Genomic DNA, 144,179 nt, shown 5'->3' with positions numbered 1-144,179 from the left:
AAGTACTGGAGTTTCAGCTTTAGCATCATTCCTTCCAAAGAAATCCCAGGGCTGATCTCCTTCAGAATGGACTGGTTGGATCTCCTTGCAGTCCAAGGGACTCTCAAGAGTCTTCTCCAACACCAGTTCAAAAGCATCAATTTTTCAGCACTCAGCTGTCTTCACAGTCCAACTCTCACATCCATACATGACCACTGGAAAAACCATAGCCTTAACTAGACAGACCTTTGTTGGCAAAGTAATGTCTCTGCTTTTCAATATGCTATCTAGGTTGGTCATAACTTTCCTTCCAAGGAGGAAGCGTCTTTTAATTTCATGGCTGCAGTCACCATCTGCAGTGATTTTGGAGCCCCCCAAAATAAAGTCTGACACTGTTTCCACTCTTTCCCCATCTATTTCCCATGAAGTGATGGGACCAGATGCCATGATCTGTGTTTTCTGAATGTTGAGCTTTAAGCCAACTTTTTCACTCTCCTCTTTCACTTTCATCAAGAGGCTTTTGAGTTCCTCTTCACTTTCTGCCATAAGGGTGGTGTCATCTGCATATCTGAGGTTATTGATATTTCTGATGGCAATCTTGATTCCAGCTTGTGCTTCTTCCAGCCCAGTGTTTCTCATGATGTACTCTGCATAGAAGTTAAATAAGCAGGGTGACAATATACAGCCTTGACACACTCCTTTTCCTGTTTGAAACCAGTCTATTGTTCCATGTCCAGTTCTAACTGTTGCTTCCTGACCTGCATATAGGTTTCTCAAGAGGCAGGTCAGGTGGTCTGGTATTCCCATCTCTTTCAGAATTTTCTACAGTTTATTGTTATCCATACAGTCAAAGGCTTTGGCATAGTCAATAAAGCAGAAATAGATGTTTTTCTGGAACTCTCTTGCTTTTTCGATGATCCAGTGGATGTTGGCAATTTGATCTCTGGTTCCTCTGCCTTTTCTAAAACCAGCTTGAACATCTGGAAGTTCACAGTTCATGTATTGCTGAAGCCTGGCTTGGAGAATTTTGAGCATTACTTTACTAGTGTGTGAGATGAGTGCAATTGGGTGGTAGTTTGAGCATTCTTTGGCATTGCCTTTCTTTGGGATTGGAATGAAAACTGCCATTTTCCAGTCCTGTGGCCACTGCTGAGTTTTCCAAATTTGCTGACATATTGAGTGCAGGACTTTTACAGCATCATCTTTCAGGATTTGAAATAGCTCAACTGGAATTCCATCACTTCCACTAGCTTTGTTTGTAGTGATGCTTCCTAAGGCCCACTTGACTTCACATTCCGGGATGTCTGGCTCTAGGTGAGTGATCCTACCATCGTGATTATCTTGGTCATGAAGATCTTTTTTGTACAGTTCTTTTGTGTATTCTTGCCATCTCTTCTTAATATCTTCTGCTTCTATTAGGTCCATACCATTTCTGTCCTTTATCGAGCCCATTTTTGCATGAAATGTTCCCTTGGTATCTCTAATTTTCTTGAAGAAATCTCTAGTCTTCCTCATTCTGTTGTTTTCCTCTATTTCTTTGCATTGATCACTGAGGAAGGCTTTCTTAACTCTTCTTGCTATTCTTTGGAACTCTGCATTCAGATGCTTATATCTTTCCTTTTCTCCATTGCTTTTCACTTCTCTTCTTTTCACAGCTATTTGTAAGGCCTCCCCAGACAGCCATTTTGCTTTTTTGCATTTCTTTTCCATGGGGATGGTCTTGATCCCTGTCTCCTGTACAATGTCATGAACCTCAGTCCATAGTTCATCAGGCACTCTTATCAGATCTAGTCCCTTAAATGTATTTCTCACTTCCACTGTATAATCATAAGGGATTTGATTTAGGTCATACCTGAATGGTCTAGTGGTTTTCCCTACTTTCTTCAATTTAAGTCTGAATTTGGAAATAAGGAGCTCATGATTGGAGCCACAGTCAGCTCCCGGTCTTGTTTTTGCTGACTATATAGAGCTTCTCCATCTTTGGCTGCAAAGAATATAATCAATCTGATTTCAGTGTTGACCATCTGGTGATGTCTATGTGTAGAGTCTTCTCTTGTGTTGTTGGAAGAGGGTGTTTACTATGACCAGTGCATTCTCTTGGCAAAACTCTATTAGTCTTTGCCCTGCTTCATTCTGTGTTCCAAGGCCAAATTTGCCTGTTACTCCAGATGTTTCTTGACTTCCTACTTTTGCATTCCAGTCCCCTATAATGAAAAGGACATCTTTTTTGGGGTGTTAGTTCTAAAAGGTCTTGTAGGTATTCATAGAACCATTCAACTTCAGCTTCTTCAGCATTACTGGTTGGGGCATAGACTTGGATTACTGTGATATTGAATGGTTTTCCTTGGAAACGAACAGAGATCATTCTGTCGTTTTTGAGATTGCATCCAAGTACTGCATTTCGGACTCTTTTGTTCACCATGATGGCTACTCCATTTCTTCTAAGGGATTCCTGCCCGCAGTAGTAGATATAATGGTCATCTGAGTTAAATTCACCCATTCCAGTCCATTTTAGTTTGCTGATTCCTAGAATGTCGACGTTCACTCTTGCCATCTCCTGTTTGACCACTTCCAATTTGCCTTGATTCATGGACCTAACATTCCAGGTTCCTATGCAATATTGCTCTTTACAGCATCAGACCTTACTTCTATCACCAGTCACATCCACAACTGGGTATTGTTTTTGCTTTGGCTCCATCCCTTCATTTTTTCTGGAGTTATTTCTCCACTGATCTCCAGTAGTATATTGGGCACCTACTAACCTGGGGAGTTCCTCTTTCAGTATCCTATCATTTTGCCTTTTCATACTATTCTTGGAGTTCTCAAGGCAAGAATATCGAAGTGGTTTGCCATTCCCTTCTCCAGTGCACCACATTCTGTCAGACCTCTCCATCATGACCCGCCTGTCTTGGGTGGCCCCACAGGGCATGGCTTAGTTTCATTCATATATATAAATGTATATTATATATAATAAAATGCTAGAGTAAATTACATATGTAATTTATTAAAAATCTACATATATAATAAATTATAAACTATATATACTTTATTATAAATAATATAATTTATAATATAAATAATATATATTTATAAGGTGTATTATTTATTATATAATTATCTATATATAATAATAAACTACATATATATAGCTTATTAAAAGTTCTACATTAAACTATATACATGTAGTTTTTGAAAGCTCTAAGGATTTCTGCAGTAGCAAGCTGCTTTATCATTATTTGACCCAGACTTTCTCAAGGCAATTTGGCTAAGAAACCTTTCCGTCTTATGATACACATATATGTACATGGAGCTAGTGTTCCACAGTACACATTTTGAGAGTTGCTGGCAGAAAGCACGGAGTAGAGACCAAATAATTATATGTCTTGAAAATCCACCTCTGAATTAAAAAAGAAGGAGGAAATGTCCTTGTTCCCCCAGAGACATGACGCTGCAGAATCAGTGTTCAACCCATTTGTCTCCTCATTGTGCTCATCATGCTGAAAGTAGTGACTAGTCATTGTTGGAGGTAAACTGTGCTTAAATCCGATTCAGGCTTGATAGTCGTTTTTTGTCGGCTACCTTATAAATATGTCACAACTCTTAAGAGCTGAGGCAATTGGTTCTGAAAATGGGGGTGGAGCTAGAAGGGAGCCCTTGGCCATTGTGTTCAACCTCTCATGCTGATGGAGGTGCATAAAATATATGGGCGTGGCCTTTGGCAGGATTTTTTCAAACAATGAGTAGAAAGTCATGATTAGGATACAGTGAAGCGTGTTTAGGTTTGAAACACTCTTGTTAATTTAACGTTCTGGAATGCTGTGAGATAGAAATGGGATGAAATGGATTGAAGTGAGAATAAACAATAGGCCTGTACATCCCAGGTAGGAAGGTTAAATATTGTTTCCTGCCTTTGTTCAAATCTGTGTGCATGCCATACCTCTCTCTCTCTTTCTCTCTCTCTGTGTGCACACATGCATAAACTCAGAGACTTTTGGACTATAATGTACTGATTTACAATATTCTTACAAAGAGCCATGACTAATACCTTTGAAAAACAGGAATATAGACAGATGCTTTCAACCATGACTTAAAAGATGGAAGAGATAAAAAGATTAAAGAAATCCAAATTCAAGAGCCTGTCAGTGTTTGCTTCAGGATCTCGGATCCAATTACTAAACGGTTTCTGCCATTCCTCCCCTAGTCTTAGCCATTTCCTATTCTAAGCATTGTAACTGTTTAGAATGAAGTATCATGGTAACTACCTAACTGATCTTTCTTCTTCTGTTCTTGCATCTTTCAATTCATTCTCCAATTAACTTTAAAAATATATTTATGGTAACATCTCTTCTCTCCCCACACACTCTCTCTCTCACATGTTGACAAACAAAACACACACACACATCTTGATGAGCTACTCATCGCCTTTAGAATAAAGTTCAAAATACATAAACCAACACAAAATCCCTGGCTTCTGCCTCCAATTTGGATTCATTGATTTCTACTGTCTCCCTGCTCTTTCAACCTTATGTACATCTTCAGTTCAGTTCAGTTCAGTCACTCAGTCATGTCGAACTCTTGTGACCCCATGAACCTCAGCATGCCAGGCCTTCCTGTCCATCACCAACTCCCGGAGTTCCCTCAAACTTGCGTCCATCGAGTCAGTGATGCCATTCAGCCATCTCATCCTCTGTCCTCCCCTTCTCCTCCTGACCCCAATCCCTCCCAGCATCAGGGTCTTTTCCAATGAGTCAACTCTTCGCATGAGGTGGCCAAAGTATTGGAGTTTCAGCTTCAGCATCAGTCCTTCAATGAACACCTAAGACTGATGTCCTTTAGGATACACTGGTTGGATCTCCTTGCAATCCAAGGGACTCTCAAGAGTCTTCTCCAACACCACAGTTCAAAAGCATCAATTCTTCGGCACTCAGCTTTCTTCAGAGTCCAACTCTCACATCCATACATGATCACTGGAAAAACTATAGCCTTGACTAGACGGACCTTTGTTGGCAAAGTAACATCTCTGCAAAAGTTATCTAGGTTGGTCATAACATTCCTTCTAAGGAGTAAGCGTCTTTTAATTTCATGACTGAAATCACCATCTGAAGTGATTCTGGAGCCCCCCAAAATAAAGTCTGGCACTGTTTCCACTGTTTCTCCATCTATTTGCCATGAAGCGATGGGACCGGTTGCCATGATCTTAGTTTTCTGAATGTTAAGCTTTTTATTTTTTTTAATTTTTTTGAAAATTTCACTTAATTTCTTTTTTTTAAATTTTATTTTATTTTTAAACTTTACATAATTGTATTAGTTTTGCCAAATATCAAAATGAATCCACCACAGGTATACATGTGTTCCCCATCCTGAACCCTCCTCCCTCCTCCCTTCCCATACCGTCCCTCTGGGTCGTCCCAGTGCACTAGCCCCAAGCGTCCAGTATCGTGCATCGAACCTGGACTGGCATCTCGTTTCATACATGATATTTTACATGTTTCAATGCCATTCTCCCAAATCTTCCCACCTTCTCCCTCTCCCACAGAGTCCATAAGACTGTTCTATACATCAGTGTCTCTTTTGCTGTCTCGTACACAGGGTTATTGTTACCATCTTTCTAAATTCCATATATATGCGTTAGTATACTGTATTGGTGTTTTTCCTTCTGGCTTACTTCACTCTGTATAATAGGCTCCAGTTTCATCCACCTCATTAGAACTGATTCAAATGTATTCTTTTTAATGGCTGAGTAATACTCCATTGTGTATATGTACCACAGCTTTCTTATCCATTCATCTGCTGATGGACATCTAGGTTGCTTCCATGTCCTGGCTATTATAAACAGTGCTGCAGTGAACACTGGGGTACACGTGTCTCTTTCCCTTCTGGTTTCCTCAGTGTGTATGCCCAGCAGTGGGATTGCTGGATCATAAGGCATTCTATTTCCAGTTTTTTAAGGAATCTCCACACTGTTCTCCATAGTGGCTGTACTAGTTTGCATTCCCACCAACAGTGTAAGAGGGTTCCCTTTTCTCCACACCCTCTCCAGCATTTATTATTTGTAGACTTTTGGATTGCAGCCATTCTGACTGGTGTGAAATGGTACCTCATAGTGGTTTTGATTTGCATTTCTCTGATAATGAGTGATGTTGAGCATCTTTCCATGTGTTTGTTAGCCATCTGTATGTCTTCTTTGGAGAAATGTCTATTTAGTTCTTTGGCCTATTTTTTGCTTGGGTCATTTATTTTTCTGGAGTTGAGCTGTAGGAGTTGCTTATATATTTTTGAGATTAGTTGTTTGTCAGTTGCTTCATTTGCTATTATTTTCTCCCATTCTGAAGGCTGTCTTTTCACCTTGCTAATAGTTTCCTTTGATGTGCAGAAGCTTTTAAGGTTAATTAGGTCCCATTTGTTTATTTTTGCTTTTATTTCCAATATTCTGGGAGGTGGGTCATAGAGGATCCTGCTGTGATGTATGTCAGAGAGTGTTTTGCCTTCTTTTCATGGCTGCAGTCACCATCTGCAGTGATTTTGGAACCCAGAAAAATAAAGTCTGACACTGTTTCCACTGTTTCCCCATCTATTTCCCATGAACTGGTGGGACCGGATGCCATGATCTTCGTTTTCTGAATGTTGAGCTTTAAGCCAACTTTTTCACTCTCCTCTGTCACTTTCATCAAGAGGCTTTTTAGTTCCTCTTCATTTTCTGCCATAAGGGTGGTGTCATCTGCATATCTGAGGTTATTGATATCTCTCCCGGCAATCTTGATTCCAGCTTGTGCTTCTTCCAGCTCAGCGTTTCTCATGATGTACTCTGCATATAAGTTAAATAAGCAGGGTGACAATATACAGCCTTGACACACTCCTTTTCCTATTTGGGACCAGTCTGTTGTTCCATGTCCAGTTCTATCTGTTGCTTCCTGACCTGCATATAGGTTTCTCAAGAGGCAGGTCAGGTGGCCTGGTATTCCCATCTCTTTCAGGATTTTCCACAGTTTATTGTGATCCACACAGTCAAAGGCTTCGGCATAGTCAATAAAGCAGAATTAGATGTTTTTCTGGAACTCTTGCTTTTTTGATGATTCAGCAGATGTTGGCAACTTGATCTCTGGTTCCTCTGCCTTTTCTAAAACCAGCTTGAACATCAAGAAGTTCACGGTTCACGTATTGCTGAAGCCTGGCTTGGAGAATTTTGAGCATTACTTTACTAGTGTGTGAGATGAGTGCAATTGGGTGGTAGTTTGAGCATTCTTTGGCATTGCCTTTCTTTGGGATTGGAATGAAAAGTGCCATTTTCCAGTCCTGTGGCCACTGCTGAGTTTTCCAAATTTGCTGACATATTGAGTGCAGGACTTTTACAGCATCATCTTTCAGGATTTGAAATAGCTCAACTGGAATTCCATCACCTCCACTAGCTTTGTTTGTAGTGATGCTTTCTAAGGCCCACTTGACTTCACATTCCAGGATGTCTGGCTCTAGGTGAGTGATCACACCATTGTGATTATCTTGGTCATGAAGCTCTTTTTTGTATAGTTCTTCTGTGTATTCTTGCCACCTCTTCTTAATATCTTCTGCTTCTGTTAGGTCCATACATTTCTGTCCTTTATTGAGCCCATCTTTGAATGAAATGTTCCCTTGATATCTCTAATTTTCTTGAAGAGATCTCTAGTCTTTCCCATTCTGTTGTTTTCCTCTATTTCTTTGCATTGATTGCTGAGGAAGGCTTTCTTATCTCTTCTTGCTATTCTTTGGAACTCTGCATTCAGATGTTTATATCTTTCCTTTTCTCCTTTGCTTTTCCCTTCTCTTCTTTTCACAGTTATTTGTAAGGCCTCCTCAGACAGCCATTTTGCTTTTTTGCATTTCTTTTCCATGGAGATGGTCTTGATCCTTGTCTCCTGTACAATATCATGAACCTCTATCCATAGTTCATCAGGCACTCTGTCTATCAGATCTAGTCCCTTAAATCTATTTCTCACTTCCACTGAATAATCATAAAGGATTTGATTTAGGTCATACCTGAATGGTCTAGTGGTTTTCTCCACTTTCTTCAATTTAAGTCCGAATTTGGCAATAAGGAGTTCATGATCTGAACCACAGTCAGCTCCTGGTCTTGTTTTTGCTGACTGTATAGAACTTCTCCATCTTTGGCTGCAAAGAATATAATCAATCTGATTTCAGTGTTGACCATCTGGTGATGTCTATGTGTAGAGTCTTCTCTTGTGTACATCTTACATGTCATCGAATGTTCTATGATTTCCTTTGACTCTAAAATTTCTCTTCCATTTCATTCTGTCAATATCTGTCTTTCAACTTCTATATTTAGATCTTTTAATTTCAGGGTAATTTATTGAGAGGTAGGGTTTGAGTTTGCCATTTTATTATCTGTTTGTAGTTTGTTGTCTTTGTTTCTCATTTCTTTCTTTCTCCTTTTTTGCCTTTCTATGGGTCACATTTTTTTAAGAATTACATCTTGACTAATTTATAGTATTTTAACATATTAATTGGCATATTTTTATTAGTGTGTTCTGGTTATTGTAATCACATGCCCAGGTCTGCTGATGTGTTTATATTTTACCACTTGAAAAACTCACCCTCACATAGGATCTTTTGCTCTCTGAACCTTAAAATACAGTCACGTTAAGTATTTCCTCGAGATACATTGAACACCATGTCCAATGGCAAAGTTGAACTTTTGCTTGAACTATTGAATAAGATTTAAGAAGCTCACAGCAAGATGGTCAATTACATTTACTCACTCTGATTTTTTTTTCCTTTCTTTAGTTCCAAACTTCTCTTAACATTCCTTCCTGTTCAGAGAATATTCTTTGAGGATATGCTTATTAACAAATAATTCTCCTAGTTTGCCTTCATTGGAAAATGTTCATATTTTCTTTTTTATTCTTCCTTTCTTGTGTCCATGGTTTCATATAAGGGATCTGCTGGATATAACTTATCATTTCTCCCTGACTGGTTTCAAATTTTCTTTTGTCTTTAATTTTCAGAAGTTTAATTATGATATATGTTGGCATGGGTTTCTTTGTATTTGTCCAATTAAGGATTTTCTCAGATTCTTGAATCTGCAGGTTTCTTTTGCCAGTTTGGGAAGGGTGCAGATATTATTTGTTTACATAAATTTTCATCTTTCTCTCTCTCTCCCTCCCCTATCCTTATGACACTCCAGTAATATGAATGTTAGGCCCCTTTGTTATTATTTCAAAGGTCTATGAAATTCTGTTCATTTGTTTTTCCAGTGTATTTTCTCTCCATTGTTCAAATTGAATTCTATTGATCTGTCCTTAAATTCATTCCAAATGGTGTGTATCGTTTATCAACCACTTAAGCAGCTCTCCACCAGATTTTATGTTATCATTTTCTTAAATATTACCTCTATTACTTTTAAGGAATAGTTTTTGTACATATTATATGTCGGATAGTGCTACATGCTTCACTCAAATATTCCTATATCCATTTCATAAAAGTGTTGGCCGTACTTTTGTAGATGACTATCAACATTATTTTCAACATTTTTATAAATGCAGAAACTGATTTAGAGACTTTATATGTTTTATCTAAAGTTAACACTGTTGAATGATTGGGTGAGTTTGTCATTCAGGTGCCTTACAAGTTTAAATTATAGAACCTTAATTTTGCATTATTGTCCTTTTCAATATAGAACTATTCAAAGATGCCACCAAAACTGGGGAGTTGGAAATTCTACTGGCCACAGACAGGAGACTTGGGATCCAGCCTGACTCTGCCATAGCAGTGCTGAATGTGGACAAGTCCTTGCATTAACCTGGAGCTCATACCTTATCTGCAAGAGTGAAGGTTTACATGCAATGATTTCTACCATACTTTGCATCTCAGGCCCTGTGAACTAAATGCTGGTTGGTACATTTAGTAATGACTATTTTAGTTTTAATATGAGATAGAGGTATTTGTGTCACTGACAAAATCTAGTCCAAAGAGCTAAGTGTTAGTGGGTTTCAGGAAACATTAACCCTAAAAGATGATGCACACAGGATTGGAAGTCCTGTAGTCAGTGTGAAGGGAAGAAAACACATTCCTCTTTGGAGAGCAAGTGAAAGCAAAAGCCACTCAGTCGTGTCTGACCCTTTGCGACCCCATGGACTATACAGTCCATGGAATTCTCCAGGTCAGAATACTGGAATGGGTAGGGGATCTTCCCAACCCAGGAATCAAACTCAGATCTCCTGCATTGCAGGTGGATTCTTTACCAGCTGAGCTATCAGGAGAGTCAAAATGTGCCTTACTCCACAGCACGCTGGGAATAATAATCCTCTTTAATTTATGCTCATCTAGCATTTTTCCAAACGAGTCCATTTTCAAAACACACCCTTTTAAGCTACTTTGGGAAAACTTAGATTAGATTTATTCAGCTTGATTGCAGGGGCCCCGGCTTACAACTGCTTAAATTGTATGCATCATAAGACAAGACATATAATAGACCTTACTTTATTAGGTGGAAATAAAAGGAACTGCTGTTAGATGGCTATTTCACTTTTGCCTGTTTCATTTACCAAGAGGAGAGAGGCTGTGATTTGTATAATGGATGATCATTCTTTAGGAGTTGTTTATGAGACCCTCATTAGGACAAGCTTCCTTTCATTTTGATTAATGAGAACCTGCTCTGTGTACCTACTGTGTTCAAGTTCTCTGCTCATAAGAGAGTGAGAGGAAAAATACTCAACGCAAGAAGTTGCTGAATCATTACAGTCCACTGACATCCTTTTCATCCTCAGAATCAGAAGTTTTGCTCCCTATATTCTGGGAACTAATTAGGAGCTTTCACATGTACAAAAGTATGATATATTCATTCAAACTAATAGTTATAGCCTGCAGCTCTGAGTCATTGATATGGTTTGTAAGGACACTAATATCTAGGACAAATTCTCATCTCTTTAAGTTCCGGCCCATTTGTGAAAAGTAATGTCTCCTTTCCAGTGGTCTTGGTTTCACACTAAAAATACTTAGAAATAGCATATATAGGTTAGAGAAGCAGTTTTCAGATTTTCTCCAATTCCTGACAAAAGGCTGTGTGTAGGGTATGTGGCTGATGACGGTGGCTTGGAATAAGCAATGAAGGGGATGGAGGTGGGGAGAATGACTTTGACAGCTTCTTATCACTAGCGATTTCCTGGTGGCTCAGATGGTAATGCATCTGCCTGCAATGCTGGAGACCTGAGTTCGATCCCTGGGTCAGGAAGATCCCCTGGAAAAGGAAATGGCAACCCACTCCATTACTCTTGCCTAGAAAATTCCATGGATGGAGGAGCCTGGTGGTCTACAGTCCACGGGGTCGCAAAGAGTCAGGCACGATTGAGTGACTTCACTTTCAGTTTTCTTTTACCACTGGCAGCCAGAAAACCTAGTCCCACCCCCACCATCTGTCACCAAGTTGACCGAGTTAGCCTCTTAATGGGCCTTCTGTCTGATTGCTCTGCCATCTCTTACCCACATGAGACCCAGAGGAATATCTCCTTTTGAACTCCGTATTAACATATAATACAAAAAGAGTATGTATACAACAAGCCCCCAGCTTGATGAATTTTTACAAATTAAACACCTCTTACAATTGGCTTCCAGATGAAGAAGGAGAACCTGCTTCTTGGTCCTCAAACTTCCACCTGCTCCCGCCAGACACCAGCTATTCTCCACAGCAACCAGCATCCTGACTTCTGAGAGCAGAGAAGAGTTGTGCCCACTTTGAATGAAGAAATTCAGCACTTATCTTTTGTAGCCATGATTTTCTTCCCTGTACAATGTATTTGTCAGATTCATACATACTGTTGTAAGTGAAAACTTTTAAAAACATAGATCACACCACACCACTCTCCTACCCCAAAACTTTGGATGCTTTTCTGTCACGTTCAGAATGAAAATCTTACGTTGAGGCACAGAAGTCCATTTGCTCCATCTCCCATTCCTTTCCCACCTGGCCCTGCTTCTTATCTAGCACCTCCTCTTTGCTGCTGTCCCTGGAATTCACCCAGGATGTTCCCCATGTCAGAAGCCACTGTCTGAGTTTGGGGTTCTGATGCCCAGTTGATAAATGCCCAGTTTATCTGTGGTCCTAGCTCATGAAAAGCAGATACGCAACCTTGAATCCACTCCTCAGTCTCCAGTGCCCCTCCCCTCCCCGCAGAGCCTGACCACAAGTCTCTGAAAACATGCCTCCCATTCTTCCTGCTACATCAGTCTCCATGGGACCTAGTGACACGGTCACCCTTCATCAGCAGCCACCCTTTCCCGCAATCACTCTTTACTTCTACAGCCATATTTTACCCAGATCACTTCCTCCCCATGGAATGTAACTTCACTTCCAAACCAATCTCACCATCTCATCTGCTACCAATTATATCTTTAGATCTGGTCCATTGGCCATGGCTGGGTTGAACAAATGTAGTTTCTTTTATATGAAATCATGGAATTTGGAGTCAAAGAACTTGGATGTTAGCTTATCTCAATTTCTATCTTTGATTTGAAATGCAGACTACTATGCAGTGGAGACATTACTTTGCCAACAAAGATCCATCTAGTCAAGGCTATGGTTTTTCCAGTAGTCATGTATGGATGTGAGAGTTGGACCATAAAGAAAGCTGAGTGCAGAAGAATTGAAGCTTTTGAACTGTGGTGTTGGAGAAGACTCTTGAGAGTCTCTTGGACTGCAAGGAGATCAAACCAGCAATCCTAGGGGAAATCAGTCCTGAATATTCATTGGAAGGACTGATGCTGAAGCTGAAACTCCAATACTTTGGCCACCTGATGCAAAGAACTGACTCACTTGAAGAGACCCTGATGCTGGGAACTATTGAAGGCAGAAGGAGAAGGGGACAACAAAGGATGAGAGGGTGGGATGGTATTACCAACTTGATGGACATGAATTTGAGAAAGTTCCAGGAGTTGGTGATGGATAGGGAAGCCTGGTGTGTTATAGTCCATGGGGCTGCAAAGAATCAAACACGACTGAGCAATTGAACTGAACTGATGCAGTTGGTAGGAACTAGCATTTATTGCTGAGTGCTTAGAAGTTGCATGTGGGAGGGAGTCAGACCACCTGGATTTTAAGACTAGCTTTCCTTAGGTAATCACTGTATTTTTGTGAAGATTAAATGGGCTGGTACGCATAAAGTATTTAGAAGAATTCTGGGCCTGAGCAGTGCGCAATACTTGTCTGTATTATTGTGATCTGCCACCTCCTCCAGGAAGCCGCAATCACTCCTCCAAACACATTTCCCCCAGTGAGTTGGAAATACTTTTCTTGAAGCTTTCCTGACTTCCGGGCTTCTTCTTCTCTATTAGCAAGCCACGGATCTAGACATCTCTCCCAGAAGGATTTTACTTCTTGAGGTCAGGGGGCTGTTTTTTGGTCTGTATCCTCTGTGTCTGCAGAGAGGAAAACTTTACCTTGTTAGACTTTCTAGTCTGGAGAAAGAAAGGGAAAGTCCACAGATGCCCACGAGATGGAGCTGTGAGTCCACAATCCTGATGAACAGGGATTCCAAGAAAAGAAGAGCCAGAGAAAGACCCCATACAAACGGCCACCAAGCCTGTCTCCTGGGGGCCGGGGGGTTTCCCAGGTGACACTCGTGGTAAAGAATCCACCTGCCAAAGCAGGAAGTGTGAGAGACGTGGGTTCGATCCATGGGTCGGGAGGATCCCTTGGAGGAGGGCATGGCAACCCACTCCAGTATTCTTGCCTGGAGAATCCCACGAACAAAGGAACCTGGTGGGTTCTACTGTCCATAGGCTCTTAAAGAGTCAAACACAACTGAAGTGACTTAGCACGCAGCATGTAAGCCTACAGTATGTGTTCTATCAAGCTTTCTTTTCAGATGTTAGGGAAAAATTCAAAAAGAACTCTTTTTATTGAATGACTAGTATGACATTTGTGCATTGATGTAATTTCATTTCATGGTCACTGAATGAGTAAATCCTTACAATCACTTTGCAGAGCCTGCACTGTTATAATGAGCACACTGAGGATTCCAGAGGTCAAGTTCCTGGGCCGGGCTCCCTTACAACCCTCATTGGCTGCCAAGTCAAGATCTGATTGTTACTCCTTATAGATTTCAAGCCCACATTATTTTCAGCTCCAGTGCCCTACAATTTCAGAGAGTGATGGCATGAACTTTCATGGGTACCATTCATGGGTGTATTTGTCCTCTCTGTAGTCCCTCCTATGGGGACTAGGGGATGAATTGGTCACCCATGACCTTGTCTAAAAGTTCCACAAGCAGTCATCACACACAACTTTTATTACATAGCTTGCTGTGTTGAAATTATTAGTTTAGGCTCTAAATGATCTCCTGTGCTATGTATTGTAGTGGGTCTGTCTCTTTAATAGATTTTCCAGTTTTCACTGCAGGCTAGTAAAATGCAGACAGTAGCGGGGCAAGGGATTATGTCCCTGGTCTTTTATGTCCCTAATTTACTAGACGACCCCGGGGAAATCAGTTACTATCTCAGAATTTGAATGTGTAGACCTCTGAGATCAGTTAGGTTGGTGAGAAAGCTTTTCTTTTCATGGCTGTAACCATGCTTTGATTTTTTTCTTAAAATAATAGACCAAATTTCAGGACATCAGATGACAGAGATCAGTCCAAGAGTTTTATGCTCCTCTTTTTACAGGTCAACTGCCCGAATAGATTTTATCCTTTGAAAAACATTTCTCTGTGCCTCTTGGCAATAAACCGAGTGGAGAGAGAGATGAGTTGGGTTCCTGCTCTGTGCTCCTTAATCAGAGAGCCCCACCCTGCATTCAGCCTTCTGCCTAAAGAGGAGCATCTGGGCTCAGTGAAGTGCATCTCAGCCCAAGCCTGGTGATCAGAGGCAGTTGACCAACCAGGGCTTGTCCTCAGCCAAACAGCCCAGAAACCACACATCCAACCCGGCTACTTGCAGCACAGAGAGGGACTTCCTGGTCTCTTTTTATTACTCTTCTATGGTGTTTCCAATATTCTGTGGTAACAAATTTCTGTGAACTCAGTAGTTTGAAATGGCACAAATCTGACAGTTGTTCAGGATCTGTCATGGGTCTCAGCGTGACATGGCATCAGCTGGTCCATGCTTTTTGCTGGAGGCTCTAGAGGAAGACGCACTTCTTTGCCTTTTGGATCTTTTAGGGGCCACCTGCATTCCATCGTTCGTGTTGCCTTTCTCCATCTTCAGCATATTTCATCTCTCACTGGTGTGTGTGTGTGTGTGTGTGTGTGTGTGTGCGCGCCCACACTCAGTTGCTCAGTCATATCTGACTCTTTGGCACCCCATGGACTGTAGCCCACCAGGCTCCACTGTCCATGAGATTTCCCAGGCAAGAATACTGGAGTGGGTTGCCATTTTCTCCTCCAGGGGATCTTCCAGGGATGGAACCTGCGCCTCCTGCATTGCAGGCAGACTCTTCCGCACTAGTGTCACATTGAGGTCATCTCTCTCTCTGACCACATCCAGAAGAGATTCTCAGCACTTAAAGGAGATCATGAGGACATCAGCCCATCTGGAGAATGCAGGATAATCTTTCCACTTTAATGTTCCTTAATCACACCTGCAAAGTCCCTCTTGTCCTGTAAAATACCATCTTCATGGGTTCTGGGGATTAGAGCCAGGATATCTCTGGGGCACCAAAATTCTACCTGCTACACCGTCTCAAGGTGGGAATTGTGAGTTTATGGGAAAATCCATGTTCTACTTATTTCTGTCTTATTTGGAATCAAAGGGACACATTTCTTCTTAAACTGTATAAAAATATGTACATCAAACAAGTTGAGAAATTAAAACAGTACTCAGATTTCCTTTGTTCAGAAAGGCAAGTATTTTATGGGAAAGATGGTTGTGAATTTGGTCTGCCTTGCTTAAGAATACTGATCTTCATTTCTTAATATCCTCTCTTCCCACAGATAGAATGAAAAAAATCATGTGACAGGAGTCAAGGCCTTTGACGCACACTTGGAAAAAAAGTTATCAAGAGGGTTAGATCTTTTCTCTGGTAACTTCTGATTTCCAAGTAACATCTCTCTGCTCCTACATCCTCAAGAACACTGGAAATAGTTTATATATCCTGTTTTATAGTATGTAGGAAATGATAATAGAAACAAGTGAAAGTGTTAGTCGCTCAGTTGTGTCTGACATTTTACAACCCTATAGACTATAGCACACCAGGTTCCTCTGTCCATGGTACTCTCCAGGCAAGAATTCTGGAGAGGGTGGCCATCCCCACCTCCAGGAGATCTTTCCAACCCAGGGATTGAACCCATGTCTCCTGCATTGCAGGCACATTTCTTACCATCTGAGTCAGAGGGGCTAGTTAAATATAAGGTTTTAACATGGGAAATTTAGACAGCCCTGGGATGCAAGAGCTCTCATACATTCTTGTATGTGGGAAGAATTTTGGTCTCTTTAGATCAGATGCCTGGAGCACTCCCTCCAAGACCAAATGTCTCCAGACATTTCCCAATGTCCCTCGGGGGCAAAACTGCTTCTTGTTGAGAGCTGAGAACATTACTCTAGAGTGGACTTCCATCATTCTCTCTCTTTTCCTTTCCTTCCCTCTCTCTTTCTGCACACACAGACACAATCTTTGAGTCTGACAGTTCCCCAGACACTAGTTATCTCCCCGCTAAATATTCTCCTCTTCTATGATACATTTTCCACAATACTATTACCCATCCATCATCTGAAACACAACGTTGGGATTGTCTCCTAGACTCCTCCGTCTACTCCTCTTTCTGTTTCTGAAGCAGTTCTTCGATGGATCTTATTCCCTGAAGTCCTATTGTTAAGTGTCAGTCACTCAGTTGTATCTGACTCTGCAACCTTTGTCCATTGGATTCTCCAGGCAAGAACACTGGAGTGGGGTGCCATTCCCTTCTCCAGGGGATCTTCCCAACCCAGGGATCGAACTTGGGTCTCCTGCACTGCAGGCGGATTCTTTACCAGCTGAGCCACCAGGGAAGTCCTATTACCACCACCCTAACCAGGCCTTACTCATCCCTTTCCTGTTCCCTACTGGCAGTTCAGCCCCTAACAGGTCTCGCTGCTCCATTCTCCCTTCCCTTCTAGCCATCAGCCACACTGCCAGCACACCAAACTTTCTAAAATGCAAATATAACACTTGGAATCTGGCCCTTGTAATCAAAGCTTCAAGCACAGCAGAGGCTCTTCAAACTCAGTCTCAGGTTGTATTTCCAGCCTTTACACTTAGAATTTCTGTGCTTGGGCCTCAGTAGACATGGGCAATTCTCTGGTCAAACTTGCCTTTTGGGGACATTACAGTTGTATTCAGGGTGATATGTTGTTTTCAATACCAGTTTGTTTCATCTTTGCACATCAAAATTCTTAGAAATGTCCAAGGTTCAGCTCAAATGATGCATTTCTTTGAAAATTATCTCAAAAGGGCAACCCACTCTAGTATTCTTGCCTAGAGAATTCCATGGACAGAGTAACCTGGAAGGCTACAGTCCATGGGGTCGCAAAGAGTCAGACAACACACTTACACCTTCTCCAAGCCTTCTGCTTCCCTGAAGAATCAGTCTGTTCCCATTTTATTTCTACATCCATTTGTTTTTGTCTTTTTAAAATTCTTTTGATGTGGACCATTTTTAAAGTCTTCATTGAATTTTGTTACAATATTGCTTCTGTTGTTTATGTTTTGGTTTTTTGGCCTCCAGGCATGTGGGGAATTAGCTTCCTGACCAGGGATCTAACTCATACCCCCCTGCACTGGAAGGCAAAGTCTTAACCACTAGACCACGAGGGAAGTCCTTGTGCATTCATTTATGATTTTATTTGTCATATTAAGTGCTCAATAAATATTTAATTGAGTTGAGTAGTTTGATCATCATGATTTAAATGGCACTAATTGCTTAAACAGGGCACTCATGGCAAAATAAAACCAATGGATGACCAATAATGTTTAATTGCTAGATGAAAATGTAGGAATTGATGATAGATGAGGATATTATTGATAGGGACTTCTTTGAACAATCTGAGCCCAGCACCAAACAGATCTGGGTTTCATTTGCAACTCACAATGGTTTCTGTGAGGTTGGGTATGTCCTGTTAATGCTAATACGCAAAACAGGAAATCTTATGCCTACCTAGAAGTGTCAAATCTGTGTGTGTAAATACATACATCACCATACTGACCCTCTTACTGACCATGAAAAGCTACTGATTTGTTTTTAAGCATTGGGATGTGAGTATGGAATGATGGAGCAGAATGGGTTCGGAGGAGAAACAGGCTATTGTGAATATCAGCCAAGAGTAAGCTAATGTAGGGTAAAGAGAAAAAGATACTCCCTGGGGGGACAGACAACAGGCTTAGCCCTGAACATACTGGAAGACACGGCCAGAGCATATCCACGTGATGTCCAGGTCTCAAGTCCCATTCAAACTTTGATGGAATAAAGGGACCAGTGACTGTAAACTCAGACCCTGACTGATTCCAAGCTCCGTGTTTGGACCACAGCCTTCTTTGGTTCACATCCCTCACTTGCACTGGGTGAGTGAAGCTGTTTTGTTGTTCAGTTGCTAAGTTTTGTCTGACTCTTTGCGACCCCATGGACTGCAGCACGCCAGGCTTCCCTGTCCTTCATTATCTCCCCGAGCTTGCTCAAACTCATGTCCATTGAGTCGATGATGCCATCCAACCATCTCACCCTCTGTCATCCCCTTCTCCTCCTGCCTTTAATCTTTCCCAGCATCAGGGTCTTTTCCAGTGAGTCAGCTCTTCCCATCAGGTGGCCAAAGTATTGGAGCTTCAGCTTCAGCAGCTATTCAGGGACTAAAATTCATCGGTCTCACGTGCTCTCAAGTTCCTGGAAGTCTGCCCCAAGTTCACTGTATAGACACCAAGTTTGTAATTCTGAAATAGCACTCGGAGAGAGGTTGTCCTTCAATTTAATTTGATTCAATCAATATTTACCAAAGGTCAGCCGGGTTAATGCAGTTAATATAGTGGATTCCACAAAGAAGAACAAGAAAAATGAAAGGTTGAGCTTCCTGGCTTTTAATAGTTTACAATATAATTGGAGCCAAAAAATAGAGGCAGGACAGAAAATAATATCTCTTAGTAGAATGCACTGTCTGTTTATGAAACATATTTAAAAGACCACTATGCTTTATATTATGGATTTAAAAGGTCCTTAGAAAATTTCTATAAAATGGATCAGATATCACTAGGGGTTTCCATTATAAAATGACAGACATGTACCATCTGGGGAGAGGGTTCTTGCTGGAATGACTCAAAAACCTTTGGGAAGATGGAAATTGAGGAGTTGTTGGTTACTCTGTCCTTCTGGAGGCAGCTATCTTCACTAGCAGTTCATCCCTGTGCCTCCTCCGGGGAACCTCCCTGCCTCTGATGGATTTCCCCATGTGCAGTGATCCTCTCTGGGCTGCAGAAGTTTGAGATGTAGTCCGTGAGAGTTGGGCAGGAGCAGGTTATTAATCACGCATACTCACAGCACAGAAGAAGAAAACACGTGTGGGTCAGGGCACACCACGTGCCAGGAGATTATGTTGGAGAGCAGAACAAACATCCCGGGGTGTAGGAGGCAGGCTTTGCAATATCAGGAGGGGCAGGTGTCCCTTTTTTCCCGTAGGAGGTTGTGATTGGCTTGTTTGAATAATTCCACAGGCTGGCAGAGAACAAAAACCTTCTACTTAGGAGTAAGCAGGAGGTGTGCATGGTCCCTCTGATAGAGAGGGCTGTTTGGCTGTGAGACTTTATCCATGGGAGCAGGGGTGGGGCCATGGAACTTGCAGTTAGGTCACTGAAGCTCCCTTGGTTTCTCTAGATGTCAATATAACATTAAGGCATAACACCGAGGCTTGATTTTAGATCTTACACAACAATGGGGATTGTGAGTATCCATTCCCTCTCTGCTATTGACTTTATTCTCCCATTGACAAATGGCATCTACTTTTTCAAAATATTCAAAGCCAGGTATTTTTGTTGTTGTTGTATTTACTGAACCAAATTTCATTTCCTCCAAGAATCTCCACTTAGTAGCTTTTATTAAAGGCTTTTAAGGATGAGCCACCTTGTCTGTTATGAAATCAACCAGCCCAGACCTCGGAGAAGGCAATGGCACCCCACTCCATTACTCTGGCCTGGAAAATCCCATGGGCGGAGGAGCCTGGTAGGCTGTAGTCCATGGGGTCGAGAAGAGTTGGACACGACTGAGTGACTTCACTTTCACTTTTCACTTTCACTTTTCATTTTCATGCATTGGAGAAGGAAATGGCAAACCACTCCAGTGTTCTTGCCTGGAGAATCCCAGGGATGGGGGAGCCTGGTGGGCTGCCGTCTACGGGGTCGCACAGAGTTGGACACGACTGAAGTGACTTAGCAGAAGCCCAGACCTATGCTGTCCTGCCTGGTTCTGTGTAAGTACTTACTGATTGAACTGCATGTGGGTCGGTGGTCCCATCTTCCTCCTTTAGAATGCTCTCAGTCCTGCAAAACAGTGGCATTGATAACATCATGAATGATATCCATAGTCTCTAATCCTATCAGGAAAGGGGGTTATCTTATTAATTTATCAGGTGATGACATGGAATCCCAAAGCAGTTAATTAGCCTGCTCAAGGCCACATTGCTGGTGAGAGTTGGGTCTGGGACATTTCATGTTATACTTGGGTTTGTTTTTTTCTTTTCTTAATTTGCCATACAGTAGAGCATGTGGGATCTTAGTTCCTCAACCAGGGTTCGAACCTGTTATTCCCCACTGTGGAAGCATGGTGTCTGAACCACTGGGCAACTTGGGAGGTGCCTCACATTATACTTGTAATTGCTGATATAGATTATAGCGTATTCATTGCTTATACCCTGTCTCTCTCACCTACAGTGTATTTCCTGGTGACAGAGACCATTTCATAATCCTCTTTGCATCTACCACAGTAGCTTCATGGTCAGGGCAAAAATAAATGTCTGATGAAAAGACATCATGTTTTGCTGTAGTCAGAATGAAAGAGGAAGTTAAGGAGGAATGAGGAAAGGTTGAGTTACTGAATTAGGGAAGCTAAGGGGACCCTGAGGATCTGAGTGGGTCCCCTTGGGCAGGTTAGATGTCTTATCTATCTCCTCCTTCTTCTACATAAGTTGGAGGTTTGGTGATGGTTAGTGATTCAGTTCCCCTTAATCTCTTAAGTCTTAGCCCATCCTGGATTGGCTAAGGAGTCAGATCCCAATAGAAATCGAGTGGGCTAAGTCTGGATTGGAGTCTGAAATGAAATCTCCCACGACCTTCAGTGAACCTCGCCTTTGGAACTCACTTCTGGAGCAACTTGGGTTCATCTTCAGGATCTTTGCTACAGTAGGGCAGACTTGCCACCTGCCCTACAGTGTGGCCACAGGAAAAGAGAGCCACAGAAGTAGGATTCAAGGCTGCACTTTCTTTCTGACTCAGGGAAACTGTGGAGCAGGGCCCACCCTCAGTGCCTGGTGCAAACTGCCCCACTAAACCCTCCCAAGGGCTGTCTGAGGGGACGACTGTCCTTCTCTGCAGTTTACAGTTCACACGTGAATTCCGTGGCTAAACCAGGAGAGGCTGGAGCCCTTGTCTTACTGCGATACCATCAGTAAGAAGTCTGCTGAGAACTAAATAGATATTCACTGGGCATCACCGGATATGAGATGAAGAATGCAGCAATTAGCCACGAATGCACCTCTTCAGGCTCCAGAATCTGATGTCGAGGTTGAGGATCCTCTCAGCCTTCCCTTACGTCTGCTTCCCGAGGCCCCAAGCACGAGGAGGTGCCAAACGCCGCGCTGACGGAGCATCAGCCGCTCGGAGACATTTGTCAGGTACGTCTCTCCCTCTGACAGTTTAATTGGGGCAAATTTCGGAAATTTTAGAAAGATTAGTGAAGAGGTTTTTAAATGTCTCCCAGAAGAGCCTGTAATAGCTCTTCCCAAAGGGCACGGAAGTGAACAAGCAAGATGGTCCTTCCACAGGTGACACATTCAGAACTCCCTCCTCCCCACCGCCCCCCGACCCCACCCTCTGCTTTTTCATGTACATGACAGACTTCAGCTTCAAAAGGAAACACTAAAACACAGCCTGCTCTAGAGAGGATGCGTCCCGCATTCTCTCACTGGCAGCAACTTTCCCTCCTAGTTTTAACTGCTCACATGGCTTCGGTTTTGAAGCTCGCTGTTTATTTCATTATTGAAAGTTGCTTCATGCCCACGGTTACAAACTTGGCTTGGCTGTGTCAAGTGAGAAAAGTGACAAATGGAATTTCCCTTTTAGAAAGAGAGCAGAGGGAAAAAAACCTCTGAGCTGGAGTTAGGAAATACCTTTCTGCAGCTGGCACTTTCCTGAGGAAAAGACAAATTAATTCCCCCTTTACCCATCCACCAGGAAAAAAGCAAGATGGTTGCTTTAAGCTCTCCTCCAATTAAAAATATCTCCTCTTCTGGAGGATAAATCATACTCTGATTCTTTTGATTAGGATGAGATGGAAAATTCAGAAATTCCAGGGACAGAACCTGGCCAAAGTGATTTGCTCTCCGGAAAAACATAATGTTAGAGAGGACACCAACCTAGCCCCGTTTCTCACCTTGCCAACATCCACCCTGGGTGGCAGGTAGCTTTGTGCAAAAGCTTGGATGCTTTGTCACACACACGTCCCTGAGTTCCAGGCCCTCTCTGCTTCCTCAGAGACCGGGGGTGAAAGAGAGGGAGTGGTACCCAAGTTTGATGTCAAATGACCACAAGTTCCAGCAGGCGCACCTTTCAGCAAGCGGAAGGTGATTCTGGCACCTTGAAATCCTTTCATGGGACAGAAATCATGATGTGTGCTGATTTCCCCTGGAGCTCTCCTTTGACATGCTTGTGATCTATGTTTATCTGATCTTATCTGTGGGACAAAAAAGTCTACAAATGCAAACAGGTAGAAGTTTATCATTAAAAAATAAATAGTGCATGGTTATTAAGAGTGAAGGTTGACAGTTTTAGCAAAACATTTAGAGATGATATGCATTTCTGTCTTTACACAAGGGACATGGAGGCTGTGCTCACCTAACTGAGGTGTAATGGGTCCAGTATTAAGTCCCATCTATTCCTATGAAAAATGAAAAATGTCATTCTTCAGCTAAACCAGGTTACATTGGGGGACTTTTCAAGGCTGCTCAAAATAATAAGGGATTGTTTTTAAAATGGATATTGCCATGTAATGGCTTGAATTGTTTACCTCTCTTCTGAGAGATGGGCAAATTATCTACACATTTCGGTCGATCCTTATTTCTAAGACAGTCAGTGGCTTCATCTGCTCCACACCTGGCTGGGGACCCGTGCAAGGACCCAGGGAAATTCAATTCCCCCACTGAATGAGCAAAGTCTCTGCCCATTGTTAGCATCATTTATCAGTTGCTATCTTGAAATATGCTCAGGAACCCCCGAGGACACCTATATATTAAAAAGCTATTTTTACAAAGTCCTCAGTTCTTGTTTCCATTTGAAGCTAGAAATTGCGATTGTTTGGTCCAGCCAGGAGGTAGGCAGGGTCAGAAGGCCAAACTGGTGATGGCGATTATGAAAAGAGTCCATGTGCCAATGGAGGGTAAAATATCACCGGTCAAATGCTGCTCATGGTCATTTTGGGCACTAAATTCATGTAAACTGTCTTGAGAGCAACTGGGAAATATACATGAAAGTGGCTACAAAAGTTCCTGACACATAGTAAGTGCTTAGCATTGGTCAGTAACCTCTCTCTAAGGTGGCCCTGGGAATTTCACAGGAAGGGTCTGCTTACACACCTAGAGATCTAGAATTCACAGAAGAGCCTCACTTGCTGGGTTTTTGTTCATATAGCATTTTGAAGACAACTCTGGCCACGTCGATGTAATTTTCTGGTGGCCCATCACGTGTTGTCACACTTCCTGGACCTGCTAAAGGGCTGACGTATGTGTATATGCTGTCTATGGCCACGGTAATGTCGTGTAACAAACAGCTTCAGACCCTCAGGGCATACCACGAGAGGCATTTTTTGCTCTTGTGTCTGGGTTTGCCTGGGTGACTCTTGATTCTGGTGCTGCTTGCTTAGCTGTGTGGGGTTGGCTGGCTCTCCCCTGTCCTCTGAGCTCAGTTGCGCTTATCTGCGGCAGCAACTCTGACTCAATCTGCCTCTCTTCTCACTCATCCTCCATCAGACTGCTCCAGTATGCCTTCACAGCAATGACAGTGACCTCAAATGGCCGTGCCCATTCGAGCATCTTCCTTGAGTTTGCTAGTATCACATCTATGAACATCCTTTTGGCCAAAGTTAATCATGTGATCAAGCCCAGGGGCCAGGAATCACACTCTGTGAAGATCTGCCTAGCTCTGATATTTGAAAGGACACCAGATTCCAGAAGGAATATTCAAGTGAGACCTTTCATTTCAAGGCAAAGGATGTGGTGCAGTGAGATAAGGGGAATGGAGTGAAGCACCAGGAGTCAAAGCCTCCCCCTGCACATCCCATGGGTCTGGGGAGGGACTTCTATCCTCCCAGCACTGGTACAAGCTGTAGGTTAATTGATGGATTGCTAGAATGGGGATGTCAGTTCCAAAGGTACCTGAGACCGGTGATAAGAGCCCAAATCAGGGCCAGGTGAGAAAACTGTAAAAATCATTTTGTTGTCATTGTTGTTCAATTGTTAAGTCCTGTCTGACTCTTTGTGACCCCATGGACTGCAGCACACCAGGCTCCTCTGCGCTGCACTATCTCCCAGAGTTTGCTCAAACTCATGTCCATTGAGTTGGTGATGCTATCTAACCATCTCATCCTCTGTCATCCCCTTCTCCTTCGGCCTTCAATCCTTCCCAGCATCAGAGTTGGCTCTTCGCATCAAGTGGCCAAAAGATTGGAGTTTCAGCTTCAGCTCAGTCCTTCTGATGAATATTTAAGATTGATTTCCTTTAGGATTGACTGGTTTTATCTCCTTGCAGTCCAAGTGACTCTCAAGAGTCTTTTCCAACACCACAGTTGGAAAATATCAGTTCTTTGGTGCTAAGAACAAAAACTCTGTTGTTTGGCTAAGGCACAGGGCAGGGAGCAGGGGTGGGGTGGTTCTGTAGTTACTTGTCAGCCAATGCGACAGTACCTGGTCTCCGTCAAGAGGGGTGGCCAGCAATCCTAGTGCTAAGGCTCTGGAAATTAAAGTGCTTATAAAAAGGACTTTGCTCTATAATGTCTGAGGATGAAGCTATTTATTGGGATTTAGTGAAAAGAATTGGGCAAAGTAGAGTACATACCCTGATTAAGTTTACGATTGTTGTGGTTGAATAATTTTGCTGGGCTCTGAGCGAAAAGAATGGTCCAATTGTCTGGTAGCTGGCCCTAGGGTGATTTAGGGGAGGGGAAATACTGAATCAGTGTGTGACAGTTTGACAACTAGGTGGTTAGGTGTGTGGGTTCTGAACTAGATGTTTTTTATATCAATAGCATGCTCTTAAGACATCTTTTGCAATCTCTAGGGATTTGCTAACCCTGGGAAGGGCAGTCTCTCCAGGATCATGTTGACAAATGCCAGAGCATCAATAATACAGAAAATAAGAAGATGTAGTCAATACAGGAGTCCTTCTGGTTCCGGTACAAAGCTTGGCTTTGGTTCTTGCTGAAACAGAATTTTAAGCAGACAAGTATTAAAACATAATCTAATTGACTGGATTTCATCTACTCATATGGTTACATTGGTTTTATAATCATTCATAATTTTATGTATTATTTCTGCCAGTTCAATTCTGTATACCATTGATTGTAAGACACCTCTCATGTGAGAGATGTCACAACATGAAAAAAAAAATGTGTTTCCTGGAATTTTAAATACAACGTATTTTTCAAAGTATATTCTGTACTTTTTTAGAAAAAAGGATGGGGGTACTTTTCAAAAGTAAAGTCAGGAAGAGTTAGCATATATTACTTTATTGACCCAGGCAGACATACTAGAGTTGGTCTAGGATGTGGGTAGGTTTTGACCCCTCTTGTGGACAGAAGATGTCTTTGTCCAGTTATACTCATAATGGTCTTCAAACTGACTGGTATATGGGTTAATGGCACAGCTGCCAACTTTACTACAAGATATTTTGGTTGAGCAGAATAAACACAATCATAAAATTGTCAGAGTAGACTCAGAGCAGCCTATGATGAATCTGACACAAGTCAGGGCAGGACTCACCTGCACAGAAAACCATACATGCTCTTAATTGTCTAACAAACAGGTGGTTCCCATTTGGGTCTTTCTGACTTTTCTATGTCTCATATATTTGTCTTTCACTTTTAACTTGACCTAAGTCAGGGCCACTTTTTACCCACCTGATTGCACCCTTCAAATATGTCCCTGTACTACTTATAGATTTTTCTTTCAAATCATTGATCCAAATTTAAGAGTACATGCAATGACTAATTCAGCTGTTCTATTTTCTTTAAAATTAGCAACAACTCAGTTCTGACTTTGGGAATTTTAGTCAATTTCATGGACATAGAAATGAGCAAAGAATTATGCAACTAGAACATAGCTTTCTAAATTAATTCCTCTGGTTTTTGACACATATTACTTGCCAAAAATATTGGGGGTGATGTGCTATGAATAACACACCAATATCTGCTTTATTGACTATGCCAAAGCCTTTGACTGTGTGGATCACAATAAACTGTGGAGAATTCTGAAAGAGATGGAAATACCAGACCATCTGACCTGCCTCTTGAGAAACCTATATGCAGGTCAGGAAGCAATAGTTAGAACAGGACATGGAACAGACTGGTTCCAAATAGGAAAAGGAGTATGTCAAGGCTGTATATTGTCACCCTGCTTATTTAACTTATATGCAGAGTATATCATGAGAAATGCTGGGCTGGAAGAAGAACAAGCTGGAATCAAGATTGACAGGAGAAATACTAATAACCTCAGATATGCAGACGACACCACACTTATGGCGGAAAGTGAAGAGGAGCTAAAAAGCCTCTTGATGAAAGTGAAAGAGGAGAGTGAAAAAGTTGGCTTAAAGCTCAACATTCAGAAAACGAAGATCATGGCATCTGGTCCCATCACTTCATGGCAAATAGATGGGGAAACAGGGGAAACAGTGTCAGACTTTATTTTCGGGGGCTCCAAAATCACTGCAGATGGTGATTGCAGCCATGAAATTAAAAGACGCTTACTCCTTGGAAGAAAAGTTATGACCAACCTGGATAGCATATTCAAAAGCAGAGACATAACTTTGCCAATAAAAGTCTATCTAGTTAAGGCTATGATTTTTCCAGTGGTCATGTATGAATGTGAGAGTTGGACTGTGAAGAAAGCTGAGCACCGAAGAATGGATGCTTTTGAACTGTGGTGTTGGAGAAGACTCTTGAGAGTCCCTTGGACTACAAGGAGATACAATCAGTCCATTCTGAAGGAGATCAGCCCTGGGATTTCTTTGGAAGGAATAATGCTAAAGCTGAAACTCCAGTACTTTGGCCACCTCATGCGAAGAGTTGACTCATTGTAAAAGACTCTGATGCTGGGAGGGATTGGGGGCAGGAGGAGAAGGGGACGACAGAGGATGAGATGGCTGGATGGCATCACTGACTCTATGGACGTGAGTCTGAGTGAACTCTGGGAGTTGGTGATGGACAGGGAGGCCTGCTGCTGCTGCTGCTGCTGCTAAGTCGCTTCAGTCATGTCCGACTCTGTGTGACCCCATAGACGGCAGCCCATCAGGCTTCCCTGTCCCTGGGATTCTCCAGGCAAGAACACTGGAGTCGGTTGCCATTTTCTTTTCCAGTGCAGGAAAGTGAAAAGTCAAAGTGAAGTCGCTCAGTCGTGTCCGACTCTTAGCGACCCCATGGACTGCAGCCTACCAGGCTCCTCCGTCCATGGGATTTTCCAGGCAAGAGTACCGGAGTGGGGTGCCATTGCCTTCTCCAACAGGGAAGCCTGGCATACTGTGATTCATGGGGTTGCAAAGAGTCGGACACGACTGAGGGACTGAACTGAACTGAACTGATCCTCTGATGACCCAGATGGTAAAGAATCTGCTGCAATGCAGGAAACCTGGGTTTGATTGCAGGGTGGGGAAGATCCCCTGGAGAAGGGTACAGCAACCCACTCCAGTGTTCTTGCCTGGAGAATCCCACAGACAGAGGTGCCAGGTGGGCCACAGTCCATGGGGTGGCAGAGTCAGACACAACTGAGCGACTAACACTTCTACTTTTTTTTTTCCATCTCAGGTTGTAATGAACTTAATTGTTCATGCATATTTCCAGAGACTAAAAGTTTCCCCAATTGCTTATAAAGTTTATTTCTTTAAAATAAGATTTTACCCCCAGAGTATGTTCTCAGGCTTCTTGATTGTGGCTAAGAGCCTCAACTCTCCTTTTGCTGTTGTTGTTTAGTTTCTCAGTCCTGTCTTATTCTTTGTCGCCCCACAGACTGGAGCCTGCAGGCTCCTCTGTCCATGGGATTTCCCAGGCAAGAATACTGGAGTGGGTTGCCATTCTCTTCCCAGGGGAATCTTTCCAATCCAGGGATCGAACTCACGTCTCTGGCATGAGCAGGAAGATTCTTTACCCCAAGCTACGAGGGAAATCCAGCTCTTCTTTATTCTAGTTGAATAAAATAAAATCAAGTGATGTAATGTGAAAGTGATGTGTGAAATCTAATGAAGATGACAGAGAAAAGGCAATTTCAAAGGGTGCCCCTGTTCTTTAGAGGTGTGTCTCAGAAGAGAATTAGTAGTGACTGAACACCAACTCTTTGGAAAATAATTATCATTACATTTATCATTTAATTTTGACAACAAAATTATGAAGTAATCCTCACAATGCCAGTTTTACAACTGTGCAGGTGGAGACTCAGAGGCGCAAACTGGTCTTCTCCGTCTCACTGAGAATAAATAATAGCAGTGAGATTGAGAGCTTGGTCTGGGGAAATCCCAAGTTTCTGAGGTCCTTCTAAGATATCTTACCACTCTCCTTATGATATATATATATATCTCATACATTCAGTTCTGGACTGACTTGTGTCTACCCGCAAGTTCAAAGGTGTAAGCTCTAACCTCCAATGTGGTTATATTTGGAGATAGAACCTTCAAGGAGTCAGTTAAGGTTAAATGAGGTCATGTTTAACCTTATTCCAACAGGACTAGTGTCCTTGACACAACGGAGAAAAAGCCCACGTGAGTATACAGTAAAAAGGCAGGTCAGGAAATGGGGCTTTACCAGAAACCAACTCTGTTGGCACCTTGATCATAAAATTTTGGCCTCCAGCACTGTGAGCAAGTAAGTGTCTGTTGTTTAAAGCACCCAATCTGGGGTATTTTACTATGGAGGCTCTAACAAGCTAATCCACATGTGAGACTCTATTCCTACCCCAATATCAAAAAGCAAGAGTTGCTAAAAGATTCCTTGAATTACTCCCTTAAAGACTAATGGATATGTAATTATTAATATTATTTGTTAAATCAATACCTGTATTATCACTTCAGCTAAATAAATATGGTTTTTTTTTTTTTCAGTGATCTTCCATTCTGTGTCCAGACCAAAAGGGAAAAAAGTGAATTCACTGAACAGCTCCACAAGGCGCTATCCTGGTGCATTTGTCATTTGATTCTTGACACAGCCATAATAATTAGCTAAAAGCTATCTCCATCTTGCAGGTTTGCTTGCTGAGGTTTACGGAAGTTAAATTACTTGCCCAGCGGTCCCTGACTCCAAGTCCAGACATCGTTACAGCTCATGGCTTCCTGTACACAACTTCTCCCCAGACCTGGGATCACATTCAATGTTTCTTTCAGGCCCATAATGAGGCTGACTGAAGGGATCAATTTCCTAAATGGTCGGATGACTTCCCGTTCCACCAGCTCTTAATCTCTTGTTCAGCTACAGGTATTTGCTGTTGGCACCACTAATCTTTTTTCTACCACTCCCTGTCCGACTTTTGTTCTCTGAAAATTAATATTCTGCTCCAAGAAATTTTTTCAGGTAACATTAAATTCTTTTTCTTTTTCCAGTCATGCTGCGTGACATTCAAGACCTTAGTTCCCAAACCATGGATGAAAGTGTGGAGTCCTACCCACTGAACCACCAGGGGATCATTAAACTCCTAACACTGAACTTCTGATCATTTTTTTTACACTTTCTCCTTATAAGTTCAATAATACACGACTTAGCAACTAAGTCATGTCGGAGGAGTCTTTTGTGACCCCATGGACTGTACCCACCAGGCTCCTCTGTCCATGGGATTTTCCAAGCAAGTGTACTGGAGTGGATTCCATTTTCTCTGGGGATCTTTCAGCCCCAGGGATTGAACTTGTGTCTCCTGCATTGGCAGGCAGATTCTTTACCACTGAGCCACATGGGAAGTCCTTACTCTATCTATGCCAGAGTAAGAATAGCAAACACATAGGAAGCATCTTCCATGGATTAAATCTTGGACAATGGCCTATTGATGCTTAGCTGTTAATATATGAATAGGTATATTTATTTATAAATATGCATAGGTTGCTGGTATGATGCCTATTAAAAATAATTACTGTCAGTATATTCAGGTTAAGTTCTGACATTGCTTCATAACGGTGGTATTTACATAAATTTATATATTTATCTTTATATCTCTGTGTCATATAATTCATCACATATAGGTCACAATTAATAATGTTTTTTTGGAACTTAGCCTTTAATCTGTAAGATGGAATGATGAAAGCTGCAAAGTTTGGGGATTGAAGTAAGACATATGCAAAATGTAAACTTCTTTTAATTCTTAGAGATGTTTATAATTGTTTTCCTTAAAATAGGTAATGTTATTAAAGTTAAATAGGAAGAAGTAAGAATCTTATTGAAAACAAAAAGGAAGATCTTTCTCTACATGGTATTGGACCACAGGGCATCAGGGCTCAAAGTTATCACTACATAATGAACAAGATGGGTGTTAAAGGGAACCTCAGTTTCATAGGCACAAAAACTGGGCATGATATACAAACCATCCACATACAGGATACACAATCCTTTAGGAAATATCAGACTGGGAGAGCAGCTTGATGCGGTTCGTTGCGGTCAGGGACTGATGTTGCAGTTAAAGGAAAATCAGGGGAAGATTCAGAGCAGAAACATGGTGGCTTCATTTCCTATCTAAAGGCATGAAGACAGCTTCTCTTAAGAACAGAAAAACATCCATCATATTTTCCCTCATATCAGACCCTGATTGAAAAAACTGCAGATGGTGTAAGAAGAGTGAGTGCAAAATGCATGGTGTTTTGATGAGAATCTGGAGCAGATTGAAAGCACTTAAGGATGAGGGCAGAGAAAGTGGACTTCAGAATGAAGGAAGGTCCAGAAGGAGATTGGAAAGGCACAAAAGATATTGACTGTCTCCAGGAAGGAGATTGGAACTCTCTCAATGGAACAGTTACAATGGGTCTCCTAAAGATATTCCATGTATCCACGTCATCTTTGGATCAGCACTTTTTGTGGGTTGTTTTGAATTAATTGCAGGATGCTTGTAGGATTCTGAAAGGCTCTTCAGGCACAGAGAGCACAATTTCTTATATCCGAGGCCCTGTGGGATGCTGCATACTGGTGATTTGGAAACATTTCACTTCAAGGTCACTCTCCAGATCCGTCTGTCCTGCAGGGTCCCAGGTGGCCCTGGAAGAAGCATGGGTGTGCCCAGCGGTTCAGAGCTGTGTAGGATGACAGGTTTAACGTGACGGGACCATGTCGAGAGGAACCGATGCAATGCATCCAGATGGTGAGCGGGGACAGCTCCACCTTCGCTCCCAGGACTGATGGACTGTTAAGCTACAAAAAGACCAGGTGCTCCCAGCTCGGGAAGGACAATGCTTTCCACCACTGAAGGATGCTGGATTGAAAGAATAGCTCACAACATGGCAAAATGCTCAGATAGAGTGTGAAAAATATTAGTATCCATGTTTTGCTATTCGAAGGAGGCATTTTGATGTCCATCTCTTCGAAAATGAATCCAGGCTTGATAAAAGTCTCCTTTAAATTGTTCAGTCTTCTAAACGCAAGGTGGTGTGATGCCTACACACCACAAGTTGTGATGTTGTATGCTATCTACCTAATTATATCAAGTGGTTTCCGGGCATTTAGAATAACATTTTATTCACTTCTGTGTTGTTTTGGTTATTCTGTAACTTTTTTGGTATTCCAAATGCATTTTAGAATAATATTTTGATTGTGATAGTGTTTAATCTATAGATCAGTTTAGGAAGAATGAAATCTTAGTATTAATAATATTGAAACTTCAGATTCATTTATATGGTAGATCTCCTTTGTTTAGATTTTCTTTGGTTTCTCAACAATGCTTTGTTCTTTTCAGTGTACTAGTTTTTCACATATTGATCAGATTCACCCTTACATATTTCATATTTTTATGTAATCACTAATATTTTAATATAAATTTCCAATTGTTCATTGGTAGCATATAGAAATACAATGAATTTTCCTATATGGTTCTCCTATGCTGAAAATTGATAAATTAACTTATAGTTCTCAAGTTTGTACATCTGATCAGATTTTATACACAATGTTCATGTTCTCTATAAAAGAGTTTTGTATTTCCCTTTTTTAGATAGATGTCCTTTATTTCTTTCTACTGTCTTATTGTCATGCTAGATCCTATAGTACAGTGCTGAATAGAAATTGTGAGAATAAACATCCTTGTCTTGTTTCTAAACTTAGAAGGAAAACAGCCAGTCCTTCATCATTAACCATTATGTTGAGAATTGATTACTAAAAACAAACAAGCAAAGCAATGGACAAATTAGTAAATCTGCCCAATTGAACTAATTTCCTCTTCTAGTTTCTCTCCTTTCCATAAATGACAACACTGAAGTCGTGACTGGCATGTCATTCACCTGTACCCTCTCCACGAAACCCATCACCAAGTCCTGCATGCCTTACCTTCTGAACACATTTCTTAAATTCGTTTATTTCTCTTACCCTGCCAGTGCCCCAGTCTTAGTTACCACCTTCTTCTGCTTCCAGTGAATCTAATAGACTCTTGTGTCCTTTGCTGTCTTTCAATACATTTTCCTCTTTGCTTTGAGATATTAGGTCAGGGGGGCTTCCCCCAGTGGCTCAGTGGTAAAGAATCCGACTGCCAGAGCAGGAGATGCAGGAGATGTGGGTTCAACCCCTGGGTCAGGAAGATCCCCTGGAGAAGGAAATGACAACTCACTCCAGTATTCTTGCTTGGAAAATCCCTTACAGGCACCTAGTGGGCTACAGTCCAGGGATCGAAAAGAGTAAGACATGACAGTGACTGAACAACAGCAACAGTAATAATAATTATAATTGATAAATTAATTGATTAAATTATAATTGTAAAATAATTGATAAATTAATTTATAGTTCTCAAGTTCGTACATTTGACAAGATTTTATACACAGTGTTCATGTCCTCTATAAAAGAGTTTTGTATTTCCCTTTTCTAGCTAGATGTCCTTTATTTGTTTCTACAGAACAGGTAGGGGGTGGGCATAACAGAGCAACAGTGAAACACCTTAGATCAGGTCATATATTTTCCTCTTTAATGAACTTCCTCTAGTTTCTCAGTGGACTTAGGGTAAGAGGAGACAGTCTATCAACCTTGGAGACTATCTGGCCAGGGTCTAGTTTGATTCTCCTTTATCTCTCCAAATTCTTAGCTTGGAATATCCTTTGCTTGTCATATTTAGTTGACTTCTATATATCTTTCAGATATCACCTCAAAAATCAAAGAAACTTTCCTTTTTTAGTTTTATGCAAAAATGAAATGTAATGGATTACATGTTCAACTTTTTTTCTTTCCACCACCATGTCTGAGGATAAGTTTTCTTTAATGTTGCCCTGGCCACATCTCCCAGGTTCTGTTTTACTTACTACTCACTGGTCATTCGCATCTAATGGTTTATGATTTGTCTGAGTTTCTTCTTCATTCCACGTTATGTGCGTGCGTGTTCAGTCCCTCAGTGGTGTTGACTCTTTGCATTCCCACAGAGTGTAGCCTTCCAGGTCCCTCTGTCCGTGGAATTTTCCAGGCAAGAATACTGGAGTGGTCTGCCATTTCCTAATCCATATTTAAATGATGCGTGTGTGCTAAGTGGCTTTAGTCATGTCTGACTCTTTGTGACGCTATGGACTGTAGCCCGCTAGACTCCTCTGTGCATGGTATTTTCCAGGTAAGAATATTGGAGTGGGTTGCCATTGCTTTCTCCAGGGGATCTTCCCAATCCAGGGATTGAACCCATGCCTCTTATGTCTCCTGCATTTGCAGGTGGGTTCTTTTACCCCTAGCACCACCTGGGAAGCATTTACGCAGTAGAAAACTTTTCATGCAGGTTTAAGTTTAACTTTTAAGGCATGGAAACCATTTCTCCTCACATCTAGGTATATTAATTTGTGCTATTATTAAAGTTGAATATTTCAATGTTTGATAAATGTGTATTGCTTTATTTTGTAAATTCTCTATTCATGCCCTTGTACACTTGTCCCCTGGAGACTGTATTATTTTGGATATGAAAGCTTGAGCTTTTTGTATAATAATTCTCACAACCATTGGGAAATTATTTCCTGAAAATACCAGGACATATTTGCCTTTTTAATTTAAATTACTTTTTTTTATAAAATGCATTTAAAATTTTACGTATTCAAGTCTGTCCATTTTTCCTTTTTGATTCTTCTTTCTTCTAGAATTTAAAAAGCCGAACCTTTCCCCAGAGATTTAGTAAATTTTCAATGCTATTTTGTTTTTCTATGAGGACTATTTAAATTTTTAACTCTGATTGTTGAGGGATTTATTGTCATGCTAGTGGTGAGGTGAGACCCAGAGTACTTCCTCTAAATAGCTAAATATTTTCCCCAATACCTTCCTTGGAATATCTGTCATTTGCTTTGTCATATTAAATTCTTTTCTATGGAAAATATGCTATCTGTTTTATATTGTAACAGTCTCTCTTACTTAAAGAAGGATCTTCTTCACAATTTCATTTTTTAAAGAGACATCAGAATTCACTAGAAATTGCTAGATTTTGACAACCTCTACAGTTACCTGTTTATAAAATACTCTTATAAGATGTCTACTTAGGCTACAATTAGTAAGCTTTAAACACATATTATTAGATCACTGTCTAGTCAAAGCTTTGCTTTTTTTCAGTAGTCATATGGATGTGAGAGTTGGATTATAAAGAAGGCTGAGTGCTGAAGAATTGATGGTTTTGAAGGGTGGTGTTGGAGAAGACTCTTGAAGAGTCCCTTAGACAGCAAGGAGATCCAACCAGTCCATTCTAAAGGAAATCAATCCTGAATAGTCACTGGAAGGACTGATGCTGAAGCTGAAACTCCAATCCTTTGGCCGCCTGATGCGAAGAACTGACTCATTGGAAAAGAGCCTGATGCTGGGAAAGATTGAGGGCAGGAGGAGAAGGGGATGACAGAGGATGAGATGGTTGGATGGCATCACCGATTCGATGGACATGAGTTTGAGTAAGCTGCGGGAGTTGGTGATGGACAGGGAAGCCTGACGTGCTGCAGTCCATGGGGTCACAAAGAGTTGAACATGACTGAGCGACTGAACTGAACTGAAGTGAAGTGATTAGATCAGCAATGCATGGTTTTTCCCTCTATAACCATCATATCATATCAGTTGCTCAGTCTTGTCCGACTCTTTGCAACCCCATAAATCGCAGCATGCCAGGCCTCCCTGTCCATCACCAACTCCCAGAGTTCACTCAGACTCACGTCCATCGAGTCAGTGATGCCATCCAGCCATCTCATCCTCTGTCGTCCCCTTCTCCTCCTGCCCCCAATCCCTCCCAGCATCAGAGTCTTTTCCAATGAGTCAACTCTTCGCATGAGATGGCCAAAGTACTGGAGTTTCAGCTTTAGCATCATTCCTTCCAAAGAAATCCCAGGGCTGATCTCCTTCAGAATGGACTGGTTGGATCTCCTTGCAGTCCAAGAGACTCTCAAGAGTCTTCTCCAACACCACAGTTCAAAAGCATCCATTCTTCGGTGCTCAGCTTTCTTCACAGTCCAACTCTCACATCCATACATGACCACAGGAAAAACCATAGCCTTGACTAGATGGACCTTTGAAGTTTAAAAACTGAGGCAGAGCATCCAAATATTTCAAGGTGCATAAAGACAGGTCTGGATTAAAACAAACTTGCCTCCTGGTTTTTAATCTCACATGAAATTGAGTTGGGCAAATGTGACTGGGCCTGAAAGGAGAGGTTTTAAGATAACAATTTGGTCAAAATGGAGAACTGTCAAGGATTCTTCAACACCGTTTGGGTGATTCTTGTATACCACAGAATAGGCTTGAAAATGGATAGATGTCCACATGTCTGCTGATGATTTAGATTCCCAATCCTCCAGTCCTTGCAGGGTTATGGCCACTGTTTTGCTTTATTTTTTTTTTTTCCTTTAATTTCCTGTTTGTGCACATTCATTACCATGTTCTACACTGAGGAGAGACATGACTGGTTCTGGCCCTGTTTTCTTTGAAGACAGGCCTGAAAGCTTTGTTAAGGTCTCTAGTGGCTCTATCAGTAAAGAATTCACCTGAACTACAGGAGATGCTACTTCAGTCTCTGGTTCGGGAAGGTCCCCTGAAGAAGGACATGGCAACCCACTCCAGCATTCTTGCCTGGGAAATCCCATGGATGGAGGAGCCTGGGCAAGCTACAGTCCATGGGGTCACAAAGAGTTGGACATGACTTAGCAACTAAACCACCACCTAGCTTGTAATTATACTTATAATCCCTGGTGAATTGGATGCTGTAGTTACTGTAGGATGAAGCCAGCTGACCAGCTATCTATGATCCTTCTGTGTATCTCTCTATGTATCATCTATTTATCTCTCTCATTTACCAATTTACCTAACTTTTTATTTATTTGTGGGGGATTTTTGCAACCTAAAATATTGGTATTGTCAATACCCATCCCAGGCTTCAAGGATGGTACTTAGAACCCAGAGGTGGGTGGGTTCCAGGATTTGCATGCACTCTTGGTCTGTGCTTTAAATTCTATCAGGCTTTTAGATATTTTTAGAATGATCAGTTACTTGGTTACTTGAGGATTCCCTGGTGAGTTAGTGGTGAAGAACCTGCCTGCAATGCAGGAGACCCAGGAATCGATCCATGGGTTGAGAAGATCCCCTGGAGGAGGAAATGGCAACCCACTCCAGTATTCTTGACTGGAGAATCCCATGGACAGAGGAGCCTGGGGGACTACAGTGTAATCAGTCACACAGAGTCAGAAATGACTGGGGCGACTGAGCAAAGTGTAGCTGAATCAAAAAAAAAAAAAAAGGAGCACAGTGGGTTATAGAGAGTATGAAATGGGCTGGGACCTGAAAGTGAATCACAGGAAACTCCCCAGGAAGCGTTACCATTTCTTTACAATTGGGAAGTGGTTTCCTTAGGTCATTGTTGTTGTTTAGTCCCTAACTTCTGTCTGACTCTTTGCGACCCCGTGGACTGCAGCATGCCAGGCTTCCCTGTCCTTCACTATCCCCTGGAGTTTGCTCAAACTCATATCCATTGAGTTGGTGATGCTAACCAACCATCCTTTAGGTTAGGGAATACTGAAGTACCCACTTTTCCACTAAAATGGCCAAGGCAGTTAATTTTGGTTAATGCACACCTATATTGAGTCAGGCCTGGTGCAAAACGTTGTCAGTAACATCTACCTAATTATTGCTTATATTCTTGTTTTCTGACATTAGTTCAGTTGATGACTGAGGATTCTTAATTGTGATACACTTGCCCAAGTTCATGTACCAACAGTCCCAGGGCTGGGATTTGAACCCAGGGAATTTCTTTTTAAATTATATTTATGTATTTTTGGATACACTGGGGCTTTGTTGCTCTGCCGGGCTTTCTCTAGTTGTGCCGAGTGGAGACTACTCTTGCAGTGCACGGGCTTCTCATTGCGGTGGCTTCTCTTGTTGCAAGCACAAGCTCTAGAGGGGGGTTCAGTAGTCCTGGTACATGGGCTCAGTTGCTCCACAACATGTGGGATCTTCCTGGACCAAGGATCAAACCCATGTCCCCTTCATTGGCAGGTGGAGACCAACCGCAAAGTCCCAAGCATTTCTAGGTTGAAAGCATGACCTCCTAATACCTTCCGCCTCTGAGCAGGAAGAGTCTGGAAGCTCTATTCCATACCAGAACTGGGACTTCTATGATTCCTACATATGTGTTCTCTCTGCTTAATTCCTTTTTGGTTTCATATGATTATTACTTTTTCTTTGCTTTCTTTCTTTCTTTCTTTTTTCTTAAGTCCAGACTCTCTTAGCAGTACCAAGTTGAACCAAAAGATGAGAATTTCTTTTTAGTCAACCTGTGGAGGAACTTTTATAGTATTAATAAATGCACCACCCCTGTAACTCTTATTTAGCATATGAAGCAAAGATTAATTGATGTTTTAAAAATACGTGCAGAAAAATTTGTCCCCCTGCCAGAGAGATATAAATGGACTTCCACATCTTTTATGATAGAAGTGCCAGAGAGCTAGAGTTCTTTAAGACCCATTTAAACTCTCAGATGCTGTGCAGGTTGAAAAAAGTTTACTGAGTAAAAACCTCATAGTAGAAGGAATTAAATATTTTGGGGGGAAGGTGGTAGAGAAAAGTGTACAAAATCAAGAAACTTTCGTACTGGATCTTAAAGGATGAGTGGGAATTTTAAGACAGGGATCAGTTCAGTTCAGTCACTCAGTCGTGTTTGATTCTTTGTGACCCATGAACTGCAGCAAGCCAGGCCTTCCTGTCCATCACCAACTCCCAGAGCCTACCCAAACTCATATCCATGAGTCGGTGATGCCATCCAACCATCTCATCCTCTGTTGTCCCCTTCTCCTCCTGCCTTCAATCTTTCCCAGCATGAACTGACTCTTTTCCAATGAGTCAGTTCTTTGTATCAGGTGGCCAAAGTATTGGAGTTTCAGCTTTAGCATCAGTCCTTCCAATGAACACCCAAGACTGATCTCCTTTAGGATGGACTGGTTGGATCTCCTTGCAGTCCAAGGGACTGTCAAGAGCCTTCTCCAACACCACAGTTCAAAAGCATCAATTCTTCAGTGCTCAGCTTTCTTTATAGTCCAACTCTCACATCCATACATGACTATTGGAAAAACCATAGCCTTGACTAGATGGACCTTTGTTGGCAAAGTAATGTCTCTGCTTTTTATTATGCTGTCTAGGTTGGTCACAACTTTCCTTCCAAGGAGTAAGCTTATTTTAATTTCATGGCTGCAGTCACCATCTGCAGTGATTTTGGAGCCCCCCAAAATAAAGTCTGACACTGTTTCCACTGTTTCCCCATCTATTTGCCATGAAGTGATGGGGCCAGATAATAAGATCTTAGTTTCTAAATGTTGAGCTTTAAGCCAACTTTTTCACTCTCCTCTTTCACTTTAATCAAGAGGCTCTTTAGTTCTTCTTCACTTCCTGCCATAAAGATGGTGTCATCTGCATATCTGAGGTTATTGGTATTTCTCCTGGCAATCTTGATTCCAGCTTGTTCTTCATCCAGCCCGGCATTTTGCATGATGTACTCTGCATAGAAATTAAATAAGCAGGGTGACAATATACAGCCTTGATGTACTCCTTTTCCTATTTGGAACCAGTCTATTGTTCCATGTCCAATTCTAACTGTTGCTTCCTGACCTGCATACAGACTTCTCAAGAGGCAGGTCAGGTGGTCTGGTATTTCCATCTCTTTTAGAATTTTCCACAGTTTATTGTGATCCACATAGTTGAAGGCTTTGGCATAGTCAATAAAACAGAAGTAGTTGTTTTTCTGGAACTCTCTTGCTTTTTCAATGATCCAACAGATGTTGGCAATTTGATTTCTGGTTCCACTGCCTTTTCTCAAACCAGCTTGAACATCTGAAAGTTCATGGTTCATGTATTGTTGAAGCCTGGCTTGGAGAATTTTGAGCATTACTTTACTAGCATGTGAGATGAGTACAATTGTGCAGTAGTTTGAGCATTCTTTGGCATTGCCTTTCTTTGGGATTGGAATGAAAACTGACCATTTCCAGTCCTGTGGCCACTGCTGAGTTTTCCAAATTTGCTGGCATATTGAGTGCAGCACTTTCACAGCATCATCTTTTAGGATTTGAAATAGCTCAGCTGGAATTTCATCACCTCCACTAGCTTTGTTTGTAGTGATGCTTCCTAAGGCCCACATGACTTCATTCCAGGATGTCTAACTCTAGGTGAGTGATCAAACCATCATGATTATCTGAGCCATGAGATCTTTTTTGCACAGTTCTGTGCATTCTTGCCATCTCTTTTTAATATTTTCTGCTTCTGTTATGTCCATATCATTTCTGTCCTTTATTGAGCCCATCTTTGCATGAAATGTTCCCTTGGTATCTCTAATTTTCTTGAAGATAGGGATAGGGAAAGATTTTTGAGTTAAAGAGTGAGTATGAAAGAATATAAAATGAGAATGGTGTGGAGGTTTCATAGAATATTTGAAATTCACTGTGGTTGCAGCTTATTATTCATGATGCCCCACATTAAGGAGCCAAAGTTTATCCTCTAAGTTGCAAGAACCTAACAATGGCTTTTCTACTAGGCTTTAGAACCAATCATACTTATTAAATGCTCACTTTGCACCAAGAACTATTTTAAGCAATTTACTTAAACTAACCCATTTAATTAGCACAGTGAGAAATGCTTTTATTGTCTCTACTTCTTTATAGTTAAAGAAACTGATGTCCAAAATACTAAATTTTTATGTCATTTAGTTTCTAAGTGTCTGACTCTTTTGTGACCCCATGGACTATAGCCCACCAGGCTCCTCTGTCCATGGAATTCTCCAGGCAAAGAATGCTGGAATGGGTTGTCATTTCCTTCTTCAGAGGATCTTTCCAACCCAGGGATCGAACCTGCATTTCTGCATTGGCAGGCATATTCTTTACCACTAAGCCACCAGGGAAGCCCAGAAGAATAAATAATCCATCTCATTCAAAGTTTCACTGTATTAAGTGGCAGAAACAGGATTTGGATCCTGAGAGTCTGGCTCCCAAGCCGTAGGCCCTTAACGATATGTCTTTCTTCCTTGCTGGTGTCAATGCTCCTCTTGCTTTCCCTGATTTGGGGAGCAGGAGCGTGGGGAGGCAGAGATGAAGGGTGACACGGCAGCAGTCACTGCGGCTCCAAATTGATTTGAACTGTAATGATGGAGAATGCGGTCTTTGTACACTCAGATTCCAAAGCACATCAATCAGGCAGCCCAGGAGGGGTGCAAGTGACCGAAAGCTAATTTCTTCCAGACAGTTCATTTTCCTTTCCTGTCTTTCCTCTAAGTTCTCCTGGTGTGTTTTGGAAAATCATTTGTGCAATGGTAAATAGTATTCTGTCTATGAGGGTCCAGGCATTTCCCTTCTGTCATCTCAGATTTCCATCACATCCACTGCTACCTTGATCTATAAGGACGGGTGAGATTTGAAAATGTTAACTCTAGAAAAATGATGGTTTCCTACCTGCTGTTTTGGCCCATTTATGATAAATAGCCAGACAGGGAGGCTGTGGAGGGTCTGTGGGAAATAATACACAGTTCCACCCAAACAGGAACACCTCCTTTGCAGGTCCCTGCCCGGAGATCGGGTGCTGGTGGGGTCTTCAGTGTTTCCTTTCCACGCCTAGGTCAGCAGTTTCTAAGTCATTGTACTTTCTTACCTTCTACTCCTTCCAAAGGCTCCCTGGGTCCCCAAACTTGCCAAGAACTTTTTTGCACATCTTTCGAAAACCATGTTCATATTTTTCACCTCTACCTAGACATCGTTGTGTGCCTGTCTTGTTATCTGCAGGTTTTTATATATTTTTTTGCAGGCAGAGCCAGAGCTGAAGTCCAGAGTTGACAAACTACACCCGTAGGAAAATCCTACCTACCGCTTGTTGTGTGCTTCACAGGTGAGAATTCACATTTTTTAATGACTGGGAAAGAAATAAAGTCAAAAGAATCATGCATTTTAGGACATGTGAAAATTATGTAAAATTCAAATTTCAGTGTTGATAAACTTTTCCGGGAGTGCGGCCACATACTGTCATTTACATACTGTCTGTGCCTGCTTCCAGGCTGCCACGTGGACTTGAGTAGTTGTTGCAGAGATCTCAGAGCTCACAGCACCTGAAATATTTGCCATCTGACGCTTTATAGGGAAAAAAATATTCCCACCGTTGGTCCGAATCTCTGTTTTGCCTCTCAAAACACACAGTTGCATGGTGCAAACAGAAGTGCATTTTGCAATAAATTTTGTAGAAGCTTCTGTGTTGCAGGCATAGATGTCTTTTCCTTTCATCCCCCACCAGGACCCTCCCTCATTCCTTACAGAGTAGCTTCTGGCTGGTGCACGTGTGCTAAGTCAACTTCAGTTGTGTCTGACTCTTGGTGACCCCGTGGATTGTAGCCCGCCAGGCTCCTCTGTCCATGGAATTCTCCAGGCGAGAATACTGGAGAGGGTTGCCATGCCCTCCTCCAGGGGATCTCCCCAACCCAGAGATTGAACCAGCGTCTCACGTCTTCCGCATTGGCAGGCAGGTTCTTTACCACTAGAGCCATCTGGCTCATTAGTCCTAATTCTTTGTGGATTTTGCATTATGCACATGGCCCTTCAGATACCCTGCTCACCACTCAGGAGCTTGTCCATCTCTGGTCCTCCAGGTGACCCCCGATGTCCACTGCCACCATCCAGCTTGACAGGGACCCAGAGGAAGCCTATGGAAGGGAAAAGGGGCACCTTCTTTCCCCATTTGCTTTCTCTCCCTGACTTCGCTTCCTGTTCTGGCAACATAACCCAAGCGATGCTTGTTCATGCAGGCAGTGGTAGTTCCTTCCCATAAGCAGCCTGTTATTCCAAAACGCACATATAGATCCAACTTCTAACTTTATCATGTTTCCTGAGACATCCCGACCAGCTGGCCGCTGTCACTTCTTTGGAAGTCCAGGGCCCAGCTCCATCAAGACCGTCGTCTGAGTTTAGAGATGCCAGCATCAGCTCAGCAGCGCCCTCTCCTGGAATGCCTGAGTTTCAACTCCTTGAGTCCCCTACTGTTCAGTTCTTAGTCATGTTTGACTCTTTGCCACCCGACGGACTATATAGCCCATCAGGCTCCTCTGTCCATGGAACTTCCCAGGCCAAGATTTGTCCTTTCTCACTGATTGCTCAGAAATGTTGTCCACGTGTATATTTTCTTCACCTGCTATAATGCAATTTCCCTGAAGGCACTGAATTTACATTTCTCTTGCATGTCTCATCCTGCTGCTAAGTTGCTTCAGTCGTGTCCGACTCTGTGCGACCCCATAGACGGCAGCCCACTACGCTCCTCTGTCCCTGGGATTCTCCAGGCAAGAATACTGGAGTGGGTTGCCATTTCCTTCTCCATAGCATCATGCAAATATTATTTGATTGATTTAACAAAAAAGCAGAAGTGACAAGGTTCCAGAGATGTATTATGCAATTAACTGTTCTGCATAAATACTATGCTCTCCTGATGTGCATGTAGGTACACATATGTGTGTGTGGCGGGCATGTGTGCTGTATATGTGATGTGTGTACAATATGTGTGATGGGCATGCTGCGTGGTGTGTGTATGACTGTGCCTGCACTGAGGTGTGCCTCAAAGAGCAGAAGGCAGAGGCGACTTTCATTTTGGGCCCCGACGTTTCTGCTTCCATAGTTCGCTCTCGCTGCCCCAGGTTCATGGTACGATGTTGGCCAAAATGGGCACTAGGAATTGAGAATACTGTTTCTAAATGTATAACTGAAGTGAAGCATATTGTTTACTGAGACTAATGGGATCCTGAGGTGGCTCAGAACAGGGTGTGATTGCAGCGTGTGAGGAGGGAGGGTAAGCTTGCCAGTGGAAAGTGGAGGCGAGCAGGATTGTGGCAGGTGCAGGCAATGTAGGGTGAATAATGAAACAATAGACCGTGTAATTGGATGATGCACTGTCCTGGTTGCTGGGGATTATTGCTGCAGCCCAACAGTGCACCGTGCTAAGCCTGCCTGCCGCAGGGTACCACTGGGTAGAGAGAACACAGAGCGGGCCGCAGGTTGGAGTTTCAGGGGTCCTGGAAGCACCTTCCCTTCTCCCCACATGCCTGCCATAGTCTCTTACTTGAAAAGATCTTCTTCCCATCTTTCTACTTTGCATTATAAAGATTATAAATGGGGGGCAAACTTCTTGAAGTAACTATAAAATGTAAATGAGTATGTTTGTTAGGACTCATTTTTTTCATTTAAAATGTGTAATATTTTATTTTATATTGGAATTTTATTTAATATTGGAGTTTTATTTATTTTATATAGCCAGTTAACAGCATTGTGCTAATTTCAGGTGGACAGCCAAGGGACTCAGCCATGAGTATACATGTACCCATTCTCCCTCTCCCTCCCCTCGCGTCCAGGCTGCCGTATAACATTGAGCAGAGCTGCCCATGCTGTTCAGTAGGTCCTTGTTGGTTATCCATTTTAAATGTAGCAGTGTGTGCATGTTCATCCCAAACTCCTTATCCCTTTCCCTCATCCTTCCCCACCTCCCGCCCCGGTAACCGTAAGTTTGTTCTCAAAGTCTGTGAGTCTGTTCCTGTTTTGTATGTATGTGTATTGGTTCAGATCAGTTCAATTCAGTCGCTCAGTCGTGTCTGACTCTTTGGGACCTCCCAAAGAGGTCCTCCCTGTCCATCGCCAACTCCTGGAGTTCACTCAGACTCACGTCCATTGAGTCAGTGATGCCATCCAGCCATCTCATCCTCTGGCGTCCCCTTCTCTTCCTGCCCCCAATCCCTCCCAGCATCAGAGTCTTCTCCAATGAGTCAACTTTTTGCATGAGGTGGCCAAAGTACTGGAGTTTCAGCTTTAACATCATTCCTTCCAAAGAAATCCCAGGGCTGATCTCCTTCAGAATGGACTGGTTGGATCTCCTTGCAGTCCAAGGGACTCTCAAGAGTCTTTTCCAACACCACAGTTCAAAAGTAGAAAAAACAACAGGAACCGATTTTAGCCCAGAAGAGACTCATTTGTAGTGTATTCAGGGTTTGCAAATGAACCAAGAATGGGCATGCAGGCAGTTTCAGAAATCAACTGAAACTAGGGGCTTGAATTTATCCAAATGCTTTATCTTCTTCTCTTTTCCTCTCTTTTTGAATTCTTTGCTCTCTCTCTCTTGAACAGCTTCCTCCAAGGGCCAAGTCAATTTTGGATAATCATGGCTGTCAGCAGTACCTGAGTTTTACACATTACAGCTTCAGGCAGCCGATGAATGAGTTGGGCTTAGCTTTAGTTTCAAAATCATGAGGTAAAGAAAAGTAGAGGACCTCAGTGTGTCACCACACATCACTGATTAATCATGAGTGGCCAGCGTTGTGTCATGCTGGACAGACACCAGTTTCTAGAGGAACCATGTGGCTGGTGGGTGGAGGGAGTTCCAAGGAAACAAACATACATTTCACCTGATATTAACATATGACTTCAGGCTTACACTTTCTCTGTGCTTGGCATATATTTTCTGTCCAATTGCTTGAAGCATATTGTGTCTTTACATATAACATCTTTGAAAGAGGAGATGCTAGTCTAGGTTCTGAAAAGATGAAACATTAGCTGTCCACTGAAGTGATATATGCACATTGTATACTGTGAATGGCAATTTGGAAAATGTGTCAGTGGGTTATGATGCCTTCCCTGATCATTGGAAATCAATAATCCATTCAACAGTCATTGTGGAGTACTTTCACTATATGGAGGCTTATAAGCAGACTCTTGGGCTTCCCTGGTAGCTCAGCTGGTGAGGAATCCGCCTGCAATGCAGGAGACCTGGGTTTGATCCCTGGGTTGCAAAGGTCCCCTGGAGAAGGAAACGGCTACCCACTCCAGTATTCTGGCCTGGACAATTCCATGGACTGTATAGTCCGTGGGGTCGCAAAGAGTCTGACACGACAGAGAGATGTTCACACAAGTAGAATCTCTACACTTAAGAAGCTGTGACTCGGTCAGGAGACTGTTCTAAGCCAAACAGTCTCTTTTGTAGGTTCTCACTGGTTGTCTATTTTATAGCTAGTAGTGTGCGTATGTCAATACCAATCTCCCAATTCATCCCATCCCACCTTTCCCCCTTGGTGTTCATGTTTGTTCTCTACATCTGTGTCTCTATTTCTGCCCTGTGTCTCTATTTCTGCCCTGCAAATAGGTTTATCTGTACCATTTTTCTAGATTCCACATATATGTATGAATATATGATACTTATTTTTCTCTGACTTTCTTCCCTCTGTATTCCAGTCTCTAGGTCCATCCACGTCTCTGAAAATGGCACAGTTTCATTCCTTTCATGACAAAGTCAAGATTCTTAAATAAGACTCAGCCTCAGAAGTCTGAGTCTTCTCTTTTGTCACATAGGAAGGGTGATAATATCACCCCCCTGCTTGACTCACAAAGTTTTTATTTTTCATTTCTTAATATTCTGATATTGAAATATATTTCACTCGATATCAATATACAACTTCAGGCTTACATGTTCTCTGTGCTTGGCGTATATTTTCTGTCCAATTTCTTAGAGCATACTGTGTCTTCACATATAAAATCTTTGAAAGAGGTGATGCTAGTCCAGCTGCTACTGCTAAGTCGCTTCAGTCCTGTCTGACTCTTAGCTACCCCATGGACTGCAGCCCATCAGGCTCCTCTGTCCATGGGATTTTCCAGGCAAGAGTATTGGAGTGGGGTGCCATTGCCTTCTCCATGCTAGTCCAGAGGAGCGCCCAAGTTTGGAACTAACAGACCTGCTTGTGTTATCACAGGCATTGCTGGGAGCATGGCGGTAGACAAAATGCAGCCAGATCTGGGGCAGGTAAGCGCTCACTTGTGGGCACTTCTAGGCGTGAAAACAAGTCAAACTTGACAGAGAAGAGAGACTGGATGTCAGGATCAGGGGAAAGGTGGTCGAAGGGAATCAAGAGAGAGAAGAATGAATCAGAGCTTCTGGAAAATCAAGAGCTGTGTGCCATTCCAGGTAGAATGGAATCAAAACAGAGAGTGAAGAGGGGATGGAAGCATGAGGGCGGGCAGATCCAAGCACCCAAAGAGAGTCTGCAGGGACGTTGGTGTGCCTTCAACTATCTTTTATTTCTGCCTATTTCATGTTTGAATAACTCCAGGCTTTCTGACCAGAGGCAAAAATCTTCTATTTTGGAACTTGCCCATGCAGAGCTGCTGTAAAGAAGAGGTCTGAATACATAAAGAAATTGGTTACAGGCATGGGATGTAACTGTGGATGTTTTATTCATTCCTAAGCCAACACTTACAGAACATGGGAAGGGACTATTCCATAAAGAAAGGTAAGGCTCACAGCCTGTGGCTCACAGCAAGGACTGAGCTTTCTCAGATACTCTCTCTGCAATTAAAGAATTCATTCATTTGAGACATAATGTCAAACACCCAGCCTATGTTAAGCCCTTGCTAGGTACTATGAATATACTGTTAAATAGGCAAGACATTAACTCTGCCCTGTAAGGAGCCGTGAAATACCAGCTGGTATTGAACCTTAAATACCCGAAAGTTATGACCTATAGAAACATCAAGTTCAATGATGCTATGATTAGGGGAAACAAAGTGGCTTGTGTGAGGGATTTCTTAAACAAATTGAGTGGTAGACAGACATTGGAGGGACCCCTCTGATCTCACTTCCTGGTAGTCATACCTTGGAGTAATCCCAGGATGGGATTACTTGATTCTAACCAATATATTGCACAGAGATGGCAAGGCACCACTCTTGTGATTATGCTGTGTATGTAAGACTGTGGTTTGTCCCCTCACCACTTCTACTCAACATAGTACTAGAAGTCTTAGCTACAGCAATCAGATAAGAAAAAGAAATAAAAGGTATCCAAATTAGACCATGACTTGTTACCCAGTTCTCTCTGGTGTCTTTTTTTCCTTGACAGCTTTGAGGGAAAAAAAGTGATCTTTTTTCTCTTATAAGATCCATAAGTCTTACAGATATAAGGAAATTAATTCTGCCAACGATACCAGGGTGAGGGGTGGGGTTGGAAGCAAGTGCCCCTCCAGTGGAGGCTCTGAAGAGTCGCCAGCCCTAGATAATAGCTGCTGCTGCTGCTGAGTCACTTCAGTCATGTCTGACTCTGTGCGACCCCATAGAAGGCAGCCCACCAGGATGCCCCATCCCTGGGACTCTCCAGGCAAGAACACTGGAGTGGGTTGCCACTTCCTTCTCCAATGCATGAAAGTGAAAAGTGAAAGTGAAGTCACTCAGTCATGTCCAACCCTCAGCGACCCCATGGACTGCAGCCTTTAAGGTTCCTCCATCCATGGGATTTTCCAGGCAAGAGTACTTGAGTGGGGTGCCATTGCCTTCTCTGAGATAATAGCTGGGGAGACTCAAAACAGAGGACATAACTCCCTGCCTACACCTTTCACCCTCGAACACTGAGATTGTGTATGTTAGTTTAAGCTGTAAAGTTTGTGCTAATCTGTTATGGACCACTAGAAAACAAAACCACAGAAATATTAATATGTTAAATGTCAAACTCTGTTCTCAGCCCTGCACTTGGGACCTGAACCAGTGGTAAAGAATTCAAAAATCCCCAGCAACCACACCTAGCTACGCTTGTGGGTCACAGTCCAGTAGGGGACATTGTAAAGGCAATGACAAACCCGGTGAGAAGCAGCCGTGGTTTTGTGGTCATTCAGAGAAGCAAGCTTCCAGCTCTACCTTGTGGGAATCAGCTAAGTTCATGCTCTAGAAAAGAGGGGAGCTGAATCTTGGAGAGTGAGAAGATGGTCACTGGCCAGAAATGCCAGGACCAGCCTTATGGGCACTGAACAGATGGCAGGGCATTTGCTAAGGCTCAGAGCTGTCAAAGATCACACATACCATCAGATCTTCTCATCACTTTAAGGCGAGAAGAAACCCTTGAGATCTCAGAGAAAGAAGAGGAAACACGGCCTCTGTTTATTGAACAACTGTTTGTATTAAAAATCAAACAGCACTACTTCATTATTCTCCACTCCAGCTTCTCCCCCTTCCCTGAGTTACACACCTCTTGCCGATTTATGACGTGTCGACAGAGTTATTATCTAGCGAAAATTACCACCACCCACGATGGGAATTTCTGCCGTTATAAAACAAAAGCAAACGCCAAGTCAGGAGGAGAAAGAGTGCATATGAGAGAGGGCCTTTTGCATCTCTTTTCTGGCAATGTTCTTTTTATGCTAATATCTCATAGTTTCCTACCTTAATGACTCCATTAAATGCCATAAGAGTATTTGCAGGAGAAAAGTGCTACCTGGAGATGAAGATGTAAAGTTACTAAGTGTGTTTTGAGGAACAGAGAAGATTTCTCAGTAAAGGAGTTAATGTTCCAAAGAAAGCTTTGTTTATCTGACAGACTTTATGACTGTGCTGTTTTCTTCACTCAGCACCTTAATTCTCAACCACCATAAGGCTGTCCAGATGTTTAAAATAAAAAGCCCATTTGGGTATTATCAGAGATTACTGGGAAGAGATAGACAGACATGATGTTTAGCTATGCAACATAAATTCCCCACGTATGTGCCAGCCAGCACACTCTGTATTCTCACCCTGCTGGAAGACTGAACCAATAAATCACAAGAACGAGACACAGGGCCCCAAACACAATTTACCTCTAGACAGCTGCCGTTGCTGGGAGGGAGCCGGAGAGGTAGAAATGAAGGATGGGAGCAGGCCTGGTGCCCAGGGCTTTTCACTCTGCCTAACTTGGAGAATCTGTGTTCTTCTCCCGACCTCCCTCATCAGACGTAGCATCAACCTCGTGAGATGCATATTCTATTGGAAGCAGCCTTGTCAATTTGTCAATAGCTTGCCAGCTCCCTTTTCTCATTCCTTAGCTTTGATTTATTTCATTCCTTCTGCCTGCTGTGCCTGTCCTTTTTATCTCTGCCAATTAACTTTCTACTTCTCCTTCAAGGTCTTTCTTGAGACCACAAGCGCCTTGACACCCTCTAGAATCAAACTAACCAAAGTGAGTCTCTCTTATGTTTGCATGTTCATTAGTCTGTCACCTCTAAGGCGTTTAGCATGCTACTCCTTGAGTGTGTGGGCATCCAACCTCTCTACAAGACTAAACGCCTTGAGAACAAGAAATGTGTGTTTTGTTTTGTGTAGTTCTAATGATAGCAACAATTCTGTATTCATCTTTCTAGCACAGTACTGCCCTGGAGTTCGTGCGAAATATTTGCCCCATCGGTGCACTTATCTGTGACACTGCAATTATCACTGTGATTCCAGGAGGTAAGAGCCATTGGTTTTGCTTTCTAGATATGGAGAATGAAACCTGTACGTGGGGAGTGTTTTCCTCAAGGTCACATAGCAGGGACTTGAGCCAAAGCTGTGACTGACTGCACTGCCATTATATCAGATCTCTCCAAGCCAAACACATAGTGGGTGATTAAAAAAAAAGTTATGAAATAAATGAGAACGCAATGCAAGCACGAATGAATACTTATGCGGAAACTTTATTTACTCTCCTCTGGGGCAGTAAAACTCACCATCGATTATTTTGTCTTTCCATCTTTTTATCTTTTTATCACTGTTTGCATGCCTTGTTTGTGCTGATAAGTGCGTGGCTTAGTTGACCATACTCCTTGGCTGGACTCTGGCTTTGTTATTACCTTGGGCAAGTCCCTTAACTCCTTTTTGCCAGTCAGGAAGCTAGGGACATCATTCACTGGCTTACCTGACAACTGGTACACATTGATGCCAATCATGATGGTATGCCAATGACCTTAAAAAAAGTTAGATAAGATCAAGAGAGGAAAAATGAGATACTATTTGAATTTTTTAAGAGGAAAACTAAGATAAATAAGGGGCATTGACCTTGACCTTTATTGAAAAGGAACATTGTTTGTTCTCAGAGCAGAACAGAGGGACTTATTTTTCAGTACAGTGATGCTCTTCTCCAGAAAGAACGGGGTCTTCTAAATCCTTGGTTCACCCACTCACAAGGCTGGCTGCTTACTCGCCTGTCAGTCATTACTGCACATGCCCAGGAGGGCAGAGATCTCTTTGGACACTTTAAAAGGAATAGTTCTAGAAAGAAAATAATTGCATGTGGGGTGGCTGACAAATCAGGGTTCTAGCCCAGGTCTATTATGAACTATTAGTGGTTGTGTGACTTTTTAATTCCTGAGCCCACATTTATTTTTCTATGCAGCGAGGGTATCCTTTCAACACTCATATTCCATGTATGCGTATGCACACTCACCACAAGCATTCCTGGGAATTTTGCTCCTGCTATTTCCTTACAAACAGATGGCCAATAATGAGGATGTTCCTGTCCCTTACCTGTAATTCCTAACTACACAGCATAAATACAAATTTAGTTTTAATTCAATTAACTGGTAATGAGGTGAGGACATAATACTTGAATATATGATATCAGTTTGGGAGTGGTAAGCCATGGACAATAATATTTGTGTTCCATTATATTCTCTGTGGTATTTTCAAAATCTCTAAAATGCCCTCAAAATATTCTGGCTGGAATAGCCATAGAAGCAGGAAAAACATTATTGGAGAAAAACAAATATATACATGTTCAGTTCAGTTCAGTCGCTCAGTCGCGTCTGACTCTTTGCGACCCCATGAATCACAGCACACCATGCCTCCCTGTCCATCACCAACTCCTGGAGTTCACTCAGACTCAGGTCCATCGAGTCAGTGATGCCATCCAGCCATCTCATCCTCTGGCGTCCCATTCTCCTCCTGCCCCCAATCCCTCCCAGCATCAGAGTCTTTTACAATGAGTCAACTCTTCACATGAGGTGGCCAAAGTACTGGAGTTTCAGCTTTAGCATCATTCCTTCCAAAGAAATCCCAGGGCTGATCTCCTTCAGAATGGACTGGTTGGATCTCCTTGCAGTCCAAGGGACTCTCAAGAGTCTTCTCCAGCACCACAGTTTAAAAGCATCAATGCTTCGGTGCTCAGCTTTCTTCACAGTCCAACTTTCACATCCATACATGACCACTGGAAAAACCATAGCCTTGACTAGACGGACCTTTGTTGGCAAAGTAATGTTTCTGCTTTTCAATATGCTATCTAGGTTGGTCATAAATTTCCTTCCAAGGAGTAAGCGTATTTTAATTTCATGGCTGCAGTCACCATCTGCAGTGATTTTGGAGCCCCCAAAAATAAAGTCTGACACTGTTTCCACTGTTTCTCCATCTATTTCCCATGAAGTAATGGGACCAGATGCCATGATCTTCATTTTCTGAATGTTGAGTTTTAAGCCAAATTTTTCACTCTCCTCTTTTACCTTCATCAAGAGGCTTTTTAGTTCTTCTTCACTTTCTGCCATAAGGGTGGTGTCATCTGCATATCTGAAGTTATTAGTATTTCTCCAGGCAATCTTGATTCCAGCTTGTGCTTCTTCCAGCCCAGTGTTTCTCATGATGTACTCTGCATATAAGTTAAATAAGCAGGGTGACAATATACAGCCTTGACGGACTCCTTTTCCTATTTGGAACCAGTCTATTGTTCCATGTCCAGTTCTAACTGTTGCTTCCTGACCTGCATACAAATTTCTCAAGAGGCAGGTCAGGTGGTCTGGTATTCCCATCTCTTTCAGAATTTTCCACAGTTTATTGTGATCCACACAGTCAAAGGCTTTGGCATAGTCAATAAAGCAGAAATAGATGTTTTTCTGGAACTCTCTTGCTTTTTCGATGATCCAGTGGATGTCGGCAATTTGATCTCTGGTTCCTCTGCCTTTTCTAAAACCAGCTTTAACATCTGGAAGTTCATGGTTCACGTATTGCTGAAGCCTGGCTTGGAGAATTTTGAGCATTACTTTACTAGAGTGTGAGATGAGTGCAATTGTGCAGTAGTTTGAACATTCTTTGGCATTGCCTTTCTTTGGGATTGGAATGAAAACTGCCATTTTCCAGTCCTGTGGCCACTGCTGAGTTTTCCAAATTTGCTGACATACTGAGTGCAGGACTTTTACAGCATCATCTTTCAGGATTTGAAATAGCTCAACTGGAATTCCATCACCTCCACTAGCTTTGTTCGTAGTGATGCTTTCTAAGGCCCACTTGACTTCACATTCCAGAATGTCTGTCTTTAGGTCAGTGATCACACCACTGTGATTATCTGTGTCATGAAGATCTTTTTTGTATAGTTCTTTTGTGTATTCTTGCCACGTCTTCTTAATATCTTCTGCTTCTGTTAGGTCCATACCATTTGTGTCCTTTATCGAGCCCATCTTTGCATGAAATAAACCTGGAATGTCAGGTCCATGAATCAAGGCAAATTGGAAGTGGTCAAACAAGAGATGGCAAGAATGAACATCGACATTCTAAGGAATCAGCAAACTAAAATGGACTGGAATGGGTGAATTTAACTCAGATGACCATTATATCTACTACTGCGGGCGGGAATCCCTCAGAAGAAATGGGGTAGCCATCACGGTCAACAAAAGAGTTTGAAATGCAGTACTTGGATGCAATCTCAAAAACGACAGAATGATCTCTGTTCATTTCCAAGGAAAACCATTCAATATTACAGTAATCCAAGTCTATGCCCCAACCAGTAATGCTGAAGAAGCTGAAGTTGAATGGTGCTATGAAGATCTACAAGACCTTTTAGATCTAACACCCAAAAAAAGATGTCCTTTTCATTATAGGGGACTGGAATGCAAAAGTAGGAAGTCAAGAAACAGCTGGAGTAACAGGCAAATTTGGCCTTGAAATACGGAATGAAGCAGGTCAAAGACTAATAGAGTTTTGCCAAGAAAATGCACTGGTCATAGCAAACACCCTCTTCCAACAACACAAGAGAAGACTGCACATGGACATCACCAGATGGTCAACACCAAAATCAGATTGATTATATTCTTTGCAGCCAAAGATGGAGAAGCTCTATACAGTCAACAAAAACAAGCTGCTTGTGGCTCAGCTCATGAACTCCTTATTGCCAAATTCAGACTTAAATTGAAGAAAGTAGGGAAACCCACTAGACCATTCAGGTATGACCTAAATCAAATCCCTTATGATTATACAGTGGAAGTGAGAAATAGATTTAAGGGCCTAGATCTGATAGATAGAGTGCCTGATGAACTATGGACGGAGGTTTGTGACATTGGACAGGAGACAGAGATCAAGACCATCCCCATGGAAAAGAAATGCAAAAAAGCAAAATGGTTGTCTGGGGAGGCCTTACAAATAGCCATGAAAAGAACAGAAGTGAAAAGCAAAGGAGAAAAGGAAAGATATAAGCATCTGAATGCAGAGTTCCAAAGAATAGCAAGAAGAGATAAGAAAGCCTTCCTCAGTGATCAATGCAAAGAAATAGAGGAAAACAACAGAATGGGGAAGACTAGAGATTTCTTCAAGAAAATTAGAGATACACATGTTAGAGACCTAAATTTAAGTCACTGTAACAATTACCTTTTGAGGGATTTTCCCAGAAGTCCAGTGGTTAAGACTTTGCCTTCCAATGAAGGGGCTGCTTGTTCAAGCCGTTTGGGGAGCGAAGATCCTACATGACTTGGGGCCAAAAAATCAAAACATAAAACAGAAACAATATTGTAAACAATTCAGTAAAGACTTTAAAAATGGTAGACATCAAAAAAGAATCTTTGCAAAACTGCAAATCCACATTTACTTTCTGAGCCCCTATTAAGAGCAAGACATCGAAGAATAGTATATATTCTTCACACCTTCAAGTTCATGTCCCAAGCGGTGTCAAAGTGTGTCACGCAGCTCTCAGGTCAACTCTGTGTTCTGGACTTCCCACCTCAGTGAAGGAGACTCCCCTTTGTTTGGGCTGCCTTCTCCCCCTTGAACTTTAAAGTCTGCAGTCATCTAGCACTACTATTACCGAAATGTTAAACCAGTCTCCCTCCCTCCCTAGTTGTCTGCCCTGGCCCTCACATCCCTCCTCACACACGATGCCTGTGCTGAGACACCCAGGCCAGCTGTGTCACACCCCTCGCTCCTACACCACCTCCTCCTGGACGCCTGCTCCTTCCGCCCTTGCCTGAAACCCAGGGCTGCCCATCTGCACAGTCTTTTCCTATTAGCTCTTTTCACTTCCTTAGCTTCAATCACTTTCTGGCTTAGCTACCCTGAAAAATTCCAAACACAGATCAGTGGATCAGAACACCTTTTTTTCTGTGTATTTGCTCTCAAAAATAATGAAATTCTGGATGCTTATGTCAATCACACACATGTATTATATCTTAGCAGAATCCTCAACCATGCATATTTGAATAGGCTCCTATTTTCCGTATGGATTCTTAATAAAGCTTTGCTACACTTATTCTGAGACGAGCAGAGATCACTGATTACAGTGGATAAAGTGAGTCTTTCCTGGTTCTTCTTCTCCTTTACTCATAACCAGTCTCTCAGCAAACTCTTGAATCCCTTCATTTATCTTTGTGTAACAATACCGTGTTTTCTAAATCACCATGACCTCCTGCTGGAATACTATAATATCCTGCCAACTAATTGCCCTATTTTGACTCTTACCTACCTAAAACCCATTACACCCCTACAGCTGTAAGAGTGTCTCTAAAACAAAGTCATACACGGTCACTCTTCTGACTCCTCTATACTCCATTGGTTTCCTATTATGCTTTTTTTTCCCCCATAAAAGTGCTTTTTCTCTGACCTAAGAAGCAATACACTTCTATGTGATTGGTTCCCAATGTATTCCTTAAACAACTTTTTTCCCCATTATCTCCTTTGTTTACTTTGTTCCAAACTCCTTAATTTAATTAAATACAACTATATTTCTCATTTTTGGAGCATTGTTGTTGCCATGCCTTTGTATAAATCCCATTTCCTTACCCTTCATATCACCTGTTCTTTCTTGTATTTGAAGTTTCACTTCCCATGTTATTTCCAGAGAGGGGTCTCCCCAGACTACCCTGTATAAAGTGTCTCTCAGACTGATATTCTCTATCTGAACTTTTTTGTGTATTTTTAAAATAGTTATTTCATGGCATTTATCTCTTTATCTGTTTTAGTTCCCTATCCTAGTAGAATGTACACTTCTGAAATAATACGGAGAAAGGTAATTCCTATTTCCTTTGTTTAGGACACTGCTTGGCACACAGTAGCATTTTGATGTACATTTGACGAGTGAATAAAAGAAGAGGGAGAAAGGACAGGGAGAAGGAGGAGAAGGAGCAAGAGGAGGGGAGGGCGAGGAGGAGGAGAAAGGGGAGTGGGAGGAAGGGAAGGAGGGAGGAAAGGAGGACAAAGACCTTTGCCTTGTGTGTGAAGACGTTTGGAGGGAGAGAGATGAGATGACTTAGTTCCAGGACAGACAAGAGACTAATGGTCTTCGCACCACTGGTGTTCCAGATCTTGGATGTCTGAGACGGGAAATCTTCAGACAACTTACCTTGTATTTGTCTATATAGCTCATACAAGACAATGGGACCATCTCTGACTGAACTGAGGTTATTTTCCCAGACCCTTCCCCTTGCCGTGATGACCTCAGGCCATAACACATAACAAGGTGGGAAAAATGAAGCCTGACTCCAAAAGCATGCCTTTGTCACAGCATCGTCTCTCATCAGTGATGGATGAGGCCAGGGCCAAAGTCTGTCTGGATTCCCTTTCTCTCAGAATCTCTGCTCTTCTAAGATTGTGCCCATGAAGCATCCTGCTTGTGTCCTGCCACCTGCCTTTCCTCTATCTAAGGGTCACCTTTTTTGATTTTCTGTTTTTTTGCCAGGGCTTCCTTGGTGGCTCAGTAAAGAATCCACCTGCCAATGCAGGAGACTCAGGTTTGATCCCTGGGTCAGGAAGATCCCCTGGAGAAGGAAATGGCAGCTCACTCCAGTATTCTTGCCTGGGAAGTCCCATGGACAGAGGAACCTGGCAGGCTGCATCCCATGGGGTCAGAAAGGGTTGGACACGGCTTAGAGACTAAGCAACATTTTTTGTCTATATGAAGCAACACCATGACAAAACCTGGGGCTTCAGATGTTCATGCATTTGGCACATGACCCCAGCAGTGTTCTACATGCTGGGACATAGAGTGGTCCAGCCTCATGTTGCCGCCGCTTCTCGACTTCTTCACCCGAGTGGAGGGCCTTGGGATGCCCTCTTTTTATATAACCCTGGGCTTTCCCAAAAGAATCCAAGTAGGCAGCTTGCTGCCTTATGAAGTTAGCTTTATTAGCTATTAGTCTCGCCATATGTCAAGACAGAAGGATTGTTTGTACAGGATTGTATCGAGTTCGCTGTCACTAGAATAAATCACTATTGACCTTTCCACTTTTAAGAGTTTAATGAACTTAGGAATGGAAATTACCCCCAAAAGTAACAACTGTAACCTTGGCTTCTATAATTAAGACCCATTGTCATTAATGTGAACTCTTTGACATGTCGGGGGTCACTGCTGTTAATACTAATGAATCAGACCAAGGTAGAAAAACTGACAGAAAATCGAAATGGTCCCAATTCAAAGTCAAACAAGAGATTCTAAATGAAGATTCTAAGTAGACAGGAAATGCAAAAAGACATGGAACCATAATGGACTTGTGGACAGTAAACTAACATGTATTACACAATGATTGTTTTTAGACACTATATATACTGTATGTGGGCTTCCCTGGTGGCTCAGTGGTGAAGAATTCGCCTGCCAAGGCAGGAGACACAAGTTTGGTCCCTGGGTCAGGAAGATTTCCTGGAGAAGGAAATGACAACCCATTCTGGTCTTCTTGCCTGGAAATCCCATGGACAACAGAGCCTGGCAGGCTACAGTGCATGCAGTTGCAAAAGAGCTGGACGTGACTTAGAGACTAAACAACAATAACAACAAATACTGCGTATAATCTACTTGAATCATTATCGTATATCTGTGAGTTAGCAGTCATTATCTCTAACTTCAAATTATTGTCATGACTTCTTCACGCTACAGATGACTTAAAGATAAGGAGACTAAAGCTCAGAAGCAAAAAAAAAATAATGTTCTAAAATAATTTATTCATTTGACAGTATGCATTTCGACTCCTTTATCGAAAGTCTTCAATATTCTAGGAGTCAAGCATACAGAGACACCTAAGATGGACTTCCTGGCTCATCGTTCTAGAAAAATAACATACAGATTTTTTTCTTTTTCATTTTTTTTAGCCAGGCCATGCAGCATGTGGGATTTTATTTCCCTGCTGCTGCTGCTGCTGCTGCTAAGTCACTTCAGTCATGTCCGACTCTGTGCGACCCCATAGACGGCAGCCCACCAGGCTCCCCCATCCCTGGGATTCTCCAGACAAGAACACTGGAGTGGGTTGCCATTTCCTTCTCCAATGCATGAAAGTGAAAAGTGAAAGTGAAGTCGCTCAGTCGTGCTTGACTCTTAGCAACCCCATGGTCTGCAGCCCACCAGGCTCCTCCGTCCATGGGATTTTCCAGGCAAGAGTGCTGGAGTGGGGTGCCATGGCCTTCTCCGTTATTTCCCTGACCAGGGGTCAAATATGCACCTTGCCCTCCTACACTGGAAGCATGAGGCCTTATCCGCTGACTGCCAGTGAAGTCCACATGACTTTTCAGTGATATAGTTTGAACTTTTGCTAATTTGCATTGAGCTAACAAAGTCATCTAGCTGTACTCCTACCTTTTAAACCAGGTTTCTTGTCCAATCTCATCATCACCTGTCTAATCCCCTGAAATGCAATCTATCATTTATAATAATGAGACTATAGTTTTACCTGGACATTTCACCACAAGATAGTTTACCATTTAGAGAAGTAAGGTCTTGTGATTAACTTGTGGACATTGAGTTGAAAGCTCACTCTGACATGCTGACATGGTTATTGGATAATTTGGGGCTGGATTCCAGGTATGACTGGTTCTGAAGCTGATTATTTCTGTATGTTAGTTCCCTTTCTCAGACACAAGGCATTTAATGTGTTTTTGAGAGACAGATAACTCCATTTCAAATCCAAGTAAGCAAAGACGAGTATAGAACCCTGATTAAGTTATCCATCCTTTGTGAAATTTCATTGTTTCAAACTTTTTAAAATTAATTTATTTGTAAATGAAACAAAAATGAATAGTTCAATGATAAAAGGTACAATTCACAAAGAAGATAGATATCATAAACCATTAGACATCTAACAAGTAAGAAACAAAGGTACATAAAGCAAAAATCAGAAGAGCTATAAGGGAAAACAAAAAAAAAATATAGTCATAGTGAGACATAGTAACATTCCTCTGAGCTTCTTTTATCAAATGCAGAAAAAATAAGAATAAGAGCATCTTGAATGATGTCATTAATAATTTAAGCATAATAGATATCTATTTATACTAATCTTCTATCCTACACAAATGTATTTAAAATTTTATATCTCATACATCCTTATTAGATGTCCATAGGACATTTAGGAAAACTGGCACAAAGATAAACAATACTAAATTTCAAAAAATAGATTTTTTTTATTCAGTTATACATATATACATATATTATTTTTGAAATTATTTTCCATTATAAGTTATTACAAGATATTGGCTATAGTTCCCTGTGCTATACAGTAAACCTTTGTTGCTTATTACACACATATTTTTTAAAATTAGAACTCTAGCATTCTACTCACACCAAGTCAAACAAGTGGAATCAAAATGTTATCAATTTTTTAGTTAGACAAAAATTCATGTTTTCTAAAATATATATATTATACATATTATTTGATAATATGTATTGATATTTGTATTAATATTTATATTGGTATGTGTATTAAGACTTGATAAGGTCTTAAGAGAGAACATCAAAAAATAAGAGAAGAGATGGAGAAACTGGAAAACATAAATGAAATGGGAGCATTTAATATGAAATAGAAAAAGTGAAACAAACCAGATAAAAGTAAAAGATCCTCATATACTCCAGTTGTTTTTATTTTTATTTATTTATTTATATTTATTTTTAATTTAATTTTATTTTTAAACTTCACAAAATTGTATTAGTTTTGCCAAATATGGCTGTTCATTAGAAACATATCTGGAGCTCTGGTGAAAAAAACACAATACCTGAACATTCGTATTTTTCAAAAAATTCCAAGAGAGTTCTGATATGCATCTGGATTTTAAAAAGTGATTACAGGCTTTTCTATTCAATGGTAGTTTTGGTGATATAGAATTCTATTATTTTTCCTTAGTGTTTTTCAAATTATTCTACTTGCATAAAAATTTTTTAGTGTCTTAGTTATCTAATGCTACATAACAAAGCGTCCTGAAATGTTTTATCTTACAAGAGCCATTTAACTGGTGCAAAGTCAGCTTAGCAGTTTGGGCTGGGTGCACCTGGGCAGAGTGTTTTCTGGCCTCGCCTGGCAGCACTCACTTGCTTGTAACCATCTGATGGCTCAGTCTCAAATTCATGTCGGGTGTTTGGTGTTGGCTGTTGGTTGCGGTATCTCTGTCCTCATTCAGATGGCCTCTCCCGCAGGTTAGCTCAGACGTGTTCCCATGACAGTCTTGGGGCAGCACAGAACCAAGTAGAGAGGCTGTCAGGACCTCTGAGATCTTGGCTTGGAACTCCCATCATGACCTTGCCACTGCAAGTCTACTGAAGCAAACCATAAGGCCATAACAGATTCAAATATTGAAGAAATGGAAACATCTCTTGATGAGGGGAGCCACAATGTCACATCTCAAAGGTAGGGGGAGGGCATATTGAAATAAGAGGAATTTGTGGTCATTTTTTGAAATCTACCAGAACCTGTGCTATGGTTATAAAATATTTACATTTTTCCATAATCAATTTAAGTTTATCTCAATCTCAGGACCTTCAAAATTGTCCTCCCAACTAGATCAGATCCAGGCTTAAAACCTAGTATCTCATGATCTGTGTTAGCTCTAAATGAGGATGGGGCTTCTCTTAATTGGAATAAGGTTAATAAACACCTTAGTCCTGAAAGTGAACATTGCTCTGCACCATCTCCAAGAGATCCATTTTCTGCTGAGCCTTCTTGTGATCTGAGTTATATAAAGGTATGTGCCCACTCCTATCATATAACCATGCAGAGGGATAAAATATAAGCACTCCTACTAAAACAGGGAGGGATGGAAGGTACTTAGCAGTTGTAAGCCCACAGCAATTCTGAAGTCCAGATGGTCCATGTGATCATGTTTCCAAACTCTGAGGCCAGGGAAATATTCCTGATTAGGGCCCAGTTCTGCTCCCAGACATTTGTTGAATGGATTTTTAGTACATTGTTATTTTTGACTCTTGGCTCCACTCTCTGAGCTCTGAGCTCTACTTTCTGGGCACTTGGCTCCTCCCTCTGATTTCTCCCTTCTTTTCCATAAGAAATACCTCATTCTGCAGCCAAAAGGCTTTCCTGCCTGTAAACAGTGGACAATCCCAAAGCCTCTTTTCATTTTTAACTCTAGCAGTCCTTTGAATACAAGCTGCAAGCATTTTTACATATTAAATTTTCTTTGAAAACTCTGTGAATTTCCTATAATAATAGTAATAGTAATATTTGTTGGCTCAGCCATGTACAACTGTTCGTAACCCCATGGACTATAGCTCACCAGGCTCCTCTGTCCATGGTATTTTCCTGGCACTACCAAATTATTCTTGCCCTGCTGGGTTTTAGATTTGTTTTAAATCAGTGACTCTTTTATTCCTTCTATCATCTCCCTTTTGGAATTGGAATTCTGTCCTATGCCTGTTCCACCATTATATCTTGGAAGCAGACAACTTGTTTTGTAATTTCACAGGTCTACAGATGGAGAGAAATTTTGCCCATGGATGGGTTACTTTGCAGGATGGTATGTCTCAGGCCAATTTTGATGTGGACAGGAATTAACTTGATGGAATATTTAATGAGAACACCATGGTAAGTGCCTTGCTAGAGGTACATTAGGGTGCCAGAGTCTCATTTATATACCTTATTTAGATGATTTAGATGATGAGATTTGGAACACTTTGAGTTGATGACATTTAGATGAGATTTTGAGTTTAGCATTAATACTGGAATACATTAGGAGTTTGGTGATGTTGGAATGGGGTGAGTGTATTTTGCATCTGGGATGGACATGGATTTTCAAGGGGCCAGATGGTGAACTATACTCAATTGATTAGTGTCCTTGAAAAATTCATGTTCAGCCAGAATCTTAGAATGTGACCTTATTTGGAAATAGAATCTCTGCAGATGTGCTTAGTTAAGAGGAGGTTATACTGGATTGTAGTGTATCCTAAACCCAGTGACTGGTGTTCTTCTAAGAAGAAGAAGAACATACAGAGATACTCACAGAGAAAAGAAGTCCATCTAAAAGTGGAAGCAGATGGAGGGAAGGATGGGGAGGAGGGATAGGTAGGGAGTTTGAGATTGTGTACACACAGCTGTGTTTAAAATGGATAACCAGCAAGGACCTACTATATAGCACAGGGAACTCCACTCAATGTTACGTGGCAGCCTGGATGGGAGGGGAGCTGGAGGGAGAATGGGTGCATGTATGTGCATGGCCGAGACCCTTCTTTGCTTGCCTGAAACTGTCAGAACAGTGTTTGCTCTTTTTTTTCCCAAGTGTGGATTTTTCGCAAGAGACAAAAATGCCTTCCCATATACAAGTGTTTACAAAACACAACTGATTCAACAATCCACAATGTTGTTAATCAGCTATATCCTAATAGAAAATAAAAAGTTTAAATATAAAAAAAATGAAACAAAATGAAAGCAGAGATGAGTGACCTATTTACAAGCCAAGGAACACCAAGGATTGCCAAGAGTCACCAGAGGATAGGAAGAGGCATAGAGCGATCCTCTTCTAGGACTTTCGGAGGGAGGAAGGCTCTTTTAAAAAACCTTGCTCTTGGACTTCTAGTCTCTAGATCTGTAAGAGAATACATTTTTTATTGTTTGAAGCCACAAAGTTTGTGGTCATTTGTTATGGCCACTTATAGGAGACTCATACATGGTAAGTGCCCTCATGGCTCTAAGGATTATGCAGAGTCTCTGACTAGAATGACCTTGCCTGTCCCCTTGTCATTTATCCATCCAAACGCTAGCTTCGCTTGGCGCTAGTGAAGCCGCCTAGGAATGTGGCTTTCATCTGGCCCTCTCATCTCCCTCCCATCAGTCATCTCCGGTTGAAAAACCATCCCTTTCTGGAATGCCCCTTCTTCTGTTTGTTTTGCTAAGTGCCCTTTTGTTTATGACTCAGCAAAGTATATCCTTCTAAGAAAGTCTTCACTGACTCCTTCTCTCCAGGCTGTGTTAGGACTCTGGCTCTGCACTTGGGGCAGTCTCTTTACTCCTATGATCCCTGTGAAACTGCTCTACAGATGTCTAGCTACCTGCCTCCCCTCCACCACTTTTAGCTTGAGAACATCTGGGGAGGACTGAAAACTCTTGTGTACCTTCTTATCTCCAACACTTGCTAAGGAGTCTGGTACATTGTAGGTGCTAAATAATACTTGCAATATTATTCAGACATATGTTCAGAAAGGATGAGCAGAAAGATGGAGGACAAAAAAGGAAGAAAGGGAAGAATAAAAGAACAAAATATGAGAAGGAAAAATAAGACAAAGGAAGACAACACAGAAGGGAAACATAAAAATGAGAAAGAAGGAGAAGCATCCTTAGAGAAATGTGGATTGTCTGACATGGCAGTAGGAAAAGATACTTAAGTGGTGAAATATCAGTGTCAAAGGGTATATTACAGAGAAATGGAGAGGGTGGTTTGCTGTGTGTGCACAGAATGTGAGGCATGATTGTAGAACTGGGGGTTTTGGAGACAAGAGATACTTTCTCACCCTTCCCCAGAGCACACAGATTCTAGTAGAATCAAATAAGAAAAACTGAACCGTGTCTTTTTTTTTTTTTTGCAATTCAGGTTGATATAACAGGATATCCTAGAGAGGGTGCTTATAAATGAAATATAGGCTGGAAAGTCCAAGATCAAGGCGTGGGCAGGTTCAGTGTCTGTGAGGGCTCACTTCCTGGTTCACTGTCTTGCCGTGTTCTCACAGGCCGGAGGCGAGAGCTTTCTGGGTCCCTTTTTTAAGGGTACTAATCCCATTCACATGGGCTCTAGCTTCACTTGACCCTCATTGTCTGATCACCTCCCTAAGACCCCACTTTCAGATACCATCACACTGGGGATTAGGTTTCTGGGTATGGACTCTGAGGGGACATAGACATTCCGTCTAAAGCAGCTTTGATAAAAGCATTGTACATAACGTGATAAAAGCTGTGCTTACAAGAAAAAAAAAAAACAGCATTATTGCCCTGTGGAGGATGAAACATAAAGGAGTGTTCTGCTGAACCCAAGACAGCAAGGGGATGCCTTCAGATTAAGGTGAAAACCTTGTTAAGCCTGAATGGCTAAGTAGGAGTTAATTAAGTAAAGGACAGGGTATAGTAACATATGAGAGACAATAGTAAATACAGAGTATATTAAAAAAAAAAGAGAGAGAGAGAGACCTGTAATGGGAAAGCAGAAAAGTCTGTATGATTGAAGGGTGATGCTAGCCAGACCCCAGATACCAAAGGGGGTCCTGCCCTAAAGGAAGTGTGGCCGCTGGAAGAATTTGGGAATCATAGAAAGATTTTTAAATGGAAAGTAGACTGGGTTTATGGTCAAGATGACAGAAAGTAGAACAGGTTAAGAGACTTATAATAATCAGATAAGGAATAATGATTTGAGGTGAGTGAGATCAATAATTATTTTTTTCATTACTTTTAAGCAACATGAAAAGCACTTACATACTGAAATAAATTTCATCTGAACACTGACACTGCAATCGGAAAACAGTCAGTTCTCATACAAGATCACTGTTCTACCATATCACACATGACCAGTTCAAGTAAGAAGGACAGAGTTACAAAGATGACAGGGTTGCACATTGTCAATTCTCAGAAATATTTGTTGGCTCGTGTAGTGTTTGAGAGTGTGGGCCCTGGAATCAGACATACCTTCTTCTACCTCCTAACATCCAACCTCAGAAAATTTCCTTAATTTTTCTCGTGATATCACCACGGTATGAAGGTAGCAATAGTGTCTACCCTACAGCACTCTTGTGAAGATTAAATAATTTACTATATGTAAAGCATTTAGCACAATGCCTGGCAGATGGTAGATATTCCATAAATGTTAGATGCTTTAGATGGATAAATTGATGAATTAATAATTCTGGAGAGGGCTAGGAACATGTAGCTAAGACTCCATGTGGTAGAGTATTTTGGAACAAATTTGAAGAGTCGAGGTGAATGAAGTGAGGTTGGTCCATATGCCCCTTGGGGTAAATTGCCCAGTGGATGCACAAGTATCTAAATGGTGACTGGCCAGGAGAGCTCAGTGGATTTGCAAATGAATTTGCACACCTGCACCTGGAAGCTGGCTCCATTCCAAAAGAGAAGTTACAAATCACTTGTTTTTGAAGGTGAAGGTACCACTTCTGTACATTTTGTTGAATTCTGGGTCTTTCCCTCTGAAAAGAAGATTTGTGTGTAATATATGAAGCAACAGGCTCCAGGTGTTCAATGATCTGACATAAGGTGACAGCTCAGTTGAAGCACTGTTCTCCACAACAAATTTGGCTTAAGCTCTGGAGCTTAGAGCAGTGGAACTAGGTTAACCCCAGCTTATAGCATTGCAAACAACCACACCCACCTTAGTAAAAAAGGGGTTGAATCCTCCAGAGTTTGTTGGCTGCTGACTCCCTTTCACTACTGGCAAAACTTGATTTTATTTGCAAATATCTCTGAGCATCTTCTATGTAGCAAGTAGTACACTAGTTGTGAGGATTGCGAAATAAATGATTTATATGCTTTCTTCCCTTAAAGAACTCATAAGCCAGAAATGGAGACAACCATAAATCCAACTAGCTTTAGTGCGGTGGGAGAAATGCCTTAAAAAGGTGTAAATATTGATGCTTACTGGGGCAGAAGAAAGGAAGAAGTCTGCTGTCAGTTTTACAAAAGGGGTTTATAAGTTTTAAAACTCAATTGCTGAGGGTCTGGGCTGTGATAAATCTCACACCTTGTTGTGGGGATTAGGAATGGGCAGACTTCAGAGAATGAATCGGTGGCATGAATCATGAGATTCAAACATGTGCACTTGGATGCCAGCTTTCTTCTTTTAAGCATCTATACCTGATATGGACAGACACATGTACACAGAGATACGCACAACTACTTCTCTACAAAGAACTTGATTCTAGTGATTAAAAGCTAAAGATAATATAAATCTAATAATAAATATTTATTACTAAATTACAGAACAGATTAGAGTGATCCATTATGCAGCAGATGCGGGTTTGATCCCTGGGTCTGGGAGATCCCCTGAAGAAATGGCAATCCACTCCAGTATTCTTGCCTGAGAAATTCCATGGATGGAGGAGCCTGGCGGGCTACAGTGCATGGGGTCGCAAGGAGTCAGACATGACTGAGTGACTGACACACACACAGTAGAATAAATGAGGGCTCGGTGGTAAAGAGTCTGCCTGCAATGCAGGAGATGCCGTTTGAACCCCTGGTTTGGGAAGATCCCCTGGAGGAGGGCATGGCAACCCACTCCAGTATTATTGCCTGGAGAATGCTATGGGTAGAGGAGGGTGGTGGGCTACAGTCCATGGGGTCACAAGAGTCAGACATGATTGAAGCAGCTGGGCACACAAACACACACAAACGAAACCATCAGACAATGCTCATCTATGTTGACAAGTGATTAAAAGGAACATTACCAAGCAGTAAACAGAGGGCAATCTAATGTTCAGAAGATATTTTTTTCCTAGATGAAAATATACCAAAATTTTGTATAGGACAGAAAGAAGGAGGTTAGGACAGGAACTAAAGGTTGGTCAAGTTTCACTTAGGTTTTGAAAGGTGTTTGGGATTTGAAAGGTATCTGGATGTTGAAGGGTATTTGGGTTTTGGAAATGAAGAATTGACAAAGCTCAACATATGGGACACAAGCTCCTGATATTCAGTGACTTTGGGGTGATGGCTAGGGAATCAAGAAAAAGTTAAGTTAGGGTTCCAGCAGGGACCTTCAGTTGCTGTGTCACTTGGGAAAGTCATTTCAACTCTTCGACCTTTCAGATCTGGCATACGCTGTTTATCTCTGATGTCTGGTATGACCATTAGATGTCAGAGTTCATATAGAGTCCATCATAATAGTTAGTAGCGTAGCACAGTGGGTAGAAGTACAGGCCATGGGGCCTGAATGCCTCGTGCAGTTTCTGACTTCTCAGTTTACTAGCTGTGACCTTGGAGCAGTCAGCTAACCTCAGTGTCTTTGTCTATAAAACGGAGATAATAAATAACACCTAAATCTATTTAGTTGTTCAGGGATAAACTGAAACGACGCAGGTAAATGCCCAGAACCTGGCACTAATGAGTGCTTCACCTGCACGTTGCATGCAGTGCATAGTGCAAACTCACCGTGTTCCTTTCCTTTGATGTGATTAAAAAAATAGATACTATATGGTTTGTATATGAATGAGAAAAAGAAACAAAATGGGTATCTTGCATTGCTAATAATGTGGTTCTATTACCATCACAGAATAGGGGATCTTTAACTGTTGCCCTTTTTGATAATGTATTACTTTTATATTAATCTGTTTTATATTATTTATATTAATAGTAAAATGTAATTTAAAATTCATAAAATTATCTTGTTTGTGCAAAATCATTTAACTTTGTCAAAATCTTATTTTAGGAACTTTCTTGGAGGTCCAGTGATTAAGACTTCGCCCTCCAGTACAGGGGGCACACATGTTTCACAACCAAAAAAAAAAAAAAAGAAAGAAACATAAAGCAGAAACAATATTGTAACAAATTCAATAGAGACTTAAAAAATGGTCTACATCCAAATATAATTATTTCTATTTATTAAATTTATCTAATTACTCAGAAAACTTGTGCTGATGTCTGTTCTGTTCCCTGCTCCAGAGAATTGAAAAGATAAGATAAATAAGTGAGCACCACTCCAGAACTCTGCCTGGCATGGTAGGTGCCGATGAACACTTGTGGAATGATCAACTGAGTGAATTAATTAATGGTGGGCACTTGCCCCTTTCAACGTTCAAAAGATGTGGAATTAAATGACACGTCTGATGTCTGCTTCAGGGTAGAGCTGGGTGAAATTCTACATCTCCTAAGAATACTCTCAGTTTTCTTTGCACACCATTATGCTGCTTGCTCATGCAAATACAGGCAAGTAGAGACTCTATAAATATTATTTATCAAAGCTAGGAAACAACGGGAGGGCCTTCACAGCAGATGGGCATCTTGCTGTAGATATTTCAAACAGACCTCTGATGGGATTGGAGTCAGTGATGCTGAGAGAAGCACAGCAGAAGTGGACATGTGGCATCAATCAGTGATGCAACCTTTCCTTAGTATCCAGATACCAAATGCAAGCCATCCTTGCAAAGAAAGGGCATAAGTTTTCTAAAAGTTCCTGGCAGGGAGGGGTACTGAGCAGAGCCTGGCCAGAGCAAGGACCTGAGTCAGATGCCCTGGGTTCAGATCTCAGACCTGCTACTGACTGATGATAAAGCTCAGGCAGTCCCGTTCCTCTGTAGGAGTCCCAGCCCCACAGGTGTCGCTGTGAATTAGGTACTACAGCACCCTGTGCTTCGAGCACCTTCCCTGTGTGGAACTGGCTTTCCTTTTCACCTCTGTCTTCATCCATCCTAAAGGGCTTTGGGAAAGTTGTAAATAAAAACAGATCCTTCCGAAGGTCAGGAATGCAAGTCTACCAGTTTGTCTGAAATAAGAATAAGGGGAGTCTTAGAGTCATTGAAAGGGACCAGGTGTGGGTCTCGCACGGGGCTTCCTCCATGTGAGGCGCTAGAAGCGTGGCTTCTGCCTTGATGTTTAAAGAATTTAATCAGAGTATGGTTGATTGCCAAGGTGGTGCTGGTTTTAGATGTACAGCAAAGTGAACCACACACACACACACACGTGTGTGTGTGTGCATGCTCAGCCGCTCAGTTGTGTCTGACTCTTTGTGAGCCCATGGACTGTATTGCGCCTACCAGGCTTCTCTGTCCATGGAATTTCCCAGGCAAGAATATTGGAGTGGGTTGCCATTTCCTACTCCAGGGGATCTTTCCAACCCAGGTATCGAACCCATGTCTCCTGTGCCTTGTGCATTGGCAGACAGATTACCTCTGAGTCATCTGGGAAGCCTATATATATACACATACACACACACACACACACACACTCAATTCAATCAAGTAGAGTTCTTCCCTGGTTGGTTATAAACCTAACAGATTTTTTCCCTCTTGTGGATTAGTCAAATAGTTCAAAGAAGTCAACAAAAATAACCCTAAACATATAAACAATGAATAAAACATTTAAAAAAAAGTTGGCAAAACTGCACAGAACTTTATCTCATTATTTAAGGGTACTCTAAGTTTTCAAATGTTTTCAAAAATGACACAAGAAGACCATTTAGAATTATGAGAGTTACTGAGGCAGCATGAAAATTAGTATAGCTAAAGAATGTGCAAGAGCTGAGGTTTCTGGCACACACCTTCTAGTGATTTAGGATTTGTGTGCCTCAGAGTGAGACATCGAGGACTAGTTTCATGTTCACTTACAAGGGGCAATATCGTTAGCTCAAAGCTGGTTGAACCCCATTCATTTCCACAGAATAAGTAAGAAGACTTTTATGTCGCACATTCTTGAGAAAGAAATGAAGTCTCTCTCTTTTAGCATCTGCTTCCTTCCCATAAATTATCCACCCTGCTCTCAGGCCCAGTGTTAGCAGGTAACCAGCTGCGGTGCTCTGCAGTAGTTCATTCCCTTGAAAGTGTTTCTGGAGATGGTGGGATTTACATGTTGTTGAAGTTTCCTGTAAGACAGGGAAGAATGCACTTGATTAATGGTGATTTTCTTTCCAGTTTTGAGGATCTGAGAACACAGAGTGCATTTAACCTGTGCTCCATCCCAGACTAGGGGCTCAGTTCTTGTTGATAGACTGGGCAATGGAATTCTCTTCCTCTTCTTCACTTGCTCTATGTTTCTCATTCTATTCCACTGAATACAGAGCTTTGTTCTTCACCAGCACGTCTTCTTGACTCCTGAAACTAGGCAAGTTCCTCACTCAGTTTAGTTTAGTTCAGTTCAGTCGCTCAGTTGTGTCTGACTTTTTGCGACCCCATCGACTGCAGCATGCCAGACCTCCCTGTCCATCACCAACTCCCGGAGCTTACTCAAACTCATGTCCATTGAGTCAGTGATGCCATCCAACCATCTCATCCTCTGTCATCCCCTTCTCCTCCTGCCTTCAATCTTTCTCAGCATCAGGGTCTTTTCAAATGAGTCAGTTCTTCACAGCAGGTAGCCAAAGTATTGGAGTTTCAGCATCAGTCCTTCCAATGAATATTCAGGACTGATTTCCTTTAAGATGGACTGGTTGGATCTCCTTGCAGTCCAAGGGACTCTCAAGAGTCTTTTCCAACACCACAGTTCAAAAGCATCAATTCTTGAGTGCTCAACTTTGTTTATAGTCCAACTCTTACATTGATACATGACCACTGGAAAAATCGTAGTTTTGACAAGACAGACCTTTGTTGGAAAAAGTCCCCACTAGTTCCCCACTAGTCCCTGCTGAATCAAATGCAACTTCCCCAGTCTCTGCTTCCCTCACTAACTCTCAGATCTAGCGCACTGATGGTCATGTAACCTCTACCAATTCAGATAACCACATATGGTAGTTGACTAGAACATGGTGCTCAGCTTTCTCATCTATCGTATGGGTTATTCTGAATATCTGGTGAATAATATGTCAGTATTTCACTTGAGAAATATGTTATGTGCCTACCAGTCAAAGCCCCAGCTGGATACAGGAAATATAAGGCTGACTAAAGCACAACGGGCTTAAAGTCTAGTTGACCACCGTCATTATGAGAAGACAAAATGGTTTCACAATTAGCCTATGTTTTTAGAAGACTCCGAACCATAACTTATTTGTGTTTGCAGAACTTCTAGTTAAGTTTCAGAAGAGTGAATCATAACCAAGTTCCAAGAAACAGCGGGGCTGGTTGCCATAAACAACCTCATGTGTGAAACTGGGAATGGATACTCCCTGATATTTTTCAAATGTCGAGGTGAGAAATGAAGATGGCAGTTCTGAATGTGGGGGCTGATCCTGAGAAATAAAAGACTGAAATGAAAAGTAAAACCAGAACACCTTTTTTTTTTTTTTTCCTTGAGATAGAATTGACTGTGTGGCTGAGTTTTGCAGCAAAAAGGTGACAGTAATGAAGAAATGAGTGTCATTTCTCTTCCAGATTTTCATGGTGCAAATTCACAAATGTATAGAAATTTTCCAATTTCTTAGAATTTAAACTTTGTAATAATTACCACTATTTTGAGTGCCTACTCTACATATGTATGTATGGATATGCCTGTTATTTCTGGGCATCTTTCCCTGTTTAATAATGATCATTTAAAATAAGGAAACTGATGCTCAGAGACTAAAAATGGAGAGCAATTGCCTTGCCTTCATTTAGCATATCTTATCATTTCTGAGCTGATTAGAATAATATATTAGAAGAGATGCCCACGACCCAAGGGGAGATAATAAGTCTGAATCATCTTTAGAGAGCAAAGAAGAGTTGTGTGATGAATGCTGTTTTGTTAATGGCACAGCTCGTGGGCGCCACAGAGGTGGTGGAAAATGAGTGTGACAACACGGCTAGAATAAAGCTCTTGTCTGTAATTACAGTAAGGTCACATTTTTTGTGCATTAAACAGTTGACTTACTGAAGTAGATTGGAAGGAAACACTGTTGTTCTTTCTTCTTCCTTTCCTCCTTTCTCCATTGAGACTGTGACACTCCTTGGGAGCCAGGTATCTAAGACATTGAAGGGGAACGTCCAGCAAGAATCTGAGATGTAGCTCAGCATTCAAGGCTTCATATGCTTAGCTTCCTGCTTGACTCTCTGTGCCACGTGCTCAGCTGTTTTTTAGCATTGAGACTCTGCTGTGGTTTTCCCCAGGTGCCATGCCGTTTCTAGCTTCATGGCTTTACTCATGCTGTGCTCCCCTCCTGGAATATCTTTGAGGGAGGTTCACTGGCTCACTGGGCTTCCCTAGCAGTAAAGAATCCGCCTGACAATGCAGGAGACCCAGGTTCGATCCTTGGGTTGGGAAGATCCCCTGGAGAAGAGAATGGTAACCCACTCCAGTATTCTTGCCTGGAGAATCCTATGGACAGAGGAGCCTGGGGGGCTACAGTCCATGGGGTCACAAAGAGTAAGACAAGGCTGAGCATCAAACACTTTCATTTTGTTGGATCAAAACTTAATTATCCCTGCAGACTCGACACCTGAGGTCACCCTCTTCATTACCTTTGGCATGCCATTTCAGACCTGAGGGAGCCACTTAGGTTTTCCAGTCTGCCTTATAATTGTCTCCTAAAGTCCTCTGTCACACCAACAAGATCCTAACTCCTTGAACACAGGGATATTGCCTTATTCATCTCTTTATCTCCAGCATCTGGCATATAAAGCACTTTCAGGAAAGATGTCCTGAATGAACAAGTATTGTGTAATGTTCTTCCTTTGAAATCCGATGCTTTGATTCTTTTCATAACATCTCTGCCAGTTGCTTTCTAGTCTCTCATAGGTACCCCACACTTATAACTCACCAGTATCAGAGCTCCCCCACTTCCTCTTCGTTGTGGTTTACTTTTTCCCCATTGTTACTGGCAGGTCTTAGAAGGTAAGATGTACTCATGAAGAGTACATATGTCTTCAAATTATAAAATCTAAGACATCCTTCTGTGGACCTTCTACATACTTACCTAGGCTTGCATGTGTGATAAGTAGCTTCAGTCATGTCTGACTCTATAGACTGTAGCCTGCCAGGCTCCTCTGTCCGTGAGATTCTGTAGGACAAAATACTGGAGAGGGTTGTGATTTCCTCCTCCAGGAGATCTTCCCAACCCAGGATTGAATCCATGTCTCTTGCATTTCTTGCACTGCAAGCTGATTCTTTACCACTAGCGCCACCTCTTAGATATGACTAATCTTTAGTTCTGTGATATTAAAGTCACTTCTTCCATTTGGCAGTGTTTTTGTAAAAGGACCAAGTAAGGAAATATATTTTTAAAAATTTCCTAAGTTATAAAACTATTTTTCAGTTATTACTTATAATTTCCATGATATATTTTGTTCCCTGGAGTCAGACAGGATGAAGTACCATTTTAGATTGGTTCAATTTATTTTTAAAATCATGTTAGATATTGTGTCAGAAAAGGTACATAATGAGGTGCATCATTAATGTTCTCTGTACTTTTTGTTTGATGATTTTGAAAAATTAATGTTGTCTAATGGGCTAGTGGAATAATACTTGTAAGATGTGATTGTCTTGCTTGTGCCTTGATAGTAATGATAATGAGGACTAACGTTTATGAGGCTCTGGTCAGCAAAGTACATCTGGATTAATTACAAAAACAGCAACCGCACGTGAGCACTTGTAAGTGCCATGCACTCTTAGGTTTTATATGTACAGAATCTCAGATCTTCACAACAAGTCTAGTAAATGTTTGCAAGTCTCCTTTCACACATACAGAGACTGAGGATCAAAACGATCTGATGCTTGGGCACACATTTTGCAGGAAGTTGCTGACATAGTATTTTAAACTGCTGTGAATGGCACTGCCCTTCTGATCCGGAGCATTTGCAACCACAATTAACAGGATCTCATCTGATCCTGACAATGACTGTGTGAATGATGCTTTATCAGGTTTCCATTTACAGGGTCACAGAGATCCAGCAGTATTAATAAGTTATTTAAGAGCCCAAAGGTAGGCAGATAAAAAAAAAACAAAAAAAACTTTCAATAGCCATTAGTCAATTTCTAAGCATCGTTCAACCAGAGCTATGGGGCTGGTCAAAATTCAGCTGATGTGGTAGCCATAGAGAGAGGCAAGTCTTCTGTAACAAGACCACTGACACAGGGTGATCTTATCATCACTCTATACATGGTGACATCCTTTCAGTCAGTTCAGTGCCGTCGCTCACTTGTGTCTGACTCTTTGTGACCCCATGGACTGAAACATGCCAGGCTTCCATGTCCATCACCAACTCCCGAAGTTGGCTCAAGCTCATGTCCATTGAGTCAGTGATGCCATCCAACCACCTCATCCTCTGTCGTCCCCTTCTCCTCCTGCCTTCAATCTTGCCCAGCATCAGGGTCTTTTCCAATGAGTCAGCTCTTCACATCAGGTGGCCAAAGTATTGGAGTTTCAGCTTCAGCATCAGTCCTTCCAATGAATATTCAGGACTGATTTCCTTTCAGATTGACTGGTTGGATCTCCTTGCAGTCCAAGGGACTCTCAAGAGCCTTCTTCAACACCACAGTTCAAAAGCATCAATTCTTTAATCCTTTAATCTCTCATTATTTTAAACAACAGAATTCATTATTTTCTTGCCATACCACATAGGGCAAAAATAGCAACAGACTCTTCAAGTGTCCCTTGCATCCTGCTCCCCTCAGTGTATCCCCAACCACGCTTCATTTTCGAAAAAGCATTACATTAGAATCTGAGATTTTTGTTTGGTCAGAATCAGCTCTTTCCAAGGGCTTTTTACAAATGGTAGATGGTGTGATGTCCTCTAAGGCAAGGGTGCCAATCAGAGAACTACATGGCATTTTGCAAGATATGATGAGTGTCAGAAAAGTCTGATTTGCAGGTCCAATTTCTTCCTTTGACAACCAGTGACCTCTCTAAACCCAAGGCACATGGAGTGGTGACATGGAAATGGTAATATTACCTATCTCCCAGGGCTGCAGAGAATGGTACATTAGAGTGTATGAAATCCCTTGCATGCAAACGTGAGTCCTCATTTTCTTTTTCCAGTTTTGTCCAAAGTTAGTTTGTAGAATGTTTTTGTTGTTATTTGTTTGTTTGATTTATTTTTGAGAGATCCTACGAAACTTTGGATTTAATTCACATATTTGTTGAAATTTCATTTAGGTCAAGTTGACTGATGGGTAAAGGTCATCAATGTGCACACATTAAGAGAAAACTCAAGGGGCTTCCTTGGTGGCCCAGTGGTTAAGAATCTGCCTTGAAATGCAAGGGACACAGGTTCCATCTCTGGTCGGGGAACTAAGATCCCAAATGCTGCAGAGCAACTAAGCCCATGTGCTGAAATTACTGAGCCCATGCACTGCAATGAAAGATCCCACCTGCCACAGCTAAGAAATGACTCAGCCAATTAAATAAATTAAAAAAGAGAACATTCAAATCCTTGAGTCATGTTTACCTGCATTCCTAATCTAGCTTCACCCTCCCAGATCTCTGAGACATCCACCATCCTTGACATGGTCCCTCCCGTCTGTGCTGGCTCCCATGTGGATGCTCCTAAAAGACCAGTAGTGTCAGAAAAAGGGAAGGAAAACATTTGGTTGATACTGAAATTTCTGACTCAGCTCAGACAGACCAGTGTTCTCTGTGTTGGGAACATGGAGGAGGAATGCATTTGGGGAACAAAGTTTTAGGGGCTTATGGCATGTTTCTGCTTGCTAAACAAAACTGATGCCAAGACTCAACTCCCCCAGAAACCTCCTCTGATCCCTACACACACTTCAGCCCCAGGCTACATGATGTACCCTCTGCTCCGCTTTTGCACCATTTTTTAAAGATTTTTTTTAAATGTAACCATTTTATTTTTTTTTTCTTTATCTATTTTTAATTGAAGCATAATTGTTTTACAGTATTGTGTTGGTTTCTGCCATACATCAACGTGAATCAGCCAAAGGTATAAAAAATGCTTGCTCCTTGGAAGAAAAGTTATGGCAAACCTAGACAGCATATTGAAAAGCAGAGACATCACTTTGCCAACAAAGGTCCATGTCGTTAAAGCTATGGTTTTTCCAGTAGTCATGTACAGATGTGAGAGCTGGACCATAAAGAAGGCTGAGCACCAAAGAATTGATGCTTTTGAACTGTGGTGCTGGAGAAGACTCTTGAGAGTCCCTTGGACAGCAAGATCAAACCAGTCAATCCCAAAGGAAATCAACCCTGAATATTCATTGGAAGATCTGATGCTGAAGCTCCAATACTTTGGCCACCTGATGGGAAGAGCCAACTCAATAGAAAAGAAACAACCCTGATGCTGGGAAAGATTGAGGGCAGGAGGAGAAGGGGACAACAGAGGATGAGATGGTTGGATGGCATCACTGACTCAGTGGACCTGAGTTTGAGGAAATTCTGGGAGCTGGTGAAGGACAGGGAAGCCTGGCGTGCTACAGTTCATGCAGTCAGACACGACTTAGTGACTGAACAACAACAATATGTACGTCCCCTCTCTCTTGAGCCTCTCCCACCTCCCACCCCATCCATCCCTCTAGGTTGTCACAGAGCCACGGTTTGTGTTCCCTGAGTCATACAGCAAATTCCCACCGGCTGTCTATTTTGCATATGGGATTTTATGTTTCGTGCTACTCTCTAATGTGGACCATTTTAAAAGTCATTATTGAACTTGTTATTGCTTCTGTTTTGTGTTCTGGTTTTTTGGCCTCAGGGCCTGTGAGATCTTAGCTCTCTTACTGGGGATCCAACCTGCTCCCTCTAAATTGGAAGATGAAAGCTTGACCCCTGGACCACCAGAGAAGTCCCTTTCATAGCATTCTGACCTGCGTAAATGATTATACCTCTTACGATATACTCAAGCAGTATGTTTTAGAATTTGCTTCCCAAGGGACTCTGAATCTTGTTCATCATGGACCTAGTTAATTTATGCCGTGCTTGCATTACAATGCCTGATGCATATTAAGCCCTCAATAAAGGTCCCAAAGAGTTGGAGACGACTGAGCAACTGAACTGAACTGAAAGGTTTGGTGAATGCATAAAATAATTAATGAATCCATTGCTTATGTCATCAAGGTTATTGTGCTTATAAAGGTAGCACCATCTCTAAAGATGCCCCTTCTTCCTGCCAGGCTCCATCTACTATGATTAATTCCACAGTGAAAAATCCGCTCAGTCACCAAGGTGTGGGTATGGGGTTGCGTGTTTGGTGAATCATAGGAAAGGGCCCTAGCACAGCTGTGGGTGTCTCGCCCACCTTTCTTTGGCAGTTGTCACCAGCTCACCTTCCCCTCCCCCTCTCCCACCCTCTCAGCACTGTCCAGACACCCAGCATCCTTTCCCAGCCTCATCTCTGACGCCAAATTGATAGCCAGAGAAACCCTCAGCTCCTGGCTGTATTTTTCCAGTTGTGTTATTCTGTCTCTATCTTCATTTTATGATTTCTCACCTCGAGGGAAAAACAGAAAGAGCTATTTTTTCCCCCCTCTGCCCTGCAGGGGGTTGAGCAGATTCTGAACAGTATGAAATGATCTTGCCAGGGGCTGAAGGCGTTCTCAGGTCCTAACCATCTCTCTGTGCATTCGGGGGGCTGGATGGGTTAAGTATTTCATTTCCTGTCAGCAGAATCCTGTCTTATTTAGGTTCCATGGGAGAAGGAAAAAAAGAAAATAGAAAATGTCAGAAATGAGGGCAAGGTGTATGTCCACGGATAATTTTTTTTTGCAGTCATTCAAAACACTGACACATACTTTCCTGACCAGAGATGTGCATAGTTGAAGAATTCCCTTGACCTCACTCCACTTTTCTCTTATAATAGATCCTTCTATTTGCATAATCCTTTTCATTTTGCACAGTGGTGCTGCATCTGTCAGCTCATCTTACTCTTTAAAGATTCCAGTGAAATTAGTAGGGTAAAAATGATCTCCAAGGTTAACCCTTGAGGAAATGGAGGCTGGTAGAAGGCACCGTGCTTCAAGGATTGACCACAGGCTTGTCACCAGTGGATGACAACCTGGACGGTGACCTTTGTTTTGCCCAAACCCTCCCCTCTGTTCCTTCTCCCTGCAACATGTGACCTTCTGAAGTGCACAACTAACACAGACTTTGTCTATTTGAATCATTTATTTGATGTATTAAGAGAACAAATATTATCCAAAACACATTTTTTTTCCTGATTTTAAAATTTGCTTTATTTTTAACATTTAAGTTCTCTTTCCTAAAGGATTATAAAGTGGACCATTTCATTCTTGATGAAAATTAATCTTCAGGATTAAGAACTTCCAGTTGTTCCTTACTATCTTCAGTGGGTCATCATGCTACCATCTCTGAAGCTTGACTTTTACTGAGTTCCAGTTCCAGTTTAGTTGCTCAGTCGTGTCCAACTCTTTGCAACCCCATGAACCACAGCATGCTAAGCCTCCCTGTCCATCACCAACTCCCAGAGTCTACCCAAACCCATGTCCATTGAGTCAGTGATGCCATCGAATCATCTCATCCTCTGTCATCCCTTTCTCCTCCTGCCATCAATTTTTCCCAGCATCAGGGTCTTTTCCAATGAGTCAGCTCTTCACATCAGGTGGCCAAAGTATTGGAGTTTCAGCTTCAACATCAGTCCTTCCAATGAACACCCGGGACTGATCTCCTTGAGGATGGACTGGTTGAATCTCCTTGCAGTCCAAGGGACTCTCAAGAGTCTTCTTCAATACCACACTTCAAAAGCATCAATTCTTTGGCACTCAGCTTTCTTTATGGTCCAACTCTCACAACCATACATGACTACTGGGAAAACCATGGCTTTGACTAGACGGACCTTTGTTGACAAAGTAATGTCTCTGCTTTTGAATATGCTGTCTAGGTTGGTCATAACTTTCCTTCCAAGGAGTAAGCTTATTTTAATTTCATGGCTGCAATCACCATCTGCTGTGATTTTGGAGCCCCTCAAAATAAAGTCAGCCACTGTTTCCACTTTTCCCCTTCTATTTGCCATGAAGTGATGGGACCAGATGCCATGATCTTAGTTTTCTGAATGCTGAGTTTTTTTTTTTAATTTTATTTTATTTTTAAACTTTACATAATTGTATTAGTTTTGCCAAATATCAAAATGAATCCACCACAGGTATACATGTGTTCCCCATCCTGAACCCTCTTCCCTCCTACCTCCCCATACCAACCCTCTGGGTCATCCCAGTGCCCTAGGCCCAAGCATCCAGCATCATGCATCGAACCTGGACTGGCATCTCATTTCATACATGATATTATACATGTTTCAATGCCATTCTCCCAAATCTTCCCACCCTCTCCCTCTCCCACAGAGTCCATAAGACTGTTCTATACATCAGTGTCTCTTTTGCTGTCTCGTACACAGGGTTATTGTTACCATCTTTCTAAATTCCATATATATGCATTAGTATACTGTATTGGTGTTTTTCCTTCTGGCTTACTTCACTCTGTATAATAGGTTCCAGTTTCATCCATCTCATTAGAACTGATTCAAATGTATTCTTTTTAATGGCTGAGTAATACTCCATTGTGTATATGTACCACTGCTTTCTTATCCATTCATCTGATGATGGACATCTAGGTTGCTTCCATGTCCTGGCTATTATAAACAGTGCTGCGATGAACATTGGGGTACACGTGTCTCTTTCCCTTCTGGTTTCCTCAGTGTGTATGCCCAGCAGTGGGATTGCTGGATCATAAGGCAGTTCTATTTCCAGTTTTTTAAGGAATCTCCACACTGTTCTCCATAGTGGCTGTACTAGTTTGCATTCCCACCAACAGTGTAAGAGGGTTCCCTTTTCTCCACATCCTCTCCAGCATTTATTGCTTGTAGACTTTTGGATTGCAGCCATTCTGACTGGTGTGAAATGGTACCTCATAGTGGTTTTGATTTGCATTTCTCTGATAATGAGTGGTGTTGAGCATCTTTTCATGTGTTTGTTAGCCATCTGTATGTCTTCTTTGGAGAAATGTCTATTTAGTTCTTTGGCCCATTTTTTGATTGGGTCATTTATTTTTCTGGAGTTGAGCTGTAGGAGTTGCTTGTATATTTTTGAGATTAGTTGTTTGTCAGTTGCTTCATTTGCTATTATGTTCTCCCATTCTGAAGGCTGTCTTTTCACCTTGCTAATAGTTTCCTTTGATGTGCAGAAGCTTTTAAGATTAATTAGGTCCCATTTGTTTATTTTTGCTTTTATTTCCAATATTCTGGGAGGTGGGTCATAGAGGATCCTGCTGTGATGTACATCGGAGAGTGTTTTGCCTATGTTCTCCTCTAGGAGTTTTATAGTTTCTGGTCTTACTTTTAGATCTTTAATCCATTTTGAGTTTATTTTTGTGTATGGTGTTAGAAAGTGTTCTAGTTTCATTCTTTTACAAGTGGTTGACCAGATTTCCCAGCACCACTTGTTAAAGAGATTGTCTTTAATCCATTGTATATTCTTGCCTCCTTTGTCAAAGATAAGGTGTCCATATGTGCATGGATTTATCTCTGGGCTTTCTATTTTGTTCCATTGATCTATATTTCTGTCTTTGTGCCAGTACCATACTGTCTTGATAACTGTGGCTTTGTAGTAGAGCCTGAAGTCAGGTAGGTTGATTCCTCCAGTTCCATTCTTCTTTCTCAGGATTGCTTTGGCTATTTGAGGTTTTTTGTATTTCCATACAAATTGTGAAATTATTTGTTCTAGCTCTGTGAAGAATACTGTTGGTAGCTTGATAGGGATTGCATTGAATCTATAAATTGCTTTGGGTAGTATACTCATTTTCACTATATTGATTCTTCCAATCCAAAAACATGGCATATTTCTCCATCTATTAGTGTCCTCTTTGATTTCTTTCACCAGTGTTTTATAGTTTTCTATATATAGGTCTTTAGTTTCTTTAGGTAGATATATTCCTAAGTATTTTATTCTTTCCGTTGCAATGGTGAATGGAATTGTTTCCTTAATTTCTCTTTCTGTTTTCTCATTATTAGTGTATAGGAATGCAAGGGATTTCTGTGTGTTGATTTTATATCCTGCAACTTTACTATAGTCATTGATTAGTTCTAGTAATTTTCTGGTGGAGTCTTTAGGGTTTTCTATGTAGAGGATCATGTTATCTGCAAACAGTGAGAGTTTTACTTCTTCTTTTCCAATTTGGATTCCTTTTATTTCTTTTTCTGCTCTGATTGCTGTGGCCAAAACTTCCAAAACTATGTTGAACAGTAATGATGAAAGTGGGCACCCTTGTCTTGTTCCTGACTTTAGAGGAAATGCTTTCAATTTTTCACCATTGAGGATAATGTTTGCTGTGGGTTTGTCATATATAGCTTTTATTATGTTGAGGTATGTTCCTTCTATTCCTGCTTTCTGGAGAGTTTTTATCATAAATGGGTGTTGAATTTTGTCAAAGGCTTTCTCTGCATCTATTGAGATAATCCTATGGTTTTTATTTTTCAATTTGTTAATGTGGTATATTACATTGATTGATTTGCGGATATTGAAGAATCCTTGCATCCCTGGGATAAAGCCCACTTGGTCATGGTGTATGATCTTTTTAATGTGTTGTTGGATTCTGATTGCTAGAATTTTGTTAAGGATTTTTGCATCTATGTTCATCAGTGATATTGGCCTGTAGTTTTCTTTTTTTGCGGGATCTTTGTCAAGTTTTGGTATTAGGGTGATGGTGGCCTCATAGAATGAGTTTGGAAGTTTACCTTCCTCTGCAATTTTCTGGAAGAGTTTGAGTAGGATAGGTGTCAGCTCTTCTCTAAATTTTTGGTAGAATTCAGCTGTGAAGCCCTCTGGACCTGGGCTTTTGTTTGTTGGAAGATTTTTTATTACAGTTTCAATTTCCGTGCTTGTGATGGGTCTGTTAAGATTTTCTATTTCTTCCTGGTCGAGTTTTGGAAAGTTGTACTTTTCTAAGAATTTGTCCATTTCTTCCATGTTGTCCATTTTATTGGCATATAATTGCTGATAGTAGTCTATTATGATCCTTTGTATTTCTGTGTTGTCTGTTGTGATCTCTCCATTTTCATTTCTAATTTTATTGATTTGATTTTTCTCCCTTTGTTTCTTGATGAGTCTGGCTAATGGTTTGTCAATTTTATTTATCCTTTCAAAGAACCAGCTTTTGGTTTTGTTGATTTTTGCTATGGTCTCTTTTGTTTCTTTTGCATTTATTTCTGCTCTAATTTTTAAGATTTCTTTCCTTCTACTAACCCTGGGGTTCTTCATTTCTTCCTTTTCTAGTTGCTTTAGGTGTAGAGTTAGGTTATTTATTTGAATTTTTTCTTGTTTCTTGAGGTGTGCCTGTATTGCTATGAACTTTCCCCTTAGGATTGCTTTTACCGTGTCCCACAGGTTTTGGGTTGTTGTGTTTTCATTTTCATTCGTTTCTATGCAAATTTTGATTTCTTTCTTGATTTCTTCTGTGATTTGTTGGTTATTCAGCAGCATGTTGTTCAGCCTCCATATGTTGGAATTTTTAATAGTTTTTCTCCTGTAGTTGAGATCTAATCTTACTGCATTGTGGTCAGAAAAGATGCTTGGAATGATTTCTATTTTTTTGAATTTACCAAGGCTAGATTTATGGCCCAGGATGTGATCTATCCTGGAGAAGGTTCCATGTGCGCTTGAGAAAAAGGTGAAATTCATTGTTTTGGGATGAAATGTCCTATAGATATCAATTAGGTCTAACTGGTCTATTGTATCATTTAAAGTTTGTGTTTCCTTATTAATTTTCTGTTTAATTGATCTATCCATAGGTGTGAGTGAGGTATTTAAGTCTCCCACTATTATTGTGTTATTGTTAATGTCTCCTTTCATACTTGTTAGCATTTGTCTTACATACTGCGGTGCTCCCGTGTTGGGTGCATATATATTTATAATTGTTATATCTTCTTCTTGGATTGATCCCTTGGTCATTATGTAGTGACCTTCTTTGTCTCTTTTCACATCCTTTGTTTTAAAGTCTATTTTATCTGATATGAGTATTGCTACTCCTGCTTTCTTTTGGTCTCTATTTGCATGGAAAATCTTTTTCCAGCCCTTCACTTTCAGTCCGTATGTGTCCCCTGTTTTGAGGTGGGTCTCTTGTAGACAACATATGTAGGGGTCTTGTTTTTGTATCCATTCAGCCAGTCTTTGTCTTTTGGTTGGGGCATTCAACCCATTTATGTTTAAGGTAATTACTGATAAGTATGATCCTGTTGCCATTTACTTTATTGTTTTGGGTTCGAATTTATACACCGTTTTTGTGTTTCCTGTCTAGAGAATATCCTTTAGTATTTGTTGGAGAGCTGGTTTGGTGGTGCAGAATTCTCTCAGCTTTTGCTTGTCTGAAAAGCTTTTGACTTCTCTTTCATACTTGAATGAAATCCTTGCTGGGTACAATAATCTGGGCTGTAGGTTATTTTCTTTTATTATTTTAAGTATGTCTTGCGATTCCCTCCTGGCTTGAAGAGTTTCTATTGAAAGATCAGCTGTTATCCTTATGGGAATTCCCTTGTGTGTTATTTGTTGTTTTTCCCTTGCTGCTTTTAATATTTGTTCTTTGTGTTTGATCTTTGTTAATTTGAGTAATATGTGTCTTGGGGTGTTTTGCCTTGGGTTTATCCTGTTTGGGACTCTCTGGGTTTCTTGGACTTGGGTGATTATTTCCTTCCCCATTTTAGGGAAGTTTTCAACTATTATCTCCTCAAGTATTTTCTCGTGGTCTTTCTTTTTGTCTTCTTCTTCTGGGACCCCTATGATTCTAATGTTGTAGCGTTTAATATTGTCCTGGAGGTCTCTGAGATTGTCCTCATTTCTTTTAATTTGTTTTTCTTTTATCCTCTCTGATTCATTTATTTCTACCATTCTATCTTCTAATTCACTGATCCTATCTTCTGCCTCTGTTATTCTACTATTTGTTGCCTCCAGAGTGTTTTTAATTTCATTTATTGCATTATTCATCATATATTGACTCTTTTTTATTTCTTCTAGGTCCTTGTTAAACCTTTCTTGCATCTTCTCAGTCCTTGCCTCCAGGCTATTTATCTGTGATTCCATTTTAATTTCAAGATTTTGGATCAATTTCACTATCATTATTCGGAATTCTTTATCAGGTAGATTCCCTATCTCTTCCTCTTTTGTTTGGTTTGGTGGGCATTTATCCTGTTCCTTTATCTGCTGGGTATTCCTCTGTCTCTTCATCTTGTTTAAATTGCTGAGTTTGGGGTGTCCTTTCTGTATTCTGGCAGTTTGTGGAGTTCTCTTTATTGTGGCATTTCCTTGCTGTGTGTGGGTTTGTACAGGTGGCTTGTCAAGGTTTCCTGGTTAGGGAAGCTTGTGTCGGTGTTCTGGTGGGTGGAGCTGTATTTCTTCTCTCTCCTTTCGAAGAGTTGGGTTGCTTTTCTGGGTGCCTGATGTCCTCTGCCGGCTTTCAGAAGTTGTTTTGTGGAATTTACTCAAAGTTTAAATGCTCTTTTGATGAATTTTTGGGGGAGAAAGTGTTCTCCCCGTCCTACTCCTCTGCCATCTTGGCTCCTCCCTTGAATGCTGAGTTTTAAGCCAATTTTTTCACTCTCCTCTTTCAGTTTCATCAAGAGGCTTTTTAGTTCCTCTTCACTTTCTGCCATAAGGGTGGTATCATTTGCATATCTGAGGTTATTGATATTTCTCCTGGCAATATTGATTCCAGATAGTGCTTCCTCCAATCCAGCATTTCTCATGATTTACTCTGCATATAAGTTAAATAAGCAGGGTGACAATATACAGCCTTGACATACTCCTTTTCCTATTTGGAACCAGTCTGTTGTTCCATTTCCAATTCTACTGTTGCTTCCTGACCTGCATACACGTTTCTCAAGAGGCAGGTCAGGTGGTCTGATATTCCTATCTCTTTCAGAATTTTCCACAGTTTATTATGATCCACACAGTCAATATAGTTACTGTTCTCAAATTTAAGAGTTAAGGGTTTGAAAAAAATCTCTTAATCCATGGAATATCAGGAAGACGACCTCAATCTTTGTCTTAGTACAAAATTAGGGTGCAAAGTTAGCCCTAGACTCAACGATGTTCTTGTCTACAATCAAAGACTTTGACATAGTCAATAAAGCAGAAATAGATGTTTTTCTGGAACTCTCTTGCTTTTTCAATGATCCAGTGGATGTTGTCAATTTGATCTCTGGTTCCTCTGCCTTTTCTAAAACCAGCTTGAACACTTGGAACTTCCCGGTTCATGTATTGCTAAAGCCTGGCTTGGAGAATTTTGAGCATTACTTTAGTAGCGTGTGAGACGAGTGCAATTGTGTGGTAGTCTGAGCATTCTTTAATGTTGCCTTTCTTTGGATTGGAATAAAAACTGACCTTTTCTAGTCCTGTGGCCACTGCTGAGTTTTCACTGAGTGCCTTCTCATTATTCACATCCAGACACATCTTGAAAATACTTTTATAACATGCCTACCATTGAACTTCCCTGGTGGCTCAGTGATAAAGAATCTGCCTGCCAATGCAGGAGATGTGGATTCGATGTCTGGGTCAGGAAGATACCCTGGAGAAGGAAATGGCAACCCACTCCAATATTCTTGCCTGGAAAATTCCATGTGCAGAGGAGCCTGGAGGGCTACAGTCCATTGGGTCGCAAAGAGTCAGACAAGACTTAGCGACTAAACAGCAAGAACCATATGTTGCTGCTGATGCTGCTGCTAAGTCACCTCAGTCGTGTCTACTCTGTGCGATCCCTTAGACGGCAACCCACCAGGCTCCTCTTTCCCTGGGATTCTCTAGGCAAGAACACTGGAGTGGGTTGCCATTTTCTTCTCCAATGTATGAAAGTGAAAAGTGAAAGTGAAGTCGTTCAGTCGTATCCAACTCTTCGCGGCCCCATGGACTGTAGCCTACCCAGCTCCTGTGTCCATGGGATTTTCTAGGCAAGCATACTGGAGTGGGGTGCCATTTCCTTCTCCAACCATATGTTAAGTTTACATATATAAGTATATAAGAATCTGATGTATTATTGCAGTAGGGATAATAATAGTAGCATCACTTAGAGAGCATCCAAGAGTCCCAGCATCCTCATGGGTACATAGGGAAATGCAGTAAAGGACACTTGAAACTAACCTTGATCTCATGGCAGACAGCAGTGGTGAGGTTCTGAATGCTGGTGGAAGGACAGGATGGTGGGAGTCTTAACAGGTACATGGAGGTCATGAAATTACACTTGACCCTTGTCCAGAGAAGTATTAAGAAGCTGTGTTAGGGCTTCCATGGTGGCTCAGTGGTAAAGAATTCACCTGCCAATGCAGAAGATATGGGTTGAATTCCTGATCTAGGAAGGATCCCATATGTTGCCGAACAACTAAGTCCATGCTCCATAACAAGATAAGCCACCACAATTAGAAACAGGCACTGCAATGAGAACGTAGCCCATGCTCTCTACAACTAGAGAAAGTCTGAGCAGCAACCAAAATCCAGGACAGACAGAAAAAAAAGAAAAAAGCTGTGTTAACTGGAGCACAAAGAGTCTACAGTATCTCTGAACTCACTGAAAACGATAGAGGTCTTTTCTCAGCATCATCACTATTAGCATCCTCATCAGTTTTATTAAGCCCATTTACTGAAATGTGCACTGCACTTGACCCAGAATACTGGAGTGGCTAGCCTTTCCCTTCTCCAAGGGATCTTCCCAATTCAGGGACTGAACCCAGGTCTCCCTTATTGCAGGTGGATTCTTAATCAGCTGAGCCACCAGGGATGCCTGACCCAGACTTCGCATATTTCAGAATTCACCTCTTCCAAAATAAAAATATGGATATCTAGGGAAGCCTAAGTTATAAAACTCATTGCTGTGCTTTGGAAGAGCAACCTCTCCCACATCAAAGAATATCTTTCAAATGAGAATAAATATAGTATAGAAAACCCAAACCATGAAGGTGATTTGGGTTTTCTCCAGAAAGCTGTGTAACCAATGGAATATAACAAACAATTAAAAAAAATAGGAGAAGGAGAGCAAGGAATCACAGACTCTAGAAAAGTGGGAAAATGCCAAAGAAAAATCACTCACCAGTGGGGATTCAGCACCATCCACAGGTTTGCTCCTGTTTCCTGGCTCCAGCTCACTTTGATTGCTCTGAACCCAGGCTCCTGGCCAAATGACCTTATGATGACACCGTAGTTTTGTTCATAGGCAATCCAACAGGGCAGAAGAAACTGATCAGCTTGTGTAGCAGTCCTGTGGGCCTGCTGCCATTTTTTTTTAATGAAAAAACCCAGCTGTCATTTTTATTTTTCAGTTTAAACAGTAAATTGACATCTGATTTCTCCTTCTGTTCCATGTAAATTTGGTCACTGCAAGTTAGTCTTCCTGAGACTAATCGCCTTTGCATGTTTTTAAAAGTGGAGATTGAATACCTGCAGAGCCAAAGGGAAAACTTCAGAACCAGTAGGATTTAGTTGAAGTGGTTTTGAAAGAGAGGCTTCCTCCTAGACATTCGACAATGTCTGTGGACGTTCTAGGTTGTCACGACTAGGGAGGTGCTACTGGTGGCTAGCGGATAAGGGCAAGGGATGATGCTAAGCTTAAAATTAAGGTGAAATTCCTATGATCTTAATCCTGCAATGCACAGGACACCCCCACCCCATTCCCATCAAAGAATCATCTGGTCTGAAATGTCAGTAACAGCAAGATTCGCAAAGTCTGAGCTACAGCAGTGCCATCCTTGGGTCTTGGTATGAACCACTCCAGGCCATTTTCTCTGAATTCACTTTGACACTATAAGACAAGCAAGAGCTCTTGTGTGTTCTGATTTATTTTATCTTCACTGGTATCTGGTGTATAAGAAACACTTGCCATCTCCATTTCACAGATGTATCAACCTTGGAAGAGATGCTATTGAGTTTGTTAAAACTTCTTGTAGCGATTAATAATTGCTTCACAGACTAGAACTCAATTTTTAGTTCCCCTAATTTGTTATCTTGCTCTGCTGCTTGGCACCTTGAAACAATAACCCTTGACTTTTTGTCTAGAGTTATATCTGAATGAACTATCTAGATTTTGGTGACTGTACTGATTAAACACCTTATTACTTGTAAAACACATCAAATGTTTACTGTCAATGCCATACATGGCAAAGAAAAACCAAAAAAAAAAAAAAAAAAGGAACAATTCACTTTATGTCTGAAAATATACTGCAGTTGATGTGAGCTGAAGTCCCATTTGCATATGATTTGATACTTATCTTGTGGTGCAAAAATGTTAGTCTCTTAGATCTGCAATGATACAGCTGAGGAGTCTGAGCCATCTGCTGAAAAATTCCCTTGTTTTCTTCTTTTACCTCTGATTTATTTAATGTGAAAGAGGCAATGCTGCCAGTTGGATGAAGGGTGAGGGAACACCAGTGGAAATGTCAGATGTACAAATCACAGGGAAGTGTGGGATGCTCTTCCCTAATGCAAAATGAAGATAGCTTATCAGCCTGTGGATCTGAAGTACAGAGGTGGGATTCCTAGTCTCAGTAACAATTCTTCCTGAATGCATAGCACTCACAGAGCTGAACTTCAGAATCAGTCATACGACTAATAATTGCTGGAGCTGGGAATAAAACAAGAATCCTATCTACCAAACTCATATAATTACAGAACATTAGAGACGGGAAGTTTTTAAAGGATTATCTGGGATGTGAAAACATTTGTAAACATGATCCAAATTATTTTCTGAATGAATGAATGGGCACATGGTAAAAAGTTTGTGAAACCAACGCCTGATGCAGGAAGAAATTATAATCCTAAAGGGACGCTTAGAGCAGGAAGAAGAATGAAGAATTCCTTTAGAGATGTGATCTCAGAGTTGATGTGTGTGTGTGTCCGGGCATGTGATGAGGCAGGAAAGTTGTACCCAGAGGGTTGAGGTCTAGTTAGAAGGAAAGGTTTTTGTAATAAATATAAAAGATGTAGAAAGGATATAAAGAGGCAAATATGTCAGATGGCTGAAGGGCAGGAGAGTTGAGAGAGAGGGACTAGGGCCTCACACAGTTTTTGGTGCCACTGGGCACTCTCTGTGGTGCCCAGCATGAGAGACTCTCAAATGGCAGTTTCAAAGAACTGTGATGGATCGAACAGTCAGGGCAGTTTATTACTTGACATTATGTGTATGCCTCAGTTCCTTAACAAAGAAAAGTAGGAACATATATTGTTGGTTTTTTTTTTTTTTTTTAATTTGTCTCTGGGAGGATAAACATGTACTGATCCATGATACATTTGCAATAATGAGTAGCTATTACTTTTATCTGTTTTTTTTTGTGTGTGTGTGTGTTGAATAAACTTTATTTATTTATTTATTTTATTGTTTTTTTTTTCTTTTTAAAATCTTTTTTTTTAATTTTTTAACTTTACAATATTGTATTGGTTTTGCCATATATCAACATGAGTCCGCCACAGGTATACACGTGTTCCCCATCCTGAACCCTCCTCCCTCCTCCCTCCCTGTACCATCCCTCTGGGTCGTCCCAGTGCACCAGCCCCAAGCATCCAGTATCCTTTATCTGTTGTTAGTAAAGTACAAGGGATAAGATTAAGCTGAAATACTGAGAAGATAATGCATTTTCAATGGCCTTAAACATAGTAGGAGCTCAGTAAAGCTTTCTTCCTTCCATGTGGACATGAATTTGAGTGAACTCCGGGAGACAGCGAAGGACAGGGAAGCCTGGTGTGATATGCTGCAGTCTATGGGGTTGCAAAGAGGTGGATGTGACTGAACCACAACACAGTCTCCTTTGTGATTTACATGGTACTTATTTGATGTACACCAGCTTTCCCAATGGCTTGAAATTCTTGGGGCAGGATATACAGAAGTCCTCCGAGCAGGTCTATCACTTAGCTGGTTCCACACATAGTCTGTGTCTTCCCTTCTACCCCCCCTCCCTCTCTCTCTCTGCTTAAAGCAAAAATATGTGCAAAATGAGCTCCAGGGAAGACAAGGGAATTATGGCCATGGTGATGGTAATCGAATGCCTTTCTTGTTAAATGTTCATTATTCAAGCCCGTGGGCATCTTCTTGGGAGGCTCTGGATACAGTTTAATTTTTATTTGAAACTCTCCTGGTTGAGAACTCCTGGGGTAAAGTCCAGCTAGCAATGGGTCTCATTAACATATCCATCCCCACATGCAAATATCTACAGCTCTCTAGTGTTGGACTCCAGAGGGACTCTTTATTACTGGGATGAGCTATATCGAGGGTGACAATCTTTCTAGTGTCATTAGGGTAAATGAGGTGGTAATGGAAGTGCAGATTATAGCGACTTCAATCATTTATTTCACACTCCCCCATCAGGGTAGCTTTTACAAACAGCCAGTGTCCTTAATTGAAATGTAAATGAATGGTAAATTATGAAAAATGTATTATGAAAAGGAAAACATGGCCCAAATAAAAGATCAGAAATAAAAGGTTTTATGAAGTTGAGAAAATGAGTCTGAAATGTTAATTGCTTGGCAGGGAATAGATCACAGGGTCAGGGCATGGGAGAAGGAAGGAAGAGGAACATTTCCATGTCCTTTTCTTCTCTGGAAGATGTTAGTGCAGCCGAAGCCCTGCCAACCTCCCCTCCTGGAGACAGAAGTCAAGGAAAAGAAAAGGAAGGAGAATAAATGTCAATGGAGGCTATTGGAGGAGTTGGTGAGGGTGCTGCTAAGCCTTCCAGGACGTGGTGTCCTCTTTTTATGATCAATCCTTTGGATGAATAAAAGTACCTAGAACTAGAACAGTAGCCAGCAGCACATTTGAAAGTTTGATTGACCCAAGTTGTCCACTTCATCATGTTGCTACTGCTGCTAAGTCACTTCAGTCGTGTCCGACTCTGTGCGACCCCATAGACGGCAGCCCACCAGGCTCCCCTGTCCCTGGGATTCTCCAGGCAAGAACATTGGAGTGGGTTGCCATTTCCTTCTCCAATGCATGAAAGTGAAAAGTGAAAGGGAAGTCGCTCAGTTGTGTCCAACTCTTGGCGACCCCATAGACTGCAGCCTACCAGGCTCCTCCATCCATGGGATTTTCCAGGCAAGAGTACTGGAGTGGGGTGCCATTGCCATTTCATCATAGACCATAGGAATTGTCTTTGTCCAAACATGAGTTAGAAAGGAGTACACACCATGTAAAAGATGACATGCCATCATATTGCACAAGTGATCTTTTGAACCTGTAACCCGGCAGGACCCAGGGGCCTTCCCGGATGGCCCTCCCCAACAGGCTCTGCTCCAACCCCTCTCTGAAGGACCCGGGGAACAGTATCTGATCACATTTTCTGAGTAGTTGAGCTGTTCTCAGATGTGAACAACCCCCCACCAAATGAAAGGTGTTAATGACTTAAGACCTTGAGCACACAGCCCCAGACCTCCTGGAGTCTAAGGACTGACAGGGTAACCCGGATACCACCCTCTGTAACCCTCCTTTCTCACTTGGCTTTAAAAAGAGCTTTGCCAAGGCTTCAGGATCTAGGGGCTTTTTAGGACATGAGCCACCTGTTTTCTTGCACAGCCCTGCAATAAATCTTTCTCTGGTCCAAATTCCATGGAGAAGGCAATGGCACCCCACTCCAGTACTCTTGCCTGGAAAATCCCATGGATGGAGGAGCCTGGTAGGCTGCAGTCCATGACATCGCTAAGAGTTGGACACGACTGAGCGACTTCACTTTGACTTTTCACTTTCATGCATTGAAGAAGGAAATGGCAACCTGCTCCAGTATTCTTGCCTGGAGAATCCCAGGGATGGGGGAGCCTGGTGGGCTGCTGTCTATGGCGTTGCACAGAGTCAGACACGACTGAAGTGACTTAGCAGCAGCAGCAGCAGCTCCAAATTCCAACATCTCAGTTTGTTTGGCTCACTGTGTCGGGCCCATGAACTTGTGTTAACAGTCCCATCTCTTTCCTCCATTCCAGGAGGGGCTCCACATAAGGGAAGGGGTGGAGCTGGGTTCTGTGCTGTGACGGAGTTGGTGTTACTCTACTTGGAATCCCATGGTTTACAACTCCTGCATTAGGGACACCAGTAGCTTTGATAAGAAAGTGCGTTACCTTCCTTTGCTACTATAACAAATTCCTATCAGCTTAGTGAGTTAACACCACAAAAATGTATTATCATAAAATTCTGGAGGTCATCTGTCCAGAATCAGTCTGAGGGAGCTGAAGTTAATTCATCAACAAGGCTGATTTCCCCTCAAGGATCTAGAAGACAATCTGATCCCTTGCCTTTTTCACCTTCTTGAGGCTCTGTGCTTATGGCCCCTTTCTCAGATCCCTCCAATCTATTTTCACCTTTGCATCTCTTCTCTCTGACCGTAACCTTCCTGCTTCTCTCTTATAAACAGCCTTCTGACTATCTGTGGTTACCAGGATAATTCAGGATAGTATGAATCTCAATATCCTTAACTTAATCGCATTCACATAGTTCCTTTTAACATCTAAACTGGCATAGTCACTGTTTCTAGGAGTTAGGACATGAATGTCATTGGGTGTCTTTGTTCAGCCTACCATAGGAAGCTATTTAGATATTACTCATCAGTGGGGAGATGCTAAAGTAGCTGTGTTTATCTCAAACAATTGCCTGACGTGGAGTAAAAGGAAAGGAAGGTAATTATGCAAAAACACACCATTCCAGACCTCTCCGAGTTCATGGCCCAGGAGCAGATTCTAAAGTGCGTGCTTGTCTGAGTCATGCAAACTGAATATCGACAGCAGGTATTGAAGGTCCTTTTCTTCTCTGAATATGTATCAGGAAATAAAGAGATGAGTCAGAATGGTCCCTTCCTTCAAGAAACTTAATGTCAAGTAAAGTTAGAGATTAAATCAATGCCTTCAGTGTTTCATGACAAGTGTTAACATATTGTTAATATATATCTGTGAAGAGGAGCCTGAGGCCAGATCAACTGTGTCTCTTCCTGAAAGGGTTGGTGGGGAGGCCAAGAAAGATCCAGAGTAATGATGGTTTCATCTCAGTGGAAATGGAAGAGTTTGCCAGCCAGCAATGAAGGGGAAGAATGTTAAAAAGTTGCTTACTGTCTACTCCACGAACCTCCCTCTAAAGATTTCAGCGGACACACATTACATTTGGTCTCCATGGTATAGTCCACCTGAGTAAGAAACAGGTGATATTCATTAAGCAGAATGTCCAAGAAAAGAATTATGGTCTGGTCTGTGTTCTTTGCTGAGTCTGTTGGTTTTTAATTCCACATGGTCCACACGGAGATACTCCTCGCCTTGCTTCACAGCTCTTCATTACTAAATGCAGAAATAAAGGCTTAAATTCTGATCCCTATGTTCTGAGGCTGGATCACTTGGGTTTCTGATGAAATTGTTGCCAGTAAACAAGATGTTCTTGATAATTTAAAAAATACAATAATTTGGAGGCAGGTGATGGCTGTCTGATTTCCTTGCTGTGAAATGGAATTATTTGGAGGAGAACATAGTACTGAGACTAATTTTCACATACAGTAAACCACAAAATGGGCTTCCCAGGTGGTGCTAGTGGTAAAGAACTCACCTATCAAAGCTGGAGATGTAAGAGGAACAAGTTTGATCCCTGGGTGTGGATTGTTACAAGAAGTATGTGCTTTTTTTTTGTTTTTTCCTTGCTTGGGTCTTTATTTATTTATTTTTTTAATTTTTAAACTTTACAATATTGTATTGGTTTTGCCAAATATCAAAATGAATCTGCCACAGGTATACATGTGTTCCCCATCCTGAACCTTCCTCCCTCTTCCCTTCCCATACCATCCCTCTGGGGCGTCCCAGTGCACCAGCCCCAAGCATCCAGTATCGAGCAACGAACCTGGACTGGCAACTCGTTTCATACATGATAGTGTACATGTTTCAATGCCATTGTCCCAAATCTTCCCACCCTCTTCCTCTCCCACAGAGTCCATAAGACTGTTCTATACATCAGTGTCTCTTTTGCTGTCTCGTATACAGGGTTATTGTTACCATCTTTCTAAATTCCATATATATGCGTTAGTATACTGTATTGGTATTTTTCTTTCTGGCTTACTTCACTCTGTATAATAGGTTCCAGTTTCATCCATCTCATTAGAACTGATTCAAATGAATCCTTTTTAATGGCTGAGTAATACTCCATTGTGTATATGTACCACAACTTTCTTATCCATTCATCTGATGATGGACATCTAGGTTGCTTCCATGTCCTGGCTATTATAAACAGTGCTGCGATGAACATTGGGGTACATGTGTCTCTTTCCCTTCTGGTTTCCTCAGTGTGTATGCCCAGCAGTGGGATTGCTGGATCATAAGGCAGTTCTATTTCCAGTTTTTTAAGGAATCTCCACACTGTTCTCCATAGTGGCTGTACTAGTTTGCATTCCCACCAACAGTGTAAGAGGGTTCCCTTTTCTCCACATCCTCTCCAGCATTTATTGCTTGTAGACTTTTGGATCGCAGCCATTCTGACTGGCATGAAATGGTACCTCATAGTGGTTTTGATTTGCATTTCTCTGATAATGAGTGATGTTGAGCATCTTTTCATGTGTTTGTTAGCCATCTGTATGTCTTCTTTGGAGAAATGTCTATTTAGTTCTTTGGCCCATTTTTTGATTGGGTCATTTATTTTTCTGGAATTGAGGTGTAGGAGTTGCTTATATATTTTTGAGATTAGTTGTTTGTCAGTTGCTTCATTTGCTATTATTTTCTCCCATTCTGAAGGCTGCCTTTTCACCTTGCTAATAGTTTCCTTTGTTGTGCAGAAGCTTTTAAGTTTAATTAGGTCCCATTTGTTTATTTTTGCTTTTATTTCCAATATTCTGGGAGGTGGGTCATAGAAGATCCTGCTGTGATGTACATCGGAGAGTGTTTTGCCTATGTTCTCCTCTAGGAGTTTTATAGTTTCTGGTCTTACGTTTAGATCTTTAATCCATTTTGAGTTTATTTTTGTGTATGGAGTTAGAAAGTGTTCTAGTTTCATTTTTTTACAAGTGGTTGACTGGTTTTCCCAGCACCACTTTTTAAAGAGATTGTCTTTAATCCATTGTATATTCTTGCCTCCTTTGTCAAAGATAAGGTGTCCATATGTGTGTGGATTAATCTCTGGGCTTTCTATTTTGTTCCATTGATCTATATTTCTGTCTTTGTGCCAGTACCATACTGTCTTGATGACTGTGGCTTTGTAGTAGAGCCTGAAGTCAGGTAGGTTGATTCCTCCAGTTCCATTCTTCTTTCTTAAGATAGCTTTGGCTAATCGAGGTTTTTTGTATTTCCATACAAATTGTGAAATTATTTGTTCTAGCTCTGTGAAGAATACTGTTGGTAGCTTGATAGGGATTGCATTGAATCTATAAATTGCTTTGGGTAGTATACTCATTTTCACTATATTGATTCTTCCAATCCATGAACATGGTATATTTCTCCATCTATTAGTGTCCTCTTTGATTTCTTTCACCAGTGTTTTATAGTTTTCTATATATAGGTCTTTAGTTTCTTTAGGTAGATATATTCCTAAGTATTTTATTCTTTCCATTGCAATGGTGAATGGAATTGTTTCCTTAATTTCTCTTTCTGTTTTCTCATTATTAGTGTATAGGAATGCAAGGGATTTCTGTGTGTTGATTTTATATCCTGCAACTTTACTATAATGGGCCACAAATCTAGCCTTGGTAAATTCAAAAAAATAGAAATCATTCCAAGCATCTTTTCTGACCACAATGCAGTAAGATAAGATCTCAATTACAGAAGAAAAACTATTAAAAATTCCAACATATGGAGGCTGAACAACACGCTGCTGAATAACCAATAAATCATAGAAGAAATCAAAAAAGAAATCAAAATTTGCATAGAAATGAATGAAAATGAAAACACAACAACCCAAAACCTGTGGGACACTGTAAAAACAGTCCTAAGGGGAAAGTTCATAGCAATACAGGCATACCTCAAGAAACAAAAAAAAAAGTCAAATAAATAACCTAACTCAACACCTAAAGCAACTAGAAATGGAAGAAATGAAGAACCCCAGGGTTAGTAGAAGGAAAGAAATCTTAAAAATTAGGGCAGAAATAAATGCAAAAGAAACAAAAGAGACCATAGCAAAAATCAACAAAGCCAAAAGCTTGTTCTTTGAAAGGATAAATAAAATTGACAAACCATTAGCCAGACTCATCAAGAAACAAAGGGAGAAAAATCAAATCAATAAAATTAGAAATGAAAATGGAGAGATCATAACAGACAACACAAATACAAAGGATCATAATAGACTACTATCAGCAATTATATGCCAATAAAATGGACAACTTAGAAGAAATGGACAAATTCTTAGAAAAGTACAACTTTCCAAAACTCGACCAGAAAGAAATAGAAAATCTTAACAGACCCATCACAAGCACGGAAATTGAAACTGTAATAAAAAATCTTCCAGCAAACAAAAGCCCAGGTCCAGACGGCTTCACAGCTGAATTCTACCAAAAATTTAGAGAAGAGCTAACACCTATCCTACTCAAACTCTTCCAGAAAATTGCAGAGGAAGGTAAACTTCCAAACTCATTCTATGAGGCCACCATCACCCTAATACCAAAACCTGACAAAGATGCCACAAAAAAAGAAAACTACAGGCCAATATCACTGATGAACATAGATGCAAAAATCCTTAACAAAATTCTAGCAATCAGAATCCAACAACACATTAAAAAGATCATACACCATGACCAAGTGGGCTTTATCCCAGGGATGCAAGGATTCTTCAATATCCGCAAATCAATCAATGTAATACACCACATTAACAAATTGAAAAATAAAAACCATATGATTATCTCAATAGATGCAGAGAAAGCCTTTGACAAAATTCAACATCCATTTATGATAAAACTCTCCAGAAAGCAGGAATAGAAGGAACGTACCTCAACATAATAAAAGCTATATATGACAAACCCACAGCAAACATTATCCTCAATGGTGAAAAATTGAAAGCATTTCCTCTGAAGTCAGGAACAAGACAAGGGTGCCCACTTTCACCATTACTATTACTATTAGTATAGTTTTGGAAGTTTTAGCCACAGCAATCAGAGCAGAAAAAGAAATAAAAGGAATCCAAATTGGAAAAGAAGAAGTAAAACTCTCACTGTTTGCAGATAACATGATCCTCTACATAGAAAACCCTAAAGACTCCACCAGAAAATTACCAGTATGTGCTTTTGAGATCAAATAAAAGCAAAACAATGACTGTGAGCAAAATTAGAGAATGACAGACTTCTAGCAGGACAGAAGTACAAAACCTTGATGAAAAGCCTGGAGCTGTCTGTTATTACGGAAACTGATATACTGAGCAGGACCTTCCTATGGGGTTTCTGGGCACAAAAACCTTTCTGTATCACACATTTCTTGATTACAGGAAAGAGGTTCCATGCAGCCTCTATGACCTTTCCTGAGTTCCACCAGGAAACTTCAAAGAGTTGTTAAGTAGGGAAGTGAGGGGATGAAGAGACAAGGGAGGAGCAGTTAAAAAAAACAAACAAACAAACACAATAGTGCATCATTAGGGCACAGTCCTGGTTCCTCCTTATGGGATACACATAACAATACCTTTGAGCTGTTTTGCAGATATTGAAACCCCCGCCACCAAGAAGTTAACACTATGCTACCTACAAGCACAGAGACTTCAGCCTTTGGAATCAAAAAGTTCATGGTGTTGACCTCCATTTACCTAACAATCAACCAATCAGAAGAATATCCACAAATTGATCACACACTTTTTGAACCATTACTATAAAATTCCTCACTACCCTCTTCAAGTGGAGACACATATTTGTGAGGGTGTTAGCCTGGTATAACCCCCATTGCCTCAGTTCATTAGCTCAGTCATGTCCGACTCTTTGTCACCCCATGGACTACAGCACACCAGGCTTCCCTGTCCATCACCAACTCCCGGAGTCCACCCAAACCCATGTCCGTTGAGTTGGTGATGCCATCCAACTATCTTATCCTCTGTTGTCCCCTTCTCCTCCTGCCCTCTAATTTTCCCAGCATCAGGATCTTCTCCAACGAGTCAGTTTTTCGAATCAGGCGGCCAAAGCATTGGAGTTTCAGCTTCAGCATCAGTCCTTCCAATTTACACCCAGGACTGATCTCCTTTAGGATGCACTGGTTGGATCTCCTTGCTGTCTAAGGGACTCTCAAGAGTCTTCTCCAACACCACAGTTCTAAAGCATTAATTGTTTGGCACTCAGCTTTCTTTATAGTCCAACTCTCACATCCATACATGACCACTGGGAAAACCATTGCCTTGACTAGACAGACATCTCTTGTCAAAGTAATTCTGCTTTTTAATATAACTGTCTAGGTTGGTCATAACTTTCCTGCCAAAGAGTAAGCTTATTTTAATTTCATGGCTGCAATCACCATCTGCAGTGATTTTGGAGCCCCCTCCCCCCCCCAAAAAAAAAGTCTGACACTGTTTCCACTGTTTCCCCTTCTATTTCCCATGAAGTGATGGGACCAGACGCCATGATCTTAGTTTTCTATTTCTCCTGGCAATCTTGATTCCAGCTTGTGCTTCATTCAGCCCGGCATTGCTCACGATGTACTCTCTGTATAAGTTAAATAAGCAGGGTGGCAATATACAGCCTTGATGTACTCCTTTCCATATTTGGAACCAGTCTGTTGTTCCCATGTCCAGTTCTAACTTTTGATTCTTGATCTGCATACAGATTTCTCAAGAGGCAGGTCAGGTGGTCTGGTACTCCAATCTCTTGAAGAGTTTCCCACAGTTTGTTGTGATCCACACAGTCAAAGGCTTTGGCATAGTCAATAAAGCAGAAATAGATGTTTTTCTGGAACTCTCTTGCTTTTTTGATGATCTAACGGATGTTGGCAATTTGATCTCTGTTTCCTCTGCCTTTTCTAAACCCAGCTTGAACATCTGGAAGTTCACGGTTCATGTATTGTTGAAGCCTGGCTTAGAGAATTTTGAGCATTACTTTATTAGCGTATGAGATGAGTGCAATTGTGCATTAGTCTGAGCGTTCTTTGGCATTGTCTTTCTTAGGGATTGGGATGAAAACTGACCTTTTCCAGTCCTGTGGCCATGGCTGATAAAGCTTTGAGGAGAAATCAACCTTTCTGCATGATTCAGGTTACAATTTTCAGATCCCTTTTTCAGATTCTTTTTGGTACCCTTTGCTTTAGACAGGGTCCTGCATAGAATTTATTTTCTGGACTCTGTTACTAAAGTTTTAAATGTGAACACTCACTCAGCAATACATGATTATTGTGGATGCGAAATCTATCAGTTACCTTTTTCTGAGTAACAGATCACCCCAAAACATAGTAGCTTTGTGTGTGTGTGTGTGTTAGTCACTCAGTCGTGTCTGACTCTTTGTGACCCCATGGGCTGCAGCATGCCAGGCCTCCCTGTCCATCACCAACTCCTGGAGTTGACTCAAACTCATGTCCATCGTGTCGGTGATGCCACCTAACCATCTCATCCTCCGTCGTCCTCTTCTCCTCCCACCTTCAATCTTTCCCAGCATCAGGGTCTTTTTCAATGAGTCAGCCCTTCACATCAGGTGGCCAAAGTACTGGAGTTTCAGCTTCAGCATCAGTCCTTCCAGTGAATATTCAGGACTGATTTCCTTTAGTATGGACTGGTTGGATCTCCTTGAGTCCAAGGGACTCTCAAGAGTCTTCTCCAACACCACAGTTTAAAAGCATCAATTCATCATTGCTCAGCTTTCTTTATAGTCCAACTCTCACATCCATACATGACTACTGTAAAAAACATATCTTTGACTAGATGGACCTTTGTTGGAAAATGTCTCTGCTTTTTAATATGCTGTCTAGGCTGGTCATAACCTTTCTTCCAAGGAACAAGAGTCTTTTAATTTCATGGCTGCAGTCACCATTTTCAGTGATTTTGGAACCTCCAAAAATAAATTTTCTCACTGTTTCCATTGTTTTCCCATCTATTTTTTTTTCAAAAGTCATTATTTTTGCAAAAGTCAATACTGTAAAAGCATTACAATATTGCTTTTGTTTTATGTTTTGATTTTTTTTTTTTTTTTTGGCTGTGAAGCATATAGGATCTTAGCTTCCTGACCAGGGATTGAACCAGCACTCTCTGCATGGCAAGGTGAAGTCTTAACCGCTGAACCACCAGGGAAGTCCCAACTTGGTGGTTTAAGATGACATCACTTAAACCTCAGTCATTTGGTGCTGGCTATTAACTGGCTTTTCTCTTATCATTAAGCTCATCAGCTCAAGCTAAATTAATGAATTAAGGAAACAAGAGAATGTGAGTGGAAGCTGCAAGAAATTCCTTAGGCTTAGGGAATACAACAATGTCACTTTTTCCACCTTGGCCAACTGATCATTAGCACGTGGTTTGGAAGAATCTGCCAATGGCAGATTTCTATAGGGAGTGACACTGGATTTGACTGGTAGAGATGAGCAGAAAATTTGATATCCTTAATATATTTTGAGTACTTACTATACATTAGACATGATTCTAAGATTGACACATATTGTCTCAGTTAATGCTCAGAATAACCATAGGAAGTAGGCATTATAATTTATTCTTGTTTATTAGACAAAGATATCTAGGCACCAAGAAATTAAAGTATCTTTTCAGAGGTCAGACATCCTCTAGATAGAAAGACTAAGGTTTGCATAATTCAAAAAACACATGCAACCCAGTGTTCATTCATTATTAGCACTCTTTACAATAGCCAGGACATGGAAGCAACCTAGGTATCCACTGAGAGATGAGTGGATAAAGAAGATGTCGTACGTGTTTACAATGGAATATTACTCAGCCATAAGAAGGAACAAAACTGGGTCATTTGCAGTGATATGGATGAACCTAGGGTCTGTTATACAGAGTGATGTAGCTCAGAAACAGAAAAACAAATATCATGTATTAACACATTTGTATGGAAGCTAGACAAATGGTACCGATGAACCTATCTGCAGAGCAGGAATAGAGATGAAGAAGTAAAGACAGACTTGTGGACTTTGGTAGGGAGAAAGGGTGGGACAAACTGAGAGAATAGCATTGACATATGTCCATCACCATGCTAAGGCAGACAGTGAGTCAGAAGCTGCTTTATAGCACAGGGAACTTAGTGTCGGGTTCAGAAGGGAGTGAGGCTCAAGAGGGAGGAGATACAAACATACTTCGTGTTGATTCACATTGTTGTAAATCAGAAACTAACACAACATTGTAAAGCAAGTATCTTCCAGTTAAAAAAAATGACAGTTTAGTTCAGTCACTCTTTGCGACCCCATGGACTGCAGCACACCAGGCTTCCCTGTCCATCACCAACTCCCAGAGCTTGCTCTAACTCATGCCCATCAAAAAAAAAAAAAAGACACTCCAATCCAAAAAAAGAAAAAGCTAAGTTTTGTTTCCAAGTCATCAAACTTTAGAGTCATCTCTTACAGCATTCTGTAAGGATCATAATGATTCAACAGAGAGTTGGAGAGACTGCAAAAGGTCATTCATTCCAGTAAAAGGAGGCAGCCTGTCCAGACTGCCTGGGGCCAAGAGGCAAGGCATGGAGAAAGGGCACTGAAGGAAAATGGAAATAAGAAGCAGATGGAGAGGCATGAAACACATATCCTGGTTAGAACTGGAAGGACAATGGGTACCGCATGGAGGAGTTTGGTTTTCTACCTCAGCCATCAAAAAATAAATATAGAAAGGAGAGGGGTCCATGTTTAGTCACCATGGTAATTTTTCAGTGTATGGGTATTTGCCATTCAATCTCATACTCTGGACACTGTAGTTGCAGCATCCTTCGCCTTCCAGGTTGACTGGACTAAGCCATGTGGTGATCTACTGTTGTTACTTGTATTTCTTTTGTATTTCCTTGTGTTCTCATTGATAAAGTAAGGTTACTTAAAGTTACCCTTTTGCAGAAATGGCCATATTCTTACTGACAGTCTGCTTCTGTCTTGCTTGCATCATCTTATTCACAAACAGCTTTTCTTGGGATGCATTTTTCCAATCAGAAATTTAACATTTAGAAAAATGTCACGGATCATGAGTTGGAAATGGTATTGAAACATCCATTAAGCATCTGAACACATTCCTCTCTCAGGTTAAAAACAAAACAAAACAACACAGTAAGAAACAAATAAAAAAGCTGGTGGTGACTCTGAGTAGGCAGGAGCCCAACCAGGATGTGACCTATGTTAAGCATTCAAAAGTCAGTAGAATAGCCTCCTTAAGCAAAATTGTTCAAGTTCCCAGGGAGAGAAAAGACATACAAGAGTAAAAATTACCCACCAAGTATTTCTTAGTGCAAGGCTGTCCTCTTTTGAAAATATTGAAAGCCAGCGTAATGTAAAATATATCTAGTCATGCTATTCAGAACAGTAGTCTGATTGCTGGGATACCCTCTTTCTGGAATTTCCAAGCTTATGGGAACTATGCTTCAATTACTGTCTCCTTTCCTAACATGTGACTCTAAATTCAAAGATGAGTACATGAAGAATTGAAGGAGGTTGTGTATCCAGTGGTGATCAAAGTTGGTTCTGCTTTACTATGATCGAGGTCAGAAGAACTGCTTTGGGCAAATTATGTTTTATAAAACCCTCCCTGAGTCAAAAAGTTATGAAGGAATAATTATCCCTGGCAAAGGATGAGGGCTTCTCTGATAGTTCAGTTGGTAAAGAATCTGCCTGCAATGCAGGAGCCTCCCAGTTTGATTCCTGGGTCAGGAAGATCCCCTGGAGAAGGGAAAGGCCACCCATTCCAGTATTCATGGGCTTCCCTTGTGTCTCAGCTGGCAAAGAATCTGCCTGCAGTGGGAGAGATCTGAGTTCTATCCCTGGGTTGGGAAGATCCCCTGGAGAAGGGAAAGGCTACCCACTCCAGTATTTTTTGGCTTCCCTGTCCCCTAGAGAAGGGATAGGCTACCTACTCCAGTGTTCTTGGGCTTCTCTTGTGGCTCAGCTGGTAAAGAAGCCACCTGCAAAGTGGGAGACTTGAGTTTGATCCCTGGCTTGGGAAAATCTCCTGGAGAAGGGAAAGACTACCCACTCCAGTATTCTGGCCTAGAGAATTCCATAGTCATGGGGTCGTAAAGGATGAACAGAGGGCAGAGGAAGAAAGGGACAACATCGATTAAGCTGGTGGGTCATTTATAAAACCAGCAGAGAGCTTTGTAGCCATGTGTAAGTCACTTTTGTCCTCAGAGCCTCTGTTTACTTTTGGAAGCCAGGGACTAATAGTATTTTGCATTGTTGTCAGGATCTGGTGGTGGAGAGGGGGAGTATATAAAATGTTGATTAATGTTGAGTGCTGAGTAGATGTTTTTATAATGTGAATGTTTACCATGTGTGTAAAAGAGTGAAATGAAATCCATTGGTCGTGGTTGTGGATATTCTGTAAGAGGATTCTATAAAACATAATTCTATCAGATATGGAAAAGCTTTGTGAGCTGGAAAATCCAATTTCCATGTCAGGGAAGTGTTTATGGGTTGAACTGTGTCCCCTAAAAGTTGAAGTCCTAATCCTTAGTCACTCAGAATGGGAGCTTACTGAGGAATAGCGTCTCCACAGATATAATCAAGTTAAAATGCGGTCATGAGGGTGAATGCTATGCAGTATGACTGGTGTTCTTATAAGGAGAATAGGGTACTATTCTCCTTATAGTATAATAAGGGTATTCTTATTTGTTATTCAAATGAGGAAATATAAATAGTTGCTTAATGCATATTAACAGTGCCTGCCTCCAGTCAGATTGTTAGAATGTACTTAGTGATCCAAGAATTCTTCCCCAGATGTTTCTGACTCCAAAGCCTGCACTCTTTTTACTGTTTGGAGCAGAGTCACCTGGTACCAAGAGATGTACATAGATGTGAGAGGAGAACACGGAGACTAAACTTGACCGTGTCTTCTCCGCTCTTCAGATGATGCTAATGGGTGCACCAAACTAAAGCAACGTATCTTTCATCTTCCTTTCCACGTAGTCAACCACCAGTCAGTCTCTGGATCAATGCTGCCTTCTTGTATGAATATCATTTATCTTTGTCATTTTCTCTGGAGTAATTATTATGATTTGTCTCCTCAAAAAAAAGCTATTAATGTCAGTCTATCGCAAAAAAAAATTAAATAGAAACATTTCAAAGAAATGTCACAACTGATTATAGTTCTAATTGTGCTTGTTCCCAAGTTAAGTACGACACTGCATATTACCGGGTAGAAACAAACCATAAATTATTGTATTTATGGCATGCATTACAGCACAGGATTGCAAGACAAATTCTTATGACAGGCATAAAAGAATTATTCAGAAACACTTCTCTGTTTGGTGCCAAATTTAGCGATAATTTATAGCTGTCTGAATTTCTACACCTGCTGCAAATTCCCTCAGATCCTCAAGTTTGACTGATCCCCCAGTGGTGGAATTTGAAGAGCCTTTTTTTTTTTTTTAACCTGTGGGGAAACTGTGACTCTTGCTGTGTACTTGAGTACAAAAATTTAGAAATCTAGACATTCAGCCCTTGCCAAGACTTGACTACGGCTGGGACAAAATAACTCCTGTCATCCCACATTCTGGCAGGCAGCTGAGGTACCTGGTCTGAAGGCCAGCTTCCTCAATCCATTATGGTAGAGGGTGGTTTAAAGGAAAACACTGATGCCAAAGAGAAACTTGGGATCCAGTCTGTATCTGAGTGAACATAACCAGTGTTCTTACAGAGATGGATTTAGTTAACAAATAATATGGTCATTTATTTATTATTATTATAAGATTATAATAATAAGTTATATATTATTATATAATAATAAGTTATATATATATATCTGGCTATAAGGCAGAGTAAGAGAAATATCACATAGTATTGCTTATCTGCAGAATCTAAAACAAAATGATACAAACAAACTTGTTTACAGAACAGAAACAGACTCACAGACTTAGAGAACGAACTTAGGGTACCAGGAAGAAGAAGCGGGAAGGGATAGTTAGGCAGTTAGGGATGGACACGTACACACTGCTATATTTAAAATAGATAATCAACAAGGTCCTAATGTATAGCACAGGGAACTCTTCAATATTTTGTAGCAACCTAAATGGGAAAAAATTTTGAAAAGGAATAGATCAGTTCAGTTCAGTTCAGTCGCTCAGTCGTGTCCAACTCTTTGCGACCCCATGAATCGCAGCACTCCAGGCCTCCCTGTCCATCACCAATTCCTGGAGTTTACCCAAACTCATGTCCATTGAGTCGGTGACACCATCCAACCATCTCATCCTCTGTCGTCCCCTTCTCCTCCTGCCCCCAATCCCTACCAGCATCAGGGTCTTTTCCAATGAGTCAACTCTTCACATGAGGTGGCCAAAACTGAAACTGGAGTTTCAGCTTTAGCATCATTCCTTCCAGAGAACATGTAGGGCTGATCTCCTTCAGAATGGACTGGTTGGATCTCCTTGCAGTCCAAGGGACTCTCAAGAGTCTTCTCCAACACCACAGTTCAAAAGCATCAATTCTTTGTGTATTTATATAACTGAACTGCTTTGCTGTACACCTGAACCTATCACAGCATTGTTAATCAACTATATTCCAATAGAGAATAAAAAGTTAAAATAAAGAAGCTATTTATCCATAAACTCAGTAATTGGGATCTTTGATTTCTTATTTATAATATCATTATACTTATGTTGACAATCCGAGCTTCCCTGGTGGCCCATTGATAAAGAATTCACCTGTGACGCAGGAGACAGGCGTTCGAACCCTGGGTCAGGAAGATCCCCTGGAGGAGGGTGCTACCCTCTCTTCTTCCCTAGAGAATCCCGTGGATTGAAGGGCCTGGTGCGCTACGGTCCATGGGATCGCAGAGAGTCAGACATGACTGAAGTGATTGAGCATGCATGCATGTGATGACAATAATTCATTTTTTCTATAAAACTTACCACTAATTTCTATAATATGCACCTACTCCATTACAAACTTTTTTCTAGTACATCTAATACCATCTTTGCAATTCGGGGATTTGGTAGCATTGGTTACATCATAAGGAGGGGAAAACCAAAGCTCAGTAAGATTATGAAGGCCCATAGATGGTGAGAAAAAGCTAACATTCCATCAATATGTCAGGCTGGCTCTAAGCATCCAAAGTTTAGGCATCCTTTCCTCAGTCTCAGAGACAAGTACTATCATTCCCCTGATTTAAAAACAAGAGCCCTGGGGCATACAAGAGTGACAGGAACTATCACAAACCTCACAGGTGTGAGTCCCTATCTTTGGGAGTTGTCTCATAAGACCTTATATTAATCTTTAATATGTTTGCATGAATTGGAAACTACAATATACGGAGAATACCACTTTCTCCTGCCCAGCCTTCAGGTCCACGGTGTTGAATGCCAGCTCTCTGATTTTCCTTTGAGAAGACATGCCTGTGGCCTTGTAAAGCCGTATTGGCAAGTTGGCCAGGCAAGGGGTCCCATCCTCCCCCTCCAGGGTATGAGACCATGATCTAAGCTGAGACAGAGCTGCTTTGGAGCCTGTATCTTGATTCAGATAACACAGAGACAGAGGGTGATTACAATGCATGCATCCAGATCGTGGTGACACAGATAAAACGTTCCATACTCTGCTCTGCCAAGAGCCTTATAACTGCCTGGACTCCAGTCTTTCTTTATTATTCAGTTCAGTTCAGTTCAGTCACTCAGTCATTTCCGACTCTTTGCGACCCCATAAATCGCAGCATGCCAGGCCTCCCTGTCCATCACCAACTCCCGGAGTTTACCCAAACTCATGTCCATCGAGTCAGTGATGCCATCCAGCCATCTCATCCTCTGTTGTCCCCTTCTCCTCCTGCCCCCAATCCCTCCCAGCATCAGAGTCTTTTCTAATGAGTCAACTCTTGGCATGAGGTGGCCAAAGTATTGGAGTTTCAGCTTCAACATCAGTCCTTCCAATGAACACCCAGGGCTGATCTCCTTTAGGATGGACTGGTTGGATCTCCTTGCAGTCCAAGGGACTCTCAAGAGTCTTCTCCAACACCACAGTTCAAAAGCATCAATTCTTCGGCGCTTGGCTTTCTTCACGGTCCAACTCTCACATCCATACATGACCACTGGAAAAACCATAGCCTTGACTAGATGGACCTTTGTTGACAAAATAATGTCTCTGCTTTTGAATATGTTATCTAGGTTGGTCATAACTTTCCTGCTGAGGAGTAAGCGTCTTTTAATTTCATGGCTGCAATCACCACCTGCAGTGATTTTGGAGCCCCCCTCCCAAAAAAAAGTCTGACACTGTTTCCACTGTTTCCCATGAAGTGATGGGACCAGATGCCATGATCTTTGTTTTCTGAATGTTGAGCTTTAAGCCAACTTTTTCACTCTCCTCTTTCACTTTCATCAAGAGGCTTTTGAGTTCCTCTTCACTTTCTGCCATAAGGGTGGTGTCATCTGCATATCTGAGGTTACTGATATTTCTCCCAGCAATCTTGATTCCAGCTTGTGCTTCTTCCTTCCAGCTTGTGCTTCTTCCAGCCCAGCGTTTCTCATGATGTATTCTGCATGTAAGTTAAATAAGCATTATTATTATTATTTACTAAAATTTCTGTAGCCCAGACCATTTGTCAGAGACTATTTGAAATGGTACACATATGCAAACTCATTTAACCCTTACGTCATGTATTCCTTTCTGAGGTTTGCCTTCAATTTTTGAACTCACTCGTCTCCTCCCAGTAGGGTTCCCATAAAGTTTTTTCCCTTACATTTGCCAGATTTGGTCTTTGTTACTAGCACTTAAAGATTCCTGCTTCAAAGTAAAATAAGCATATAGGCAAATTAAACAATAGAAACTGATTAATGAGTATTAGTGTCCCTTTCTTTATTCCTACCACTCAAACAGCCACGGAACATAAACACAAGAATGCAAAGAAAATGAGACGGTGCCAAAATAGGAGAATCACAGATTTCTGGAGCTGGCCAAGGGTTCAAAGCCCACCTGAGCACACTCCACATTTTACATCAGGGTCGGGTCTAGATACAAGAAATGAGCACATCACAGTTACTCCCTTATTCCAGGGGGTGCAGTGGGTCTGCATGGGGTGTGGAGTGTAGATCTAATTAGTTATAGGTGGTGCTTCATTGAGTTTGATTAAATTCTGCACAGATGGGGTTGGGGAGTGGGGCTCAGCTTAATGAGATCATTAATGGGATGAGGCTTTGGTTTGAAGGTGCGCATGACAGTGGAAAGAGGATTGAACTAGTCCTGGGCCTCGGGTCTAACTCTGGGACTAACTTGTGAGCTGATTTTAGGTAAGTTACTTCATCTTGCATTTCAGTTCCTTCATCTCCAAAATGAAAAATGTTTGGCCTGATCATCTCTGAGAGATCTCACCTTCTAATCTCCAATTTTATGATTTCATGGTTTTTATTTCAAGAAATAGCAGGTACATTGGAGAAATGGGGATCATGGTAATTTACTGTGAATCTGGCAATTCATAAAGCGTTGTGCATTTTACAAATCCCTCCTACATAAACCTCATTATTAGAGCCATATTACCCTCGTGAGTTTTATCCTTTCCCTTTTAAAGGGATATGGAGTGAATCTAATAAGGATAGCACCATGGGCTATCCAATCAACACAGGATTTGAGTCAGACCTTTTCGGCTCTCGTCTTAGCTCAGCCAGTTCACAGCTTCACTCTTACTTTCCCTTTGGGATCTGCAATAAACAGGGTGATCACACGTGTGGCAAAGTGTTGTTGAGAGTGTACAAAAGAGGCATGAGTTCATCTAGCACAGGGCCTGTCACATGTATTCACTCTGTTAGTACATGTTTATCATTCTTGTCTTTAAACAAGGTGATTGCTGTCTATGAAGTCACAGGCCCTCATAAAGCTCCAGGGTTAGTACATTTTCTTTTAAATATACAGTACCTAAGAGACAAAAAAGGGGGTCTGGGGAAGAAGAGTGTAGTAGGGCATAAAGAGTGGGCACCAAGTGTGTGCGTCTGTATTTTTCACACTGACACCCACCGGGAGCCTGTGGCATAGAAGAGGCACCAGAACATCTAGTGGGTTGGAGGAGTTGGCCACCTCTGCCCTTAGCAAGCCCAGGCCTTACGTAGGGGTCGTACATGAGTAGCCGTGGTGTCAGGAACGAACACTGTGTGACCATCAGCCTGGTGTCCTCTTGCTATGGCTGATCTACCTACACCTGCTGATAAATTATTCATCTGTCAGAAAGAGGTCAGTGCTGATCCCAAGATATGGTACAATCACTACAAAAAGATCAATAAGCTGTGTGGATCACAATAAACTGTGGAAAATTCTGAAAGAGATGGGAATTGCAGACCACCTGACCTGCCTCTTGAGAAACCTGTATGAAGGTCAGGAAGCAGCAGTTAGAACTGGACGTGGAACAACAGAATGGTTCCAAATAGGAAAAGGAGTACATCAAGGCTGTATATTGGCACCCTGCTTATTTAACTTCTATGCAGAGTACATCATGAGAAACACTGGGCTGGATGAAACACAAGCTGGAATCAGGGTTCCTGGGAGAAATATTAATAACCTCAGATATGCAGGTGACACCACCCTTATGGCAGAGTGAAGAACTAAAGAGCCTCTTGATGAAAGTGAAAGTGGAGAGTGAAATAGTTGGCTTAAAGCTCAACATTCAGAAAACTAAGATCATGGCATCTGGTCCCATCATGTCATGGCAAATAGATGGAGAAACAGTGGAAACAGTGGCAGACTTTATTTTGGGGGGCTCCAGAATCACTGCAGATGGTGACTGCAGCCATGAAATTAAAAGATGCTTACTCCTTGGAAGGAAAGTTATGACCAACCTAGATAGCATACTAAAAAGAAGAGATATTACTTTGTCAACAAAGGTCTGTCTAGTCAAGGCTATAGTTTTTCCAGTGGTCATGTATGGATGTGAGAGTTGGACTATAAAGAAAGCTGAGTGCTTAAGAATTGGTGCTTTTGAACCATGGTGTTGGAGAAAACTGTTGAGAGTCCCTTGGACTGCAAGGAGATCCAACCAGTCCATTCTGAAGGAGATCAGTCCTGGGTGTTCATTGGAAGGACTGATGTTGAAGGGGAAACTCCAATACTTTGGCCACCTGATGAGAAGAGCTGACTCATTTGAAAAGACCCTGATGCTGGGAAAGATTGAAGGCAGGAGAAGAAGGGGATGACAGAGGATGAGATGGTTGGATGGCATCACCGACTCAATGGACATGAGTTTGAGTAACCTCCAGGAGTTGGTGATGGACAGGGAGGCCTGGTGTGCTGCAGTCCTTGGGGTCTCTAAGAGTCGGACATGACTGAGTGACCGAACTGAGCTGAGCAAGCTGGTTATATAGGTCTTATAGACCATTGCAAAGAGTTTATTCTATTTAGAGTAAAATAGAAAGCCTTTGGAGGTCTATAGCAGAAAGGTATAATAATCTAACATAGGTTTTACAAGAATGACTTCTAGGTTTGGTGGATATAGACAATAAAGAATATGTTTGAATAAAGGAAAATGGTGAAAATATTATTTAAATTATTTTGGTAGAGATTTGGACTAGGATTTTTATAGTGGAAATAATGAGAAATGTTCATATTCTGGATATATTTTTAAGGTAGAAGGTATGTGTTGATGGTTTAGCATTACAGTTTGAGAGTATGAGATAAATTTGAGTGATCCAAATTTTTTGGTTTGTTTCCAGGAAGAAGAAGACTGAAAAAAAAAAAAAAAGAAGAAGAAGGCAAAGGAAAAAAGTTATGGTAAAGATCGTCTCAGTGTGTGGCTGTAAAAACCATTGTGAAGATTTCAGAAAAAATTATGGGAACTTTAACAGTGCCCCCTGAACTATGCAAAAATTGCTTTTAAAAAAGTTAAGGCTATTTTTCTTACAGAGTCTTGATTCTGATTTAAAGCCAAGGGGATAATTATCTAAAAAGAGCTGTTTGTATAACTGTTTTCTAATAGACTAAACCTCAGTAAAATACATTCAGTTCAGTTCAGTCGCTCAGTTGTGTCCAACTCTTTGCAACCCCATGAGTCTCAGTACTCCAGGCCTCCCTGTCCATCACAAACTCCCGGAGTTCACTCAGACTCACGTCCATTGAGTCAGTGATGCCATCCAGCCATCTCATCCTCTGTCATCCCCTTCTCCTCCTGCCCCCAATCCCTCCCAGCATCAGAGTCTTTTCCAATGAGTCAGCTCTTCGCATGAGGTGGCCAAAGTACTGGAGTTTCAGCTTTAGCATCATTCCTTCCAAAGAAATCCCAGGGCTGATCTCCTTCAGAATGGACTGGTTGGATCTCCTTGCAGTCCAAGGGACTCTCAAGAGTCTTCTCCAACACCACAGTTCAAAAGCATCAATTCTTCGGTGCTCAGCCTTCTTCACAGTCCAACTCTCACATCCATACATGACCACAGGAAAAACCATAGCCTTGACTAGACGAACCTTTGTTGGCAAAGTAATGTCTCTGCTTTTGAATATGCTGTCTAGGTTGGTCATAACTTTCCTTCCAAGGAGCAAGCGTCTTTTCATTTCATGGCTGCAGTCACCATACAAACACATAATGTGCACAAGACATTGATTTAGTTAATTATTGTCACTATTATTATTGTTTTATCAGAAACATTTCCTGCTTGGACAAAAACATACAGAAACAGTGCAAAACGGAAAGGATCCTCTTAAAAGTGGACCTCAGGCATCTTCTGGGCAAGGAGCAGGCAGAGGCAACTATAAAGAGGCTCCTTCTTCTGAGAATTGGATGGATGGCTCAGACAGGGGACAAAGAACCACCAAGAACCAGCAGCCCAGGGAGCAGGGCTGGTCTCGAGTCAAAACCCTGGGAACAAAAGCCCAACTGGACTTCAGAATCACTAGAGACGAGTAATTTCTGTGTGCTTCAGATTTTCATCCTTTTAACAGGAATGTCTACTGAAGTCATTCTTCTCTCTAATGTATGTTTGATGGGTGTAGAGTGGATGATTTGATCTTTAGCTCACAGTCCCGCAGATGGAGATAAATTGTACTCAAGATGCTGATTCAAAGAATTGTTCCTCGGAAAACCTCCATCTTTGGATCTGATTTAGCTGATGAGAGTCTGGCTTTGAGCTGATGCTATCCTGGGGTGAGTTGAGCTCGGGGGTGTGGTAAGCACCATTTGCAAGTGGGAGATACGTGAATCGCTGTAGAAGATTGTGTGGTCTCAGTATGGCCCAGCAACACCTTCCATCCACTTACCCTTGGGCTCTATGGCCGTGCCAGCCCCCTGTCGGGAGCTAAAGCTGACCCCTCCACTCCATTGAATTTGGTGTTATGATTGGCGCCATGACACCTTTGACCAATACAATAATGTGCAAATACTTTGCCTGTGTTAGTCATTGTCTTTATTCAGCCAGGAGCTTCTATTTTTTCTCTCATAGAGTGCTTACTCTCATGACGAGATCGCTCCAAACCCAGACATCATGGGTTCAGAGAGACCCCTTGGGTCTGGAGAAGCCCACACCACATCCAGAGACCATGCACAGACACCCTGGTGATGGCTCCGTCTGAGCTCTGCAACAACCGGCACCAATCTTGGAACTCAGCCTAAGGGACTCATTTCACGGCTACTGTGTCTCTGCAACTGCATCACCCATAGCTGAGCCCGGTCAACTCAGGACAGAAAGAGGAAAAAAATGAGAACCTGTTATCTAAGCCAGTCAGTTTGGGGGCAGTGTGTCGCACAGCAATAGATAATGGTAACGATCGCCTTCATTCCGTCTCGGTGATGGCTAATGAGCCAGCAGTGCAAAACAGCTAGCACAAGAGTTTGACGCTAGCAGGTGATTAATACATGTTCTTTCCTTTTCAGTTCACATAAAGTTGACATAAAGCCGAGTATGATGTTGGCACCACCTGAAATTACTCACATGTCCTAGTATCTGGCTGCTGCCTGTGGCCGAGTGAAACTTCCTCCCCTAAACTAGAATATAATTCCCCAGCTTTATGCCACATGATTCTGTGATTCAGTCGTGGGATCACTGTCACTTATGAGAGGTTGGTTATTAACCTTATTAAGGTTTTCGGGGAGCATGCTGTGAGAGCAACTTTCAGGACACATGGCAACAAATGTTATCATCAAGGGCAAAAAAGAAACACTGAGACAACTTTATAACACAAAGGCGGTTTTCAGTCCTGCGAAATATGTTTAGCAGTTTGGATTGAGTTTTCACTCTTCTGTTGTAAGAAGGGTTTATTTATGAAATATAAAGTTCTACTGAACCCTGTGTGACAACTCAGCACGAATTTCAAATTCAAATTTCAATTCCCTTCAGCGGAGTAGCAACACACTTTTGACACCACAACACTCAATACGCAGTTTACCATCCCTACGGTCATCAGAAGAGCGAAATTCAAGTTCTAAAAGCAAGAGTCTGCAGAACAGAATTCCCTTTGATTTCTAATTCTTTCTTGGTCAAGCCTAGAAAATAGAACCCTCACTGTACACGCTAAAGCTGAAGCTTGTTTGAATCAGGTTCTATGTATAAAGAAATCCTCAATACTCCCCAGTCAAACTCTGCGCCCCCCACTTTCCCTGCAATGATGCCTGAAGTTACCACGTTGCAGAAACCTCGCAGGGAACGGACAGACGCTTCCCTCTTTCTGTGAATGACTGTATTTGCAGATTGAATGCCCGAGTCGGGTTATTTGGATGCTCCCTGGCAAATGGCGCCACAAGGGGGCAGCAGAGGGCTGTGTTCCTGAACCCGGGCAGCCTGTCCGTGGGTCCTTCAGCGTCTCACCTGAGTCCCTCCAGACCTCTGACTGGAAAATTCACTTGTCTGGTACAGTCCAGAGAGCCGTCTTGATTCTACTCCTTGATTCTATTTCCAGTTAGTCCATTTTCTCAGGGGCTTGATGAGTTTTACTTGTGCGTTGCTACAGGTATTCGCTCCATCATCCATCAGACCCTTGGTTTCTCTTTTCTGGGCACCGTTCTAATCGCTGAGTCTACAAAACACAGCTGATCGTTTCGCCAAGACCTTTTCCTCTTGGGAGTCCTGCCAAGGCAGAGTGACTCTGTGGAAATGACACCCGTCGAGGACCAAAGCTACCTGGGTCCAGCCCTGCCTGCCTGCCTGCCTGCCCCACTTGCTCAGCTGCAAACCACCCCTGGATTCTCGGAGCCCCCGGGCTCATCTGATCCCTCACTCCCCGCTGCCCTCACACCTGCATTTCCTCTGCTCAGAGGCGGTAACCGTGGCCCCTATCAAGTTTCTGAAACCATCATGAGGTGAGGGTGTTTGAGTGTTTCCTGTGCTCCATTACTTCGTGTAAGAGCTCAGCCTATGCCTTTAATCAGCAGGCATGGTGATCCATTTTTATTCCTTTCTCCACTCGTTCTTCCGTTTCTTTATTAATTTTTCTTACAATAGAGTTACTTTACAAGGTCGCATTAACTTCTACTTCATAGCAAAATGAATCAGCCGTGGGTAGAGTACGTATTTTTTTCAGTACCTTCGTGTGCCGGATACAGACCTTGATGATGAAGCTTGGATCAGGCAGACAGAGGACCCGCCCTGATGGTAGTTATGCCCTAGGACGAGGGGGGAGCAAGTCGACAAATACCATAATTACGGAATTTGTCACATGGTGACTTGTGCTAAGCATGGGGAGTGAAGCTGAGCCAGGCAGAGAGAAGGAAAATCATTACCGTTGTTGTCATCGCTGTAATACAGCTTTGGGAGGTTATCTACATAATCAATTGCAATCAATAAGAGTGGGAGATGCGGACTTCCCTGGGAGCCCTAAAATCAGACTGTGGGATTCTCCCCAGGCCAGAAGACAGCATTCAGGTGGGCCGGTGGTGTCGACATAGGGTTTGAACTTGCCTTTGAAGCAATGAATGGGAATTAGCTGTACAGGAAATGAAGCAGAGGCTGGGGTCTGAGACAAGAAAATAGCAGGTGGGAAGAAGAGGAGTGGAGCGAGGTGGGTGTGCAGAGCTGTGAGCACTGGCTAAGGTCAGCTGAGGCATGGATGAGCCACTCAGGGAGAGGTCGAGACTAGTTCCAGGATCTTGGGCTCCCAGTGCCCATGGGCACTGTGCTGGGTGAGTTTCATGCATTGACACATTGAAGGTTCACCCTGGCTTAACAAGGTGGGTATTGATACCCTTATTTTCAGGCAGATTTGACCTTTGGCCTATATAAAAGTAAAATCTAGCATGTGTACACAATGCCTCTTTTTTAAAAAAAATATTTATTTATTTGGTTGCACTGGGCTCCTCCTTGCGGCCTGCCGGCTTCTCTAGTTGTGCTGCACGTCTCTCTAGTTGTGGCATGTGGACTTAATTGCCCTGTGGCATTTGGGATCTGAGTTTCCTGATCAGGGATAGAACCTACGTCCCCTGTATTAGGGGGTGGATTCTTAATCACTCATCACCAGGAAAGTCCCCACAATGTCTCCTTAGTAGGAAAATACATTTGTGTGCTTGGTTATGTTTGCAGGGCACCCGGTCTGTCCAAAGCAACTCATGGTGCCCAGCTAATGGCTCCCTATATGGCCGGACTGATGTTCCTAGAGGAATTCCTAAGGGCTTGTGCCATCTGGTGTTGATGGCCTCTTAGATCAGGCTGGGGCACAGTTTTATTAATTTCCAGCCAGGCCTTCTTGGTACCATGGCAGACTCCTCTGGGAAGTCCAGGGACTCACTCCTGCCTTGCTAACACCTGATCTTCAAAGCAGCTTGTGATGCTGTGACGACAAAGAGAATTTTAAGCAAGGAGCAGCCTTGGTCTTCTCGCTCAGGGCTGGGGGAGGATGCTTTCATGGGAACCACAAGAGGATAGCCTGTGGGACAAGGAGTAGGGGAAGAAGAGCATCCTGCTGCCGGAACTGGACACAGGAAATTGTTTGGGAGAGGCTGGGCTATACCACGTTGCAAATGGTTCATTGATTCTTGATCCATTTGTTTACTTTCTTGTGTGTGCACTCTTCTATTAAGTGTTATTTGTCTTAGGCCCAGGGACACTGAGAAAAAGAGACACATTTTGTCCAAGAGTTCAGAGTCTACTAGAAAAACAGATGGGTAAACAGAAATATCTGATTGAGAACAATTTTTGCAAAATTTAACATTTCTGCAAAATGTAACCGTGCTTCCCAGGTGGCTCAGTGGTAAAGAATCCGCCTGCCAGTGCAGGAGACACAGGAGACTTGGGTCCCATCCCTGGGTCAGGAAGATCCCCTGGAGTAGGAGATGGCAACCCACTCCAGCATTGTTGCCTGGAAAATTCCACAGGGAGTGGAGCCTGGTGGGGGTCGCAAAAGTGTTGGACATGACTCAGTGACTGAGCATGCATGCAACCTTTATAAATTTAACATCTTTGTGCCTCCACAAAATAGGGGTGAATAATAGCAGGTATCTCAATGATCTATTATGAATACTAAACAAGATAATACAAAAGGAGCATTGGGCTTATTTGTGACAAAGAATATAGGCTACAATAATTATAGTTATTATTATTGTTCGTTGACACAGCAAAGTATAGAATCAGAGAAGAAATTAAATACAGTGACTTTATGAAAGCCATTTCCTCTAAGGGTGGAGGAAGGGAAATAGACTTGGGGAAGGATACAAAGAAATAATGTACCTGTAATATTGTACCTGTAATATCAAACGCATTTATTTAAAAAAAAATCTGGAGCAAATTAGACAGAATGTTAACATCTGTTAATTCAGCATGCTGCTCACAAGAGTGTTAATTGAATTGTTACATCTTTACTTATTTGTATGTTTGACATTTTTAAAGCTAAAAAAATTAAAAAACAATGAGAATAGGATGCTGTAAATGGAATGATGTGTGGCTGTGTCAGCCTGGGTTAAAGCAGGATTTAGGGTTTGGAATCAGGATCCGACTGGGAAAACCTCCCAGAAGTGTGCAGATATAGGGAATTTGGGGTCTGGAAGATGAATAAATCACGTGTTAAAACTCCTACTCTGTGCTAAGCACTGCACTAGATTCTTTTTGGTTTGAATTCACTTTAAGGGGAAATGTAGCAACTGTGCAGAATTCCAAGGGGCTCCACTGTGGTCTTGTTGCCACCGACATCACAGCTCAACTTCTGCTTCCCTCTCTTCCTCCCTCCAAGTTAGGGCTCCCAAGAGCAACTTCCTTCCTTCAAACACTGTCACTTTGGAGAACTTGCAAGAGATCATGGAAGCAGACGGGAATATGGGCTTTTGGAACTGTCACCATCTGTGGCTGTCAACAAACCTCCTGTCCGGGGAGTAAGGCAGCCCCAGGAGGTTGTACAGCTTCTGCCTGTGGTGGCCTGGTGGGGACATAGTGCAGCAGATGGGGTGTCCCAGGCTTTGGAGAAACACAAGAAAAATAACTGGATCCTCAGATTTCAGGGAACTCTCATCCTACAGACATAGCGCTCCCTCTGTTAAAAAGCTAATCCTTCCTTCTTGAGGCGATGTAAAAGCTCTGACTTAAAGACAGCATGTGCCTCTGAGGATATAGCTCTGTCTCCTTCGTGGAGTCCAGACCAGAGCAGGAGGTGGGGCACAACACAACCCACCCAGGAAAGGGCTGCATGCAGTAGGAGGTGAAAGAGACGAAGCCCCAGAATGGGGCTTGACGGAACCAGCATGTCCTGGGGGTTGGACCCTGGTTGGGCTGGACAGAGTGGGGAAGAACCCAAGGTTTGACCAGGGAGGCTTTGGTGATATGGGGACATTCTCTATGGTACAGAATCCTCATTGCCCACAAGGAACCACAGAGACAGTCCCAAGAAATGTCAAAGCTGCCATAACAGAGATGTCTGTTGAACTCCTAGTGTGGTACCCTGCTTTGAGGACACCAACCAGCCAGCAGCAAGCTGATTTCACTGAACCCATCCATTTTCAAAGGTGTTCTGGTTGCCATCTCTGGGAAGCAGATACTCAGCCAGATTTGGGAGGACAACAGGTTTATTGTGTAACAGTGGAAGGAAAAGGGTTAAGGACAGGTCAGTGAGGGACAGCCATCAAACTGATGGAGGGTCAGCTGCTGGGATTGCTGGCTGCTACCCACTCTCAAATGGGAATCCTAGACCACCTGACCTGCCTCTTGAGAAATCTGTATGCAGGTCAGGAAGCAACAGTTAGCACTGGACATGGAACAATAGACTGGTTCCAAATAGGAAAAGGAGTACGTCAAGGCTGTATATTGTCATCCTGCTTATTTAACTTCTATGCAGAGTACATCATGAGAAATGCTGGGCTGGATGAAGCACAAGCTGGAATCAAGATTGCCAGGAGAAATATCAATAACCTCAGATATGCAGAAAACACCACCCTTATGGTAGAAAGTGAAGAGGAACTCAAAAACCTCTTGATGAAAGTGAAAGAGGACAGTGAAAAAGTTGGCTTAAAGCTCAACATTCAGAAAACTAGGATCATGGCATCCGGTCCCATAACTTCATGGGAAATAGATGGGGAAACAGTGGAAACAGTGGCAGACTTTATTTTTCTGGGTTCCAAAATCACTGCAGATGGTGATTGCAGCCATGAAATTAAAAGACTCTTGCTCCTTGGAAGAAAAGTTATGACCAACCTAGACAGCATATTCAAAAGCAGAGACATTACTTTGCCAACAAAGGTCCATCTAGTCAAGGCTATGGTTTTTCCAGTTGTCATGTATAGATGTGCAGTCAGACTATAAAGAAAGCTGAGTGCCAAAGAATTGATGCTTTTGAAGTGTGGTTTTGGAGAAGACTCTTAAGAGTCCCTTGGACTGCAAGGAGATCCAACCAGTCCATCCTAAAGGAAATCAGTCCTGAATATTCTTTGGAAGGACTGATGTTGAAGCTGAAACTCCAGTACTTTGGCCTCCTGATGGGAAGAACTAACTCATTGGAAAAGACCCTGATGCTGGGAAAGATTGAAGGCAGGAGGAGAAGGGGACAAGAGAGGATGAGATAGATGGTTGGATGGCATCACTGACTCAATGGACATGAGTTTGAATAGTCTCCAGGAGTTGGTGTTGGACAGGGCAGCCTGGCGTGCTGCAGTCCATGGAGTTGCAAAGAGTCAGACACATCTGAGCAACTGAACTGAACTGAACAGAACCCTCTCTCAGCTAAAGGCTTCCTGGGCATGGCCTCAGCTGAAGGGCACTGAGTCAGGCTTTGTCTTCTTTAGAGAGCTTGCACTCAGGGACTGACCATTCAGTACAATAAATCCCAGTACAGAGGAGCCTAGAGGGCTCCAGTCCATGGTTTCACAAGAGACAGACATGATGCAGTGACTAAACCACCAACGATGGATCCTTAGGTTTCCTTTTCTCAACTTGGGATGACTTGGAAGAGGGATCCCAGCTCCCAAGCTCCCCAGGGGATCTGCTGAGGTTTTTTGGTGAGTAAATCTCAGCTGGACATTTCCTTTCACCCAACCTTGCTTTTTTGAGTCCTTGATGTGTATTTATCCTGAGAGCGCTTCCCAAGTTTCCTTCTTCACATCAGCCTCCACTGCAGAGAAGCCTCCACTGCTGACCTAGATGTGTGGTTAAGCGTGTAGAGTCTAGATCAGCCTGCCTGGGTCCAAATTTATCTCTATCACCGATTAGCTGCATGATCTTGGGTGAATTATTTAAGCTCCGACGCCTCTTTTTCCTCATCTGCTACATGGAGATGATAACACCTATTGTGTTGTCATGTGAAAATTAAGTAGGATGTAAGTGAAAGAGCTAGCACCCTGTCTGCTGCACCGTAAGTACTATGGAGCTGTCCATTATTACCGTGGAGGTTATGGCTGTAGAGTATGTTTGTTAAGAATGGAGTGAGGTAGACAGTCTGGGTTTGACTGTGGGGTTTTCTGCATATGAGCTTTGTGATCTTGACTCTATGTGCCTGTGTCTGAATTGCCTTCACTGTACAGTGGAGGTAATAGTAGTGCTCATAGAATACAGTTGTTATGGTGGCAATTCATTGAGTAGTCTTCACAGAAAAAAAATCACTTAGCTCACTGCCTAATCCATACTAAGTCCTCAGTGAGTAGTGGTTATAATTAGGGAACAAATGAAAACTAAGATACATGAAACAGTTATTGTGTGTCAAGAACTATGTATTTCACTGAATTCCATAACATTATTTGACAAATAATTTGTCCCAAACTTTTAAAGGTGCATGGATGAGTGTCAGAACAATTGCATTATTAGTGCTATAATATCCCATTTTTAGGAATTCTCCTTTGATAGATGCCTCCTGTCCCCACCCACTCCCCAGCATATAGTGGAATAAGTTTCATCCATGACACCTGTACTACCCAAGTCATTAGCCTTCTCACTCTTAATTTTCATTGGGTTTTTAAAAATATAAATTTATTTATTCTAATTGGAGGCTAATTACTTTACAATATTGTATTGGTTTTGCCATACATCAGCATGAATCTGCCACAGGTATACACGTGTTCCCCATCCCAAACCCCCCTCCCTCCTCCCTCCCTGTACCATCCCTCTGGGTCATCCCAGTGCACCAGCCCCGAGCATCGTGTATCATGCATCAAACCTGGACTGGCGATTCATTCCACATGTGATAATATACATGTTTCAATGCCATTCTCCCAAATCATCCCACCCTTGCCCTCTCCCACAGAGTCCAAAAGACTGTTCCATACATCTGTGTCTCTTTTGCTGTCTCACATACAGGGTTATTGTTACCATCTTTCTAAATTCCATATATATGTGTTAGTATACTATATTGGTTTTTTTTTTTCAGGCTTACTTCACTTTGTATAATAGGCTCCAGTTTCATCCACCTCATTAGAACTGATTCAAATGTATTCTTTTTAATGGCTGAGTATACTCCATTGTGTATATGTACCACACCTTTCTTATCCATTCATCTGCTGATAGACATCTATCTAGGTTGCTTCCATGCCCTGGCTATTATAAATATTACTGCGATGAACATTGGGGTACACGTGTCTCTTTCAATTCTGGTTTCTTTGGTGTGCATGCCCAGCAGTGGGATTGCTGGGTCATATGGAATTTCTATTTCCAGTTTTTTAAGGAATCTCCACACTGTTCTCCATAGTGGCTGTACTAGTTTGCATTCCCACCAACAGTGTAAGAGGGTTCCCTTTTCTCCACACCCTCTCCAGCATTTATTGCTTGTAGACTTTTGGATAGCAGCCATTCTGACTGGCATGAAATGGTACCTCATTGTGGTTTGATTTGCATTTCTCTGATAATGAGTGATGTTGAGCATCTTTTCATGTGTTTGTTAGCCATCTGTATGTCTTCTTTGGAGAAATGTCGGTTTAGTTCTTTGGCCCATTTTTGGATTGGGTCGTTTATTTTTCTGGAATTGAGCTGCAGGAGTTGCTTGTATATTTTTGAGATTAGTTGTTTGTCAGTTGCTTCATTTGCTATTATTTTCTCCCATTCTGAAGGCTGTATTTTCACCTTGCTTATAGTTTCCTTTGTTGTTCAGAAGCTTTTAATTTTAATTAGGTCCTATTTGTTTATTTTTGCTTTTATTTCCAATATTCTGGGAGGTGGGTCATAGAGGATCCTGCTGTGATTTATGTTGGAGAGTGTTTTGCCTATGTTCTCCTCTAGGAGTTTTATAGTTTCTGGTCTTACATTTAGATCTTTAATCCATTTTGAGTTTATTTTTGTGTATGGTGTTAGAAAGTGTTCTAGTTTCATTCTTTTACAAGTGGTTGACCAGAGTTCCCAGCACCACTTGTTAAAGAGATTGTCCTTTCTCCATTGTATATTCTTGCCTCCTTTGTCAAAGATAAGGTGTCCATAGGTGCATGGCTTTATCTCTGGGCTTTCTATTTTGCTCCATTGATATATATTTCTGTCTTTGTGCCAGTACCATACTGTCTTGATGACTGTGGCTTTGTAGCAGAGCCTGAAGTCAGGCAGGTTGATTCCTCCAGTTCCATTATTTCTCAAGATTGCTTTGGCTATTCAAGGTTTTTGTATTTCCATACAAATTGTGAAATTGTTTGTTCTAGCTCTGTGAAAAATACCATTGGCAGCTTGATAGGGATTGCATTGAATCTATAGATTGCTTTGGGTAGTATACTTATTTTCACTATATTGATTCTTCCAATCCATGAACACGGTATATTTCTCCATCTATTGGTGTCCTCTTTGATTTCTTTCACCAGTGTTTTATAGTTTTCTATATATAGGTCTTTTGTTTCTTTAGGTGGATATATCCTAAGTATTTTATTCTTTTCATTGCAATGAAAAGTGAATGAAATTGTTTCCTTAATTTTTCTTTTTATTTTCTGATTATTAGTGTATAAGAATGCAAGGGATTTCTGTGTGTTGATTTTATATCCTGCAACTTTACTATATTCATTGATTAGCTCTAGTAATTTTCTTGTGGAGTCTTTAGGGTTTTCTATGTAGAGGATAATGTCATCTGCAAACAGTGAGGGTTTTACTTCTTCTTTTCCAATTTGGATTCCTTTTATTTCTTTTTCTGCTCTGATTGCAGTGGTCAAAACTTCCAAAACTATATTGAATAGTAGTGGTGAGGGTTCCTGACTTAAGGGGAAATGCTTTCAATTTTTCACCATTGAGGATAATGTTTGCTGTGGGTTTGTCATATATAGCTTTTATTATGTTGAGGTATGTTCTTTCTATTCCTGCTTTCTGGAAGGTTTTTGGAGAAGGCAATGGCACCCCACTCCAGTACTCTTGCCTGGCAAATCCCATGGACAGAGGAGCTTGGTAGGCTGTAGTCCATGGGGTCGCTAAGAGTCGGACACAACTGAGCAACTTCACTTTCACTTCTCACTTTCATGCATTGGAGAAGGAAATGGCAACCCACCCCAGTGTTCTTGCCTGGAGAATCCCATGGACAGAGAAGCCTGGTAGGCTGCAGTCCGTGAGGTCACACAGAGTCGGACACAACTGAAGTGACTTGGCGGCGGCGGAGGGTTTTTATCATAAATGGTTGTTGAATTTTGTCAAGGCTTTCTCTGCATCTATTGAGATAATCATATGGCTTTTATTTTTCAATTTGTTAATGTGGTGTATTACATTGATTTATTTGTGGATATTGAAGAATCCTTGCATCCCTGGGATAAAACCCACTTGGTCATGATGTATGATCTTTTTAATGTGCTGTTGGATTCTGATTGCTAGAATTTTGTTAAGGATTTTTGCATCTATGTTCATCAGTGATATTGGCCTGTAGTTTTCTTTTTTTGTGGCATCTTTGTCAGGTTTTGGTATTAGGGTGATGGTGGCCTCATGGAATGAGTTTGGAAGTTTACCTTCCTCTGCAATTTTCTGGAAGAGTTTGAGTAGGATAGGTGTTAGCTCTTCTCTAAATTTTTGGTGGAATTCAGCTGTGAAGCTGTCTGGACCTGGGCTTTTGTTTGCTGGAAGATTTCTAATCACAGTTTCAATTTCCGTGCTTGTGATGGGTCTGTTAAGATTTTCTATTTCTTCCTGGTCGAGTTTTGGAAAGTTGTACTTTTCTAAGAATTTGTCCATTTCTTCTAAGTTGTCCATTTTATTGGCATATAATTGCTGATAGTAGTCTCTTATGATCCTTTGTATTTCTGTGTTGTCTGTTGTGATCTCTCCATTTTCATTTCTCATTTTATTGATTTGATTTTTCTGCCTTTGTTTCTTGATGAGTCTGGCTAATGGTTTGTCAATTTTTTTTATCCTCTCAAAGAATCAGCTTTTGGCTGTGTTGCTTTTTGCTATGGTCTCTTTTGTTTCTTTTGCATTTATTTCTGCCCTAATTTTTAAGATTTCTTTCCTTCTACTAACCCTGGGGTTCTTTATTTCTTCCTTTTCTAGTTGCTTTAGGTGTACAGTTAGGTTATTTATTTGACTTTTTTCTTGTTTCTTGAGGTATGCCTGTATTGCTATGCACCTTCCCCTTAGCACTATAAGTGTCCCACAGTTTTGGATTGTTGTGTTTTCATTTCCATTCATTACTATGCATATTTTGATTTCTTTTTTGATTTCTTTTGTGATTGGTTGGTTATTCAGCAGCGTGTTGTTCAGCCTCCATATTTTGGAATTTTTAATAGTTTTTCTCCTGTAGTTGAGATCTAATCTTACTGCATTGTGGTCAGAAAAGATGCTTGGAATTATTTCAATTTTTTTGAATTTACCAAGGCTAGATTTATGGCCCAGGATGTGATCTATCCTGGAGAAGGTTCCGTGTGTGCTTGAGAAAAAGGTGAAATTCATTGTTTTGGGGTGAAATGTCCTATAGATATCAATTAGGTCTAAATAGTCTATTGTATCATTTAAAGTTTGTGTTTCCTTGTTAATTTTCTGTTTAGTTGATCTAGCCATAAGTGTGAGTAGGGTATCAAAGTCTCCCATTATTATTATGTTATTGTTAATTTCTTCTTTCATACTTGTTAGCATTTGTCTTACATATTGTGGTGCTCCTATGTTGGGGGCATATATATTTATAATTGTTATATCTTCTTCTTGGATTGATCCTTTGATCATTATGTAGTGTCCTTTGTCTCTTTTCACACCCTTTGTTTTAAAGTCTATTTTATCTGATATGGGTATTGCTACTCCTGCTTTCCTTTGGTCTCTATTTGCATGGAATATCTTTTTCCAGCCCTTCACTTTTAGTCTGTATGTGTCCCTTGTTTCAGGGTGGGTCTCTTGTAGACAACATATATAGGGGTCTTGTTTTTGTATCCATTCAGCCAGTCTTTGTCTTTTGGTTGGGGCATTCAACCCATTTACATTTAAGGTAATTATTGATAAGTATGATCCCGTTGCCATTTACTTTATTGTTTTGGGTTCGAGGTTATACACCCTTTCTGTGTTTTCTGTCTAGAGAAGATCCTTTAGCATTTGTTGGAGAGCTGGTTTGGTGGTGCTGAATTCTCTCAGCTTTTGCTTGTCTGTAAAGCTTTTGATTTCTCCTTCATATTTGAATGAGATCCTTGCTGGATACAGGATCCTTGCTGGCTGTAGGTTATTTTCTTTCATCACTTTAAGTATGTCTTGCCATTCCCTTCTGGTCTGAAGAGTTTCTATTGAAAGATCAGCTGTTATCCTTATGGGAATCCCCTTGTGTGTTATTTGTTGTTTTTCCTTGCTGCTTTTAATATTTGTTCTTTGTGTTTGATCTTTGTTAATTTGATTAATATGTGTCTTGGGGTGTTTTGCCTTGAGTTTATCCTGTTTGGGACTCTCTGGGTTTCTTGGACTTGGGTGATTATTTCCTTCCCCATTTTAGGGAAGTTTTCAACTATTATCTCCTCAAGTATTTTCTCATGGTCTTTCTTTTTGTCTTCTTTTTCTGGGACTCCTATGATTCGAATGTTGGGGCATTTAACATTGTCCCAGAGGTCCCTGATATTGTCCTCATTTCTTTTAATTTGTTTTTCTTTTTCCCTCTCTGTTTCATTTATTTCTACCATTCTATCTTCTACCTCACTTATCCTATCTTCTGCCTCCATTATTCTACTGTTGGTTCCCTCCAGAGTGCTTTAGATCTCATTTATTGCATTATTCATTATATATTGACTCTTTTTATTTCTTCTAGGTCCTTGTTAAACCTTTCTTGCATCTTCTCAATCTTGTCTCCAGGCTATTTATCTGTGTCTCCATTTTGTTTTCAAGATTTTGGATCATTTTCATTATCATTATTTGGAATTCTTTATCAGGTAGATTCCCTATCTCTTCTTCTTTTGTTTGATTTTGTGGGCATTTATCCTGTTACTTTACCTGCTGGGTATTTCTGTGCCTCTTCATCTTGTTTATATTGCTGTGTTTGAGGTGGCCTTTCCATATTCTGGCAGTTTGTGGAGTTCTCCTTATTGTGGAGTTTCCTCACTGTGGGTGGGGTTGGACAGGTGGCTTGTCAAGGTTTCCTGGTTAGGGAAGCTTGTGTCAGTGTTCTGGTGAGTGGAGCTGGATTTCTTCTCTCTGGAGTGCAATGAAGTGTCCAATAATGAGTTATGAGATGTCAGTGGGTTTGGAGTAACTTTGGGCAGCCTGTATATTGAAGCTCAGGGCTGTGTTCCTGTGTTGCTGGAGAATTTGCGTGGTATGTCTTGCTCTGGAACTTGTTGGCCCTTGGCTGGTGCTTGGTTTCAGTGTAGGTATGGAGGCCTTTGATAAGCTCCTACCAATTAATGTTCCCTGGAGTCAGGAGTTCTCTGGTGTTCTCAGGATTTGGACTTAAGTCTCCTGCCCCTGGTTTTCAGTCTTATTCTTACAGTAGTCTCAAGACTTCTCCATCTATACAGCACTGATGATAAAACATCTAGGTTAAAGATGAAAAGTTTCTCCACAGTGAGGAACACCCAGAGAGGTTCACAGAGTTACATGGAGAATAGAAGAGGGAGGAGCGAGATAGAGGTGACCAGGAGGAGAAGAGGGGGAATCAAAAGAGGAGCGAGCAAGCTAGCCAGTAATAACTTCCTTATGTGCACTCCACAGTCTGGACTACTCAGAGATGTTCACAGAGTTATTCAGAGAAGAGAAGAGGGAGGAAGAAGAGAGAGGTGACCAGGAGGACAAAGTGGGGAATCAAAAGGAGAGAGACAGATCCAGCCAGTAATCAGTTCCCTAAGTGTTCTCCACTGTCCAGAACACAAAAAGAGATTCATAGAGTTGGGTAGAGAAGAGAAGGGGGAGGAAGGAGATAGAGGAGACCTGGTGGAGACAAAGGAGAGTCCAAAGGGGGAGACAGCAGTCAAGCCAGTAATCTCGCTCCCAAGTAAAAATGGGTACTGAAGATCGGGTTCTTAAAGGTTCTAAATTGATAACAAATACCAAAAAGCAAAGATTAAAAATCTAGAGTAGAGGTTGGATTCTCAAAAATACAGTATTAAAGAAAAAATAGTCACAAAAATTATAAAATATATATATGAAGTTTGCTTTAACAAATAGGGTCTTCTTTTTTTTTTGCAAAGTAATAGTAGGTTATAAAAATGAAAATTAAAGGAGTAATAGAGGACTTAAAATATTTTTTTTTAATTAAAGAATGATAATAGTAAAAATATATCTAGAACTTTCTCTGGTGTTGTTGTGGGCAGTGTGGGGTCAGTTCATTTTCAGATAGTTCCTTGATCGGCTTATATTTCTCAAGATCTATAGGCCCCTTCCTAGGTAGTTGGTGCTAACTACAGGGTTTTAATCTATTGCACCTGTCACTTCCAAGGCGGTTCCCTCTGTTTTAGCTTCTTCTGTTTGGTGGTCTTTTCAGTGTCTAATTTCCACCCTGCCACAAGGGGGCAGTGGTGGACACTTTTTTAGGCTCACTTGTTCAGTCGTGCTGTGGGGAGGGAGGGACACTGCAAACAAATAACACTGGCATGTGCTCGTAGTGTCTCAGCCACACTGGGCCTGCCCCCACTTATGGTGTGTGTGCTTTCCCTGTCTACACTGCTTAGGCTCTAGGTTGCTCTGCCGGGAACTGTCTGAGGCTGGCCCTGGGTTACATGCCCCTCCCAGGTCAAAGCCGCTCAGGTTCAGGCACTCGGGTAGTCCTCAGAGGCACAGACTCGGTTGGGCCTGCGTTTTATGCCCTTCCCAGGTCCGAGCAGCTCAGGTGACCAGGTGTTTGGAGAGCCTGATCGCTGTGACTTATCGCCTCCCCTGTCCCTGCCGCTCAGTTTTCTGGGTGTACAACCGGTGCACCTTCTCAGGTGGATGTTGCCTGTCCAGAATCCCAAGAAGTCTTGGTTAGCCACGAAGCCTGCCTGCAGTTTGGTAGATGATGCCTCTCTGGGGCCGCAATTGCTCCCTTCCGGCTCTGGCTGCCCTTGCCTGCCTGGAGGGGGATGGATTGGTCTGCAGCCATCTAGCTCTGCTCAGTCCTTTGTTCTGTGAGCAGGCTTGATGGTATCTTAGGTTAGGGCTTTTTGTGTAGCTCTGTTGCTGCTGCTAAGTCCGCTTCAGTCGTGTCCGACTCTGTGCGACCTCAGAGACGGCAGCCCACCAGGCTCCCCTGTCTCTGGAATTCTCCAGGCAAGAACACTGGAGTGGGTTGCCATTTCCTTCTCCAATGCATGAAAGTGAAAAGTGAATGTGAAGTCGCTCAGTCGTGTCCAACTCCTAGCGACACCATGGACTGCAGCCTACCAGGCTCCTCCATCCATGGGATTTTCCAGGCAAGAGTACTGGAGTGGGGTGCCATTGCCTTCTCTGCGTGTAGCTCTAGTCAGTCCTTGGTTCTGTGAGCGGGCCTGGAGGTGTCTTAGGTTAGGGCTTTTCACAGGATAGCTATCCCACAGTCTGGTTTGCTATCTTAAATTAGTTCCCTCAGATTGCCCTGGGGGCATTCAGGCCCGGTCCTTACTCTAAGCAATGCAGCCCACGCCTCCCTGCCCAGCCCCCACTTGCTAGTGGCAGATGCAGGAGTCTGCGCTGCTTCTCCACTGGGAGTTACTGTTGGGCACGTAATCTGTGGGTTTTAATTATTTTTTTATTTTTCCTCCCGGTTATGTTGCCCTCTATGGTTCCAAGGCTTGCCACAGACTCGCTAGTGAGAGTGTTGCCTGGTGTTTGGAAAGTTCTCTCTTTTTTAAGACTCCCTTCCCAGGCCGAATCTCCATCCCTACCTCTTTTGTCTCTCTTTTTATCTTTTGTATTTTTCCTACCTCCTTTGGAAGACAGTGGGCTGCTTTTCTGGGTGCCTGATGTCCTCTGCCAGCATTCAGAAGTTGTTTTGTGGAATTTAATCAGTGTTCAAATGTTCTTTTGATGAATTTGTGAGGGAGAAAGTGGTTTCCCTGTCCTATTCCTCTGCCATCTTAGGACTTCCCCCTTCATTGGGTTTTTAATCCCAGTTGTCTTGCTGAGGGCAGGAATTTTATCTTTACCGCTGACTCCCCAGGTCTAGGTCTAGCCCCTGACGCAGAGCCAACATTTCACAAAATTTGTCAACCAATGATGAATTCAGTGAAATTGCATATTATCACCCACATGTAAACTTATTTCACGTTCTGGGTGCACTTTGGGTTTCTCTTTCCAGTGCCATGTTGAGTTTTCTTCCTTGTTGGAGTTTCACTCATGGCAACACCCTCTCCTCCCTTGTTATTAGTTATTAAGATTCCTAACACAGACGTTAAGAGGCTAGGATCCCTGTCCAGCCCCTTCCCCACCCTACACCTAACTCAGAAGCATGTCCTTTGAATTTGGGAGACAGACTGTCTCCAATGCACCTTCCAGCAGGGTTTCCATAGCAACCACTGCCACTTCAAAGGTGCCAGAATGTCTCCATCTTACATCTGACTTTCTCCCTCCCTGTGTATGTGCCGTTCAGGTAACACCAGGCGGTTGAAATGAGCCTTAGGTCACCTTACCAAATGTTTCACAGCTGGCAGGAGCAGGTGTACTTATTAAATAAATTACGTGAGCAACATAGAGGCTGGGGCGTCATCTTCCTGCCACTCCAGAAAGAAGGCTGCTTTCATCGGATTTGCTGTCAGTCAGGAATCCCTGGTCTTAAAGGGCTCAATGTCTCGGTGCTCCGCGATGATCTAGATGGTGGGGTGGGGTGGGGATGGGGGGAGGTGTATATGTATACACGTGGCTCCTTCTCTTCATTGTACAGCACAAACTAACAAACATTGTAGAGCAATTACACTACAGTTTAAAAAAAGTGACTCAGTGTAGTTTTATCTTTTCTTATTTTTCCCATTGCTCATGCTTGCTTTTGAATGTTCCCCATCCTTGTTTTGGAAGTCAAATGGGAAGGCAACAATAGTAACATATTTTGAGGGGATGAGACTTCAGACTGGGTATCTCATTTTTGTCAGGAATCCACTCACACCTAGAATCCTCACTCTTCTAATAAAAAGATTTTGAGTTGTGTTCCCAGGGTCTACCCAAACTCAGCTGTGCACAGCACCCTTCAGTAACATGGTTTATGTTTACTTATTTATTACTTGATTTAGCAAATATTGGCTGGGTTTACATGTAATCTCAAATCCTTTAAGAGTCAAGAAAATTTTATTTATTTAGAAATCATTCTTGTATAGTTTGTAATGTGACATTTATATTATGATGCATGTTGCTTCATGTTTAATTTTCTTTCCTTTTTATTTCACTGAGCTGGGGAGGGTGTGGCTGGGAATGTGATTATCTGATACTTATAATATGCTTATGAAAAGGCTTCTAGCTGTTGAAATCACCCCATGGCGAAACTTGTGTTATAAGGGAAAGTGTACCAGGAAAAGAAAGATGGAAAAAAAAAAAAAAGAAACCAGAAGATCATGAGAAGGGTTTGCTGATCTTTATGTGAATAGAATTCTGCATATAAAATAGAAAATGTATCTATTTCACAAAATGAATTTGGATGAATTTTGGGAAACAGACATATGTACATAAAAAATGAACATAACCTAACCTGTTACTTAAACCACTAGATGTGGACTATCCTCTACTGTATCAGCGTGTGTAGAGCTAATGGATAGAGTATGTAATAGTTACATCACCTTAGAAATTAAACATTCCCAGTTAAAATTGATGATTTGATACTGATTCCTAATATCATTCTATACATCAAGTCATCGATGCCCAGAGTGTCAAGGCCACTGATTTTGAAGAGCCAGGAGTCTTATAGTGTGGTTACCTGGGTTAGAGAGGACTTTGAAGTGTCACATTTTCATAGGTGGCTTCAATCAAAACAGAAATTCTTATTAAGGTAATGATGTATCTCATTTGTTACAAATCCTAATTTCAACTCAGATAGTATATATGATTTAGAGAAAGAATTGTGTGCATGCTCAGTCATTTCTGATTGTGACCCCATGGACTGTAGCCTGTCAGGCTCCTCTGTCCATGGGATTTCCAGGCAAGAATACTGGAGTGGGTTGCCATTTCCTTCTCCAGGGGATATTCCTGACCCAGGGATTGAACACATGTCTCCTGCCTTGGCAGGCAGATTCTCTACAACTGAGTCATCTGGGAACGTAAATAATAAAATCCCTAGACTCTTCTCTCATGAAACGTTCTAATTCTAATCTAACTCTATTTTTTCCCCCAAATTGATTCTACCTTGAATCTTTTAACTTGGAGGTAGAGTGTTCCAACCCATCAAGCCATTTCCATAGGGGCTTGAGAAATTAAAGCTCCCTTCCCTGGTGGCTCTGATGGTAAAGAATCCACCTGTGATGCAGGGGACCTGGGTTGGACCCCTGGGTTGGGAAGATCCCCTGGAGGAGGGAACAGCTACCCACTCCAGTATTCTCGCCTGGAGAATTCCATGGACAGAGGAGCGTGGCAGGTTAAAGTCCATGGGATCACACAGAGTCAGACTGAGTGACTAAGCACAACATTGGTTACTGTGTTAAGGGGAAGTCAGGATTCAGAAAATAAACCTGTGTGTCCCAGAATCATCTGTATGCAGGGTAATTTCTTCCTTTTGCAGTAAACTTGTTTCTACTCATGGAAATACAATAGAATGATTAACAAGACGTTTTCTGAAATCTTGGGTACAAAAACATCTGTTTTGTTTTATGACCTTTGAAGCCTCTAAAGCTAGGTCTCTCCCCTAACTTTCTATCTCTGTTAGCTCATTATATTTGTTCTATTCATGTAATTTTGTTTGTTAGAACAAAGGTACAGCTGGTTTGATGGAATATATTTTTGAGAAAGTAGATCGCCTATAAATTCATTTGCTTCACAATAATTAATTTGAACAAACTCCAAAAATATGCTTTAATAACTTCTCAGATCCCAATTCGGGCCAAATTAATGGCTTCCATTTATGGCAGGGCCAATCTGATTAGGTCTCTTGTTTGGTTGTGCTGCAAGCATTATCCACCCTGAGGGGAACCAGGCTAAATACAAATCTTCAGATTGATTTAACCACAAATGTGTATTTATAAATTGCAACTGACTTTTCTAATTAATTTTGCATCGTGCTAATGGTTTTTCTTTGTAACCACTGATTATATCAGGAGGGATCCAAGCCAGATCTGGAGCCATTTGCAGTCACTGTTAGTGTAGAGAGAAATGAGAGGAAGCAATAAAGAAAGCAGCTTCCAGGGACCTAACTCCTGGAAGGTAATTACTGATTTCACCAAATGTCTAGAGAAGCAATGCAATCCACAGCATCAGTTAGGAAGATCCACCCTATTACCCGTTTTACAGCTGGGTTTCCTTGCAACTGAATTTTTTTTTTTTTTTTGCTGAAGAAAATGTTTAAATGATTATTGCAAAGTCTGTGTAAAGGTTAGACATCAAAGAATATGAAATGGCTTCCAATTATGGGAAGGAAAAGTCATGAGGACAGATTATCAAGAAATATAAGGTGTCAAAGACAGGGCTAAGGAGGAGGAGACCTGGATATTCAGGGTACTTTTGCTTCTTAATAAGATTCATTTCCAGTTGGCCAGCTGGTGGTATTGATATGAGTACAAGAAAAAAAATGAGATGGAGCTGGCATGAGAGAATAGAATATGTCAGATGGAAGAAGTGTGGTTGAGCCTTAGCAAAGCTAGAACAAACTAAACAGAGCTGAGTCAAAACACAACTATCAGGAACTATCACAACATTGTAAACCAAGTATATTTCAATTAAAAAAAAAAAAGAAAATAATGGTAATAAATTTAAGTCCTACTGGAAACAAGAGAGTAGAGATATGAATGGAGAAGGATGAAGCAATTCAGAGTGTCCTATTAGAGTCTTGGGCTTCCCAGGTGGTTCAAGTGGTAAAGAATCCACCTGCCAATGTAGGAACCTCAGGGGACTCAGGTTCAGTCCCTGGGTCAGGAAGACCCACTGCAGTAGGAAATGGCAACCATCTCAATATTCTTGCTGGAGTAATCCCATAGACAGAGGGGCTTAGTGGGCTCCATGGGGTTGCAAAGAGTTGGACTTGACTGAGCACACACCTGCACACGTATTAGGGTCTACTAGAACCTGCTGCTGCTACTGCTGCTAAGTCGCTTCAGTCGTGTCCGACTCTGTGCGACCCCATAGATGGCAGCCCAACAGGCCCCCCCGTCCCTGGGATTCTCCAGGCAAAAACACTGGGTGGATTGCCATTTCCTTCTCCAATGCATGAAAGTGAGAAGTGAAAGTGAAGTCACTCAGTCGGTTCCGACTCCTAGCGACCCCATGGACTGCAGCCTACCAGGCTCCTCCATCCGTGGGATTTTCCAGGCGAGAGTACTGGAGTGGGGTGCCATTGCCTTCTCCACTACTAGAACCTACTAGGAGATAAATAAGTGGTACACTAAGTGCTTCTGGCTGAAAATCTCTACTCATCTTCACATATCCATAGCTAAGACAATGCAAGGATCTGGAGCTCACAGAGGGGATTCTTGGACCATGATTCCTCTCAGTTGATGTAGGTCGTTCTATCAGTAACACTTCCACTGTTTTATTATTCTACAAAATGCATGGGATAGATTTCTGAATAGAAACACATCTTGACTGGTCAGGGAACATGAAAGATTTTAGTCTCAAGTTATGTTTGCAAAATTTCTCTATCCAAATGCTGGCACCTGGGAAGATAAAAAACTGGGCTATTTCTCTAGAGGATTTACAATTTTTTTCTATTATTTTCAATTTTTTCCCATTTATTATTTTAGAATATTGAGCAGAGTTCCCTGTGCTATACACTAGGTCCTTGTTGGTTATTTTTAAATAACCAGTGTGTACTCCTGTTAAGTTGGATTTGGTGAGTGTATGTGTTCATATTTCTTGTGTTTATGCTTTAGTAACCCACTTCATTTTGTTTAAGAAATATAGGGTATAGATTCCAAGCATAAAATGATGCCTCACAAGACCCAAAGGCAGGATTGTAGCTGAGTTTGCCACACGAACTAAGGTAAAGTCTCCCTCGGGAGTCTTTTCTCTCAGATCAGCAGATCCTCTGCCATTTCTTTCCAGTCAGCATGGGAGAAAGTAACTTCCAGTCAGTCACCAACTGCTATTAATAATAAATCCACTCAAGAGAGCACTGGATTGGCTGAAGTCTTCCAGTCCTCATTTCTGATTGGTTGGATGAGGACCAATCATTCTTGGGTCATCATGTGTAAAGAGTGGAGGGGCGGCAAGGCCACTGGGAGTTTTCTCCTGTGGTTCCTTTCACGGCAGCCATGTAGACCAGGGACTGAAGGAGAGTGAGAATTTCTGGAGGAGGTCATGGTGAGGGTGTTCTGTCTGCATGGTCAATAGCACTGAAGAGGTGCTTAGTAACCAGAAAAATAGGTAGCAAGACACAGAACATAACCACCAGTATTGCAAGGAAAAAGCAAACAAACAATTTGACACAAAAACAGACGAGCCCTATCAGCAAGAGTGAGTGGTGGGGTCCGAGCAACCAGACTGTCTGGTCACTGTCACCTCCCCAGAATTTAACAAAGTTCCAGCTGGGACCCTTGGATGAAGATGTATGGAATGATGACCTGAGTTATTGGAAAGGAGGGGGAGATAACTTGAGGCTGCTTTCAAAAGGAAAATCCTTTTAAAGGAAGGGTAACTAGTTAATTTGTGGAGGCATGTTTCAGGAGGGCTTAAAATGGAGCTGCCATTGGTGAACACTCTTTACCTTGACTCACGTGCCTGAAGAGAGAATTGGCAGCCCACCCCACTGCAACTGAAGAAGTTGTGTTTCATTGTCAAGTTAGCAGACCCAGCCTGTAACACATTTCATACCCTTCTCCAATATGTGTCCTCAGCATCGAATTCCTTCTTTAGTTAAGCATATTTTCCCAATATGTGATTTTGTTTGGTCAGATCAACACATTTCGCATCACATCAATCATTTGCAATTACCATCTGGTGATCCCTAAAATTGCTGTGTGTAAACTTCTGCTTATTTTTTCAAACTGTTTCATGTGTCTTTATCTTGGTCAGTATACACAGATAACTGCTCTTTACTTGTGTGCTCAGTTGCTAAGTTGTGTTCAACTCTGCAACCCCACGAACTGTAGCCAACCAGGCTCCTCCATGGAATTCTCCAGGCAAGAATACTGGAGTGAGTTGCTGTTTCCTTCTCCAGGGGATCCCTTCCCAAACTAGGGATCGAACCCTCATCCCTTGCATTGCAGGCGGATTCTTCACCATTGAGCCACCTGGGAAGCCCATTGCAGGCTTAGAAGGGATATAAATTATTAGGGACCATTCTGATTGCAAACCATACTGCTTGATATCAAGGAGGCAGGAGCAGGGGTGGGGATGGACATGAGTAGGGTGACTAATGTGAAATTTCTTGAGATCTCATTCTTTCCACTTATAGCTATTAGCTGATTCATGGTTGAGTGGCACTACCAAACTACCACACAATTACATTCATCTCACACACTAGCAAAGTAATGCTCAAAATTCTCCAAGCCAGGCTTCAGCAATACGTGAACTGTGAACTTCCTGATGTTGAAGCTGGCTTTAGAAAAGGCAGAGGAACCAGAGATCAAATTGCCAACATCCGCTGGATCATTGAAAAAGCAGGAGAGTTCCAGAAAAACACCTACTTCTGCTTTATTGACTATGCCAAAGCCTTTAACTGTTTGGATCACAATAAACTGTGGAAAATTCTTCTCGGGATGGGAATATCAGACCACCTGACCTCTTGAGAAATCTGTATGCAGGTCAGGAAGCAACAGTTAGAACTGGACATGGAACAACAGACTGGTTCCAAATTGGGAAAGGAGTACGTCAAGGCTGTATATTGTCACCTGCTTATTTAACTTATATTCAGAGTACATCATGAGAAATGCTGGGCTGAATGAAGCACAAGCTGGAATCAAGATTCCTGGGAGAAATGTCAATAACTTCAGATATGCAGATGATACTACCCTTATGGTAGAAAGCAAAGGAGAACTAAAGAGCCTCTTGATAAAAGTGAAAGAGGAGAGTGAAAAAGTTGGCTTAAAGTTCAACATTCAGAAAACTAAGATCATGGCATCCAGTCCCATCACTTCATGACAAATAGATGGGGAAACAGTGGAAACAGTAGCTGACTTTGTATTTTGGGTTCCAAAATCACTGCAGATGATGACTGCAGCCATGAAATTAAAAGACACTTGCTCCTTGGAAGGAAGGTTATCAGCAACCTAGACAGCATTTTAGAAAGCAGAGACATTACTTTGCCAACAAAGGTCCATCTAGTCAAAGCTATGGTTTTTCCTGTGGTCATGTATGGATGTGAGAGTTGGACTGTAAAGAAAGCTGACCACTGAAGAATTGATGCTTTTGAACTGTGGTGTTGGAGAAGACTCTTGAGAGTTCCTTGGACTGCAAGGAGATCCAACCAGTCCATCTGAAAGGAGATCAGTCCTGGGTGTTCATTGGAAGGACAGATGTTGAAGCTGAAACTCCAGTACTTTGGCCACCTGATGCGAAGAGCTGACTCATTTGAAAAGACCCTGATGCTGGGAAAGATTGAAGGCAGGAGGAGAAGGGGATGACAGGGGATGAGATGGTTGTATGGCATCATCAACTCAATGGACATGAGTTTGGGTAAACTTCGGCAGTTGGTGATGGACAGGGAGGCCTGCTGTGCTGCAGTTCATGGGGTCATGAAGAGTTGGACAGGACTGAGCAACTGAACTGAACTGAACTGCTTGACACTTCATTCAAGTTGTTTTAAGTTCTATTTTAAATTTTCAACCATTTAATAAATGTCCATTTTGAATATCTAGTAGATACCAATCACCAACTATTATCATATGAAATTCACCTCGGGGGTTTTGAAAGGATTGTGAATATTACTATCTTCCCTTGGTAGATGAACAAGTGGAAACTCAGGGAGGTTAAGTAACTTATGCAGGATTATCACGCTAGTATCAGGAAATATTGTTAACCTAAATTATCCAAAATAATCCTATTTAATTCTATTTGTATGCTCTAGACTAGTGCTTTAGCTGAGTATATACCTTCCCCGAGGTGACACCCAGGCCTAGTCTTATCCTGGAGTCTTCTCTTTGCAGACTGGTTCCTCACCTTCTTGCTCTAACTGTAACGGGGCTGTCTCTGAGTTGAACTTTCTGTCACAGCATCTCAAATAGATGCTGTTTCCTTCTTTTACATCCCAGGTACATCCAGGCTGAAAGGGAACATCTGTGTCCTCCTTCCTCTCCGTGGCTGTTTTTAATGACTTTCTTCCTCCCTGGAACAAAACAAAACAATCAATCAAAGAAACAAGCAAAAAAGAAGTAAAAGTAAAAAAGACACTCTTCAGAACACAATGTTGATGCCAGTCTCTTGAATTAAATTGTCAAATTTGTTGACATGAGTTACACGCTTACCAGGGATTACCACAGTATTAGCTATTATTAGTATTAGAATTGTTATTATCAACTATATATCTTAAAAATAAAGCAACCTATAAATATGGTCATATCACAAAACCCACAGTCCTTCCTTTAAGGAAAATAAAAGAGTTGCTTAAATGTGCATCATGCATTTGGAATAATTCTTATTCAGGGAAGCTGGCTTTATATTCATGACAAGCATTTTCAATTTTAATATGTTTGCTTACATGAGATGCAGATTGTAATTTAATGGCAGACTGTTTAATTATGCCTTCATTTGTATAAATTGTAATGTTGCTGCTGCATAAACGAAGTAAAAATCTCTTTAATTTCCTCCTCAATATTTAATTTAAATCAATGATAAACAGCGGTTGTCTCTTTGAAACAATGTTAATTAATATTCAGAAGACTAAATTTGTTTTTGAATGTATGGCATGTGTGGTATGTTGGTTTCATAATTGAACTGGAAATAAGATTGATAGGATTAAATAAACCCCAAAAAGGGGAAAACGCCATGCAGTTCATTTCAGTGCATCTCTGCCATTAGGAAGATGTACAATATGGGCTTTACATTGTGAAATTGTTCCTGTAATCATTGTCCAATATGTAACTCAGGGATTAGCCTTAAACATATTTTATTCATATACTACAAAATTATTCAAATGATTGAGCGTCATTTTTTTCTTTCAAGCTAATCTGGTCTGTTTTTACATCCAATTAAAGAATTAATAAGATAAAGAGGGGAGTGAGAAGAGTTATTTTGCTAAACCTCTGTAGGCCAGATGACATACCTTATACCAGGGATATAAATGAATAATACAAGATGGCAGCTCTTAAGGGATTTATAATGTAATGCCGTCCATAAAAATGGAGAATTCTAATACATACAAAATGGTAAGTGCTTTTATAGAGAATAATGCAGTATTCGTGGCAGGAGGAGAAGCAAGGCACAGTTAACTTTACCTAAATTAGCATCCATGGGGTTGCAAAAAGTCGGACATGACTGAGTGACTGAACTGAGCCCAACTGAAATTAGCATCACCTGTGGAGAAGGCAATGGCACCCCACTCCAGTGCCCTTGCCTGGAAAATCCCATGGGTGGAGAAGCCTGGTAGGCTGCAGTCCATGGGGTCGCTAGGAGTCGGAACCGACTGAGTGACTTCACTTTCACTTTTCACTTTCATGCATTGGAGAAGGAAATGGCAACCCACTCCAGTGTTCTTGCCTGGAGAATCCCAGGGACGGGGGGGCTGGTGGGCTTCGGTCTATGGGGTCGCACAGAGTCAGACACGGACTGAAGCGACTTAGCAGCAGTGCGATCAGCACCACGACTTTCGTTACTAATAATGGAGTACTGAGTCTCTGTTATACATAAGACGATGTTCCAGGTAATTTGTATTTGTACATTTAATCCTTATGATCCTCTGCAGGTCCAGAGATGTTCAACAATTTGTCCAAGAAGACACAGCTTATAAACAGCACAATAAACCACATAATTTGAACACACCCAAAATCGTCAAGGTATCAGAAGAATTTGTCCATTTTGAGAGTGGCCCTAACTGCTAGGTCAAAAACAGAGGAATCAGAGCCCCCCCCATGGGGAGGTAGCATTGTAGAGGCTGTCACTCAGTTGTGTCCGACTCTTTGCAACCCCATGGACTGTAGCCTGCCAGGCTTCTCTGTCCATGGAATTCTCTAGGCAAGAATACTGCAGTGGGTTGCCATTTCCTACTCCAGGGGATCTTCCCAACCCAGGGATCAGATCTGTGTCTCCTGCATTGCAGGCAGACTCTTTACTATCTGAGCCACCAGGGAAGCCCAAATATAATGTAAGTGCTGTGTAAACTGTTGAAGATGAGTGGCAAATTCAAGTTCTGTTTTTTTCTGGAATATCACAGATTTTTTTTTTTCAAGTATTTTCCACCCTTTTTTCAGTTCAATCCCTGGACATGCAGATACATAAGGAGAGGAGCTGGCATAAGCCCAGTCATTGAGAGGCTTTGACTCCACAAGGACATCATCCATTCAAGAATTCAAACTCAAACTTGAAACCAAGCAGAGAGAAAGAGGTGCCTCTAGCTCCTTGTTTAAAGCAATCTCCCCTTCCCTACTAATTGTCACTTTCCCATCTCTTGAATTGAGTCTTCCCTCCCTTAAAAAAAAAAAAAAAGTTTATTTACTAGATTGCATTCAGATTCCAGTTGCATCAAGTGGGATCTTTCAGTTGTAGCGTGAGAACTCTTAGCTGTGTCATGTAGGATCTAGTTCCCTGGCTGGGGATCAAACGTAGGCCTCTTGCATTGGGAGTGCAGTGTTTTACCCACTGGACCACGAGGGAAGTCCCTGAGTCTCTGCTGCTGATCTCAACTGCTCTTTCATTGTCCTCTATTAATTTTTGGCCTGGATCACTGCTGCTGCTTCCTAACTGCTTTTTCTGCCTTTTGCCTCACCTCATATTAATATACCCTACAGTTTGATGCATGATCAATCATTCAGAATTTTAAAAACCATCACTACACTCCAGGGTTTAAACTCTGTAATGACTCTCTATACCCTAAAGATTAAGGCCAAGTTAATATGGCACCATTCATAGACCCCCATGTCAGCTAGTGTCCACCTACAGATCTTGACATGTCTCCCCCCGCCCAGCCCATGTAGACCCTCTGACCCACAAAAGTGTTTATTTTATCTGTGCAGAGTCAACCTTCATAGCTATAGATTTTGTTGCACATATTTCCTCTTGAGCAATTTTTGTCCCCATAGAGTGTTTCCCAGGTGGTTCAATGGTAAAGAATCTACCTGCCAATACAGGAGATGCAAGAGACACGGGTTCAATTCCTGCGTTGGGAAGATCCCCTGGAAGTGGAAATGGCAACCCACTCCAGTATTCTTGCCTGGAGAGTCCCATGGGCTGAGGAGCCTGGCAGGCTACAGTCTACAGATTCACAGATTTGGACATGACTGAGCATTGAGCTGAGCTCAGAGTGCTAATACTTGCATCTTCCTTATAAGATTTTCTGAGGATTAAAGTGATAACATGCCTGACACACAGAAGGCACCCAACAATTCCCGTTTCCTCTCACCATTGTATCTGACCCAACCATGTATCTTCCTCATCGTTGATGTTCATTATATTTGTAGATCTGTTATTGAAACAATCAAGACCTCCATATCCTTCTGGAAGCAATCACCATAAATTAGCTTTGTAATTCTCAAAATAGCTAAATGTCAACAGCGAGTTTATTCTATTTTTTCTCCTCTAATTACTTCTTAACTTCCTCCTATTTTGAGAGCACATTCCTCCATTTTTCTCCTTCTTGGAACACTGGAGAGTTTGCTGCATTTCCCAAAGCTGCCCTCTGGGTTCTCTTTCTCATCCTCCTTCTCCTTCCCGCCTTCATTTTTTTCCTCCTGAAGTATAAGTCAGTAATGATCTTGTATGCTTAGTCACTCAGTCCTGTCCGACTCTCTGTGACCCCATGGACTGTAGCCCACCAGGCTCCTCTGCCCATAGGATTCTCCAGGCAAGAATACTGGAGTGGGTTGCCATGCCTTCCTCCAAGGGCTCTTCCCAACCCAGGGATCGAACCCAGGTCTCCCACATTGCAGGTGGGTTTTTTCCCATCTGAGCCACCAGGAATCTTATAGACCATCAAATATCACTCCCACCCAGAGCAGGGGTGCCCCTTTGAGTCATGGTGTCGCAGCCTTCTGAACACAGCCTCATTTAATTTTCCAAGCACTTGTGCAGGGCCCCAAATGGCCAGTCACTGAGCTAAGGGCTTTGTGTGAAGGGATAAGTGGTGAGATGTTTGACACCTGAATGATCTGGTCTTACCCTGAGCCTTTGTTCCTGTCACTTAAGCCCTCATGGAGGGCCTCATGAACTACACGAACAACTCTGGACTCTCCTCTTTTTTCCTTTAAGACCAATTGAATACCGGAAGATCCAACTGAAATGTCAGTCGTGTTGGGTGACACAAAGCCATCTCAGCAGACCACACCCTGAATCCCATCACTCCCTCCTTAGGCTGCTCTGGGCTTCCTCTCCCAGTAGCTTGGACCATTGACCTCAAACCCCAAAGCTTCTGGCGGTGAACTGTCTTCATGGATCACCACCCCTGCCCCAGAGGTAATGTGTGCTCCTTGAGGAAGGAAACCACATCCTTGTTCTCCACAACTAGCCACTGTGTGTGTTTAGAAAGCTTTCTTCTTTTCAATGGAGATGAGTCATTTATTTTCAATGTGCACCTCACCCACATTCAAAACAAGTATTAGAGACAACTTAAACTCAAAAAGACATCCAAAATCTCTTACAGCAGGAATACAAAATGGAAAACAACATCAAGAGACTGGGAGATAAATAAGTCAAATCCCCTGTTAGGTAGTTTTATATAGTTTCTGTCTTTTGAAGCTTTAAATTCAATTCTGAACTTTCTGAAAGCCCAGAGAGAAAAGAGAAAATGGCCCTTCATGTAATTCTCACTGTTAGGAGTTACTGTGTTCTCAACTTCTCTTCAATCCTCTATCAGCATTAGATCACAGCGTGGTAATAGAAAGTGACCATTGCTTGCCTGTTTTTCCACTGCGGCCCCTGCAGGGGTTGGGTTTTGTCTGTTCTTGATCATTCAGCAGAGGCCTCTGCAAACATGGTCTTACAAGGTCCAGAGTCAATCCTGACCACATTTGCATTGCGTATGTCTAAGGTCAACCAAAACTCATCACCGACATCCCACCTGTTCACCAGACATTGACTAAAACCTCAAAATTTATGGTAATTCTACACACATAATTTCTATAGCTATTCCAAGTGGGGTTTTTAACTGTATACAACAAAAATGAACTTGACTAACTTAGAGAATACATTTCTGGAAGTGTATCATAGAGAAGCAGTGGAAAGGCTGGAGAATCAGACTGCTACAATGGACCAGAGCTTTGCATTGAGGAAACCAAGGAAAATAGTTTGATGGATAGATTCATCAAACTCAGGACACTGCTGACACTGGACTTTGCCACTCTGAAATTTCTCTTACGCTCTCCTTCATTTGTCTTTTTCCTTCCAAACTGAGTAGAGGGTGGGGCAGTTAATTGACAGAAGTTTAGCCATGCCTGAGCCTTTGTTTCAAGCAGACAGGGAGAAGAAGACTGGGTCTTCCATAACATGGATCCCTGCTGCCCTCTAGAACTCAAGCCCCTGTATGGAAAGGAGCTCCTGTGCTGGACGGAAGATTCCCAGCAGGTGATGCTAGAATAGTCTTGCTTCTGCTTGGGACTCTCACATCCCCTTTGCCCCCAGCCCAGACTTGGAGGGTGCTGCATGCCTCTCAGAGATGGTTAAATGGGTTAGTACATACTCTCACTTACTTCAGACATTTGAAGGATTGACAGTGCCAGGGAAATTAGGTTTATTCTTGTGCCTCCAAGTGACAGAACTAAAACTAAGGTGTGGATGTTATTGGGAAACCCTTCTCCATGAAAGAAAGAACTGCCAAAGAGCAGGTGCTGCCCAAAGATGGAATGGCAGGCTTGGGAGGGTTTGGGAACCCTGGCCCTGAACCATTCAAGGTGAGACTGCATGAAGGCTCAGCAGAGAACCTCTAGAGCTTCACTTTCCAATGTGGGAGCTCACATTTAAATTTAAATTAATTTGAATTTCAACATCAAGTTCCTCAGTTGCACCAGCCACATTCCAATGATGCAGTAGCCACATACAATCACGTGCTATATTTGAAAACAAAGATATAAAATCTTCCATCATTGCAATAAATTCTATTGGACAGGACTGTTATGGAGGGCTTCATTCATCAAATTAGACGGCCTTGAATGAAAACCTTCCAGTACTAATGGTATGTTGTGTTGTGCCGAGCTCAGTTGCTCAGTTATGTTGGACTTTTTGCAGCTCCATGGATCATAACACACCAGACTTCTCTGTGCATGGAATTTTCCAGGGAATAATACTGGAGTGGGTTGTCATTTCCTTCTCCAGGGGATCTTTCTGACCCAGGGATTGAGCTCATGTCTCCTGTGTCTCCTGCATTGGCAGGTAGATTCTTTACCGCTGAGCTACCTGGGAAGCCCCACTAACAGTATATGTGAAATCATATACCTTAGGATAGATACTGTTCTTTCTATTCATATTTAAATGAGGCCAACAATACAAGACCAGGCTCCAAGCTGGAGGTGACAACTGGGCTCTGCCCCAAAACTGTTGACAATGAATGAAAAGGACCGATAGTAAATATTCTAGATTTTGCTGTCCATGTGATTTCTGTCGTAACTGATCAACTCAAGCTGTTGTAATGCAAATGTGGCCATAGACAACACAAAAATAGCTGTGATACTGTGTTCCAAAACCACTTTATGGATAGTAAAATTTGAATTCCATATAATTGCCATGTGTCACACAATATACTATTCTTTTGATTTTCTCCCCCCAAACACTTGTAAATGTAATAAGTGTAGTTAGCAGCCTCTTCCCTAAAGGGTCTCTCAGCGCTGGAATAGCTAAGAAAAGATCATCTGACCAATCCTCTCCAATTTCTGCAATTGCCAAAACACCCTGCCTATAAGCAGTAGATTATTGCGGTAATGTTAGTAGTGATGTGATTATTGCCCTTTGCCCTTCACCATTTCTTCACCCTTGACTGTCCTGAAAATCAGTATAGCTTAGTAATTACCAGCACAGACTCATTTATGAATGCTCAGTTGTGTCCGACTCTTTGCAAACCCATGGACTGTAACCTGCCAGACTCCTCTGTCCATGGGATTTCCCAGGCAAGAATACTGGAGTGGGTGGCCATCCCCTTCTCCAGGGGATCTTCTCCATCCAGGGAACTGAACCTGGAGTCTCCTGCATTTCAGGATGGTTCTTTACTGTCTGAGCCACGCAGGGAAGCCTAATTACCAACACAGCCCCATTTGTGAATACAAGCCTTACTACTTGATAGGGATGCCATTTCAAACAATTTAAGGAATCATTTTACACATCTGTTTTATTGCTGCTGTTACTGTAACTTTAAATTGCAAAATATGGCAGGCTCACATACCTACTGGAGTTATTTTGAGGGTTACATGGCATAATTTTGGTAAAACCTTTAGGAAAATAGATGTCAACTGTGCATTCTAAATGGAAGCTATTGTTGCTCACATTCATATAATAACAATCATTAGATGGAAACTGGTTGAACTGACATCAAAGTCTGTATATGTAATAATGTGAGATTGACAGAGGCTGCCCAGAAAAAATAAGTTCTATCAAAGCCAGCACTAGTT

The 144,179-nt window shown here is 41.6% G+C and overlaps 1 long non-coding RNA gene across 3 annotated transcripts; it reads left to right on the top strand.

Moving 5' to 3' along the window:
* Window positions 1-49,836: 49,836 nt before the first annotated feature.
* Window positions 49,837-110,685, top strand: LOC147359711 (uncharacterized). 3 transcript variants are annotated; one of them, XR_015140359.1, is made up of 5 exons: window positions 49,837-49,995; window positions 50,177-50,264; window positions 60,427-60,637; window positions 61,707-61,825; window positions 110,404-110,685. It is a non-coding gene; the product is annotated as an uncharacterized LOC147359711 (long non-coding RNA). The 3 variants fall into 3 exon arrangements; XR_015140357.1 differs by lacking the exon at window positions 110,404-110,685 and adding an exon at window positions 67,653-67,851; XR_015140358.1 differs by lacking the exon at window positions 110,404-110,685 and adding an exon at window positions 66,212-67,620.
* The last annotated feature ends 33,494 nt before the right edge of the window (window positions 110,686-144,179 follow it).

The sequence above is a fragment of the Bos grunniens genome, chromosome 14, assembly GCF_055505025.1.
Source record: "Bos grunniens cultivar Pamir isolate PY7600 chromosome 14, Bosgru_T2T1.0, whole genome shotgun sequence".
Lineage (NCBI taxonomy): Eukaryota > Metazoa > Chordata > Mammalia > Artiodactyla > Bovidae > Bos > Bos grunniens.
This window is presented reverse-complemented; position numbering and strand designations above follow the sequence as displayed.